General features: G+C 36.3%; 8 protein-coding genes and 2 pseudogenes across 14 annotated transcripts; 7 read left to right on the forward strand and 3 right to left on the reverse strand.

Annotated features, from left to right (window-relative positions):
• The first annotated feature begins 27,546 nt into the window (after window positions 1-27,546).
• LOC127795773 (transmembrane 9 superfamily member 11-like) lies at window positions 27,547-30,148 on the forward strand. Its single transcript, XM_052327663.1, has one exon. It carries the CDS (start codon window positions 27,932-27,934, stop codon window positions 29,903-29,905), a length of 1,974 nt encoding a protein of 657 aa, XP_052183623.1. The 5' UTR covers window positions 27,547-27,931; the 3' UTR covers window positions 29,906-30,148.
• Window positions 30,149-32,257: 2,109 nt separating this feature from the next.
• Window positions 32,258-42,968, forward strand: LOC127794868 (uncharacterized; annotated as a pseudogene).
• Window positions 42,969-48,918: 5,950 nt separating this feature from the next.
• On the reverse strand, window positions 48,919-53,492 carry LOC127794650 (ATPase 8, plasma membrane-type-like; annotated as a pseudogene).
• A 9,804-nt stretch (window positions 53,493-63,296) lies between these two features.
• Window positions 63,297-81,664, forward strand: LOC127794866 (uncharacterized). The gene is made up of 9 exons (XM_052326132.1): window positions 63,297-63,546; window positions 63,639-63,696; window positions 64,845-64,953; window positions 65,098-65,242; window positions 66,337-66,388; window positions 66,480-66,626; window positions 66,704-66,815; window positions 80,762-80,888; window positions 81,142-81,664. The coding sequence occupies exons 1-9, from the start codon at window positions 63,359-63,361 to the stop codon at window positions 81,602-81,604; spliced, it is 1,401 nt and encodes a 466-aa protein (XP_052182092.1). The 5' UTR covers window positions 63,297-63,358; the 3' UTR covers window positions 81,605-81,664.
• Window positions 71,663-80,755, forward strand: LOC127794867 (uncharacterized). 3 transcript variants are annotated; one of them, XM_052326133.1, is made up of 3 exons: window positions 71,663-74,285; window positions 74,365-74,483; window positions 74,580-80,755. In XM_052326133.1, exons 1-3 carry the CDS (start codon window positions 73,730-73,732, stop codon window positions 74,787-74,789), a joined length of 885 nt encoding a protein of 294 aa, XP_052182093.1. In that variant the 5' UTR covers window positions 71,663-73,729; the 3' UTR covers window positions 74,790-80,755. The 3 variants fall into 2 exon arrangements, 1 of the variants encoding a protein (XP_052182093.1); XR_008021707.1 differs by having other exon boundaries at window positions 71,663-74,483.
• Window positions 81,665-88,845: 7,181 nt separating the features above from the next.
• On the reverse strand, window positions 88,846-93,670 carry LOC127794865 (ATPase 8, plasma membrane-type). Its single transcript, XM_052326130.1, has 15 exons — window positions 93,617-93,670; window positions 93,233-93,352; window positions 93,021-93,119; window positions 92,742-92,879; window positions 92,325-92,639; window positions 91,885-92,211; window positions 91,681-91,800; window positions 91,438-91,560; window positions 91,250-91,354; window positions 90,835-91,144; window positions 90,213-90,727; window positions 89,964-90,137; window positions 89,717-89,899; window positions 89,426-89,607; window positions 88,846-89,290 (listed from the first exon to the last, which is right to left on the reverse strand). Exons 1-15 carry the CDS (start codon window positions 93,668-93,670, stop codon window positions 89,194-89,196), a joined length of 2,862 nt encoding a protein of 953 aa, XP_052182090.1. The 3' UTR covers window positions 88,846-89,193.
• Window positions 93,671-95,694: 2,024 nt separating this feature from the next.
• On the forward strand, window positions 95,695-103,675 carry LOC127794623 (uncharacterized). Of its 3 annotated transcripts, none has more exons than XM_052325871.1 (9): window positions 95,696-95,872; window positions 96,725-96,775; window positions 98,290-98,311; window positions 98,448-98,562; window positions 100,449-100,481; window positions 102,049-102,174; window positions 102,632-102,756; window positions 102,843-102,914; window positions 103,131-103,675. In XM_052325871.1, exons 1-9 carry the CDS (start codon window positions 95,738-95,740, stop codon window positions 103,556-103,558), a joined length of 1,107 nt encoding a protein of 368 aa, XP_052181831.1. In that variant the 5' UTR covers window positions 95,696-95,737; the 3' UTR covers window positions 103,559-103,675. The 3 variants fall into 3 exon arrangements, with proteins under 3 accessions (XP_052181833.1, XP_052181831.1, XP_052181832.1); XM_052325872.1 differs by having other exon boundaries at window positions 95,697-95,872; window positions 102,650-102,756; XM_052325873.1 differs by lacking the exon at window positions 96,725-96,775 and having other exon boundaries at window positions 95,695-95,872.
• Window positions 103,676-108,065: 4,390 nt separating this feature from the next.
• Window positions 108,066-115,637, forward strand: LOC127794624 (uncharacterized). The gene is made up of 6 exons (XM_052325874.1): window positions 108,066-108,106; window positions 108,195-108,789; window positions 110,193-110,229; window positions 110,473-110,709; window positions 110,787-110,834; window positions 114,768-115,637. Exons 2-6 carry the CDS (start codon window positions 108,491-108,493, stop codon window positions 115,032-115,034), a joined length of 888 nt encoding a protein of 295 aa, XP_052181834.1. The 5' UTR covers window positions 108,066-108,106; window positions 108,195-108,490; the 3' UTR covers window positions 115,035-115,637.
• A 2,800-nt stretch (window positions 115,638-118,437) lies between these two features.
• On the forward strand, window positions 118,438-121,987 carry LOC127794053 (protein DETOXIFICATION 16-like). The gene is made up of 8 exons (XM_052324933.1): window positions 118,438-118,852; window positions 119,436-119,980; window positions 120,091-120,177; window positions 120,259-120,315; window positions 120,418-120,656; window positions 120,984-121,102; window positions 121,195-121,281; window positions 121,646-121,987. Exons 1-8 carry the CDS (start codon window positions 118,589-118,591, stop codon window positions 121,703-121,705), a joined length of 1,458 nt encoding a protein of 485 aa, XP_052180893.1. The 5' UTR covers window positions 118,438-118,588; the 3' UTR covers window positions 121,706-121,987.
• An 896-nt stretch (window positions 121,988-122,883) lies between these two features.
• On the reverse strand, window positions 122,884-134,176 carry LOC127795231 (general transcription and DNA repair factor IIH subunit TFB2). Of its 3 annotated transcripts, XM_052326772.1 has the most exons (15): window positions 133,880-134,176; window positions 133,534-133,701; window positions 131,571-131,639; window positions 131,006-131,099; window positions 130,719-130,819; window positions 130,586-130,631; window positions 130,444-130,503; window positions 128,700-128,768; window positions 128,350-128,433; window positions 128,160-128,243; window positions 126,312-126,397; window positions 125,337-125,427; window positions 123,904-123,984; window positions 123,568-123,642; window positions 122,884-123,464 (listed from the first exon to the last, which is right to left on the reverse strand). In XM_052326772.1, exons 1-15 carry the CDS (start codon window positions 133,990-133,992, stop codon window positions 123,327-123,329), a joined length of 1,359 nt encoding a protein of 452 aa, XP_052182732.1. In that variant the 5' UTR covers window positions 133,993-134,176; the 3' UTR covers window positions 122,884-123,326. The 3 variants fall into 3 exon arrangements, with proteins under 3 accessions (XP_052182732.1, XP_052182733.1, XP_052182735.1); XM_052326773.1 differs by lacking the exon at window positions 123,568-123,642; XM_052326775.1 differs by lacking the exons at window positions 122,884-123,464; window positions 123,568-123,642; window positions 123,904-123,984 and adding an exon at window positions 123,991-124,569.
• Window positions 134,177-144,179: the final 10,003 nt, after the last annotated feature.

The following is a 144,179-nucleotide window of genomic DNA, read 5'->3' on the forward strand; positions in this document are numbered from 1 at the left end:
TCATTGTCTGTCGTCGTCCTCTGTCATCACCATCGCCGTCCTCTGTCATCACCGTCCCCATCCTCTGCCTGTCTTCTTTTGTAAATATATCTATAACATACACACACATATATATATATATTTAACATTATTTTAGTTTTTTTTTATTTTTTTTTACATATACTCATGTGGAGTCGACTCAAAATATTTTAAAATGTCAGGTGGCATATCACGTTAGCGGATCTTGGACGACGAAAAATTGGATCCGAATCGTGGATAAAATTATAACAAATTAATCAAATCGAGACATTATTGTCAAAATTAAAACTTTTGGATAAAATAGTAAATACACAAAAATATTTGAATTTTTCGTGCTAATAGTCTTTTTTTTTTATGCATGTGCATATAGGATCCCCTCAAAATTTTTTAAAATGCTAGGTGGTATGTCACGTCAGCGAATGTTGGATATCGACAAATTAGATCCGGATTGTAGATAAAATTATAATTAATTGATCAAATTAGGATAGTATTGTCAAAATTAAAATTTCTGGATAAAATGGCTTTTGATTTTTCTTGCTAATAACTCTAAAAAAAATACTAAAATTTTATAATTTTTGGTGTGATTTACTTTTTATTTATTAGTTGAGGCTTCATTTTTAAAGGTAGGATTTTTCCTTTGTGAATGAAAGGCGATGGGTAGGAATTGTAAGGAATAATTTCTTTGCAAAATAAGAAAAAATTATATACTAAAAGGACACCTCCCAAAATCATTACAAAGGGAGAAAACTCGTGCAGCGAGGATGACCCTTTAACTTTGTGTTAGTTTATTTTTTCTTTAATTGGGATTTAATTGAGGGATCGGGTGTTCTTTCAACATTGGGACATGTGACATCTCATGTTGATTTGCAGCTTTCCCAATATATTTATTTATTTTATCACAGTGTCAATTTATATAATATTTAATTATTAAAATTTATATTAATACATCGTCAGTTGAATTTTTTGTTATGCCTAATGAGTTAAAGTCTTTATTTATAATTTATTTTATTTATCAAAATCGAGGAACGATAAAAATTTCACACAAAAATGATAATTTTAAGTATTTAATTGCTTTTATATATTATTTTGAATAGTGCAAATTAAACATTAGAAACTTAGTTTACCAAATGGTATTTAAGACGCGACGCCTCCTGTGCTTCTTTGTTGTGACTGAATCACTCTGATGGTCTAGTGGGTGGAACCGGTGAACCACGCGAGCTGGTTAGATGTGTGGGGCCGAGGGCTCTGAGTGCCCCCCCGCCCTTCCCCTTTCTCGATCCTCTGTGCTTCGTAGGTCTGCACGTCCTATTGTTGACTACTAAAGCAGACGGTAGACTCTTTCTTAGGAAAGGAAAGAAAAGGCCTACCCTAAGCACGGCAGGTGTCGTGCACTTGAGTGGCAATGGAAAGCGAGACCAGCCCCCTTGGCCATATATATATATATATATATATGTACAACAAAGAAAGTAAACCTCAATTCCATTTGTTACCTCACCCACCCCATCAGCTCTCACCCAACCTGTTTATTCTTTTTAATTCTTCATATCGGCGTGCAGTGTCTCCGTCTGTTTGTCTCTTTGAATACCAAGAAGAAACCCCCCCCAAAAAAAATAGAGAAGCAGTGAATTGAAAAAGGGGAATGCAACTTTAAACAATTATCCAACTCTGTTCTTGAATTAAGATCTTCACTTTTCGGATTGCGAGGATGAGTAAAAAAAGACAAAAATAGAGAAAATCGGAATAATTAGACATGGAGTAACTAATACTGTCTTTCTGCCTGTCCCAAACATGGTGTTAACTTGGGACTTGGTAATACCACCATTTTATACTCCCACCAAACGGACCTTAAGCGGGAAAGTCCAGGGAAAAGGTGGTGGCAGTAGCTCACTCTTTAGGTAAATAATACAATTGTAAAGCAAAACATAAACCCTAGTGGCAATCTAAAAGATTTTGTATTTTATCAGGGAAAAGAAATGAAATGTGGTCAAATAAGCATTACAGGGTATTCTAAGATGGACTTGTGAGCTCGTGCTTGAGCAGAGTCCCTCTTAATTATTCTGAATTTATAAATTCAACATACTACGATGAAATGTGCACATGTTTTGTGTCTGTGTTCTTGCTGTAGAGCCATGTATTACATCCCAAGCTTACTTAAACATTTTGAACTTAGACCTAGAACCTCAGCCAATTAGACTACATAAGATGAGCAATCTTCAGAAATTAACCCACTAGAAAGTATTCATTTATCTGCTTATATATGCACATCAACATTTCATGTGTAGAATATGCAACTAATGATTTCTTTCATTTTGGGTAATGTCGTTGATGGTTTTACCTTTTACTCCAAATTTGTTTCTTGTTTTTAATTTGCTTGACAGTTGTGTATACACAAATATAGGGGGACTTGGAAAATGAGCCATATAAAATCCAGCAGGCTAATATGTGATTGCAGCACTTTCAAAGAAAAAGGGATCGGAATAGGATGTTTACATAGAATGTACGTAAATATGGAGGAAACCAGTGCACTTATTCCTCTAGAAAACTTTGAATCTGGAGGGTCACCGGAGTACTGTAAATTGAATAACAAAAAAAAAAAGAAGAGTAACTGGTTCTCAGTTTCTGACATTACCTTAGAATTACTTAACATCTACTTGGTGAAGCTTTATTTGTAATCTCTGGTCCCAACTGATAAGTCACTGTGAAAAGAAGATTTGGAAGAGAATTTGGAAGCTGTGATGGACAAGGAATTTTCATTCCATAACTGCTTATTTGTGAATGAAATACTTCTGTGCGGTAAGCAAGCAGTCGGCCATGCACCTTTTGATTTGTGCAGTGCACAGCTGCAGTTACGATGGTACGGCCTCCTCTCAATCTCTGTACCACAGACAGACAAGCTTCCATCAACCAGCCACTGCAGCATCATTTCAGTGGCCATTCTCTCCTCCTCTTCTCCCCTTTTTATGAAAATTTAACTTATTGTGAAGTTGAATTACTTGAAGCTCCTGGATGTTTTCAAAGGGTTTATATAGAATGGCAGATCATTTTTTTGATGGATGGAACTATGGGAGAAACCTAGGAAGAAAAAGTAGAAAAAAGGTTTATGGAAGTGTTTTTTCATAAAATTCAAGAGAAATTTGGTCTGGGGGATTCTTGCAAGTGTAGTTACATTGTTCTATAGGTTCGAGAGTGGTGTGATTCCCTATAGCATCCTCTCTTGTTGACCTTCGTCCTTGGCTTACTAAGTCATGTAAGCAGTGGCTTCAATTGGCTTTCATTTGGTTTGCCTTTGAAATTTTCCACGAAAATTAAGGTCGCCACATTGAATGCTCCGCAAGCTCTTAGATGATGTTCCTGTTTGTATGCCAAAACAAAACTGGGTTCATGACTGCTATCGAATCATAGAATTCCCCACTTAGCATGCTTAATATAAATAATAACTTGGTTGTGTAGTTCAACCTTTATTTGTTGCCTTCGATGATGACAGTTCTTCCTAGTGTCTCTTTCCCTTGTCAATTTATACAATTTGCAATGGAGTTCTTTTCCTTCCATCCAAACAAGTAGTACTAAAGCTTCTAACCTTTGAGATCGAGAAAACTGAATTGGATTCAATAGTAATAATAAGGATGTCCCCTCTTTGCGAGGGCAGAAGAGGGTAGATTTACTTTTACAGTGTAAAAGAGGTTGTTTTCACAATCTAAAGCATTGCTTTGAGTTCCAGTTATTCAAAATTGATGTCACTGTTCATATATTATGAAGAGCAGAGGAGCATGAATTCCATTTCTGCAATTCACTGATGAGGTATGTTCTTAATTGAAGCCTTAATTTTTTTATTTTTCTTGTTATGTTTCAGAAATTAATATCTTAAACTAGATATGTTTAGCACACTGGAGAATTTTGTAGATTCATGTATGGTAATCTAACCACTGAATTAATTTCACTTGCTTTACTCTGTTAAATTGGGTGTTTCACATGTCACAGTTTACAGTGACAACATTTGCTCTATTAACAAATTTCAGAAATTTTAAATATGATGTGAAGTAATTTTGTGTTAGCCAATGGCAATCCTAGATAGATTTATTCAGCTTTTTTTTTTTTTTTTTTTTTTGAGGAATACATTTTATAATGTCCAATTGTAATTTTTCTCAAATATTTAAGAAAAAAAAAAAGAATAATGCTATTTATCTAGATTGGAGATCTGATTGACACATTTTTATTGGAAATCTGCATATATGCACTTTCTCATTTTTCAATGAAAATGTGCCAACTAAATTGGAGATCCATTTTCAGTTTAAATAAATAACATTACTAAAAAAAAAAACATACTGCTATCTTTGCCTGAAACTTTATGTTATTTTACTAAACTTTGGGTGATTTGCATCACAAAATATGTATCTATTCTGTTAATTGATGATGTATTATTCAAAATCTAATTTTGAATTTATATCTGCAACGAGTCTCTTGCTCAAATAAGAGTGGAGACATTATGTAATTGACAATCAATGTAAAATTTGTCGGATTAAATAACCTAAATTCTAAATAAATAATGACTAAAAACTAAAATTTATGTAATTAAACCTGCCTAACAATATAAAAACTTAATTAACTTGTTGATCTTATGTAGCAGAAAGAATAATTTTGGCTTTTGTTTCAGGGTGGCTCTTGCCGGTAATGTTTTGTACCCATTCTCTAAAACATTTGATCTTCAGCCACTTCAAGAATGATCTCTTTAAAAATATAATATTAGAACTGAGAAAGAAAATGTTACCTCATTTAATGGTGTGCTCTTTCTAGGCATTTATAGATAGGCATAGTCAAGGTGGATGAAGAAATTAATTCTTGGGTCCATGCATTGCAAGACTTTATTGTTAACTGATTTAGAAAATGAGCCTAGTGACCTTTTTCATGGAAATGCTTTGGTTCCCAAACACATGCATTGTTGCATTGTTCTTTCTGGTGTATTATTCTTCTCTTATCTGTATTTTCTTCTCTTTGCTTCTCTTCATGTCTTTTTATTACTCTTTCTGCTCTATTTCTCATCTTCTTATGCATATGCCCTCCTCTTCTTCTTCACTTTCACAATCTGTCATCACTAACATGGCAGTGTGTAGTTTGGGTTGCTATGCATCTGGCACACCTTACCGGACCCCTTCTTTCTCTCTTTGAAAAAAAGAAGAAAAAGGAGGATAAAATCATCCATAATATTACTAATATCGATGCTCCAACAGTTATTTTTATCTCAAATAAAGGACATTACTTGATGAAAAATTTACCTCAACTGGTTTATAACACCAGCTTTGTTACAGGCATAGAACATTTAGACAACAATACTAACATGTGCAAAATATGAGTATAATAAAATTGAGAATATTATGATGAATGTTCTGTATGTTAAAAAAGATAATTAGAATTGAGATTATTCGTAATAATAAGAGAAGAGTGGTTGTAGCTTCTTGTAAAGGTAAGATACATAAAGCTTGATTAAGATAGTTTGGTAATATGAGAGAAGCTCATATAAAGAGAATTGATAGAATGTAACAAGTTTTTAGCAAAAAGGGTAGTGCAAGACCAAGAAAACTTAGGGTGTGTTTGATAGTATGGAATTTCCATGAAAAATGTCGTATCAAATAAATTTAATTTCATCCTTGTTGTTTGACACATAACATTTTTCATGAAATTTAATTCCATGATATAACCATTTAAAACATATTTTGACCTAATTTCTATGGAAAATTTATTCCAAGGGGGTGGTGATTTTTATTTTCCATAGAAGATGGAAAATGTTTTCCTTTTCCAACTAAATACAATCAAACACACTCTTAGTGAAAAATGCTTAGGTATGATATGGGTTATAAGTGTTTTTATAGAAAATAAATTCAAAAATAAAAATGATTGATGAACCGTAATTTATGTAGATAACTTCACAATATACTTAAAATTTTGATATGTACTTATCAATGTTTTTAGAGTGGGACTGAGCCGCTGGCCATAGGTTTAATAATTAAATTGGCATTACTAAAGTGAAAATGCTATGATTCATAAATAAATTTGATAAATAATTTTCATAAATTAATATAATATTTACAAAATTCATCATAGTTTTACTTAAAATTGAGATGATACCTAATAATCTTACCTGAAATTAATATTAATAGATCTACTCATTAGTATAAATTATTGTCAATTTTGAATAGGATTATTATGAATTGTTTTTATTTTTGAATAAAATTATTATAAATTTAACCAATTTATAAAAATTATTTATTAAATTTATTTATAAATATAACATTTCCGATCAGCCATTTTAGCCATGCACTTGCAGCTGAACTGGTAATTAGGTGACCCATCTCGATTCGACTGGTATGTCTTCATTGTGCAGAAAAGAGTCCAAGTCGGCAAGAGAAGATCTCCTCCGCTCTCCAATCGATTACAAAAGATCTTGTTCGTAAAAGAAAAATATAGGATCGAAGGAACGTTATATAGAATATAAGAAAGCTGATGCATGTGATTCCTGCATATATCTTTTACAGCTTGAGAATGGGCATATATTATGCCTTTGGAGCATTGTGAAAGACAAAGGAACCAAGTTTAATATTTTCTTGAAACTCACAGTAATGCACAGATATGATGCATGAAACCGGTCTCCATTCCTCCCCGGCATCATCTGAAGAAGTATCACTGGGGAACTTGAACTCAATCATGTTAACAATTTAGCTTCTAATACACAACTCTTTCCCTTCAAACACTTGTGTTGTCTTATTGATCAATGAAGACTGATTCTTAACTTCTCTGGTCCTAACCAATGAGTAGCCAAGAATTAACAGAAAACGTAGAAGAGTATCCGGGACCTGCTGTTGACAAGGAACAGCTAGCCTTTCCATGGCTGCTTCCTTGGGAGCGATATACTCTGGCTTTGAAAGCATTTCATGGAGCATGCATCTTTCAACTTGTGCAGAGAACAGCGACAGTATCGATGGTATGGTCTCCGCTCAATCTCTGTGTCGAACACAGATAAGTTTCCGTCCCAGATACCCCACCAAAGCACCATGTCTTCTGCACTGGTAGCCATTCTCTCCTCTTATCTTCTTCTTCTTCCTACGAATGTCTAGCGTATTGTGTGTGTGTGCAAGCTTAGCATGCGCATTAAAACAAATGGTTAAACTTATACTTGCTTTCTGAAAGGTTTACACTTCATATAGAGCTGGGTATCATCAGTTGATTTTGGAATTTTCTAGGGAAGATGAGCATTTTCCCAATGGACTGGTGAGAGGCATTGGAATTCAAGAAACTGTGTGGTTTGGCTTTGCTTGATATTATGTCTTTACACCTCAACGTAGTTAGTAAAGTTCTATTAGTGTATTCTACTAAGAAAGGATCGAGAGCTTTCCAGTTTTGTCAGTTAATCCTTGGAAGAGCTGTCTACTAAGTTTGAGTTTCGCCAATATTCATGCTTCTGTCACCTAGCTTTTGTTGCTGCTTTTGATGACTCTGGTCTTCCCGTCTTTCTTCTGTGTTTTATTTCTAAATACAAACAAAAAATTCCTTTCCCCAGAAACTTGCAACCACATCTAGTGTTAAAAGGTATTTCTTAATATCAGATCCCGTCCTAGGCCCTAATAAAGGAGAAAAGTTTCATTAGTTAGCCGACAACAAATGTAAAAATCGTCGTCAGATCTCTCAATACGATTCCACACAAATCAAAAACGTATACTTGGTGTAATCGACCCCATCAGGGGGATTTAAGTTTGTGAGGCTACTAATACCCCTTCCATTTAAGTTTATTTCAGGTGATTTTTTGTTTAGTACTGGTGCACTAATTAAGTTGATTTATCATTACTATCTTATGTTGGACTTTCTCTTTGTTTAGCTAATGAAATGCTTTGTGATAAAAAGATACTGGATTTTCTTCGGCTTGGAAGGAACGCCATCTTGGAAAGGTTGAATACTGTCCCCTGCTGCTACATATATGGCCAGGAAAATGGATTGCAGATAGCATCAGTTCTGCAACCAGCCTTTGAATTTTTTTAATTTTGGCGCACTGGTGGACTACACTAACCATAACCCTTGATGGTTTCACTAGTTTAATTATTATGGGTCATCTCAAAATTGAAGACTACTGAAATGTGGAGTAAAAAGTTGCCTGTTTTATACAGTACGTATATTGAAGCTGTGAAAATGCTTCCTCAGTGTAGGCGGTTGTAGTGAATTTAGAAGTGTCACTGAGTTGGATCTGAATTAAAAAATCTGGTGTAATTACATGTAAATTCCTTCTAAATCTAATAAGGATCCGATCCAACAAATCCATTTATAATTGGGTTGAATGTGGATAAAGCCAATTGGATCTAGCACTAAATCAAATGCATTATATAATTAAATTGTCTAATTACAAAGACATTCTCCAACCACTAGCTCTTTGTAAAATAATAATAATAATAGAGTTTCAAATTTTCAAATTCATATTTAATTCAACATATTTTATATTATAGAATAAAGTTTATTTTATATTATTAATAGAAAAAAATATTTATGCGTAAAAAATATATTACATAAACAGTAATTTTGTATTAAAGACTATTTTTTTGTTAAAAAAAATCCAAACACTAAAAAAATATTTTTATTTTCTGTCTATATAGTATTATTATTGTTTTTATCTCTTAGTTTTTCTTTAAATCATTACTTCTTCAACTATAGGCGTTGAAAGTTGAAAGCATACCTAGTTAAAAAAATTATTCATTTGAGTGTTATTTTAGAATGGTTTTGATAAATCCGTGAATTTCATATCTTTGAGATCACACAAATGAATGTGACTAGATTTTTTTTTTATTTTTTAATTAGATCTGAACCTTTTTCATTCAAATCGATTCTAGACGAGATCCACACCATTGACAAACCTGGTTGCCATTGTTATTAGATCTGGCTTTGCTTTGCTTCCAACTAGTGATTTTCACTAGGCAATTTTCTTAGAGAGTGAGAATCTTGTAGGAATTGAGGACAGCATGACTTGGAATGGGTGGTTCGGCTTGGCTTTGCTTGGAAGGACTTGGGGTTTACTATGGAAGACTGGGATTTAGCAATGTTTCTTCCAAAGAAGCCTCTGTTTTTGACTACCCCATTCATCTGGATATTAGTTTAATGTCAGTGTCACTAAGCTCAAGGCCCCATTCATCTGGATCTGGCTTGGCTCTGTTTGTTTATTAATTAAGGTGCTTAGTTTAGGAATTACCAAAGCAAATGCCATGTAGAAACTCTGTTATTTAATTATAATCTTATGATTATCACCTTTGTATCAACTGCTAATTTATCATTTTAACGTCTACCTTTTGTTTTAGGTGATTGAATCATGATGCTGATGACTGTCCATGGGAAGTGGTCGATGTTGATGGTTCTGGGTTAGTTTAGTTAATTCTTTTTAGTGTCTACTTCCTGGTTGTTTTGGGCTTCCATTAATTATTATTTCTCTTCTTCTGCTCTCCCCATCTTCTCCATCTTCTTTGATTCTACCTACATCACCTGCTTTCTGCCAAAGATATGCAACGAGGAGTTGATTTTTGCCAGAATGTACAAATAAGATGAATGAAAGCAGTCTTTCATTCCTCCTATTTGCTTTCTATTATCTGTGGCTTCTCAAGAGTTTCCATTCTCTCTGTTGAATATGAAGATAGGGGCATTACAATTTCTTTTACACCATTGTTTGTTATTTATAATAATCCCTTGTCAACTGTTGAATAGGGTATGATATACTCTGGTTTTGAAAGCATTCGGTGAAGCAGGTTTCTTTCGACTTGTGCAGGGCACAGCTGCAGCATCGGTGATACGGTCTCCGCTCAATATCTGTGTCAAATATTGATAATCTTCCATCAAAGATGCACCAGAGCATCACGTCTCCTGCATCGGTAGCCATTCTCTTCCCTAATCTTCTTCTTCCTAGAAATGTCTAGTGAATTGTGTATGTCTGCAAGCTTGTACAGTATGAGCACTAGAAAAAATATGGTTGAACTTCTACTTGCTTTCTGAAAGGTTTATATAGAGCTGAGAATCATTGGCTGATGGATGGATGAGACTATGTGATTGTGAAATTATCTAGGGAGTGAAGATGTGTGATGCTCCTCCGTGGAATACAAGAGAAGTTTGGTGTTGAGATCGTGGAGGTTCTTGCCATATACTTTGGCTGGAGGGAGAGAGAGAGAGAGGCAGTATTGTATTCTACTAAGAAGGGATCTTTCCAGTTTTGTCCGTTAATCCTGGGAAGGGCCTGTCTATTTCAACGTGAGTTTGCTCACAAATAATCACGGTTCTGTTATTTAAATTTTACTGCATTTGACGGTGATGGTCTTGATGTGTTTCTTCTGTACGTCACTTGTAAATACAAACAAAAACTTTCTTCCTGCAGAAACTTGCAACTATGCTGATGGATGTAGCTTGCATCCATTCATGGGAATGGTTGGGATTTGAAGGATTAGTGTTGAAGGTATTCTTCAATATTGCAGCCAGCACTAAGTTAGATAAACAAAGATTGCATTAGTTAGTCGACAATGAAACTCTGAGATATCTCCTCATGGGAAAATGCTATTTGTATAGAAGCTTTTGTACATAAAGCTTATAGGGATGGTATATCACGATATATCATGATATTTTGACATCAAAATATTGCGATATTTCGCGATATATTGATCCATGTTCATCCCCTTCTCCCTCTCCCCCCTTCCCTCGCCGCTGCAACCTCACCTACCGCCGTTCTTCGCCTCCGCCTACTCTTGTCGCCACCTCGCCTCGCCTCGCCGCTGCAACCTCCGCCGCCTCGCCCCGTCGCTTCTGCCGCCTCATCACGTCACCTCGGCGACCTTACCGCCTCGCCTCGCCTCGCTGCTGCCTCTGCCGCTGGGGTCGACGGTGTGAGAGGGAGAGCGAGAGAGAGACAGAGGGAGAGAGAGATGCTGCATTTGGGTCATTTGAGTCATTAATTGCAGGGGCAAAATGGATATTTTGGTTGCCCTGTAAATCCTTTTGTTCTGTACAAATAGCATGACGGCGACGCGATAAGGCGGCAAAAGCGACGGGACGAGGCGGCAAAGGTTGCAGCGGCGAGGCGAGGCGGTGGCAAGGCGAGGCGAAGCGGCGGCGAGAGCAGGCGGAGGCGAAGAACGGCGGCAAGTGAGGTTGCAGCGGCGAGGAAAGGGGGGAGAGGGAGAAGGGGATGAATAGGGATCAATATATCGCGATATACCATCCTTGTAAGCTTTCTGTAGAAAAGCTTTCGTACAAATAGCATTTTTTCTAAAAAATATATATAATTTGTGTAACTGACCCCACCTAAATAAGAAGGCGGCTTGTGATGGTTTATTTGTCAGGTGATTTTTGTCAACTGGTGCAGGAAATTGGTTTATTATTACTATCTCATATATTGGACTTTCTCTTTGATTTTTATAATTGCTATCTGCTAAGCAGCAGCAGCAGCATTAAATTAGATTTCACTCCTCATGTTCTCATTGAAATTTGCACTGATCACATTTACTGCCTTAAACAAATTTGGGTTGGTTTAGGTAATGAAACGGTTTGTGATAAAAAGATGTTGGATTGTCTTGGGTTGAATGGAAGGAGCACCATCTTGGAAAGGTTGAGTACTGTCCCCTGTACTGTCCCCCTGTTGCTACTACCTTGATGGCCGGAAGCATATTTTATTCAAAAAACTAAAAATATAAATCTTTGCGTTAAGTACATTTTATTTATAACATGAATTTGATCCAAATCCGATTCAAATACAAATGAATCTAAACCGGGTCACTTCCTTATCAAATCCCATTAATCCCAATCTTTTGAAACCATTAACAGGCTAGTTGCCATTGTTTAGACTTTCTTAGGATGGCTTCCTTCTAACAAGTGATTTTCACTATGCAATTTGCTTAAGAGACTGGGAATTGAGGACAGCAGGGCTTGGATTGTTCTGGAGTGGCTGGGCCTTGCTTGGAAGGATTTGTGATTTCCTGTTGACGAATTATATCTGGGTATTTAGTTTAATGTCAGTGACACTTGAAGCTCAGGCCCACCACTAAGCATGCTTCTCAGCCAGGGGCTTCGCTTAAGAATGACCAAACCAAATGCCCACGTAGTCAAATCTCTCAGATATTTAATTATATGATCTTACGATTACCACATGATGCTAATTAATGACAGTCCTCATGGGAAGCGGTTAACGTTCGTGGTTCTTCTGGGTTAACCAAGTTTGTCGCCAAATGGCAGGCTATCTTTTAAAAAAATTAAAAATAAATATCTAAGGACATCGATCTTAAACCAAATTCAAATAAGAAGCCTCAAGTCTCGCAACCAACCAAAATACCATAAACAAAGTGCGTCTTTGAGTGGGGAAACGGTGAAGAAGAGAGGGGGTGATGGCGATTATGACATTATTCACAACAGTAGAATTACATAACTTGCCTACAAGTTGCATGTTCATGATATGAACAATCCACCACCGTCTTCCTCATGCACACGTATACACAATTCTCAGAAAAACCAATTTCTGGTAAGTAATCATGAGAATCAAACAATCACAAATCGTCCGTCCATATATTATTCAAAAAACCAAACGAAAAGAAAGAAATTAAGAAACTAAAGCACGATCGACCTAGATTTTCAAAAAAGAGGGGTGGGGGGGTAGGAAAAAAAATCAAACCTCCTTGATGGTTATTCTTCTTCGTTAGCCGGCAAGGCAAACCGCGATATTTGCGTCCGGCCGGCATCGTTGGCGCCGACCGAGGTCGGAGATCCGGGCGAGGCCTGGCCTGAGGAGGAGGAGGAAGAGGAGGAGGAGGCCATGAGGGCCAAACAGCCGTCGCTCCAAGCTCGGCGGAGCGGATAGGAGACAGAGGAGGAGGGGGAGGTGTGGGAGCAATGGCCGCGGGATTTGTGAAGCTCGCAGCCGCAGTTGCGGTGGTAGGGGCGGCGCTGGATGCCGGCGTCGGAGGAGGAAAGGCAGCCACGAAGGAAGCCGTCGCTTGCAGCTCCGGTGGACATCCTCTTCCTCTCACCGCGAACGCGGAGAATATAGCGGGGGCAGAGAGAGAAAGAGAGATCAAGAGAGAGAGAGAGGGAGATGGCGGGGATTTATATGTTATTATATATGTAATAATAATATAATAAAGAATAAAAAAAGATATTAAAGAGGGGACTAGGGCGTGGGGTGGGGGGGGAGATGAAATCGCGGGAAAAGCGCCATAGAATTGCCTTGCATTAGCCGTGTATTATGCGCTTCTACATCGACCTCGTAAACGCCATGGCCCCACTCCCCCTCTCTGCTCTCTCTCTCTCTCTCTCTCCCGCTACCGCTATATATTCTATGAATTCCTCCTACTATCAAGTGTTCCTTTTTTTATGTTTCTTGTTTTATAAAAATAAAAATCATTCATATCCATATATAAAACTTTTAAATAGTATAACTAAATAAATTTATCAACTTCTATGTATTTATAATTTGATTTTATTACACAGTAAAATATATAGAGAAGTAATCTGTGTTATGCATGTAAAAATAAAAACAAAAATAAAAATATTAATTACAGCTGGTTCATTGAGTGATTGTTAACTTTCTAAACAATATTTTAAAGAAAAATTATTTAAAAATTAATTACAATATAAAAAGGTCATGAGTCCAAATCTTGTTAATTACAAAGGGCTTGGTACCCTTAAATTTAGTGTTTATATATACTTAATAGAAGAATAGACAATGGATAGATAAGTAGGAGACTACCAATAACGTAGATCATTGCAAGGTGATATATATATATATATTAGGAAAACAGATTGTTATTATTATGCTTATTATTAATTAAATTGTAGAATGTGGATTTTCATTCAATTAATTTATATCAACCATAAGACAAAATGGAAACAGCTTTCATGTTGATGTTGTAATTAAGATTGAGACATCACGAAAGGAAGAAAAGTTTTGGATTTGTGTTTGAATCCTTTCCTTGCACTCAAAATAAATACAGCTCGCTTCCTCAATTGGACTACTTTTTCTTGTTTGGTTTCTCAGAAACTTTGAACACGAACAGTAGCAGAAAAGAAAACCATTCAAAACAGTGGAATATCAGTTAAATTGCTTGTGTGCATGTGCATATTTTGTCTTGTCATTTTTCCATCCATGTATATATATATATATATATATCACTTCTAGAAGGTGAAGTGAAAGAAAGCTTGGATGGACAAAGCTGTTGAGAACTTAGGAAGGCATGCAATGCAGTACCACAAGAATAGCTAGCCAGATTTTCAAAGCTGCTGCACCTAATATATCAATACTGTTTGAGAAAGAGTGAGTTGAATCGGGGCCATGCATGTCAAGAGACCTGAAAGTTACCCATGACGTTATTTGTTATTTTTGGAATTATATATAGTCTAATAATGGATGATAGGGCTAGCTGGTTAATGAGTCAAAAGTCTCATATATCAATCGCGGGTCTTATTTAATCTATAGCTATTAGATTTTAAGTGATGCAATCTAACTTAGCAAGGAAAAAGAAAAAAATAATAATAATAAGTTTATAGACCATCGAAATTAAATTCCAAACATTAATCGCTTTTACTGGTTTAACTTCTAATAGAGCAGGGTACACTTTTATTGCATTGCATGATTTACATGATATCTCTACGATTTATGGACATGACAGTTTATTATTTGTTATTATCCATATAAACAATATTATAACTTACATAGGGTATCAGAGCTTAGTTTAGAAATTCATCTTTTTTTGTTTGAAGTTGTATGTGTTATGCCTATGCGTAAATTAATGAAGATACTAATAGTTTTGAAACCACACTGTATGACAACAGTTCACTCATCCAAAATTTGGCGACTGTGAACAGTAATAGCATGGTGGTGGTTGTCAACAAAGAAGACGACTTAAGGGTTGTTTCCATCGTGTTTTTTTGTCTTTCAGCCTAGGCCTTAAGTTTCACTATTCAATCGTAAACACTACAAAAAAATCCTGCGTTTAGTGATGAAAAATTTAGCGACAGGTCAATTTCCATCACTAAACCTTCAAAATTCGTCTCTAAAATTTAGCAACAGGTCAATTTCTATCACCAAAATTTAGTGATGGGTTATGCAACAGGCTGTTTTTTGTGACGGAATATTCCGGTGACTAATTAGCGACAAAATTGGTTTTCATCGTTGAATTTAGCCTTGGCGGCAAAATGGCTAGTGCTCGCACGTGCGCTAGCCTTCCCTCTACTCGCCATAGAAATGGGCAATGGGCAATGGGCGGGCCGACTCGGCCCAGCCCGCCTCCCGCTTGGCCCACCTATTTGGTGGGCCGGTCCGAATTTAGCCCACGAAGAAAACGAGCCAGGCCGAGGCAATAAATATTGGGGCCTGGCACAGCCTTGTGGCCCTTAATAAATGGGTCAAGCGGACTGGGCCAAGCCATGGGCTTGGCTGTCTGGGTCGGCCCATGGTCCATTTATTTATAATTTTTAAACATAATTTTTATGTTTGTAAATTTTTTATAATTTTTTAAAATATGTATAATTTTTATGTTTGTATAATTTTAATTATTATATTTAAACATATTTTTTAAACATATGTTTAAATATTTAATAAATATAATTTTTTAAATATTTTTTTATTTTTTGGTGGGCCGGGCCGTGCCATTTTGGTGAGCCGGGCCGAGCCGGGCTACAGGCCAGATATCCCTGGCCCGACACGGCCCGCATTCTGCTGGGCTGGCCGACCCGACCCATCTACTACAATAGCAGGCCTGGCCGGGCCAGACTATGAGGCAGGCCGCCCGACCTATTTCTCATCTCTAGCTCGTCACGTGGCCACGCTGGTATTATTTCCCAGCAATAATCCTTCAGCTGCCTGTCCCTTGAATCGAAGGGACAACCTCTTAGGAGGAAGTAACGCGCATGAATCAACCAATCTGAAAGTCTCCTTGATTATTTATTTGTATAAAATATACTAATAGTATTTTCTTCCAAACTTTTCAATATTACATTTACACTCCAAAATTTTTTAAACTTATTTAATAAATATTAATTTTATTTCATTACTAATCCAAATAGAAGTTTATAAATTATTGTATTACCAACAAAAATTTTAGTCTTATTTTGAAGTTAATTGGAATTTTTATAAATTTTACATTTAACTATGAAAACTATGTGCGGAAGCTCATAGTTTAAAATTTTTAAACTAATAAATTGAATTAAATTAATTAATTAAAAAATAAATTATTTGAATTAAATTAAATTAAATGAGTTATTGATAAACTTAAAATAAAAAGAAGAGATAAATTAAAAGGATGGATATCTACTAAGAGACAACATATTATTCAATTATGTACTTTTACATTTTTTTTTTATAAAGTCACTTAATTTTTTTTAGTTAATTAGACTTCTTTATTTGTATTTTTAAGTTAATTTACTTTTTATATCTTTATTTTTTAATCAATTTAACCCATTTACTTTGATGTAATCAAAGATAAATGTAATAAAAAAATTTAAAAATTAAAGATAAATACAAGTACATAGATATAATCAAAATAATAAAAAAATTAAGTTGTCACAAAAAAAATAAAGTATATTTAATTAAATTGGGTCAAAAATATAAATTTAGTTGCTAAAATGTGAAATTAAAGTATGAATTTCACATTAAATATAAATTATGGACTTTTTTTAATTTAAATATAAACTACGCTAAAATTTTAATTTTATATTTTTTTCATTTTAGTGATGGGTTAGCCCATCGGTAAAATTTAAAATTTATATATATATATCTTTTAGCAGCTAGTTAACTCATCGCTAAAATTTAAAATTAATTTTCTTTTTTTTTTAGCGACGGAATCATTCCATCGTTAAAATTTAAAATTTAAATTATTTTTTTTTCTTTTTAGCAAAAATTTAATTTTTTTTCTTTTTAGCAACGGGTTTGCCTGTCGCTAAAATTTAAATTTTAAATTTTAAATTTTTTTTTTAGCAACGAGTTTATCCATTGCTAAAATTTAAAATTTAATTTTTTTTTTTTTTTTAGTGACAGGACCCATCACTAAAATTTAAATTTAATTTTTTTTTCTTTTTAGTGATGGGTTAGGTTAACCCGTCACTAAAATTTAAAATAAAAAATTTCCCATCACTAAAATTTAAAATTAATTTTTTTTTCTTTTTAGCCACCCGCCTGTTGCTAAAATTTAAATTTTAAATTTTATTTATTTTCTTTTAGCGACGGGTTAGCCCGTCACTAAAATTTAAAATTTATATTTTATTATTTTTTTCTTTTTAGCGACGGGTTTGTCCCATCACTAAAATTTAAATTTTAAATTTTCTTTTCTTTTCTTTTTAGGGATGGGTTTTGCTTGTCGCTAAAACTTAAATTTTTTTTTTCTTTTTAGCGACAGGTTTGCCCGTCGTTAAAATTTAAAATTTATTTATTTTTTCTTTTTTAGCAACAGGACTTTTGTCGCAAAATTTAGCGATGAATATTTCGTGGCTAATTAGTGACGGAATAATTCCATCACTAAAACTTATTTTTCTTGTACGTAGTGAAAGAACAAGGGAATTGGCATAATGAGTCACCAATGGAAGGCAAGTTCTCATCACACACGTTGTCGGTGATCGAAAGGCTGAATGTCTGGCCAGGGGGGGTTCGATCTCTAGCATAGGTGTGGCCATTCACTTCACGCCGGCGACCGATCGAGGGTCATCCTTAACACGATTTCTGTGGTGGCGACCTTTCCTTTTCTGGTCACATTCGTTAATTGGTCGTGGGTTGCCTTCTCTGCCATAATCTACCGAACATGACCTTAAGTTTTTTGTTGTGTCCGACCTTGGCACCGTCTCGCCATTGTTGCTTCTTTGTTTGTGGCCGGAGATTGATTCTCCCCATCGTAAGGCTCGCCAGCAATCAAAGGCCTTGCGAATCACCATTAAATGAGGTAAGCCACCAGCGATGAAACAAACAGAGGCAAATGATGGTTACAAAGGTTGTGGCAGCAATGAGTTTAAGGATTTGTTTGGATATGTGGTTTAACCGCTTATAAAGTATTAGTTTAGCTTATAAGTTGTCATGCTTATTTAGTTACATGTTTGGCATCACCAACAGTTTAAAAGTTATATAGCTTAAATGCTAATCTAATAGCGTTTGTTTGCAAAAACGATGTAATGGGCGTTTTGAGTTGATCGACTGAATTAGAATTTTATCCTTCTACATTTCTAATATTTACACCTCCTACTTTCTCTCGTCTCTCATCTACTCCTCCATTGCTCTTTTCTTCTCCCATTTTCCCTTCTCTCGCATTTGTACCTCATCCATTACCATTATTACCATATCTCCTCCATAAATGTACGGTCACCGTCGCTGGATCTGCAGCTTGTTGAGATCGTCGCCTTCTGATAGCAGATTGGCTACTGCAAGCAACATCATCGTCGAATCTCCTCCAGCCCAGCGTCGCCTCCTTTTTCCATCACCCATCTCCTCCTTCTATCGCCCATCACCACCTCATTCATTGTATATATATATATATACATACATTTATATATACACACACATATAATATATATTGGTTTTAATAAAACATTGTATTACTATATTTTTTCATAATTATATATAATTTATTATTTATTTTTATTAAAAATTAATATTTTTATAAATTTTAGTCGTATTATTTAGCACCATATCTATTTTAGTATTTTTGTCAAGTTCTGACAACTCATTAGCTTTTTTTATAGACCAAACACATAAATTTTAACTGATAGTTTAAAAATACATTTATCCAAACACATTATTAACTTAAATACTACCCAACTTAAAAGTTTTAAACAACGTAAAAGCTCACTTAAAAAATGCATAGCCAAACTAAGCCTAAGAAAAAAAAAAAAAAAAACCTTAATGGCTAAAGAAGAAGAAGATGGGTTTGAGTCTTGGGACTAGATTGGGTCATAAAGTGATCCATAAGCTGATCTAGATCAAGTAACTCGATCCGATTATGAAACCCATTAACTGATTCATTACATGAGGATCAAGCGGATCAAGGCAATCAGACCCAAATCCAAAATCCAATAATAGATTTCCCATACAAAAAATTATATATATTTATAACTTGAAATTTATATTAAGAATAATTTGTTAGTCACTAAAATGGCTAAATTTAAAGTAAATAAATTTTGATTTATAAATTGTTTTCAATTACCCATAAACCTTATGTTTGATGATGACATTAAGTTTATGCATGATATTTGCTTGTGAGTAAATTAAAATTTGCATTATAAAATAATTTGAGATTAGTCCAAAGATTAATTATTTGTTCTTATAATTGACAAATATGAATGTGATAATTAGTATCTTCTATTAGTTTTACTTTACATATTCAAAGATAGCAAAATATATCTAATTGGTGCGTATATATAATTACAAATAATTTTTTTATTTTGCACATTTTAGTATCACCTAAAGGAGAACTTTGATGTATCTTATGTTTAATTACTTTGAATATTTGAATATGAACTTATGTAAAATTTTATTTTTCAAAGCATTAATGTATGAGCATTTTAATTTTATTTGCAATATCTGTACCTGTTTCAATGTCTTCGTAGGTTTCATTTGTTTCTCTATTTAACGGATTGAATTTCTCTAATTTGAGAGAATAAGTCTAGTTTCACTTAGGTGTTTTAGATCTTGATTTGACACTCTGAATAAAAAAATCTATTATTGTTATTGTGGAAAATTGAGAAAGATTCGAGAGGATAATAGGATAAATATAAATCAAACAATGCAACTGAGATAAGGTTTCAAAATTCAAGGAGGAGATAATTTAGTTTGAATATTAGGTAGGGTATCTTATTTATATTTGATTGTATTTCTAAAATTTAGTGATAGCTATTTTGTACTTATTAGATAACATAGATATGTTTGTAATTGTAGATAGAGTAGACTTGTATACAACATAGATATCTTATAATTATATATATAGGTCACACTCAAATGAATAAATATAATTCATTCTTCTCCCTAAATAATTTCTGCAATTATTGATGAAAGTAGCAATGATCAAAAACCTTTTCATAAAGTGTGGGAAAGATCAAATAAATTGAGCTTGATGTTTATATGGATGATAATTGCAAACAACTTAAAGACAACTCTTCTCAAAACTACTACTGTCAATGAATTTATAAAATTTATGGAAGAGCATTCTCATATTATTGATATTTTTTTTGCTAGTACATTAATGAGTACTCTAGCCACCATGAAATATGATAGTTCTTGTACTATGCATGAGCATGTTTAGGAAATGATGACCTTAGCGGCCAAATTAAAGACCCTGGGAATGAATGTGTATGAGCATTTATTAGTACAGTTTATATGGGTCATTTCAGATGAATTACAATATTACAAAGAATAAGCGGAATGTAAATGAATTGACCAGTATGCAAAGAATCAAAAAGCTCATTCCATTTTTTCTTGAGCCATCAAGAAGATGGAAAGAATTCCAAAAAGAGAAATGGAAATAGCAAGAAGAAAGGTTTTCATAAATTGAATGAATTTTCGAAAGATGCTCTCAAAAAAGAATATGGGGTTGTTAAGTGTCACTTTTGTAATAAAAGTGGACATCTCAAGAAAGATTGTTTAAAACGAAAAGTTTGGTTAAAAAAGAAATGTAAGTTTTGTGCTTTAGTAAGTTTTGAATCAAACTTTATTAAAAATCCACATAATACTTGGTGGATTGATTTTGATTCCATTACTCACATTCTCAATATGTTGCAAGGATTTCTTATGATCTAAACCATAAAACCAAATGAAAGTTTCATGTTCATGGGGAATAAAATTAAAGCTCATATTGAAGGTGTAATACCCAAGAACTTTGGGTTATTATTTAAAAAAAAAAAATATCAGAGAAAAATGACATCTGAAAAGCCTGAGAAATTTATTGGATCAGTCGAATGGAAGACCTGAAAGCTTGAGGGGGCTTCATTTTTTCATATAAAACAACCCTTCAATGGTTTCAGGAAGAAACAATTAGGGTTAAGGTTAAAACGAAGAAACATGCCTAAGTGTAATTTTTTGAAGTTGCCCGAGAGGGTCAAAATGTCATTTTTTCAAAAAGTTTCAAAAGGAAAATTGAAAGATTGGAACTTGAGGGACTCAAATACAATATTGGAAAGTTCAGGAGCCAAGCAAAATGGGGCAAAAAGGTAAAAACTAAAAGTTGAGGGGCCAAAATGCAAAAATCTCAAAAATGGCAACCATGGGAAACCGACCAAGCCACGAGGGTCCCCGAAAGCTTCTGGGGTTACATGGGAAATGGTCAGGGAGGGCCAAGGGATGATGATGAACCGACAATGGTCATCAAAGTGGCCGGAATTTTGAGAAATTCGGCCATGAAAGCTGGCCGAAAATGGAAACTTGCAACTCAGTTTTTTCGATCGGGGGAGGGTGCTTCCAGGTCCATCCAGGGAAGGGGGAGACTCCAAAGGCAATGGGCTAAGCGGCCATGGGCAAATCGAGCTTCAACATCGCCTATAAATAGAGTATGTTGTAGCTAAAAATTTTAAAACTTTGAGCTTGAAATCGAAGGCTTTTTAGGTCGAATCAAGGGGCAAGGATAGAAGGCTTTTGATCCTCGAGAGTAGTAGAAGCATTCTAGAGAGTTTGGTGAGCAAATGAGTCGAATTGAGTGTGTTTTGAAGCTCGCCGGAGAAGCCGAGACTTCGAGCTTCCATTTAACCGACTTTTGAGCCTTCTTTCGAGTTGATTCAGGTACCATTGGGATCGATTTGGGCTAAACTTCATTTTGGTATAAAAATCTCATTTTTTTGGCAAGCCGTGGCAGGAGAAGATGACCAACGCATGGGCCCCACGCGCCAGTCTCACACGCCCTACCACGCGCTAGTGCGTGCGGGCGCATGCAGCCTTGGTTTTTTTTGAAATTTTTTTTATATTGTTTAGAAAAATATTTTAGAATTTCCTATGTAAAAATATTTGGAGAAAAATAGGTGTAGGTATTTATTTTGGAATATTAGTAAGGAAAAATTGAAGAAAAATAGAGAAAAAGGCAAGAAAATTAAAGAAAAATATGTTTTATTGATTATTTAAATAAATATCTTGCCTAGGGTGCTTTGGAAAGTGAGGTGAAACATTTGGTGCGAATTTCAAGGTTGGCACGCAAATCGAGGCAATTTGCACATTTTTCGAGGTATCTCGATAATTTTGAAAAGTGAGTTTTTTTTCCTATCCTATATGATATGATCGTTTATTATGCATGATATTTATGAAAGATATGATTGCTTATATATGCATAATATTTACGGAAGATATAATTCATTTTGTCATATTGCATGGAAAGTCGTGATATTTACATGGCATGATATTATTGTCATACTGATATTTGTGTATGGGAATGGGATGTCACCCTCAGAGTGTAGCCGTAATTCCCCAAGGGCAATGATGGAACAACGTTAGGGTTATCCTGCAGAGGTTCGGGATTTTTCCTAGAGTTCCGTGCCAGGTTGGTAGGCCAGAGAAGTCACACTAAGGGTATATGTCTATAATTGTCCATGCATCACTCATTCATCATGTTTATCTAACCTTCACTTAGAAGATTTCATCTTTTAATATTGCACTATGTCCTTGGAATATTCCACATTTCAGGCGAGACAAGCGGCCGGAAAGGCAAGGAGGTGATCGAGGTTTGATAACGAAAGAAATTTTGTGGGTCCCTTGTGAGGCTACACTATATGTTTTATTTGACTGTATTAATTAGATTTAAAATAAATATGTTGGATAAATGATGTTGATGAACCCAGGTTATGTTTTCGAGGGTTCATGCAGGTTCTGATCTTGCTTTCGCTTATGTTTAAATTGTATCATTCATTTACTATGTTTGTGAGTGTTATTAAATAAAAGTTATGTTGAGGATTTTTGCCAGTTGCGTTTTAAAAAAAAAAAAATATTCCTAGCATATATTAATACCCTAGAAGGCGGGGTGTTACAGAAAGTGTCGGAACTTATCGTTTAATTTTAGATACCAAACATTATTTAGATTTATTAAAAACTCTTTATGTGCCTACATTTTCTCGCAATTTAATTTCTTTACAAAAAATTGATATAGCAGGGTTTTCTTTTAAATTCGATTTTAAATCTTTTAGTTTATTTACAAAGAATAGTTTTATTAGTTCTAAAATATTATGTGATGGTCTTTACAAGTTTAAACTTTACACTATTTTTCTTGAGACCTTAATGGTCTTGCATCATAATGTTGGTACTAAACATAGGCCATTAAGGTCTCATCAACTAAATTGTGTCTAGCACCAACCTTATGATACAAAATCATTAAAGTCTCAACAAACACATTATCAAGTTTAAATTTGTAGAGGCCATCACATAATATACTATAACCAATAAAACTGTTATTTTTAAATAAACTAAAAGATCTGAAACCAAATTTAAAAGAAAACCTAGCTACATTAAGTTTCCATTAAGAAATTAAATTACGAGAAAATGTAGGCATATAAAGAGCTTCTAATAAATCTAAATAATGTTTGGTATTTAAAATCAAACGATAAGTGCCAATGCCTTCAATTGAAGCTTTACTTTTATTCCCCATGAATATGAAATTTTTATTTGACTTTGTGGTTCGGATTGTAAGAAATCCCTACATCGTATTGAAAATATAAGTAGTGGAACTATAATTTATTCACCAAGTATTGAGTAAAATTTCAATAAAGTTTGATTCAAAATATATTAAGCACAAGACTTACCTTTTTTTTCAAACCAAGTTTTAAGTTTCAAGCAGTCTTTCTCGAGGTGTCCACTTTTTTTACAAAAGTGATATTTAACAGCCCCATGTTCTTTATTTTGCACCTTTCAAAGATTTGTTCAGCTTGTGAAAACATTTCATTTTACTCTTTCCACTTCTCCTTTCGGAATTCTTTTCAACTTATTGATGGCTCAAGAAATGAATGAAATGAACTTTTTGATTCTTTAATCTCATCTTATCTTAAACGAGCATTTTGGTCAATTCATTTATATTCCACTTATCTTTTATAGTGTTGTAATTCATCTAAAATGGCCTGTATTGCTCGAGTGACAAGGAATTGAGTATAAACTATACTAAGAAGTACTCATTCAAAATTTTCCCCAAAGTCTTTAATTGCGCTGCTAAGGTCGTCAGTGTACTCATTAACGTACTAGCAAGAGATTTGTCAATAGTTTGTGAACACTCTTCCACAAATTTCATAAGTTCCTTAGCATTTTCAATTTTGGGAAGGGTTAACTTACATTGTTTGCAATAGTTATTCTCATAAACATCAAGTACAATTTGTTTGATCTCTCACATATTTTATAAAAATCCCTCTGATCATTGGTACTTTCATCAGTGAGATCACTCTAATCAAATAAATTTAATCCATTAAAAAAAGGAGTAGATGATGTGTGCAAATGCATTGAAACATATAAGATTAAGCAAATGAAATTGAAATACTCATACATTAATGCTTACATAATTTTAGATTCGGATATTCATCATAAGGTACATCAAAGTTTTCATTTGGATGATACTAAGATATACAAAATAAAACAATAATTGATAATTAAATATGCACTAATTAGATCTACTTGTTATCTTTGGATATGTAAAATAAAACTAATAGAACATACTAATTATCATATTCATGTTTGGCAATTGTAAAAACAGATAATTAACCTTTGGGCTAATCCTGAATAGTCTTATAATGTAAACTTTAATTTACCCACAAACAAATGTCATGCATAAACTTAATGTTATCATCAAACATAAGGTTTATGAGTAATTAAAAATAATTTATAACTCAAATTTTATTTACTTTAAAAATTTGGTTACTTTGGTGACTAACAAATTTTTTCTTATTATAAAATTTAAGTTATAAATATTTTTATTTTATTTTTCATAATTTCCATTTTTTTAACGAAAAAATTCATTAGTAGGTCGTGAGTTTGGATCGGATTGACCCAAACTAGATCCATGCGCTTCTATTCGTTAATGGGTTGGGTTGACATGATCTAGATCCATTCATGGATCGCTTAGTGGATCAAGTCGACCTGACCTAGATCAGACCCAATGGCCTAGCATCTTACCCATCTTCTTCTTCTTTAGCCATCTAGGGTTTCTGTTTAAACTCGTCGTTGTTGCTGCATGTTCCCTTCTCTGTCTTTTTTTTTTCCCCTTTCATCGCAAGCCTTTCATCGTTGGCAACCCACATGAAGCTGGCAATGACTCGCATATCGTGGCCATTGACGACCACATAACACCGATGGGCAAGATGAAGAATCGAATGGGACGACCAACTGATCACACACGAGTAACACTCATTATCATGGCAACGAGTAAGGACCAACGGCCATGGCAAAGCATAAGGCCATGGCTGGTCGGAGATGTTAGAAACGTCAACCATAGCTTTGCAAGCTTCGTCAACCACTATTATGGCGAAAAGCAACCTACAACTGGTCGACCATGGCAAACCATCGATCAATGGTAGCACGAGACATAATTGGCCATTATCGATGACAACAAAGCCTATGGCTATAATCAATTTGATTGTTCCATCGGCCACCGATGACGCCAATGATGAAGAATAAGACCACATGCACTTTGCTAGGAAGGAAATCATGACACCCACCGACCATCAATGACTCGACCTCAGGCATGGACCATGAAATCAAAACTCCATATTTTTCATGCATGTCTCAAAACTTGAAAAACATTCTCTAGGTATGGTCAACCCTTAGTCTCAAATAAGCATCCAAAATCTCAAAGGTGTTTGATAAGTTAGTGTTAGGCATTTGTGTCAAGTATTAACTCTAATTGTGAAGTACCCTATGAATCGAAAATAAGATTTTTTTTTTTGTTCGGATAAATATTTCATAATAGAATGAGAAGAAAAGTGCGGTACATGATACTCTGTTGTCCTAGTCTATATCTTATGTTTTACTTATATCTTGAAAGAATATATTTATAAATATGATTTTTATTTTTACTTATTTATTTTAAAAGTGAAGGAGAAATAATCATAACTTTATTTTATTTTCTAATTATTTCATTCTTTACCATTCTCTATCCAAATAAAATAAAATTATATTACATTTATTTATGTTTTATTCTTCTTAAATAATAAAAAAGTTAACAAATTTTATGTTATTTCTTTTTACCTTTATATTTGATTTCATTATGTACCAATTCCGTCTTTATCCCACATCTCTCTCAAATATAGCGTAAATGGACAAATTTTTTTTTTAGTTCAATAAAAACAAAAGCTTACGACATTATCTTCGATGACTCTTAATATGAGTTTTATAATTCTTACTAAAGTTAAGAATAACTCTAATAAGTTTCAAATGCTACTCATAAAATATTTAGACAAAACATTACATGGGCATAAATTTAATTCGTGGGCTTTTAGAAGTCACATTTTTACCCATTATAACTCCTTCTTTGTGTGAGTATTTATTCTTTGACACAAATAGATATATAACTTAGTCTATTCTCTATTTATATTATATAAGGTAACACTTTATTTTAGTATTTAAACTTATATTCTCTAAATTATAAAAAAAATAAAAATAATTTTTTATTACATTAAAATTTTAAACAACTCACTGTTAAGTAATCGTTTAATGAGTTTTCATGGTTCAAAATGTTTTATTTTTTAATTACAAGTATATATATAAGATAAGGCAACACTAATTTTTATTTTTCTACTATCAATTAAGGTCACGACTTGAGTCTTAAATAATATCCAATGGTCAACTGTTTGAGACCTCACAGTCATGGTAGAGAGTCAAGGCTGGAAGCGCGCAGTTAGAACTTCGTGGGGAAGCCAATTTGCTACAAATGACAAAATTGTCCCCAAATCAGTATTCAATTGGCAAGCTAAATGAAGGAATTGAAGTACCATTTAGTTAAAAAAAGAATTCATATGATTTTTATTTATCATTGTAATATATGTGATGTAATAATTATAGTTATACCCAGTGGGAGAATGGAACCTGAAAATAAATTTGGGTTAAAAAAATCATTTATAAGTGTTTCTTTTGGCCATTTGATTTTAATAATTTTTTTTTTACATATGTAACATAAAATGAGACAAAATAAATTAAAAAATAATTAAGAACTACCATCAATATCAATAAAAAATTGTTTTATTTTATTTATTTGTTAAAAATAAATATTAAATATTATATTTAATTATCAAAAAAGGGTTGGTGAGTTGTCAAAGGTTAAGTTGACAAATAAGAGGGATTGATTGCAAAGATTGAATTGACGAAGAATGCGCCTAATTAGTAATTACCAAATGCAAACAAAAATATGAGGAAGAAAACCCCATTTTGATTTTGATGCTTTGCCTTTTCTCATATAAAACACAGTTTCTATTTTTTAATTAAAAACTAAAAAATGACAACAGAAAATTACTAAAACATCCTTGGGTTAATTGCATAATTGTCAGGGACATTATAGTCATTGTAGCCATTAAGAGTAACATACGAGAAAGGGCTCACCGACGATTAAGAACAGTATAAAAACCTTCCGTAGGAGAGTCTTCTCGTCGATTCATCTCACGCCTTCCCTCAATTTTCGCAGAAATCTCATTAATCAACATGGGTTTTCTATCCATCTCTATGAAGGTCAGTTAGATCCGTGCACCGTTCCTTTTTCTCCATACAATCCCTTGTACGTTTTCTCTGTAATTTTCTCTCTTTCTTGTTTGAATTGCTTGATATATGCATTTGATCTGATCTGGGCGCTGGAAACCCTCGAAATTTGGTCTCATTTTCGTTACATCTTCTCTGAATCTAAAAACCCACATTGAAACTGTACACATTTCTTGTAATTTCCCTCGTTCTCTGATCTGGGTCTGGGCCATCCAGATCTTACGCGAATTCACCAAAAGATCTGTGAAAATGGACTTATTTGACAAATTCAAGAGCTGGGTTTTGTATCTCTGTTTGGCATTTCAATTGGGTCATGGATTTTATCTGCCTGGTAGTTACCCTCACAAATACGGCATCGGCAATGTCTTATCTGTGAAAGTGAATTCACTCACGTCAATAGACACGGAGATGCCCTTTAGCTATTATAGTTTGCCATTCTGTAAGCCCCAGGAGGGTGTGAAGGATAGTGCTGAAAATCTGGGTGAGCTTCTCATGGGTGATAGGATTGAGAATTCGCCGTATCGGTTTAAGATGCACACCAATCAGACAGAGGTTTTTCTCTGCAAGGCTGGTCCTTTGTCGGCTGATGAGTTTAATCTCTTGAAGAAGAGGATTGATGAGATGTATCAGGTCAATTTGATTCTCGACAATCTGCCTGCGATTCGTTATACCAAGAAGGACGATTATTTTTTGCGGTGGACGGGGTACCCAGTTGGAATTAAGGTTCAAGATGTGTATTATATGTTTAACCATTTGAGGTTTCTGGTTCTGGTTCATAAGTATGAGGAGACCAACGTGGCCGGTGTGATGGGTACCGGGGATGCTGCGGAGGTCATCCCGACAATTGGGAAATCTGGATCTGAGGTGCCAGGTTTCATGGTGGTTGGGTTTGAGGTAATCCCTTGCAGTGTACAGCACAATGTCGAATCGTTGAAGAGCCTGAAAATGTATGATAAGTACCCGTCTGCAATTAAGTGTGATCCTAGCACTGTGGCTATGGCTGTTAAGGAAGGTGAGACAGTGGCCTTCACTTATGAAGTTGCGTTTGTGGAGAGTGATATTAAGTGGCCATCGAGATGGGATGCTTATTTGAAAATGGAAGGAGCAAAAGTACACTGGTTCTCTATTCTCAATTCTCTTATGGTGATTACTTTCTTGGCTGGAATTGTCCTGGTGATCTTCTTGAGGACAGTTAGGCGGGATCTGACCCGTTATGAGGAGCTAGACAAGGAGGCTCAAGCCCAGATGAATGAGGAGTTATCAGGGTGGAAACTGGTTGTAGGTGATGTATTCCGTGCTCCAACCAATCCTGCACTTCTGTGTGTAATGGTTGGAGATGGTGTTCAGATTCTCGGGATGGCTGTTGTGACTATATTGTTTGCCACACTTGGATTCATGTCTCCAGCTTCTCGTGGGGCACTGCTCACAGGTATGCTATTCTTCTACATGATTCTCGGCATCGCAGCTGGGTATGTTTCTGTTCGACTTTGGAGGACTATTGGATGTGGTGACCAAACAGGATGGGTTTCAGTGTCTTGGAAGGCTGCCTGTTTCTTCCCTGGTATTGCATTTCTGATTCTAATGACTTTGAATTTCCTTTTGTGGGGTAGTCACAGCACAGGAGCAATTCCATTCTCACTGTTTGTCATTCTGATTTTGCTCTGGTTCTGCATCTCGGTTCCCCTTACCTTGGCCGGAGGGTACCTTGGGGCAAAGGCACCTCATATTGAATACCCCGTTCGAACCAATCAGATCCCACGGGAAATCCCGGCCCAAAAGTATCCGTCTTGGCTTTTGGTTCTTGGAGCGGGTACCCTTCCATTTGGTACGCTGTTCATCGAGCTCTTCTTTATCATGTCGAGTATTTGGATGGGCCGCGTCTACTATGTCTTCGGTTTTCTCTTCATTGTGTTGGGTCTTCTTGTGGTCGTGTGCGCTGAGGTGTCTCTCGTTCTAACCTATATGCATCTTTGTGTGGAGGACTGGAAATGGTGGTGGAAGTCCTTCTTCGCTTCTGGTTCAGTTGCCATATACATCTTTTTATACTCCGTCAACTATCTCATATTTGATCTGAAGAGTTTGAGTGGACCGGTCTCAGCCACTCTATACTTGGGGTATTCACTTTTCATGGTTCTAGCAGTTATGCTGGCCACAGGCACTGTTGGCTTCATTTCCTCATTTTGGTTCGTGCATTACTTGTTCTCCTCGGTGAAATTGGATTAGAATCTGCTTCCCTTTCAATGAAATATGCAGTTAATGGAGGGTCAGCGGGCAAAGTTTTCATAGATGGAGCTTATTTTTTCTGTGTTTTTTTACCTGTCTTGAGTTTGTTATTTGTAGGGAAACTCTCGTTTAAACGAATAACAAGAATAATATAGCTCAGTTTTGCCTAATTTTTGTGGTGGTGGTTGTAATACTTGCTTGTAACCATCGTTGCCTCTTACCATGAACAATCTTTTAGGCTGCTGGGTCTCTCTCATCTTCAACATCATGAATGGTGGAAGGTACTGTTCCTGAATGAATTTTATTTTGGAAATTCAAAGTACCATAAAATTAGCTAAGCTTGGTTGGGTTCTTGTTTTCAGATTTCATTTTTTTTTTTGGGGGGGGGTTATTCGTTATCGTTCATTCTTTACTATTTTGAAAACTTCCGTATAAAAATGAAACCGCCATTTTTGTTGGTTTCCCAAATTTTGTTTTGTTTTAGTTTCTTTCCTTCTCTCTTTTTACAGATATTCTTCATCTTCCTGTCTCCTCGGCGACTGGGAGTGGGAATAAGATGAACTTTTATTTTATATTATGAAATATAATCCATCCAAAATTGATTTTAAGTATATTAACCAAAATAATGGAAACTAGTTAAAATAACCCATATTATGAGGGTCTAATAAAAAGAATTTAAGACATTTCAATAACTTCACTTATTATGAACATCAACTTAATTATATATAATAATGGTGATTTTATAAATACACTAAAATAATGTTACTGTTATAAAAAAAATCTTTAACTTAGTTAAAAATCGAAATAGTGTTAGTTAAAATCAAATCAAATTAAAAATTGGAAATCATTTTCTTTATAATCTGACAAATTTAGTTGGAAATTAAAAGGGATTACTTGAAATTATTCACTTTGGTTCTAATTTTCATTTTATTAACCCAATAATACTCACCTTTACTTGGAAGTGTGATTCATGCAAGTGTATTCTATCAAAACATTATATATATATATATATATATATTAAACTAAATATTTAACAAAATCCTGTATTTAGCAGAATATTTAGTTCCTATTAATCATTAATAAGATGATGTATACTTTAATTTTAGGGTATAAAAAATAGAAATCCATTTTTTTACTATATTTTCAAATTTATATTTAATTTTTAATTTTATTCAATAAAGACATTTAACTGATAGTCACATAAAATCACAAATAAAGAAAGGGAGAGAAAGAGATGCACATAAGCACACGCTTGAGCTTGATGACGATGATCAGTCTCCTCCTATGATGCTAAACAATTATATAATTGTGTTTAATAATTTTAAATATAACTTATTAGTGTTAGCAGTATTCATAAATGATTTTGATGGAAAAAAAAAAAATCTCAGAGATGAAATGTAAAGACAATTCACAACTAAAACTAAAAAATTAAAAGCTTTGACTATTGAAAAAAATTTAAAAACATGTTAAAACTTAAGAATTCAATTTTTTTAAATAATCTATCCTCCATTTAATTACGGCTAAAGTGGGAGCAACTAAGAAGTACGAAAATGGCCTTGTTTCTCGTTTTGAAAATGGCAAAACTTGCCTAAAATAATTTTCAAATTGTTTTTGTAAATTGTGAAACATTTTGGAGCCATTTTCACAATTTAGGTATATAGCTAAAAATGTGTTTCTATTCACTCGAATATTACTAACACTAATAAGTTAGCAGAGAGGGCGAGAGGCAATGACAATCGAAGCCTGACAAGATGGAGGATGCAACAGCACTCAACGATGAGAGTGATGCGAGATGGGTCGACGACAAGAGATGAGACAGTGATTAGAGCGACGAGAAAAGTGAGGCGACGCGTCGACGACGAAAGAAACAGTGATGACAACATAGATGGAGAATGTAGCGGTGCTCAGCAATTGATAACAAACAATAAGACATGTCAACAATGAAGCAAGTTAACAACGAGAGCAATAAACACTTAGATTTTTCTTTAACTATTTCAAATTTTCAAACTTTACTGCATTTGCAATTTTGCAATTCAGGATTTACAACATATAATATTCTTTATATCATATAAATTATAAATTAATTTTATATATACTTTTATTTATTTTATTCTAACACTTATAATTTTAACTATTTATTACATATACTTTTATATTTTTAAAATTTATAATTTATTCCGCATTTTCATTTTCTTAACTTAAAAAAAAAAAACTATTTTCGCGTTTTCGTTTCAAAACGTTTTTCATTTTTCCGTACAACCTCAAAAGCAAAATGGTACATCATTAGGATGGGCGGTCGGCAGCCGGTGCGCCCCCGCGCCACCTAGCGGATGGAACTGGCGACCATCTTAAAGTCCAAACCCTAACCCTAGACTTATTCCTTGGCCACCGAAATCTCCGGTGAATTCTTCCTATCTACGCCCCAAGCACTTCATTGGAGCCCTGCCACAGCCGGTATCATCTTCATTTTCTTTCATTTCGGTTCGGCCGTCCTCTTCGGGGCCGCGGCGACCCCTGAGGTCCCTCTCTACGTCTTTCTTTCGACTGTTAAATATTTGTCATTAATGCGATATTATCGCTCATAGCTTGTTGGCTATGTATATGAATGTAGATACGCAGTGCTTGGGGCTGGTTTATCTGTGGCTTGTCATTTGTTGCTGGTACTCTCTGCCCCTCTTTCTGCATTTTCTTGAAATTTCTTTTGGCCACTTCATCCCATTGTAGCGAGATTCGCATGGTGTTTCAAGCAATAGATTAATTTTGTAATTTTTCAAGGATGATCAGAAAACGGGGGGTCTGGTCATGAATCTTTTGTTGCATCACAACAAGAACAACAACTATCACAAATTATTTGCCGCACAACAAATGCTAAAACATCCACGACTTCGGGAACGACACAAATTCTCATTAAAATGCAGAAACTTGTAGTAGGCCCCTAAAATATTTTTGAAATGTGCTACTCATAGTTTTAATTATTTTTATGGTCCTAAAATATGTTGTAAGCAACGATATTAACTAGCAATCTTTTATAAATATTATTCACCTTAGTATTTGATAGTGAATGTGTTTTGATGCTTAATATTATTATTTTTAATTTTTTAGTGAATTTTATATTAATATTGCATATAGTTTTATATCACCTAGCATTTTTCCTATCCTATAATATTTGGGATATTTATTTCTTGTCTCTTTTCCTTTTTTCTCTTCCTATGCTGGCAACTATGGTTGTTTACAGTTGACCTACTGGTCTAGGAGATTATAATAATGTACATTTAGCATAGTAAAGTTGTGCAGACACTGTTTTTCATAGATGGGTATTGATTAAGAACCATATCTCGGTTATTCAAAAAAAAAAAAACGTTTCCTATGAAAAACATTTTTTTTTTTTGGATGTGGGACTAGATATATTATGCTTGGATATTTTCCGCACTAATGGTTAAATATATATTTATGTATTCACTAAACCGGTGTTATTAGTTCTTCTGTCCACCCAAGAAAATGCTTTCCTTTTTAACAATGAAACTAATCTTACTGAGTTATGAGTGAGTCTTATGATTTTTTATGACTTAATATTGAATGTGATATGATTTCTGATTTTTTTTGCTGAGGTGGTGATAATCTTTTCCCAGTGCATCTTTTATTTTAGTTTCTTAAATTTCACATTCAGTGACATGATTATGCTCCTGACATATCAATCCTCATGTCGAAGCATGTTGAGCAGTTAAATACATTCTTTATCCACATACCAGCAAGGGATGTGCATTACCTCACTCATTTTATGATATGCAACTCTAGTTGTGGCTAATTCCTTGCAGCACAGTCCTAAGGAGTTGCATGTGTGCATTGACGTATATGATGAAGTTGACATTGGTGGAGGTGCATCCAGAGTGTCGGGAGGACTACTACACCCGTATTCTCCAAAAGGTTAAAATCTCCTTTTTGATACACAGATTACCTGAGTAGATTTTTACATGTTTTCTTCTTGTTGTACTTTTTTTTTTTATGTTCTTGAGAGATGCCCATATTCCAGTTTGGATTGTTAACATTGATTAATTTGATTCTAGCAGTTAAGCTTCTCTGACGGGGTGCAGAGTGTTGGAGAGAGAGTTTGAAGCTTTTAAGCATAGCAGAAGCAGCAGTTGGGTGCAGCAAATTGAAATCAGAAAGTAACTACTATACTCAGAGTTCTGATAGATTCATAGTCAGGAGAAGGTCTTCTCTTTCTTCTAGACTGTTTATTGTTTATCTCACTTTCTTTATGAGTGGTGTTGCCAATTGTTAGTGATTTTTTCTGTTCCCTTTCTTTTTCTATTTTTGGTTTTTCTCATCTGGGTGTTCTACAATTCCAGATAGAAAATCTGTTGCAGCATGGCACAATTAGTGGATGCTGTCTTCCAATATCTTCAAATGCGTCCACTCTTTTAGTTTAGGTATTTATTAGTAGTGAGCAGCATGACTTTTTGTGAGCTGCATGGTCTGGATGACTGGATATTGAGTTGTTTACTTTTAGTTTCTTACCCGAAGTCAGCATTACATAGTTGTGCTCTCTCGTGTTGTATTTCCTCATTTATGTATTGATGACGTAGATAATCAGTAGAGTCTCAGAGAATTGCATTTGATACAAGCATGTTACAGCCCTCGGGTAGAACTTACCCTCAAAAGTTAGCTGTCAAGGGGAGGGTGCTTAAGAGGTTATAAATCCCACACTAAGAGCTTAAATTTTCGGTGTGGGACAAGTCCCATACCTTGCAGTACACCATAACATACCACCACGCTCTGCAATCTCGGTGCCCACGACAGCAGGTTATGGACTAGTCTTGGACGAACATTGCAATGCAAGCGTCATTTCTGTTGTCGGACTAATTGGGAGATATGGGGTCGACTCTGATACTAATTGTCACACCTTTAGGGTTGAACTAGGTTGTGAAAGGGAATTTGGAAATTAAGAGAGAAATTTGGGAAAGAAATTAGATGAGAGGGAGAGATATAGCAAAGGAGATAATGAAGAAGATAACCGAGAGAAAGAAATATTAGGAGAGAAATAGAATATTCAATTCATTCTCATCATCATAGCCCTTCCTACAGTTAAGGCTTAATATATATAGCCTTACATTAGCTACCAAACAAGGCACTCTAACCGCCTAAGATACAAGACAAAAAAGGGAAAAGACAAAAAACAAAATATCTTAACAGAATAGAGGGGCACAATTACATAGTTACCCTTGGCATGTGACAACGCGCATATTATGAGAATCACTTTGAATATCAAACATTTAAGATGCAACTTATTCATTGCAAAGGTATTTTTGAGACCTTCAATCAGCTTGAAGAATCTTGATGTACTAAATGATGTAAGTTCCTCTAAAGTTTAAACTGCCCATGAAATGGACTATGGTTTACAACAACATATCCAGCCTTTATCCCACTAGGTAGGGTCGGCTACATGAATTATAGACTTCCATGTATTTCTGTCTTTTGTCATATCTTCATTTAAGTCCATATACTTCATATCAAATTTCAATGTTTCTTTCAAAGTCTTCTTTGGTCTGCCTCTACTTTTTTTTTTTGACTAATTGTTCCATTTCATCAACTCTCTTCACAGGAGCGTCTCTTGGTCTCCTTCTCACATGACCAAACCGTCTTAGTCTAGTCTCTCTCATCTTCTCCTCGATTGGCACTACTCCTATCTTATTACGAATAACCTCATTTCTAATTTTATCTTTTCTTGTATGGCCGCACATCCATCTTAGCATTCTCATCTTTGCTACACTCATTTTTTGTTCATGCTGGTATTTGACTGCCCAATATTCTGAGCCATACAATAGGTTTGGTCTTATAGCTATCCTATAGAATTTTCCTTTCAGTTATAATGGGATTTTACTATCACATAATACTCCCGATGCATTTCTTCATTTTAGCCAACCTGCCTTAATTCTATGCGTGACATCCTCGTGAATTTCTCCATCTTTTTGAATCACTAATCCCAAATATCGAAAATGGTCTTTTCTTTGTAAGATTTGGTCTTCCAATTTTATTATAACATCCTCCACTCTTGCATTCTTACTAAATTTATATTCCATATATTCTGTTTTCCTTCTACTTAATTTAAATCCCTTAGATTCTAAATTGTTTCTCCACAATTCAAGTTTAGTGTTCACTCCCTCTTATGTTTCATCCACCAACACTATGTCATCTGCAAATAGCATACATCATGGCACCTCTGTCTGAATGTGTTTAGTTAGTTCATCCATTACTAAAATAAATAAGTATGGACTTAGTGCAGAACCTTGATGCAGTCCCATTGTAATTTGAAATGGTTCAGTATCCCCTTCGCATGTTCTGACTTTTGTTTCTGCACTGTGATACATGTCCTTAAGGGCTTGTATATAGGCTATTCGGACTCATTTCTTCTCTAAAACCCTCCATAATACTTCTCTAGGAACCCTATCATAGGTCTTTTCTAGATCTATAAACACCATATGCAGATCCCGATACCTTTCCATTAGGCGCCTCAGTAGGTATATAGCTTCCATTGTTGACCTATCAGGCATGAAACCAAACTGATTTTTCGAGACATTTGTTTCTTTTCTAAGCTTTTGCTCTATTACTCTCTCCCAGAGTTTCATGGTATGACTCATTAACTTAATTCTTCTGTAATTTTCACAGTTTTGAACATCTCCTTTGTTCTTGTATATAGGAACCAAAGTATTCTTCCTCCGCTCATCTGGCATCTTTTTTGATTTAAGGATCGCGTTAAATAATTTCGTTAGCCAGGATATGCCCTCTTCTCCCATGCATTTCCATGCTTCTATTGGTATATTATCTAGTCCCACCACTTTATGATTTTTCATCTTTTTTAATGCTTGTCTTATTTCATTTGAATTTATGCATCAATAAAATGTATAGCTCACGTTCCCTTCGGAGTTCCTAAAATGTCCCAACCTAACTCTTGCGTCCCCACCATCATTGAATAATTTTGTGAAATACTCATTCCATCTCTCCCTCATTCACTAATACATTTTGATTTTCATCTTTTATGCATTTCACTTGGTTTAGATTCCTTGTTTTTCTTTCTCTTGCTTTAGCTAATTTATATATATCCCTTTCTCCATCTTTTGTATCAAGTCATTTATATAGATTCTCATATGCTTTTGACCTTGCTTCACTAACAGCTCTTTTTGCTGCATTTTTTGCTTCTTTATAATTTTTAGGTTTTCTTCATTGTTGCACTGATATACAGCCTTATAGCAAGTTTTTTTATTTCTAATTTTCAATTGTACCTCTTCATTCCTCTACCAAGACTCCTTAAGGTTTGGGGTTCTATCATTTGTCTCTCTAAGGACTACCTTTGCCGTGCTTCTCAAGGCAGTAGCCATTTCCCTCCACATTTGATTTGCCTGTCCTTTTCCATTTCATTCTCTTCAACTCTTTAGTTTTTCTTTGAAGATTAGTTGTTTCTCCCCTTTGAAATCCCACCACTTAATTCTTGGATTTTGTTTTATGTGATTTTTTCTCTTCCAATTTCTTACTTGGACGTCAAATACCAAAAGTCTATGTTGAGTAGTCAAACACTTTCCCGGTATCACCTTACAATTCCTACAACATAACCGATCCTCTTGTCTCATAAGGAAGTAATCTATTTGGGTGTTTGATGTGACATTTTTATACGTGATTAATTGTTTGTCTCGTTTTTTAAACCTAGTATTGGTTAAGATGAGCTCATATGCCATAGCAAAATCTAGAATAGACTTACCTTTATTATTAATTTCCCCGAATCCATACCCTCCATGTACCTCTTTATAGTCGTTTCCGTCTCTACCCACGTGACCATTTAAGTCACTTCTTATAATCACTTTCTCTTCTTTTGGTATCATTTGTATGAGTCCCTCTAGATCCTCCTCCTAGAATTTTGTTTTTATCTCCTCATCTAACCCTGCTTGTGGTGCATATGTTCTAAAGATATTCATAGTCATTATTTCTATACCAACCTTTACCATAATAATCCTATCCCCTATTCTCTTTACATCCACTACCTCATCTACTAAGCTTTTATCCATAATAATCCCTACTTCATTTTTTGCTCGATCATTTCCTGTGTACCATATTTTATATCCAGTTTCTGATAAAGTTTTTACTTTTTTCCCTATCCATCTCGTCTCTTGAAGGCACATAATATTAATATTTATCCTAATCATCACATCTACTACTTCCATAGCTTTGCCTGTTAATGTTCCCATGTTCCATGACCCAATTCTTAATCTATGATTTTGGTTTTGGCCTTGATTTTGAATTTGTTTTTGATTTTGTTTTTTATTTTGGTTTTGATTTTGATTTTGGACTAACTTTTTTACCCACATCTGTCCAAGCAAATGCGGGAACCCTTGCTCACTTGTCACTACATCCGGGCGCCGATGTAGCGGCCCTAGTTCACTTGACATTACACGCAAGCAGTGTAGCGCGTCGCTATGAAGGGTTAGGCCCCAACGATTTTTCATAGTTTGTCTAGAGTTCATGTTTTGGATCCGACTAGGTTTTACGTTAGCTGTCGGCTACCTAACACAACTCTCCTCCTTTATCCGGGTTTGGGACCGGCAGTGGATAACATCCCCAGGCGGAGTTGAAATGGACTATGGTTTATTTAAAATAATTCATAGTAACATTATGACATCTTTTTTACTATTAGAATGCTCAGAAATGCCTTGCCAGTTGTAGAATAGAGTCCATTGATAAAGATGCTGCCCAAGATCTTGTGCCAAATTTGTGTGCGCCTTTGAACTCTGCCTTCTACATGCCTGAAGCCGTAAATGTTTATCCTCAACGATATCTCATGGTCAGTAGGAACAGCTTTGTAATTTCATTTTAGAAAGTTCTATTTTATGTTTTTTAGACTATGGTTAGTTTATTTAGGCACTTTTTTTTAGCTTGTGAAGATCTGGCGAAAGACCTGTCAACCCCTGGTTCTGGAAGAAAAGAGTTAAATTTGCACAAGAAGTCTATTAATAACCTTCTTGAATTTACAGGTACAACAATATCCTCTTGGCTCAGTTTCTTTTAGTTGCAACAATTGTTTCAAAGTTATTTTGTCAGAACATAGACAAAAGTAGTTTACTTTTTTTATTTTTATAAGGCAAAGTAGTTTCACTGGCATAATTGTCTTAATTGAGCTTTTCCTAGAAATTGCTATATTGATGTGCTGCTACCAGGAACCAGCATAATGGGGCTGTACTTTGTAATATAGTAGTCTGCTTAACTGAAGTATTCTGGCACAATGGCCAACTATTTTGCCTAACGGAAAACAATAAACTTTGTATTGACTAGAGAGAGTATCGAGGTTGTACTCCTATAATCCAAATTGTAGATAATCATGTATCTGGTTCATTTTTAGCATTGTAATTTGTGCTTACCAAAGTTTGCATTATCTGCGTGGAGCATGCTAGGGAACCCTTGTTACTCTTCAAGGTTGGCTCTTAAGTATGTTTTTGTATGGGTCAGTTGTGGAACTAATATTAAAGATATTGAACAACATGGAGATGGTGGAGTTAAGAATCTGAAACATTTATTTGTTATGAACACTTTTGCAGGAAAAAAAATGATTCAGTCAGCACCTCTCAGATGTGCCATTCTGTCACACCCTTAGGGTTGAACTAGGGTGTGAAAAGGAATTTGGAAATTAAGAGAGAAATTTGGGGAAGAAATCAGATGAGAGGGAGAGATACAGTAGAGGAAATAACGAAGAAGATAACCGAGAGAGAAATATTAGGAGAGCAACAGAATATTCAATTCATTCTCATCATCATAGCCCTTCCTATAGCTAAGGCTTAATATATATAGCCTCACATTAGCTACCGGACATGGCACTCTAACCGCCTAAGCTACAAGACAAAAAGGGAAAAGACAAAAAAGAAAATATCCTAACAGAATAGAGGGACACAATTACATAGCTACCCTTGACATGTGACAAATTTCCCCCCTTTGAAATGTTTTTTTTTCCGAAGAAACTTATTATCGTTTATCCATTGTTCCCTTATCCAGTTTCAGCTAGCTCTCCTCCTCCGTTGTCTTCCTCTAACCCTTCCATATGCAGCAACTGGCTTCTGCATTGGTGGCCCGGATTGAATTTGTCCCCACATTTTAAGCATAATCCGAGCCTTCGCCTGGACTCCATAATAGGAGATTTGGATGCCTGAGGATGCTCTTTTCCTTGAGTCTGATCTGGGGCCGCCGTCTAAGCATTTCTCCCACTTTCTGACTACTCTGGGGACACTTTTCTGTTACAGTCTTGTGCTTCTTAACAAACACCTCCAATGATAACTCATGCAAACGGGCCATCTCTATCGCTTGTCTTACCGAAGTAGGTTGTAGCATTTTGGCCATTGGCCTTAGCTTATCACTCAGTCCATTGTCCACTAAAGAAGCTAGACACGAAATAATGTTCATCTAGAGTTGGGTGTGCTTGTCGTATTATAGACCTAAGAGCAGGTCTGGATCCATAAATTTATGTAGAGGGAGGCTGAATTTTTTTTTTAAAATGTAAAATTATACATCACAGATTTTGAAATGGGCTGTAATTTTTTTTGGACTAATTTATTATTAATATAAAAAATTAATTTTAATTGTGAGCTGCCCTGGGCTGAAGCCCACGGTAGCTCACATGTAGATTCGCCACTGCCTAAGAGCCTCAAATTTGACCTGATATTCTTCTATTGTTCCTTTTTGTTTCAGTTTGTTAAATTCTTCCACCACATCAGTTAGGTTTTGCTCCCCAAAACAAGCGCAAAATTCCTCTTCGAATTCAAGCCACCACCATTTCGTTCTTTGCTTGCTCCACCCTTGAAACCATTAATTTGCCATATCATTCAAATGGACAGCTACCATGTTTACCTTGTTCCCTTCGACTATTCGGTAGTGGTAAAAAAAACACTCGCAACGTTTGACCCACCATGGGGGTTTGTCCCCTTCAAACTTCGGGATTTCAAGTCTTGGTGTAGGGGGATTATTCTGGTTTGTTAGGGATCCCCAAAGAGACCCTTCAGCAACATACTCTATTTGTTCTTCCACATTTGGCCGACCCCTCAGTTCGGGAAAGATGGGTGTTGTCGTGGCTTGGGGAGGGAAATCCACTAGCAGACTTGCGTTGGGTTGTCGGGAGAAGATGGCGAGGGAAGCGCTCAGGTGTTGGCTCAAACCCGAAAGCTCTTCCCGAGTGTTCCTCTCCATCAGTGACACATCTACTCGGATGTGGTTGACTTCCTCCTAGGTGTGTTGAACCCCAGCTTCAACCATCTCCAGCCTCTTGTCTACTTGCTCATGGTTTTTTCAGAGGCCCGCTTCCAAGGCGTCCAACCTCGACACTAGTTGTGTCATCCTTGTGCCTTCGGCCTTCCTCGTTGACACCAACTAATTACCGAATGTGTTTGACACTGGATGCGACCCCTTCCTTGCCCACCGCGCCAACTCCAACGAAACTCTCTCACTTGTCTTCCACTCCAACCTCAACCCTGGGCCATCTGCTTCACCTCCGACTGACTCACGATCACTGTAGAACGTCCATTACAGTCACGAACGCCTGTAGGTTCGTGTCACCCTTCGACGCCTGGAGGTCCGTTATAGTTGCGAATGACCGCCTTTCGTGTCGCCCCTGGCGTGTTCGCCGATAGACCCACCTCCATCTAGCTTCCAAGGACACCGATTCTGATACCACTGTTATAGCCTTCGGGTAGAACTTACCTTCAAAAGTTAGCTGTCAGGGTGGGGGTGCCCAAGAGGTTATAAGCCCCACACCAAGAGTCTAAACTTTCGATGTGGGACAAGTCTCATACCTTGTAGTGGGCTATAACACATTCTTTATTGGAAATGTTTTAATTTAATGCTACAAACTGTACTACGTCATATGTGCATCATATAGTAGTTGAGTTGCCAAGCCAATACTAAAAGTGATGGATTGCAATTCAGTCAGAGTTTTCTTTGCAAATCTTTGCATGTCATAAGCATTAATCATGCTACATCATCAACTTCAAATTTGACTGGCTAATCCAGGTAGATGGTTATTTCTTCAAGCTAACATAACCATACTCAAAACTCTAGGGAACTCTGGTTATTTGCAAGCAGCTCGTTTGGATACCGCCTTTTGGGTTAATTTTTTCCTTTTTTTAATTGTTTTCAGGGGAGTATAGCGCAGTCATTGTTTGTCTAGGTGCTAGAGCAGCTTTTCTTCCAGAATTCTCTGGGAAGCTTCCTCTAAGGACATGCAGAGGTGTTGTTGCTCGCCTAGAGCTGCCTGATGATTCAAGGTAGAAGCTATCTCATGATCTTTGTATACTTCCTATTATAAAAATCATTTTGTGGGAGGCACTAAAATTCCAACCAAAAATGAAAAGATTATACATTTCCAAGCATTGTAAAACAAGGATACCTCGACATCTGTGGCATCATGCTGGAGCATTAATTCAAATCATACTCATATATACTTTTTTTTAATTTTGTATATATTTGTATGGATTGCATTCCTTCCGTTTAAATATCCTGAATGTTGAATTTCAGTGGAAGCTATCCGGACCATAGCCCATCAATCTTGTCAGATGCATGGATTGCTGTGCAGGGGCCTCGCAATCTATATTTAGGATCAACATGGGACTGGAATTCAAGAAATTATTTGCCCGAAGTCCCTTCAGAGGAAGCTTCAAAAGCCCTGGAAGAGCTTCTACACAAGGCATCCGTCATATACCCAGCCATAAAGAATTGGAACTTCACTGGAGCAAGCGCAGGTCTCAGGGCAATGCCACCACTCACTCCCCATGGATCACTGCCGCTTTTGGGTTGTCTTGATGATGATTTTATAGGCGGGAATCTTCCTTCTTGTAAATACTGGTTATTGGGAGGGCTCGGTTCAAGGGGTCTGTTGTATCATGGTTGGCTAGGAAAACTGATGGCACAAGCTGTGCTTTCCTGTAACGAAGATTTGTTACCTTCTGAACTGACATCTTGGAAGATAAAGAAAGCGTGATATTGTAATTACAAGCAATTTGACGTAAGTTATAAGCTATGCCATTTGGCTTATTCTCAATAGCGAAATTGTCGAGACTTTTATGTTTTTTCCCTGAGAAAACGAGGACCAGTGTAATTTTGATGTAGTTAATTTTGTAACTGAATCTGGTTCAAAACTCCATTGTTGACAGAGAAGGTACTCAGTATGCTTCTGAAGCTACCCCTCGAATAAACAAAAGAAAACTAGACAACGGAATCCTTGAGAATGATTTGTCGGCTCAAGTGATATCTTCTCTCTCACAAAACATATAGTTTTTGCTCAAGTTCATGGCCATTCTGATAAATAGTGTGCATTTTGCTTCAGATATAACTCACCAGAAATCTCCTTTTAGCAAGATCAGAAGAATATATAGCCCGAATCAATGAAACCAGTGGCATATTCAAGTTGGTGTTTGGGGAGAAAAGGATTCACTTGCAGTCCAGTTAGCTTGCCAGGCCATTGCCCGGTGCAGCCATAGCTGAATGCTGCCACAAATAAAGAACTGGTTTGGCAAGGTGAAATTCCACCCAAACTTAAAAAAAAGATTGGCATTGTTTGAAAATTAGATCTCACTATCTATGTGATTGATTATCAATTTCAATTATTTCACAATCTATGAGATTATAAGATTGATTATAATTAATCTTAATTGTTGAGATTAATTAATTGATGTAAATTAGTAACTAATGTAATTAGCATTCCTTATTTTTTTTTTTTAGTTATAAGGATTTGATTGATTTCTTTTTCATACGGATATTGTAACCATTTATAGTGAAGATTAGAGAAATATATACAAAATTTTCTCACAATTATTTATAGTATTAGAGTCATGAAGTATCATCTAGCCTGCATTACCCACTAACCCAAACACCGAACCCCTGTCTCAACAATGACGGTGGTGCCGATTGATCCAATGACCACCATGGCCTCACCAACCAGCACTCCACCAGCGGAATCCTCCATGTTTTTGACCCTAGACTCCCACATCGAACAAAACACTAACCCAAACACTGTCCCAACGCCTCCTTCCCTCAATCCCGACGCTACCACTATGTAGACATCCCACCTTGACCAACACCCTATCCCCTTGACTGCTCATCATCTCAATGGCACCAATTTTTGAGAATGGTACCAATCTGTGAAGCTCGTGATGACTGGTAAAGGGAAAATGGGCTATCTTACTGGTGTTCCGCTAGCCCCAAGCCCTCAATCTCCCAAATACAGCACATGGGTAGTGAAAAATTCTCTGGTGATAGCCTAACTCATCCAATCCATGGAACCCAAAATTGGAAGGCATTATTTGTTCTATAACACTACCTAAGAAGTGTGGACTGCTATCCACCAAATGTATTCTGACTTGGAGAATGTTTCTCAATTGTTTGAAGTTCAGACTACCTTACACTCCACAAAACGAGGTATGTCGATCACGGAATATTTTAGTACCATTTATAAGTTGTGGCTGGAGCTTGATCTATATCACACCGTTACTTGGCATTGTACCAAGGATGATCAACTGTTTCTAGCTATGAAGGAGAAAGATCGTGTTTTTGATTTTTTATAGGACTCAATGCTGATTTAGATGAGGTATGGGGTTGTATTTTGGGCACCAAACCTCTATTGACTATCAATGATTCCTTTGTAATTGTCCGGCACAAAGAAAGTCGCAAATGTGTTATGTTGCCTCATTCCAAAGATCCCGGCATTGATTCTATTGCCCAAGGCTCTGCATTAGCAGCTTATCATCCTGACAAATCCAAAGGACCTTTTGGGCAGCAGTCTCTCAAGCCTCAGAAAGATCGTTTTTGGTGTGAGCATTGCAATAAACCATATCACACCAAGGAGACTTGATGGGACCTTCATGGGAAGCCTGGTGACTGGAAACTCAGAAGTTAAAGACGCACAAAAATAGCTTTTGTTGTTGATGCCCCACCCGTCTCTCCCTCATCTAGAGTCTTACCATTCACAGTCGAACAAATGGCAGTGCTAAAAAAAATGCTCCACCCTACCAAGGAACCTGATTTTAGTTCCACTACACTTATAGCTCACAAAGGTAAAATCAACTTTTTTGCTTCCTTTTTATCTTACAAAGGTCCCCAAGACGTTTGGATTGTGGATTCCAGAGCAACTGACCATATGTGTGGCTATTTGATTGAACTCCTTAAATTTTACCCTTATACAGAAGACATTAGTAGTACTGTGGCAGATGGATCCTTGTGTAAGGCCGCGGGTCAAGATGATCTCACGGTGTTTGGGTTGCCACTTAAGGTTGTTCTTTATGTGCCTAAATTACAATGCAATTTCATAGTTGTTCATAAATTGATAACTGATTTACATTGCTCTATAACTTTGTTTCCTTTCCACTGTCAATTTCAAGATTTACCATTGGCAATACTAGGGAGCACAATGGCCTGTACTAACTATCTAATGGTGGTCTATTTAGTCCTTCTATTCCTGTGGGTCTTCACACTATCTCTGAATCCAATGTCCTTTTCTAGCACCAACGATTAGCTAGGGCATCCTAGTTTTTCATATTTAAATTTTTTGTACCCCCAATCATTCCTTAATAAAGACCTTAGTTCCTTTCATTGTGATCATTGTGTACTAGCAAAACATTTGCGTTCTCCCCATCCCTTTCGTCCTTATACACCATCACGCCTATTCCACCTTGTGCATTGTGATGTTTGGGGTCCATTTCAAGTTTCCACCATCATTGGCAAACGGTAGTTCGTCACATTTATTGATGATCATACTTGGGTTTGTTGGATTTACTTGATGAAAGATAAGTTTGAGATTCCTATGATCTTTAAACAGTTTCACCAACTTATCAAAAATGTTTTGCAGTTTTCTATACCGATCCTCCGTACTAACAATGGTAAAGAATACTTTTCTTAGGCCTTTAATCACTATCTTCAAGACTAGGGTATCTTCCACCAAAGTTCTTACTCTTATACTCCTCAACAAAATGAGGTAGCCAAGCGCAAAAATCGTTACTTGCTGGAAGTTGCTCGGTCCCTCATGATCGCTAGTCATGTCCCTCATTCTCTTTGTGGAGAGACTCTTTTGACTTCAACCTACCTTATCAACCGGTTGCCATCCAAAGTTCTCAAGTTTAGCACTCCACTTAGTGCTTTACTCTCTGTTTTTCCTTTATCTCACTTTCATAACTCTCTTTCACTTCAGGTTTTTGGGTGTCCCGCCTTTGTTCACAATAATCAACCCAATCCCAATAAGCTTGACCCCAATGCCTATAAGTGCATTTTCCTAGGCTACTCTGCTTCTCAGAAAGGATACAAGTGTTATCATCCTCCCTCTAAAGGATTTCTGATTTCTTATGATGTTTCCTTTGTGGAACACTAATTCTTCTATCTCCAAGCTACTCTCTAGGGGGAGACTTCATCAAGGGAATAGTTGTAGGAGAACTTGTTAGATTGAACCCTGAGCAACAATTTTTCCCTTGCATCCTGTAACCTTACATTCCCTTTGATTTTCCCATCTTTTCTTCTTCAAACACTCAAACCAAATTAATCCCAAATCTAGGGGGAATGTCCCACAATCCTAGACCACCATTGAAACATGTTTACTCTCGGAGGCTACACACTCTCAAATATAACCATGAGTTTGAACCAGTGGTAGATCCTTATGTGGAAAAGGAACCAAGCGTGGTTGAAGAAGATGTAAAAGAAGAAGATGACTTGGATCTCCCAATTGCTGTTAGAAAATAGTTAAGAGCTTGTACAAAGCACCCAATTTTTAACTATCTCACATATTCTTAGTTATCAGAAAGTTACGAGGCCTTTATTTCCAAAGTAGATGAGATTCAAGTGCCCCGCACTATTCTTGAAGCATTACAAGATCCACAGTGGTAAATGGCAGTAATGGAAGAAATGAAAGCTCTAAAAGAAAATGGAACATGGGAGATAGTGGAGTTGCCCCAAGGAAAAAAGATTGTTGGAAGTAAATGGGTGTTTATAGTGAAGTACAAATTAGATAGCACTATAGAAAGATACAAGTCTCGATTGGTGGCTCAAGGGTACAGCCAAACCTATGGAGTTAACTATGTTGAGACTTTTGCTCCTGTGGCAAAACTAAATACAATTCGAGTATTGCTATCACTAGCTGTAAACTTGGATTGGGAACTACACTAGATGGACATTAAGAATGCTTTTTTGAATGGCACTTTGGATAAGGAAGTTTACATGAGAGCTCCTTCAAGATTTAAGATGCATGCTGGATCAAGGAAGGTATGTAAACTGAAAACATCCCTTTATGGTTTAAAACGGTCTCCTAGAGTATGGTTTACTAGATTTAGCTCTATTATGAAGAAACTTGAGTATAAATAAGGACAAGCATATCACACTTTATTTGTTAAAAGACGTAATAATGGGAAGCAAATAGTTCTGATTGTCTATGTAGATGATATGGTTATCACATGTGAAGACATTACAGAGATTGTGAAGTTAAAGAAAGAATTCCAATTAGAATTCAAAGTGAAAAACCTTGGAACTCTAAAGTATTTCTTGGGAATGGAGTTTGTTAGAAGTAAACAGGGAATTTTTATCTCATAAAGAAAATATGTTCTGGATCTGTTGAATGAAACTGGAAAACTAGGATATAGACCTGCATCGACACCTCTAGAGAGGAATTGGAAACAGAAGATTACGGATGATGATCCTCTAGTGGACAGGGAGACTTATCAACACCTAGTTGGAAAATTGATCTATCTATCCTTAAGTAGGCCAGACATCGCTTTCAGTGTGAGCTTGATCATCCAATTCATGCATGCTCCCACAAAGAGGCATATGGATGCAACAGTTCAGATCTTGATATATTTAAAAGGAAGTCCAGGAAAAGGATTACTATTTAGAAAGATGAGTACTAGGGATGTAGTGGGGTACTTAAAATGCAGATTGGGCAGGAGTAGTAAATCTACAACTAGGTATTGCATTAAAGTTTGGGAAAATCTGGTTACTTGAAGAAGTAAAAAACAAACCATTGTTGCAAGAAGCAATGTAAAAACTAAGTTTCGTCCATTTGCTCTGGGAACATGTGAGCTCATTTGGATCCAAAGACTTATGGCAGATTTAAACATGCTTATCACCAGTCCCATGAAACTTTACAACAATGGTAAATCAACTATAAGTGTAGTACACAATGCAGTTCAATATGACATGATGAAGCACGTTAGAATCGATAGACATTTCATCAAGTCTCAAATAGATAATGGAACTATACTCTTGCCCTATGTTCCCACAACTTCTCAAGAAGCTGATGTTCTTACCAAATCTCTATCCAAACCAAGCTTTGAGTCTTGTCTGGTAAACTAAGAATTATTGACATCTATTCACTAGTTTGAGGGGGAGTGTTGGAAAATTAGATTCCACAATCTATGGGATTGATTATCAATCCCAATTATCCCACAATGGAATTGAACATATATCAATCTTATCCGACAATCTATGGGATTGATTATAATCAATCTTATTTGTTGGGATTGATTAATTGATATAAATTAGTAATTGATGTAATTAATATTCTTTCTTTTTTCTTTAGTTATAGGGATTTGATTGATTTTTTTCTCCTATACTTATTGTAACAATTCATAGTGAAAATTAGAGAAATATATATCAAGTTTTCTTACAATTGTTCAGGCATCATGGACAAATATGACTGCTAGAAAATGTCCTGTTGCCGACCCCAGTGCAAGCAGATCCAACCACTTCGATAATTGTGGGCGAACTAAGGTAAGTAATGGATGATTATCATAGTGAAACATTTTATTTATTGATCAGAATAGCTATTACAATTGACATTGCAACTGGTAAGCTCTTTTGACCAATCTTAATGTCACTAGCAACAATATTTCACGTGGCCAGCACCACTAGTGCATTGACACAACAGAGAAGATTGGGAAAGAAGTCCTATTCTGCTCTTCACCAGCACTCTGCTACACTTCCAGAGCTTAACAACCAGCTTCAACCCTCCTTTCGGCTTATACAGTGTAGTGCTGCTGGATGGTATCAATGTCCAGTCCCTTCAGCTTGACCACTGATTCAACATGTCCCTTCAGCGTGTGAAGCTCCCTCAACCTACAAAGCCATGAAGCAACACAACAGCAGGGGTATTAGGCTTGTCCTGGCCAAGTATGTCTAATAACAAGTGTTCGATTCGTTTCCTCTCTTTATTTTTCTTTAGGTGGTTTTTGTTGCTTCTTATTAACCTACCTGGCCACCTCAGCACGTCTCCTTGCTTGCTCGGCAATCTCAGACAACTCAGCGTAGCTGCTTTTATCATGGGACTTGTCTTGAGATTCTGCAGTCTGTAGACCATGAAGTGTTCGTTGAGCTGTGGCCCATTGTGCTTCCCTCTCACCTTTTCCATAATCCTTCTTGGTTGTGAAAGCAGTCTGATCACGCATAAATAGAAAGTTGGTAAGTAGTTGCTAAAACCAAAAGGAAAAACTGTCACAGCTATGGTGGTTTAGGAATCTGGTTGTCTAGAACTTGTTTGTTAACCTTATTCTGGATCATGTTATCCCAGGCCTTGCCACTCAATGCATAGCGGATCATGAACTTGAGGACATCTAGAGGGAAGTAGGTAACAATGCTGAAGATCCAGATGGCTCCAGCCCATCCCCATCCAATGCCTTGAATTTTAGCGAATGTCCAGTTTGCATACACAGCAATTGCAGTAGCAACCTACATTGAGTGATAACAGTGTCAAGTGCACGAAGGCACAACCTTCCATGCAGGTTGAAATCAAAATCTGACGAGACTTACCAACTGAGCTGCAAGAAAGGCACCAACGAGCAGGAGGCCGGGACGTTCAATGAAAGACCAGCTTCGCGACCTGGTTACAAAGATGAGTGCTTGGCTCACAATACTCACTTGAAGGTACAGTGCAGCAGTGAGCTGATCCTTCTGGTCTTTGAGTGATTTAACACCGAAAGTTTTCTGTAAATTAAAGGTGTATTCGTCAGTAACTGCTTTCAATTTGGCTTTGGTCATTTTAGAGGCTGACAAACTCACTGAAAAGAAGTCAGTGTCGGATGCAAGCCAGAAGAAGACCACAGTCATAAGAGCAAGGTAGCTTCCAAGGACAATGCCAGTGGCAAAGATTTCCTTGAGCTTCCATGAGTCTGGCACTGGAGATGGCTTGACCCTGTCCTTGGAGATGGTCATGATGGTTCCATCATTCAAGATGGCAATGATGAGTACCATGAAAGGGGAGAAGTCAAACTTCCAGATAAGAGCAATGAGCATGAATCCCATCACAATACGGATTGTGATTGAAACCGCATAGATGGTATAGTTCTTCATCCTCTGGAAGATGGCTCTGCTTGTCAGGACAGCACTCACGATCACGCTAAGTCCTGGCTCGGTCAAAACTATGTCAGACGCGCTCCTGGCTGCATCAGTTGCATCAGCCACAGCAATACCGATGTCTGCCTTCTTCAGGGCTGGAGCATCATTCACACCATCTCCCGTCATTCCACAAATATGTTTTCTCTCTTGCAGCTTCTTAACAATCTCATATTTATGTTCTGCATCCCCCCCCAAATTCACATTAGTTGTCCTGCCATTCTACCTAGAAATTTACCATGTACCTTAATTTAACTTGAATAAATTACCAGGGAAGACTCCTGCAAAGCCATCGGCCTTCTCAATAAGCTCATCGACAGAAATAGCAGCAATAGACTCATCCTTGCTCTGGCCAAGAAGGAAGGATGAAGGATACATGTTGGTGCCCATTCCGAGCCTACGACCCGTTTCTTTTCCAATGGCAAGTTGGTCGCCAGTGATCATCTTAACATTGACACCGAGGTCAAGGGCCCTTCTGATGGTCTCTGCACTGTCATGCCTTGGGGGGTCAAACAGGGGCAAGAGGCCGATGAATTCCCATGGCCCACCAGCGCTCTCCTTGTTCTTCTCTGGTATGGTCTGTAAACACAAAAAACAATCAAATCAACTTAGCATTAAAATTCATTTGCTTCCCTTGTTACACAGATATCATATCATCAACTTGTAACAGACCAGCCAACTAACCTGTCGTGCCACACCAAGAGAACGAAGGCCACGGTTAGCAAAACTGTCGATGATGTCATGGGCTTTTTTCTTCACATCTCCTTTGAGATCACAAAGTTCAATGATCTGGTGCAACCATTATTCAGTCAGACAATCGAAACAAAAATTCTGTGCTGGTAAAACTGCTCAAATAGAGGAGTTTTTCATACTTGTTCAGGAGCACCCTTGCTGTTCCTGTGCCAGTTGCCTTCAGAATCATGGTAGGTTATTGCAGTGCGCTTATCCACTGGATTGAAGGGTAGGAAATGAACCTCAGTGATCCCTGCTCTTGCCTGAAATCGCAGCAAGAAAGCATCAAGAGCAAGTCCACTCCCTACTTAGTAATGTTCTAGAGACACATATTATCATGAATGATCATAGTTCACAGAAAACATGATCCTGCAGTCAAGTACCTCCTTAGGATCACCCAACATCCCGACAATTGAGGCATCGATGGCGTCTTGATTTTCAACCCTGGAAGCCCTAGCAGCATACAAGACAACAGAATTCTTGTCCAAGTCTGTTTGAAACACCTGCCATCATGGGTAATTAAGTGATTTCAAAAACTCTTGTTGACATAGAAAATAAGCTTTGCACTTGTTTGCTATGGGATTATGCAACCTCAATGAGATCTTTGTCAACAGTGAGCTTGTTGAGGGTGAGAGTTCCCGTCTTATCACTACAGAGGACATCCATCCCAGCCATCTCTTCGATTGCAGTCATCCTCTTGGTGATGGCGCCTTGTTCTGACAGTCGGTGAGACCCGATGGCCATTGTCACTGACAAAACAGTTGGCATGGCAATTGGGATGCCTCCGATGAGAAGCACCAACAAATTGTCGATGCCTTGTCTGTAGTTCCTGTGCTGGACCGGATACATCACCACAATCTCGATCAGCATACCAACAGCAATGGAGCAGATGCAGAAGTTACCGATGGAAGTCAAGACCTGATTAAAAGATCACAATCAGAAATCATCAATTAAGTCTAGTGTGCTTTAAGTTATAAGGGGTGTTACAGAAGAAAAGGTAGGTAATAGATAGAATGAGTAAGTAGGTTTTTACCTGTTGGAAGTGGCCAACTTGGTTGGTGCTATCAACAAGGTGAGCAGCCTTGCCAAAGAAGGTGTGGACACCGGTTGCAATGACAACGGCCTCAATCTCACCCTGCTTGCAGGTGGAACCAGAGAACACTTCATCTCCGGGGTGCTTTGATACTGGCAAGGATTCTCCAGTGAGCGCAGACTGGTCGATCTTAAGGGGATCGCCTTCCAGCAGACGGGCATCTGCTGGGATGATATCTCCCAGCTTGACACTGATCAAGTCCCCCGGGACTAAGATGGATGCATCCTGCTCGCTCCATTTCCCATCTCTCAAAACCTTCACCAAACTCAACACAGTGAGCCATATAATCGGATTCAATTGGCCTAATTAACCAGAGCTAACTAGACATGGACATGAACAAGGTCCATAGAAACTTACCTTGCTTTTGGGAGCTAGACCTGCCATGAGAGCAGCAGCAGCATTTCCTGCACTGTTCTCTTCAATGAAACTGATGGTTGAGTTGATGATCAGCAACACAACAATTCCCAAGAAGTCTTGCCAGTCCGGAGGCTCGCCCTGCATTAGAGGCATTGTTAGATATCGGGGCATAAAGATATAACGTAAATCTGTTGAGGTCGAACCATTGTGTCTTTTTTTTTTTTTCATTTTTTTTCTTGATTTATGTATATTTGGTTGGTGTATGGGGAGAGAGAGAGAGAGAGAGAGAGGGGGGGGGGGGGGGTACCCCTCCATTGGCCAAAACAATGGCCATGATGGCAGCGGACTCCATGACCCACGACAGAGGATTCCACATGAATCCGAGATACTTGAGAAACTTGCTCTCCTGTCAGAAAGTTTTGCATCATCAGTGTCGGTGAAAATTCATGAACAAAGAAAGATTTGAAAGTTTCAAGAACAGGAGAGATCTGAGATCAGCATCAGCAGTAACAGTAGCAGGAGTAATGCTATTTGGCCCATCACAATAGCAGTACCTTCTTCTCCTCAAGCTTGTTGGGTCCGAAGATTTGAAGTCTCTTTTCTCCCTCCTCCTGTGACAATCCTTCCCGCGTGCATTTCAGCTGCTTGAAAACCTCCTCAACCGGTATGCTTTCCTGCACATCCATTCAATAATATCATTTATCATCATCCTCCTCCTCCTCTTGGAATGTGCATTTGGTTGAATATGAAAACCAAACCGTATATTTCAATTTAAATATATTTCTAAACAATACTTAGTAATTTAATCAAACAGTGCATGAAATCATTTCGATTTTGTTTGATTCAATTTGTGATTTCGATCGTATATATATATGTGTGTGTGTGTGTGTGTGTGTATATAAGAACTATATTTATGGTTTTGTTTTTGCTTTTGTATTTTTTGTTTTAGCGCAGGGCGATGGGGCTTGCCAGATCGACTTGCTGATTTCGGATTTCCTCCAAGGAGACGTCGCCGGCGGCCATGGCAAATGCGAACTGTAATGGAGAAAGTGCGAGCGAGGGCGGCGTTATATATCTCTCTCCCAATTCAGCTCGAGGAGTCTTAAATCTCTCTCTTCTCTGCGTGTGCTCCCACGGTGTCTCCTTGTTTCAGGCCGTCGCCATGGCCATGAAGAATCAAGCAATGAGGAGGCAAGCGATCAGCGAGGCCCCGAAGGAGGGAGACAGAGTGGGGGTGGCATTTGCAGGAGCCCCCATGGCTGCATTTAAAGCCACGCAGCAGCTTCTGGAGGACGACGACGAAGTGGTCAACCTGCGACTCCCGAACGACCGCATGCTTGCATGGCTGTTGTGGTTTAGCTCCGTGGCCCTCCATGATCCTCGCTTTCTCTCAATGCATGTGGAAATCAGTGTTTAAATTTAGGGATTCACTCTTTCATTCGTTGGCAAAATAAAATAAAAATTACAATTATTAATCATAAACATATCATTCTTATATGTTATTCAAACGAATTTAAATTATTAAATGAAATACATTGGACGAGTAATTAATCCACTAAAGTTAAGTAATAACTAATATTTTTAAAAAAGAGTTTTTATTTGCGAAGAAAACTCAACGACGATCTTACGTTATGATTTTAGTAAATTATATTTTATAAATAAAAAATTTCTCGCAGCACTTCCATCATAAACCTTCTGTCCATATAATATTAGTCTCCCATCACTTTCTTCCTTCGTTTTTTGGTTTTGATTTAAGAGAATTTATAATTATTATATTTCTATTTATTCGTTTAAATTCATCAAATATATATAATAGTTTATAAATTATGCATATCTAAGTAAGTATTATAAAAATGTATGTATGAGCTGATTCTAAAGAATTTGAATTTTATTGGTAGAAGCTACTATTATGATCCCTATCAATAAATCAGCTTAAAAGTAACATTGACCTTTTTTATATATGTATTGTTGAGATGGCTATTTCTATGATTTTGTTAGTAATACTTCATTGATAATGTGCATGGTATTATGTATTTGTTTCTTATGTACTTGTGTAGTTTTTATTATTTTATAAATAAAAATAAATTTACTCACTGTAATATAATATTAATTACTATACTAATGCATTAATTTTTAAAAATTATACCGTTTACGTTTTATAATTATACTAATCTATTTTGAAATTTTAAAATTGCATCAATTTTTTTTTACACTATTCGGTTATAATTTTTTTTCACTATTTTAAAATTATTCTGGGTGTTTTATTTGAGAATAACTTTGGTTGGAAGGTTAAATTTGAGGCATACATTGAATTTGTATAGGAGATCACTGGGGCATTCATAATTAATTCAAAATAAATATATAAAATTATTTTTAATTTTTTTATAAGAAAAAAATATTTTTGTTTAAAATAAATTAATTAATTACACTCTATAGGCATTTTATGTAACATATTTAAAATACGCTTAATGAGATTTTCAAACTTTTTCATCAATCGCAACTAGGACCTCGTTGAAGCAGCATTCATTAAGTTTCTTTCTCTCCAACAAATATTCTCAAGCAATTTAAAGGTATCAATTATGATTTGTTTTGTTTTTCATTATTTTTATTTTTGTGTTCACATTATTTATTAAACTGTGTAGAATGATTGTGATTGTGAGTAGAACACGTATTTTGATTAGATATCATTCTAGATCTGATTGATTTGCGTGAATTTTTTTTTTTCAAAACTGCACATCATAATAGGGTTTCGTGGCCCCACTAAACTCAATCAGGTTTAAATTTTTTTTATTACGTGAATCTAAATTTAAATATCCTTGTATATGTGATTTTTATTTAATAATATACTTGTCTAAATAATTTGATGTATTATTCAATATATGTTTGTTAGTAAATTAATTTAAATTTGATGTTATCATATTATTTAACAAAAAAAAATTTAACTTTTTAAAAAATTAAATTAAAAACTAAACACTTAAAAACCATCATTTGTGCTTCTTCCAAAATTTTTTAGTGTAATTTTTATTTTTTTTCATAAACTACATATTTAGTTAAAATTAGAAGATGATATTAATAATAAGATTGATGTTTTATAAGTTAAAAATAATGAATTTGAATTAAAAAAAAATAAAATACACATTTTAAAAAATAAATAAACTTTTTATACATGCTAATAGTTAGAATCGGCTTTAATTGGGGAATTTAACTCGGTATGGATTACCGACTTGTGCGCGCGTGTGTCCCATTGCACCTATAGTGATGGTGAGACTAATTTCTTCTTTTGAATCTTACAGCAATAGATGTAGCATCGTTGGTCATCGTGTGGAACAGAAAATGGAATGATAATAAATACGTAAGTGGTAATAAGATGTGTTTAGGGGCCTACAAGAATGTGACTTTTACTGAATTGGTTATATTATTTACACAGTGACGAGAATTGATAAAACAAGGTACAACATCGACATTCATTTTGTAATGGAACCCTCAAGCATTCTTCCAGCTAATAAGTTCTTTATCAAGGATGATCATGGTGTCAGATTTATTATGTTCGATGAAAGCAGATATAAAGTGATCTATATTGATATGATTTACAAAGATATTAGAGTTTTTAATCTACATACTCAGCCGCAAAATCAATCGCCTTCATATAGTCGTGGTAATCAGGATTCAAGTGTTTCCATTCTACTTACATCTCCATGTAGTTCACTGTAGAACGATGATTTTGATATATATGGTATAACTGGTTTGTCAAATGATATTGCACACATAGATAATAGTAATAATGAAACAAATGATAATCACATAAATGATGGTGATAATGAAACAAGTGATAGTGGTGGTGATGATGAAGGAAGAGTCAGTTTGGAATATCCGGAAAGTAAGATTTTCAGGTTCACAATTTGAAGATAACCCTTTACAAAGGAATTGGATTGTTCCCGATGTAGAAGATTATGTGTAATACCCGAGAAATTCTAAAGGACTCAAGGGTAATTTATCTTGGGAGCAAAAATGGAATTTAAGGATAAATGAAGGGTATAACGGTAATTTATTACTGTAAAGATGATCGAATCGACTGCCGGAAGTGCCCTGGAGTCGAGATGCCAAAAGAAAATGATGTGGCATTAATGAGCACCCCGAGATAGGATTTATGGTGCCGAAAGAAATCGAATCAGGAACAGTTTTCGGTACAGCTAAAATGTAATTGCCAATTAGGCTGCAATACCGAATTGTTATAGACGACTTCCTGGAAGTCAACGGAAGCTTGAGGGGGCTTCAGTTTTTCATGAAGAACAACCCTTCAGAGGTTTCAGGAAGAAACGAGAGGATTTGAGGCCAAAACGAAGATTCGGGCCTAAGTGCAGTTTTTAAAAATTGCTAGAGGGAGGACGAAACGATGATTTTTCAGAATTCTCAAAGGTCAAAATGATGTTTTAGGACTCGATGGTCTTAAATGCAATTATAGAAAGTTGAGGGGTTAAGTGAAAAGAGCCAAAGTGAGATAGCCTAAAAGTTAAGGGGTCAAACTGAAATTTTTCAAAGTTTGGCCAATGGGATCCGACCATCAGGTCGCTGGTCGTCGATTTCGGCCGATCCAGCCATGGGGATGGCACGAGGCTTGGTCGAGGAGGAACTTTTGTAAAGGAAAGAGGCGACAACAGCCATCATGATGGCTAGAAAAGCAAGAAAAAGCAACCGAAAGTGGTTGTGCGATGGAGCTCCTGCAACTCGATTTTTTTGTCGGGTGAGGCTGCCTCGAGGTCAATCTGAGGTAGGTTTAACCTCTAAGGGGCTTGGGTTGCCTGAGCAAGGCCATTTGGACGCTCCATTTTGTCTATAAATAGGAGCTCGAATGGCCGAAAATTTTCAGAGAGGAAAGCTTCAAATCGAGGGCCTTTTCGATCGAATTGGCATTCCAAAATAAGGGGATTTTGAAGCCCATAAGGGGTAGAATCATTCTGGAGATTTTGAGCCATTTTGGTGAAGGTTTGAAGCTGATTCGAAGCTCGACGAAAAATGGAGGCGGGTGGGCTGGCCGAGACTTCAAACGCCTAATGGGAGGTCTTCCGGTGCTATTTTGAGACTCAAACTTGGCCATGAGGATCGAATTGAAGAGAGGAAAAAGATGGCATGGTTTTCTTCGATCACCGGCACGGCCGTCGCCGGAGAAGACGACCGGCGCATGGGTCGTCTTCCTTGGGCCCGTGAGGGCGCGTCCCTACGTGGAAAAATGTGAGAAAAATCTCTTAATTCCTAGAAATTTGTGATCTTGAAATGTGTGCAAAAAGATTGAGATTTGGGATTCCCAATGTCTCGGTTTTAGAGCTAAAAATCCTCGTTTTGCATGAAAATGCAACACCCGGGTAAGTCTAGTATTTTTCCCTTGAAGTTTATAACCTAGAATGAATTGTTGTGAAATTAGATTTGAGAAAATAGTATTGAGGTATTTATTGGAATTTTTGAAAAGGAAAAATGAAAGAAAATGAAGGAAAAATGAAATAAATGGAATATTGAGGATATTTAGTGATTAAATATCATTTTCATGATTGAGGTGATTGAGATGATGTAATTGGTGCAACTTTTTTGAGTTGGCACGAGAATCGAGGTTGGGCACGTATATCGAGACGATGCGCACTTTTCGAGGTATCTTGATCTTTGGAAAAATGTGAGTTTTCCTATCCTACATGATATGATTGTTTATTATGCATGATATTTATGAAAGATATGATTGCTTATATATGCATAATATTTATGAAAGATATGATTCATTTTGTTATATTGCATGGAAAGTCGTGATAATTGCATGGTACGATATTATTGTCATGTTGATATTTGTGCATGGGAATGGGATGTCGCCCCCAGAGTGTAGCCGTAATTCCCCAAGGGCGTTGAGGGAATAACATTAGGCTTATCCTGTAGAGGTTCGGGATTTGCCTAGGATTCCTAGTCAGGCTTGCGGGTTAGGGAAGTTACACTAAAGGCAAATGTTGTTCATGTTATTGCATCATGCATTCATATATATGTTTTGGACCCTCACTAGAAGTTTCATCTTCTAATGGTTTATGCCCTTGGAACATTCCACGTTCCAGTTTAGACTTGCAGCTCAGGCAAAGAACATGTTGAGATATGACGGCATGTGATGGCGTGGCCGATGGATTCAGCGAGCTGACTCGGTTATTTCTTAGCTGATGTTTTATTGATGATTAGCCTTTTTAGAATATTATGGAATCTCTATGTATTTATGTATTTCAATATTGAGGATATGATGTTAACTATGGTACGGATTCTTATGCTATAAATAAAGTGATTTGATTATGTACCATATCAGGTTTCGATTATCGCTTCCGCATTTTTAATGATTTGCTGGGGGTTTTGTTTGGAACTCGGTACTTAAGGTTTAAGTTATGTACCGAGAAAGAAAGAAAAAAATAATTTATGCATATTTGGGCCCTAGCATAGTGACACGCTCGGTAAAAGAAAAATGAGGTGTTACATTATGCAATTGAGATAACGCGACCTGAAGTGCCGACTCCCTACTAAGGTGATATTTTTAATCAAGGTGCATTATTTAAAAGTAAACAGAAACTGATTTTGGCATTTGAACACAATTGTGTTGATGTGAAGATGGACTATCAAATCAGACGTACATGCACGGTTCGATTTGAGATCGGTTGCAAAGATGTGAACTTCAAATTTTTGCTTTGTGCAAGATGCAGACCCAGTTGTTCATTTTAGCATGTGGTGAAGTTTATATCGGGTCGCACATGTACTCTGAACGTCTACAATTCATATTTTCGGAGTGTGAAGGCTATTGTAATCGAAAGTTTATTCTTAAAAAGAGTGATGCGTGGTGAATATACATCTAAAATGCTAATGTAGGAGTTGCTGGAGCAGTATAGTGTGTAGATCATGTGCACTAAAGTTTGGAGGTCGTTACAACATGCAAAGAGACTCACTTATGGCAATGCAGATGAGTTATTTCAACAGCCACCCTCATATTTTCACATATTAAAAGAAACAAATCTTAGCAGTATCACTGTAATAAACACAAATGAAAATAATCATTTCTTATATTCATTTTTTTACACTTGAATCTTCCCTTCAGGGTTTTTGGATTGACATAAGATCGATTGTTGCTGTTGATGCCATCCATTTGAAAGGTGAATACAAATGGATGATTTTTGTTACCACTTACAAAGATAAGGAGGAGATGATTTATCCCATCGCTTTTGGATTTAGAGATGGTAAGTCTAACAGGTCATGGATTTAGTTTTTGACAAAATTGAAAAAAGCTATCGGTGTGCGGGATAATTTGGTCATCGTATTCGATCATCACTAAAGCATTGCGAATGCGATTAGCTGTGTTTTCCCTTTTGTCTCACATGTGTCTTGTTTCTTCCACCTTAAGCAAAACCTAAAGAGATGGTGTAGACAATAAAATGACATGATGGATACATTCCATCGTGCAACATACAGCTACACTTCAGTAGAGTGTGACATATACTTGGTAGAAATTCAGTCGATGCATTCTTAGACGCATCTGACACTGGTGGAAGCAAAACTAGAAAAATGGTGATAAGGGAATATTTACAGGGGGTAATTTTACTGTACTACCCTTGGGAGGTTACCATTAACTTGGAGCCATGCGTGCCAGTAAAAGCTAATATGCAATCACCACGTGTCTTTATAATCTCTATTATGATTTTGAATTGGAAAGAGATAGAGAAGAAGATTCAGTCAACCAATAATATCTCCAACATCTCATGAATTATCTCTATTAGGGAATATTATATTTTCTCCCCATGGAAAGGGGATCGACCTCTATTTTTAAAAAATATCTTATCTTCTAAGGGAAAGGCCAGGCGACATCTATAAATAGAGGACAGCCTCTACAGGTAGGGGGATCTGATTCCTAAGAGACTCTTCTATTATTTTTTCTATTACTATCTCCAATTTATAACCCTATGAACTAACTTAAGCGTCGGAGGGATCATAGGGAGCAAGTCCCCACCCTTTTTGCAAGTACTTGGTCCGGGACAGAAGAAGGTGATCGACTCTGCATCATCAAGCGGTTACGTACATATTATAAGAGAAGAAGATATTCCATGATGACCACCAACATTGCCGAGTCTCTTAATAAATGCATGATTAAAGCACGTTGATTGTCTATAACAAGTGTACATAAATTTCTGAGACACATGCTTCATAAATTGTTCAACGATAGACGAGCTGCTGCTGCCAAACTCGAAATTGATGTTACCTTTGCTGTAGTGGCATATATCAACTTTGTAAACTTATATCTCATTACATTCCCAAAAGTAGAATGAAATATATTATTTTATAGATCAATGAATACCTATAACATACATCCATTTATCCACACATCCATACAATTATATAAGTCCATGATCATCCTTCCAATTCAATCTTATTGAACATTATGGTTTAAGATTAATATCCTTGTTAATGTAATATGCATCATTTTTCAGGTCATTGATATCTTATATCATGAGCATTAATTGGTTATGTATTATATCAATCACATTGCATAAAAATAGAAATCGAAAAAACTCCAAAAATTTCAAACAAGGCTGAAATCGGTTAACAGTTACAAGCCAAATTGTTGACAGCTTTTGGGTTTTGGTGGGAACTGTCGACAACTTATTTCAAACTGTTGATAGTTTTTGGGTTTTGCTCAAAACAGTCGACAATTCTTCTATTCGATTGACAGTTCACCAAGGCCAAAGTCTAGAAATGTCGATCGATGGATGCAGGCTGTCAACCGGTAGATTCCAAATCTACAAAAACAGAGAGTATTTTCTAACCCGAAACACATACACATCACAATTACAATTGCATAGGATATGAAAACGAGCCGAGACTCTGATACCACTGATGAGGAATGCCATTAATAAGTGTACCAATGCAACGGTTTAACTGATTTTCAAAAACTTTTTTTGAAAACACATGAAAAGCCAGCGAAAACATAAACCAAAATCACATTGCAAGACTCGTTTCGATGTCCATATGCTAACCAAAACTAAACCATGCCATAAGAGGTTTAATAGGTATACCTTTCAACTCTTGAAGGGTGATGTAGAGGCTAAAATTCTCCAGGTAGTAACAATTATTTGCTCCAAAAATAGCTCTCGAAACTTCTTTGCTTAGACCAAATTGTCCCCTGAAAATACAAGGGGCTTATCGAGTCCACACTCTAGCAAGGTGGTGAATCCTTTTACTTTCTTTTTGTGCTAGACAGAGAGAGTAAGGGAGATTAAGGCGAGATGAGTTGGCAGCAACCAAAGCGACGAGAGAGGGGAGGTGACACGTTGACGGCGAGAGAGACGATGGTGACGACATAGATAGAGGATGTAGCAGCAGTCAACAAGATGAGTTGGTGATGAGGCGGGTCGACGACGAGAACAACGAACACCTAAGGTAGTGTTCTCTTTGTGTTTCATTTTTGAGTTTTGAGTTTTGAATTCATTTTGAGTTTTGTGTTTTGAGTGTTTGTTTTGAGATTTCTGAAAATGCATTCTTTTTGTCATTTTAAGAAATTGTTTTTCAAAACTAAAAATTGAAAACGCGTTTACTTTCAAATTTAAAAAAAAAAATTATTTTATGATATTTTATTCATAAAGCATCATCAAATAAATTATTTTATTCACAAAATATCATCTACTTAATCCAATTTTTAATTATTTTATTTTTATGCAGTGTATACCTACTTGTTAATGATAATGTCTAAGAATCTATCTTAATAATAATAAGCTACTTCAACATTTAATGGCTATTTAAATTAAAATTAATTATTATTATTATTTAAAAAATTAAAACAAATATAAAGATGATGAAGTGTATTTTTGTAACACTGTATTTTTAATTTTTAAACAATTTTAAAAAACATTGAAGGAGGCGGTGATGCAATCGCAACCGCCTCCTCTACTCTTCCTTTTAAACCTAAAGAGGAAAAAAAGAAGATGAAAAGCAGAGGAGGTGGCGGATTTGGCTGGAGGAAGCCGTGAACCTGGGCCAATCTGAGTTGCTGGAAGAGGCGGTGGCTGGAGGATGAACAACGGTTATGGCTGAGGACGAACGGTAGCGGTGGTTGAGGGCGAACGACGATCGTGGCTAGAGGGCGAACGGCGGCCTCGGAGAGGGTCGATCTGAGGCGATGGCTGTCGGAGAGGGTCGATCTGAGGCGATGGTGGCTGGAAGAGAACGAACGGCGGCGATTCGAAGGGCTGATCTTGGTCGACGATGGTGTTTCATAGAGGAGAAGAGTGAAGATCATACAGGAGAGAGAGAGAGAGAGAGAGAGAGAGAGAGAGGAGAATACATAAGGGCAGTAAGGCGTTTTCCGTGTTTTGGGTTTGGCACCGTGGTTTTGGCTCAAAATGGCCAAAACGTATTTTTGGCGTTTTTAGTTTTGTGTGTAAAGTTTTTTGGTGTTTTGAAAAATGTATTTTTGAAAATGAGTAAGTAAACGCGTTTTGGATGTTTTGAAAAACTGAAAACAGAAAACAGTCCGAAAATGGCAAAGAGAACAAGCCCTAAATTTTTCTCTAGTTATTCCAAACCTTCACGCTTCGCTTCACTACATTTACAAATTTGCAATCTAGAATTAACATATAATACTATTTATATCATATAAATTATAAATTAATTTTACATACACCTTTATTTATTTTATTCTAACACTTATATTTTAACTATTTGCTATATATACCCCTATATTTTTAAAATCTACAATTTGCCCCACATTTCTCTTCCCTTAATTTTTTTAAAAAATATCATTTTTGATATGAAAACGTTTTTCAATCTCGGGAGCAAAATGGAACATCATTAAGATGGGCGGTCGGCAGCCGGTGCGCCCCCGCGCCACCTAGAGGATGGAACTGGCGACCATCTTAACTCCAAACCCTAACCCTAGACTTAATCCTTGGCCGCTGAAGTCTCCGGTGAATTCTTCCTATCTACGCCCCAAGCACTTCATTGGAGCCCTGCCACAGCCGGTATCATGTTCATTTTCTTCCATTTCGGTTCGGCCGTCCTCTTCGGGGCTACAGCCATCCCTGAGGTTCCTCTCTACGTCTTTATTTCGACTGTTAAATATTTGTCATTAATGCGATATTATCGCTCATAGCTTGTTGGCTATGTATATGAATGTAGATACGCAGTGCTCGGGGCTGGTTTTGCTGGTTTATCTGTGGCTTGGCATTTGTTGCTGGTACTCTCTGCCCCTCTTTCTGCATTTTCTTGAAATTTCTTTTGGCCACTTCATCCCATTGTAGCGAGATTCGCATGGTGTTTCAAGCAATAGATTAATTTTGTAATTTTTCAAGGATGATCAGAAAATGGGGGGTCTGGTCATGAATCTTTTGTTGTATCACAACAAGAACAACAACTATCACAAATTATTTGCCGCACAACAAATGCTAAAACATCCATGACTTCGGGAACGACACAAATTCTCATTAAAATGTAGCAGAAACTTGTAATAGGCCCCTAAAATATTTTTGAAATGTGCTACTCATAGTTTTAATTATTTTTATGGTCCTAAAATATATTGTAAGCAACGATATTAACTAGCAATCTTTTATAAATATTATTAACCTTGGTATTTGATAGTGAATGTGTTTTGATGCTTAATATTATTATTTTTAATTTTTTAGTGAATTTTATATTAATATTGCATATAGTTTTATATCACCTAGCATTTTTCCTATCCTATAATATTTGGGATATTTATTTCTTGTCTCTTTTCCTTTTTTCTCTTCCTATGCTGGCAACTATGGTTGTTTACAGTTGAGCTACTGGTCTAGGAGATTATAATAATTTAAATTTAGCATAGTAAAGTTGTGCAGACACTGTTTTTCATAGATGGGTATAGACTAAGAACCATATCTTGGTTATCTAAAAAAAAAAAAAAAAAAACGTTTCCTATGAAAAACTTTTTTTTTTTGGATGTGGGAACTAGATATATTATGCTTGGATATTTTCCACACTAGTGGTTAAATATATATTTATGTATTCACTAAACCAGTGTTATTAGTTCTTCTGTGCACCCAAGAAAATGCTTTCCTTTTTAACAATGAAACTAATCTTACTGAGTTATGAGTGAGTCTTATGATTTTTTATGACTTCATATTGAATGCGATATGATTTCTGAATTTTTTTTGCTGAGGTGGTGATAAGCTTTTCCTAGTGCATCTTTTATTGTAGTTTCTTTAATTTTTCATTCAGTGACATGATTATGCTCCTGACATATCAATCCTCATTTTGAAGCATGTTGAACAGTTGAATAAATTCTTTATCCACATACTTACCTCACTCATTTTATGATATGCAACTTTAGTTGTGGCTAATTCCTTGCAGCACAGTCCTAAGGAGTTGCATGTGTGCATTGACATATATGATGAAGTTGGCATTGGTGGAGGTGCATCCGGAGTATCAGGAGGACTACTACACCCGTATTCCCCAAAAGGTTAAAATCTCCTTTTTGATACACAGATTACCTGAGTAGGTTTTTACATGTTTTCTTCTTGTTGTACTTTTTTTTTTTTATGTTTTTGAGAGACGCCCATATTCCAGTTTGAATTATTAACATCGATTAATTTGATTCTATCAGTTAAGCTTCTCTGGCGGGGTGCAGAGTGCTGGAGAGAGAGTTTGAAGCTTTTAAGCATTGCAGAAGCAGCAGTTGGGTGCAGCAAATTGGAATCAGAAAGTAACTGCTATACTCAGAGTTCTGATGGATTCATAGTCAGGAGAAGGTCTTCTCTTTCTTCTAGACTGTTTATTGTTTATCTCACTCTCTTTTTGAGTGGTGTTGCAAATTGTTAGTGATTTTTTCTGTTCCCTTTCTTTTTCTATTTTTGGTTTTTCTCATCTGGGTGTTCTACAATTCCAGATAGAAAATCTGTTGCAGCATGGCACAATTAGTGGTTGCTGTCTTCCAATATCTTCAAATGCTTCCACTCTTTTAGTTTAGATATTTATTAGTGGTGAGCAGCATGACTTTTTGTGAGCTGCATGGTCTGGATGACTGGATTTTGAGTTGTTTACTTTTAGTTTCTTACCTGAAGTCAGCATTACATAGTTGTGCTCTCTCGTGTTGTGTTTCCTCATTTATGTATTGATGACCTAGATAATCAGTACAGACTTAGAGAATTGCATTTGATACACGCATGTTATAGCGCCCTCGGGTAGAACTCACTCTCAAAAGTTAGCTGTAAAGGGGAAGATGTTCAAGAGATTAAAAACTCCACATTAGGAGCCTAAACTTCTGACGTGAGACAAGTCCCATACCTTGCAGTAGGCTATAACATACCACCATGCTCTGTAGTCTCGGTGCCCACGACGACAAGTTGTGCACTAGCCTCGGACGAACATTGCAATGCCAGTGTCATCTCTGTCGTCAGACGATTGTTACTAGGAGACATGGGGCTGGCTTTGATACCAATTGTCACACCCTTAGGGTTGAACTAGGGTGTGAAAGGGAATTTGGAAATTAAGAGAGAAATTTTAGGAAGAAATTAGATGAGAGGGAGAGATATAGAAGAAATAATGAAGAAGATAACCGAGAGAGAGAAATATTAGAAGAGAAACAGAATATTCAATTCATTCTCATCATCATAGCCCTTCCTACAGCTAAGGCTTAGTATCTACAGCTAAGGCTTAGTATATATAGCCTCACATTAGCTACCGGACAAGGTACTCTAACCGCCTAAGATACAAGACAAAAAAGAAAGTATCCTAACAGAATAGAGGGGCACAATTACATAGCTACCCTTGGCATGTGACAACACACATATTATGGGAATCACTTTGAATATCAAACATTTAAGATGCAACTTATGCATTGCAGAGGTATTCTGAGACCAGCAATCAGCTTGAAGAATCTTGATGTACTAAATGATGTAAGTTCCTCTAAAGTAACTGCCCATGAAATGGACTAAGGTTTATTTATAATAATTCATAGTAACATTATGACATCTTTTCTGCTATTAGAATGCTCAGAAATGCCTTGCCAGTTGTAGAATAGAGTCTATTGATAAAGATGCTGCCCAAGATCTTGTGCCCAATTTGTGTGTGCCTTTGAACTCTGCCTTCTACATGCCTGAAGCTGTAAATGTTTATCCTCAACGCTATCTCATGGTCAGTAGGAACAGCTTTGTAATTTCATTTTAGAGAGTTCTATTTTATGTTTTTTACACTATGGTTAGTTTATTTAGGCACTTTTTTTAGCTTGTGAAGATCTGGCGAAAGACCTGTCAACCCCTGGTTCTGGAAGAAAAGAGTTAAATTTGCACAAGAAGTCTATTAATAACCTTCTTGAATTTGCAGGTACAACAATATCCTCTTGGTTCAGTTTCTTTTAGTTGCAACTATTGTTTCAACGTTATTTTGTCAGAACATAGACAAAAGTAGTTTACTTTTTTTATTTTTCTAAGGCAAAGTAGTTTCACTGGCATAATTGTCTTAATTGAGCTATTCCTAGAAATTGCTACATTGATGTGCTGCTACCAGGAACCAGCATAATGGGGCTGTACTTTGTAATATAGTAGTCTGCTTAACTGAAGTATTTTGGCACAATGGCCAACTATTTTACCTAACGGAAAACAATAAACTTTGTATTGACTAGAGAGAGTATCGAGGTTGTACTCCTACAATCCAAATTGTAAACAATCTTGTATCTGGTTCATTTTTAGCATTGCAATGTGTGCTTACCAAAGTTTGCATTATCCCCGTGGAGCATGCTAGGGAACACTTGTTTTTCTTCAATGTTGGCTCTTAAGTATGTTTTGTATGGGTCAGTTGTGGAACTAATATTAAAGATATTGAACGACATGGAGACAGTGGAGTTAAGAATCTGAAACATTTATTTGTTATGAACACTTTTGAAGAAAAAATGATTCAATCAGCACCTCTCTGATGTGCCATTCTGTCACACCCTTAGGGTTGAACTAGGGTGTGAATGGGAATTTGGAAATTAAGAGAGAAATTTGGGGAAGAAATTAAATGAGAGGGAGAGATGTAGCAGAGGAGATAAGGAAGGAGATAATCGAGAGAGAAAAATATTACGAGAGAAACATAATATTCAATTCATTCTCATCATCATAGCCCTTCCTAGAGCTAAGGCTTAATATATATAGGCTCACATTAACTACCGGACAAGGCACTCTAATCGCCTAAGCTATAAGACAAAAAAGGAAAAAGACAAAAAAGAAAACATTCTAACAGATTAGAGGGGCACAATTACATAGCTACCCTTGGCATGTGACAAATTTCCCCCCTTTGAAATGTTTCTTGTCCCTAAGAAACTTATTATCGTTTATCCATTATTCCCTTATCCAATTTCAGCTGGCTCTTCTCCTTTGTTGTCTTCCTCTAACCCTTCCATATGCAACAATTATCTTCTGCATTGGTGGTCTGGACTGAATTTGTCCCCACATTTTAAGCATAATCCGAGCCTTCGTTTGGACTCCATAATAGGAGATTTGGCTGCCTGAGGATGCTCTTTTCCTTGAGTCTGATCTGAGGCCGCCGTCCAAGCATTTCACCCACTTCCTGACTACTCTGGGGACACTTTTCTGTTATAGTCCCGTGCTTGTTAACAAACGCCTCCAATGATAACTCATGTAAACGAGCCTTCTTCGCCTCTTGTCTTACTGAAGTAGGTGGCAGCATTTTGGCCATTGGCCTTAGCTCATCACTTAGTCCATTGAGGAAGCTAGACGCGAAATAATGTTCATCTAGAATTGGGTGAGCTTGTCTTATTATATACTTAAGAGCCTCAAACCTTACTTGATATTCTTCCATTGTTCCTTCCTGTTTTAGTTTGTTAAATTCTTCCACCATATCAGTTAGGTTTCGCTCCCTGAAATGAGCGCATAATTCCTTTACTAATTCAAGCCATCGCCATTCTGTTCTTTGCTCACTCCACTCTTAAAGCCATGAATATGCCATATCATTTAGATAGACAATTGCGATGTTTACCTTGTTCCCTTCAGCTATTTGGCAGTGGTAAAAAAAAAAAAAAAACGCTCGCAACGTTTGACCCACCATTGGGGTTTATCCCCTTCAAACATTGGGATTTCAAGTCTTGGTGTAGGGGGATTATTTTGGTTTGTTAGGGATCCCCGAAAGACCCTTCAGCAACATACTCTGTTCGTTCTTCCACTTTTTGCCGACCCCTCATTCTCGGAAAGATGGGTGTTGCTGTGGATTGGGGAGTGAAATTCACTGGCAAGATCGTGTTAGGCTATCAGGAGAAGATGGCGAGGGAAGCACTCAACTGCTAGCTCAAACCTGAAAGCTCTTCTTGGGTGTTCCTGTCCATCAATGACACATCTGCTCGGATGTGGTTGACTTCCTCTTAGGTGTGTCGAACCCTAGCTTCAACCGTCTCCAGCTTCTGTCTACTTGCTCATGGTTCTGTCGGAAGCCCGCTTGTCACACGCTTTCATGTTGGCACTACATTAGCAGCTCATTTACAATTCTCGCTGTCTCTTATTCGTTTCTTTCATGTTATATTGTTATGTATCTTTTATTTACTTTATGTATTTGCACTGGTTGGGTTATTACATTTGTAAAAAGGGGGAAAGAGTTTGTTAGAGATATTTCATAGGAAAGACCACCTGTAAAGAGGCTTGGGAAAAGGACAAAATAGTTGGTTATAAGGGGTGGGATCTGCTGTGGCAACACTCAGGCTAGAGGTATAAATACCCTCTGGTTTCGGCTTGTAAGGACATGAGAATTATCAGAAGAAATTCTACCTTTCTCCTCTATTTTCATCTCTCTCTGTTTTCTCTTCTTTCCCTTTAATTCCAATCTCTCTTACCTTCTTCGTCTACTCTAAATCCCCTACTACACCCTCTAATTCACATCGAATTGGAAGGTGGTTCTCCTTGTCAGATTGGGTCTATGACAAACTGGTATTAGAGCACCGATCCTAGGCATAGCAGTGGAAGTGAAGGATGGTGGATGGAACCCGCGTGAAGAATTTTGAGGCGCAATTGCAATAGGTGAATTCAACAATGGTCGAGCTTTAGAATAAAATGGGTCAAATGGAGGCGGGAGAAGCCCAAAACCAAGAGGCGATTAGGACTATGGATGGCAAGATGGAAGGTGCCTTGGAAGGAATGGAGCGAAGGCTGGAAGGTATGGAACATAGACTAGATGGGTCCATGGCGAGGCTGCGAGATGACATGCAACAGTTTATGGTTATGTTCACACGCCAAAACCAGGTAAGGATGGTTGATAACTTTCCACCTAGGGATAGAAATGAACCTATATTGCATAGAAATGGGGGAGATAGGGGTCGTGCCAATGCAGAAGTGGAGGTAGACCTAGAAGAAACATTGGAAGGAGTGGTGGGGAATGATAGGAATGGTGCGCCTAACGGGCAGCAACTGGGGCTCACTATGCCTCGGATGGAAATTCCTATCTTCGAGGGGGTTAACCTCCGGTGGTGGATAAGGAAATGTGAAAGGGTCTTCGTGTGGAACAACATACCAATGAGGCAGCTAGTAACACTCACTGCAGCCTACTTTAATGAGGCTGTTGATGCCTAGTTTCAGGGGTGTGTAAGTGTGCAGAACGAGTTCATCTGGGATGAGTTTGCAGCCAAACTATGTGAAAGATTTGGAGAAAGAAATAGGGTAGACACAATTGAGGAGTTCAACAAGCTAAAACAAACTGGAAGTGTAGAGATGTACTTAAAAATATTTGAGGATTTGAGGTCCTACATGATTCAACAAAACCCACACCTCACTGAAGCTTATTCGTATCAAGCTTCTTGAGTGGGCTTAGTGAGGACATAAGGCCAATGGTAAAGATGATTAGGCCCCAAACAATAGAACAAACGACTGAAAGTGCAAGGTTACAAGCAATGATTGTAGAAGCACTTATAAAGAAATAGAGACAACAACACAAGGGGTTAACAGTGGGATCAACCAGTGGGGGAGTCAAGTATGTTAACAGAGAAGTAGGCAAGAGTGGAGGAAGTATGAAACAAGGGGCAAGGTCCAGCACTGTGCCTTATGGGAAGCAATTAAGAGAGCGAAGAAAGTTGGTTGGCCTCTGTTTTAGATGTGGGGATAAGTATCATCTCGGATATCAATGTAAGAGGCAAATTTTATTGTTGGAAGGGGAAAAGGAGGATGAAGTTGAGGGGACTAAAGAGGAAGTAGAAGATGGTGGTGTCGGAAGAAAACAACGGAGAAATTTCACTACATGCACTTAAAGGAGTGACTAACAAGAAGATAATTAAAGTAGCAGGGAGTATGAAGAATCATAACTTACTGATCCTAATTGATAGTGGAAGCACACATAGCTTCCTTGATGAAGGGACAACTAAGAGGCTAAAATGCCCACTCTAGGGAACTCAACCCCTAAGCGTGACAATAGCAAATGGTAGTAGGGTACTTAGCAAATCAGCATGCCACGGGTTTACTTGGGAGATGCAAGGAGAGAAATTTGAGGCTGCTACAATTAGGGAGATGTGATGTGGTGTGTTGGGGGTTGACTAGATGAAGGAAGCAAGCCCCATAAGTTTTGATTTCAATAGAATGGAGGTTTCCTTTGACAAGGGAGGAAAGAAAATGACATTGAGTGGGGGAAGGGAAACCAGATCTTGCAAAATGATCTCGGGGAAGAAATTGCCCAAAATGTTCAAGAACAAATGGTGTCAACTGTCCCAATTATTCTCACTAGTGGCTGTGGGGGAAGGCTCACTTATGATAGTGGAGGAAGGGTCTGAAAAGGAGCTGCAAGTGGAAGTACACTTGACGGTCACATCTCAACCCTGGGAGCTTGACCAGGTACATTCTCAACACTTTATTGATGAACTATTGGAAGACTACAATGACTTATTCGTTGAACCCATAGCGTTACCTCCAACTTGAACCTTGGATCACTCCATAAACTTAAATCCTAATGCTGAACCCATCAACATCAGGTCCTATAGGTGCTCCCCAACCCAAAAAACCAAAATTGAAAAGATGGTGAAAGATATGTTAAACCAATCTTTCATAAGACATAGCCAAAACTCTTTTGCCTCGCCAGTCCTCCTAGTTAAAAAGAAGGATGGGTCTTGGCGTTTTTGTGTTGGCTACCATAAATTGAATGCCTTAACTATTAAAAACAAATTCCCTATACCCTTAGTCAGTGTTCTAAAAATCGGGCTAGGCGCTAGGCGGCCGCTGGCCGCCCCGAAATTGCCCTAGTCGGGCCTCTTAGGCGCCGGCCTGAGTAATTGGCCGACTTGGGTGCCTAGGTGGCCCAAGCGGCGCCTAGTCGGCCAGCGCGCCTAGGGCTTTTTTCAATTTAAATATCAGTTTTTAGGGCTTTTTTTTGCTAAATCATAAATCAAACGATTCAAACTTGTTAGCGTCTCCCCCTCTTCACTCTCTTCTCACCTCAACGCTGCTGCCTCAACGCCGCCAAGCTTCATCGGCCCGCCAGTAGCTCACCGCCGTCGCTGCATCCAGCTCCATCCTCGCCGCCAAGTTTCATCATCACCGCCTCTTCTCTGTCGCGTCCTCCTCTTCCTCGTTGCCTCAGCATCGTCGCCTCCGCCCTCGTCCTCGCCGTCGAGCTCCATCTCCGCCACGGCAAGGTCCATCTCCGTCCACTCGTAACCCCTCTCTCTCTCTCTCTGTTTTGCGTTTGCTGCGTTGCTGATTTCGTTTTTATGTTTTTTATTTTTTATTTTATTTCATTTTTCTTTTCTATTTATATATAATTATTAGATTTATATTTAGTTTTTATTATTAATTATATATATTCTTTAATATTTCCAAAAAATTTGCTACTTGCTTATAGACTTATAGTATATTACTATATTGATGTTTTTATTATTGATTATATTTCTGTTTTTATTATATTGTAAAACATAAATTATTTTGCTATTTTATTATCTTAATTTGAATCATTTGATTATTTTACAGCCATGAATCATGATATGTTATTGTTATTTTGAACACTAAGTGAGGTTATTCGTTATATATAGGTTTCTATTGCAACTTTCTTCAATTAAATTAATAATGTCGGATGGGACTCGAAGTACAGGAGCATCGTCTGATGCAGCTTCGGTTTTTAAAAGGAAATCCAATGATATTGGATGGGAGTATGGAATGTTAATTGATCCGAAGAATATGGATAAAGTTAAATGTAAGTTGTGTGGTAAAATTATGTCTGGCGGAGTTTACAGAATAAAAGAACACATAGGTCATATTTTCAGAAATGTTTCTGCATGTCCAAAATCTTCTTCGGATGATCAAGCTAAATGCAAGAATGCTATTGCCGAGGCAAAGAGTAAGAAGAAGAATAAGAAGAAGGAGGAAGATTTGATGAGATCTTCTGTTAATATTTCTGAAGGGGGGGATGATGAAGATGAATTGAAAGAGTTAGGTAGCAAAAAAACGCCCCATACTCTTGGCCCTATGGATAAGTTTGCAACTTCCATCAGTCATGAAACTTATTTGACGAAAAGGCAACAAAATATCAATGAAACACTCTTCAAAGAAAGAACACAGACTGTTCGTGAGTATTGTGCTAGATGGGTGTATGAAGCTGGTATTCCTTTCAATGCGATAGATCATGATAGTTTCAAATTGTTTGTTGAGGCGGTCGGTCAATTTGGCCCGGGCTTCAAACCTCCTAGTCAATACCAGTTGAGAGAACCGTTGTTAAAGGGAGAAGTTGATAGAACTAAAGAATTACTAAAGAAGCATGAAGAAGAGTGGGCACAAAATGGGTGCTCCATTATGACAGATGCTTGGACAGACAGAAAAATGAGGAGCATCATGAACGTATGTGTTAATTCTCATGCAGGTACTATTTTTTTGTCTTCCAAAGAGTCTTCAGACGAAGCACATACAAGCGAACTCATTTTTGAATATGTGGACAAGTGCATCGAGCAAGTTGGCCCACAAAATGTCATCCAAGTAGTAACAGACAATGCTGCCAACAATATGGGAGCAGCAAAATTATTGAAATTGAAGAGGCCAAATATCTTTTGGACATCATGTGCTACTCACACTATCAATTTGATGCTTGAAAGTATTGGAAAACTACCGAAGTTTAAAAAAGTCATTGATCAGGTCAAGAGTTTGACGATCTTCATTTATGCACACCATAAGACATTGTCCTTAATGAGATCATTTACAAAGAAGAGGGATATTGTGAGACCGGGAGTTACTAGATTCGCTTCTTCTTTCCTTACTTTGCAAAGTTTGATGGAGAAATAAGCTCAAATGAGGACAATGTTTACTAGCTCTGAATGGGATGAGTGCAAATGGTCAAAGACTGTTAAAGGGAAAGCAACATATGCTACTGTGATGAGCATTACTTTTTGGAATGGTGTGAATTTATGCCTCAAGGTTTTTGCTCCTTTGGTGAAGGTACTTCAAATTGTTGATGCAGATAAAAAGCATTCTATGGGCTTTTTATATGGAGAGCTTAAGCATGCAAAGGAAGCTATTAAGGAGGCCCTAAAGAATATTGAGAAGAACTATCAGCCTATTATTGAGATTATTGAAGTAAGGGTAAAAGATAGGCTAGATAGTCCACTGCATTTTGCGGCTTACCTTTTGAATTCCTATTACTTTTTTAAGGATATGGGTATAAAACTTGATCATGAAGTCATGGATGGATTTTTTAACTGTGTGGAGATGTTTTATGATGCCAATGGTGAATTGCAAGGTCATGTTGTAAATATTGAGTTGCCAAAATATACTCATAAAGAAAGAACTTTTGGAAAATCGTGGGCAACTCAAGGGTGTGCAGAAAATGATGACAATTATAATCCAGGTATAAAATTTATTTAATCATTTTCTGAACTTCTATTGTGTATAAGTTTATTTACTTTATACTTGTTTGACCTATGTAGTTAAATGGTGGATAACTTATGGAAATCACACTCCAAACTTGCAACGAATGGCGATAAGGATCCTTTCATTAACTAGTAGTTCGTTTGGTTGTGAAAGAAATTGGAACACTTTTGAAGGGGTTAGTGTATACTTTAAAACGTTTTTAATACTTTAATTTCATTATTCCTATCATTTAAAGACTTAAATTAATATTACTTTTATTTTATTTATGTAGATACGTACGAAGAAAAGAAATAGACTGGATGTGCATCGATTGAACAATCTTGTTTATGTCCAATTTAATGCAAAATTGATGAACAAGCAAAAGAGAGAGAAGGAAAGGAATGTTGATGTGTTACTTTCTAGTGATGCCAGCAATGCACAAGGATGGATTGTTGAAGGAGGAGATGATGAAGAAATTGATCCTGGTACGGGGCTTACTTGAGAAGTGGTTGGTGAAGCATCTGGAGCAGACGAGATGCTTCAATCTCGAAGAAGTTCTAGGATGAGAGAGCTTCATGAAGATGATTTCCAATCAGAAGAAGAAGAAGATGAGCAAGAGCTCAATGAATTTGATTTTGAATCTGATGAAGATCATGTATTAGAAGAATATGGAGAGGAAGAAGTCTAATTAGATAGTTAGATACTTAAATTCTTCAAGTATGGTTTATGTTGCATTATTGTTGCTTTTATCTTATTGAACCTAGAACTGATCTACAACAATTTGTTTTCTCATGCTTAATTCTATATTTCACTTGTCATTCCATTATTGTTGTATTTTTGGTTTATGTTGCATTATTAATGCTTTTTAACTTTGATTAAATTGAAAATAACATCAAATTACATCACAAAATTTAAAAAAAAAAAATAGCAATTTTTCTAGGCCCCGCCTAGGCGCTAGGCCCCAGCCTGGCGCCTGACTAGCGCCTAGCGCCTTTTAGAACACTGCCCTTAGTAGAGGACTTGATGGATGAACTACATGATGCCCATTTCTTTTCAAAACTTGACCTTAGATCCGACTACCATCAAATTAAAATAAAGCCAGAATATGTCCATAAAATCGCTTTTAGGACACATCAAGACCATTTTGAATTTTTGGTAATGCCATTCGGGCTCACTAATGCCCCAACCACATTTCAATCCCTAATGAACCAAATTTTTGAGCAATACCTAAGGAAGTTTGTTCTAGTATTCTTTGACGATATCCTTGTATAGAGCCCCACCTTGGACCAACATATATCTCACCTTAAAACCACCCTTAAAGTCCTTAGAGCTAACTAACTTTTCATCAAAAAGTCAAAATGTGCATTTGGACAGAATCAAGTGGAGTATTTGGGGCATTTAATTTCTGGGGCAGTGGTTAGTATCGACCCTAAAAAAGTAGAAGCCATGTTGGCTTGGCTTGTAACATCCCGCATTGAGCGATAGGAAGGACTAGATCAACTTACCTTGATGGGTTTACGCGAACTTCTCAGGAGCTACCCTAGATCAAGCACGCTTAATCCGAAAGTTCTTTATTCACATTCATCGCAAAAGGTATTCAACTAGTGTTGTTTCCTTCCTTGCTATCCTCGATAAATATACTAGCTTCTCTAGAGTCCCTTCTTGGACCTGACCTTAGGCTATCGGGGTATTACATTCTCCCCCCTTGAGCACATGGCGCCCTTGTCATATAACCTTGCAACTGGTCCTAGATCTTCTCCTCTTTGGGGATTGTCATCCTAAAAGCCTGCTAGGAGCCGCTCTTTGTTTAGGCCTTCGCACCTCGATGCCACTCCTCGCCCTTATCAGACCGCATTTTCCAAGGGTCAGCTCTGATACCACTTGTAACATCTCGCATCGAGCGATAGGAAGGACCTAATCAATTTATCCTGATGGGCCTACGCGAACTTCCAAGGGTCACCCATCCTTGAGCTACTCTAGCTCAAGCACGCTTAATTCGAGAGTTCTTTATTTATATTCAGCTCAAAAGGTATTTAGCTGGTGTTGTTTTCTTCTTTACTATCATCGATATATATACTAGCTTCTCTAGAGTCTCTTCTTGGACCTAACCTTGGGCTCTTGGGGTATTATATAGCTCAAACCCACCACAATGAGGGCCTTGAAAGGATTCCTTGGGCTAACGGGTTATTATTGTCAATTTGTCAAGGGATATGAGACTATAAGTAAACCTCTAATAGAATTCTTAAAGAAGTGAAGCTTTAGTTGGGGGCAGGCTGAGGCAGCATTTGAAAAGTTAAAGAGGGTGGGTAAGGTTTTAGTTTTGGGGCTACCAAACTTTAGCCAACCATTTGTGGTAGAAACAAATGCTTTTGGGAGTGGCATTAGGGCGATATTGTCCCAAAAAGAAAGACCCTTAGCCTTCTTAAGCCAAGCTCTAAGTGGTAGACATATGGGCCTAAAGTATATATGAGAGAATTCTTGGCAGTTTTGATAGTAGTGGATAAGTGGCTTCATTACTTGGAGGGGGGGAAATTTATAATTAAGACGAACCATGAAAGTTTGAAATTCTTATTGTAACAAAAATTGTAAACTCAACTACAAAAAGGATGGCCAAACTAATGGGATTGGATTATTCAATACAATATTGGAAGGGTAAAGAGAATGTGGTAGTAGATGCCCTCTCAAGATGCCATGAGCATGGAAAGTTGGTAGCCATTACAATGGTGGTACCGGAGTGGTGGATAGTTATGAAGGGGATGAGCAAGTGCAAGAACTCATACAAGGAATGACTGTGAGATCACAAGGAACTGATGGTTATACCCTAAGGGGGCGTTTGTTAAAATGAGCAAGATAAGGTGATATCAAGATAAGATTGGGATACTTTCCGGACCAAGATATGGAATGATCAAGATAAGACCGGGAAGCATTCTAATATTTCTATCAGACTATTTGTTAAATTTTTTAGAATCCATTGATAACTGTATTTTTTCTTTCCACGTGTTTGTTAATACATATGATAAGCACCAAGATAAGGTTTTTTTTACCAAAATATCCCTATTACCAAATTTATGATTAAAATAGTATTTTATGATTAATATGAATTGTCAAAAAAATTAAGATTAAAATTAAAAATAATATTTTATTTTCTAAATTCAAGTTTAAAAATAAATTTAAAAAGAGTTGAAAAGTATAAATAATAATTGTTAGGATTACAATAATTCCACCTACATAATTAAAAATAGCCAAAACATATTTTCATAATAGATAATAAAATATAAAATTAAATAAAATAATTTAAAAATTGATGAAATGAATTATATTAGTTAATAAAATATATATATAGAGAGAGAAATTCAAATTTTAAAAATTAATGAAATGAATAATGTCATTTAAATTTTAAAAATTGTCAAAACATATAATAATTTAAAAATATATTAAATAATATTAATTATAAGAGATAAATAAATAAGCTTTTTAATAAATTTAAATCTTTAAAATGCATTAAATGGCATTAACTATCTTACAAGGGGTAGATAAGTAATTGAGGCTTATCTTGAAAGAGCCAGATAAATTTATCCGATGGGGGAGGTCGGATAAATTTATCTTGAAAAGGGGAGATAAGAGGTCACGTGATACCTTTTCCTGAAATGGCCAGATAAGCTTAACAAACACGTTGAAAAGACCAAACATCCGGAAGGCTTCCCATATCTGACCTTTTCTCCCTCTTATCTTAGTTAACAAACACCCCCTAAGAAAAAGGATGCTGCGGCTGCATGGCAAGGTGGTCATTGGCAGCAAGGGGGACATTAGGAAAAAAATATTGTAGTCACTACATGACTCTCTCTTAGGGGGACATTTAGGGGTCCAAAACACCTATTTAAGGGTGAAGTAGCTATTCCATTGGCCAAAATTGAAGACTGATGTGAGGGAATTCGTGTTATCTTGCGATACTTGCAAGAGGTGCAAGTATGAGAATGTTGCTTACCTCGGGTTGCTCCAGCCCTTACCAATACCTGACCAAGCTTGGACAAGTGTGTCCATGGATTTCAAGGGATTACCTAAGTTAGAAGGGAATGATAGTGTGTTGGTTGTGGTGGATAGGTTCACTAAATTTGCACATTTTATAGGTTTGGCTCATCCCTATACGGCCCAAGAGGTGGTTAGGGCTTTCACGGACGGAATAGTGGCTTTGCATGGGGTTCTGAGGGTTATCATATTAGACAGGGATAGGATATTCAACACCTTTTGGCAAGAATTGATGAGGTCAATGAGGATAAAACTCAACATGTCGACTACTTACCATCCACAAATGGATGGGCAAACAAAAAGAGAGAATTAGAGTTTGGAAATCTATCTTAGGTGCATTTGTATCCTACATCCTAACCAGTGGCACAGATGGCTTGCATTGGCCTAGTGGTGGTACAATTCTACCCACCACACCACCCTAAAAATGACTCCATTTGAAGCTAATTACGGTTATAAACCTCCTATATTACCAGCCATAGGAGGGCAGGCTACAACTGCTTCAGTGAAAGAATATTTGCAACAAAGGAGGGTGGTGCTTAGACAGCTCAAACGGGAATTGACCTCGGGTCAAAATAGAATAAAGCAATATGTAGACCAAATGAGGAGCGACAGAGAGTTCGAGATTGGGGAGAAGGTTTATCTGCAGTTGAGGCACCCCCATTTGAAGTCCATTACTCAAGAAGGATCAGTTACTAAGTTGACCCCCTGGTGTTTTAGTTTGTTCCTTATCGTAGCTAAGGTTGGAAAGGTAGCCTACCAGTTGTAGCTTCGAGAAGGGTCACAAATTCATCCTATCTTCCATGTGTCCCTCTTAAAAAAGTCATTAGGCAAGGAGCAAGTCAATCCTGAACTACTGTCATTGCCTAAAGAAAAGAAAAGGGAGGAAGAACCAGAAGCAATATTGGACTAAAGGGTAATCTATAACCATGGGGTCCCTCTTATTTAGGTGCTAGTAAGTGGCAGCACGAGGACAAGGGAAGCAACATCTGAGAATATTTGCCAAGCCTCCTTTAGCGATTCCCAAGGATTGCCAGCCTTCTTAGCATTTCTTGAGGATAAGAAATGTTTCAAGGGAGGAGCAATTGTCACACGCTTTCATGTTGGCGCGACATCAGCAGCTCATTTACAATTCTTACTGTCTCTTATTTGTTTCCTTCATGTTATATTGTTATGTATCTTTTATTTACTTTATGTATCTGCACTAGTTGGGTTATTACATCTATAAAAGGGGGGGAAAGAGTTTGTTAGAGATATTCCATGGGAAAGGCCACGAGTAAGGAGGCCTGGGAAAAAGACAAAATAGTTGATTATTAGGGGTGAGATCTGCTGTGGTAGCACCCAGGCTAGGGGTATAAATACCCTCTAGTCTCAGCTTGTAGGGACATGAGAATTATCAGAAGAAATTCTACCTTTCTCTTATGTTTTCATCTCTCTCTCTCTCTCTCTCTCTCTCTCTTTGTTTTCTCTTCTTTTCCTCTAATTCCAATCTCTCTTACCTTCCTTGTCTACTCTAAATCCCTCCCCTATTGCACCCTCCAATTCACATCGAATTAAAAGGTGGTTCTCCTTGTCACATCGGGTCTGTGACATCGCTTCCAAGGCATCCAACCTCGACTCTAGCTATTTTGTCCTTGTGCCTCCATCCTCACCTCCAATTCTTCCTCGTTTGACACCAGCTAATTACCAAATGTGTTTGACACTGGTTGCGACCCCTTTCTCGCCCACGTAGCCAACTCCGACGGAACTCCCTCACCTCTCTTCCGCTCTAGTTGCAACCCTTTGGGCTGTCCGCTTCACCTCCGACTGACTCACGATCATTGCGGAACGTCCATTACAGTCATGAACACCTGTAGGTTCATGTCACCCTTCGACACCTGGAGGTCTGTTACAGTTGCGAATGATCGCCTTTCGGGTCGCATTCGGTGTGCTTGCCGGTCGACCCACCTCCGTCCGGCTTCCAAGGACACTGGCTCTAATACCACTGTTATAGCCCTCGGGTAGAACTCACCCTCAAAAATTAATTGTCAATGGAATGGTGTCTAAGAGATTATAAATCCCACACTAAGAGTCTAAAGTTCTAATGGGAGACAAGTTTCATACCTTACTGTAGGCCATAATACATTCATTTATTGGAAATGTTTTAATTTAATGCTGCAAACTGTACTACGTCATCTGTGCATCATGTAGTAGTTGAGTTGCCAAGCCAATACTAAAAGTGATGGATTGCAATTCAGTCAGAGTTTTCTTTGCAAATCTTCGCATGTCATAAGCATTAATCATGCTACATCATCAACTTCAAATTTGACTGGTTAATCTAGGTAGATGGTTATTTATTCAGGCTAACATAACCATATTCAAAACTCTAGGGAACTCTGGTTATTTGCAATCAGCTCGTTTGGATACTGCCTTTTGGGTTAATTTTTTTTCCTTTTTTTTAATTGTTTTCAGGGGAGTATAGCGCAGTAATTGTTTGTCTAGGTGCTAGAGCAGCATTTCTTCCAGAACTCTCTGGGAAGCTCCCTCTAAGGACATGCAGAGGTGTTGTTGCTCGCCTAGAGCTGCCTGAAGATTCAAGGTAGAAGCTATCTGAAGATCTTTGTATGCTTCCGAGCATAAAAATCATTTTGTGAGAGGCACTAAAATTCCAATCAAAAATGAAAAGATTCTACATTTCCAAGCATTGTAAAACAAGGATACCTCGACATATGTGGCATCATGCTGGAGCATTAATTCAAATCATACTCGTATATACTTATTTTTTAAAATTTTGTATATATTTGTATGGATTGCATTCCTTCCGTTTAAATATCCTGAATGTTGAATTTCAGTGGAAGCTATCCGGACCATAGCCCATCAATCTTGTCAGATGCATGGATTGCTGTGCAGGGGCCTCGCAATCTATATTTAGGATCAACATGGGACTGGAATTCAAGAAATTATTTGCCCGAAGTCCCTTCAGAGGAAGCTTCAAAAGCCCTGGAAGAGCTTCTACACAAGGCATCCGTCATATACCCAGCCATAAAGAATTGGAACTTCACTGGAGCAAGCGCAGGTCTCAGGGCAATGCCACCACTCACTCCCCATGGATCACTGCCGCTTTTGGGTTGTCTTGATGATGATTTTATAGGCGGGAATCTTCCTTCTTGTAAATACTGGTTATTGGGAGGGCTCGGTTCAAGGGGTCTGTTGTATCATGGTTGGCTAGGAAAACTGATGGCACAAGCTGTGCTTTCCTGTAACGAAGATTTGTTACCTTCTGAGCTGACATCTTGGAAGATAAAGAAAGCGTGATATTGTAATTACAAGCAATTTGACGTAAGTTATAAGCTATGCCATTTGGCTTATTCTCAATAGCGAAATTGTCGAGACTTTTATGTTTTTTCCCTGAGAAAACGAGGACCAGTGTAATTTTGATGTAGTTAATTTTGTAACTGAATCTGGTTCAAAAACTCCATTGTTGACAGAGAAAGTACTCAGTATGCTACTGAAGCTACCCCTCGAAGAAACAAAAGAAAACTAGACAAAGGAATCCTTGAGAATGATTTGTTGGCTCAAGTGATATCTTCTCCCTCACAAAACATGTAGCTTTTCTCAAGTTTATGGCCATTCTGATAAATAGTGTGCACTTTGCTTCAGATATAACTCACCAGAAATCTCCTTTTAGCAAGATCAGAAGAATATATAGCCCGAATCTATGAAACCAGTGGCATCTTCAAGTTGGTGTTTGGGGAGAAAAGGATTCACTTGCAGTCCAGTTAGCTTGCCAGACCATTGCCCGGTGCAGCCATAGCTGAATGCTGCCACAAATAAAGAACCGGTTTGGTAAGGTGAAATTCCACCCAAACGTACAGAAAAAGATTGGCATTGTTGGAAAATCAGGATCATTTTCAATTATTCCACAATCTATAAAATTGATTATAATAAATCTTATCTCACAATTTATGAGATTGATTATAATCAATTTTAATTGTTGGGATTGATTGATTGATGTAAATTAGTAATTGATATAATCAGAATTTTATCTCCCTTAATTATAGGAATTTAATTGATTTATTTCTCTTATATATATTGTAACAATTCCTATTGAAAATTAGAGAAATATATATAATTCATGGTATCAGAGCTGGAAGTATCCTTCGGCTTGTATTATTCACTGACCCAAACACTAAACCCCTACCTCAACAACGACGATGGTGCCGATTGATCCAACGGCCACACTAGCCTCACCGACTAGCTTTCTACTGGCGAAACCTTCCATGTTTTTGACTTTCGACTCTTACACCGAACAAAATACTAACACAAACACTATCCCGACGCCTCATTTCCTCAATCTTGGCGCTGCCACTGTGTAGATGTCCCACCTTGACTAGCACCCCATCTCCTTGATTGTTTATTGTCTCAATGGCACCAATTTTTGAGAATAGTACCAGTTTGTGAAACTCGTGATGACTAGTAAAGGGAAAATGGGCTATCTTACTGGTGTTCAGCTAGCCCTATGCCCTCAATCTCCCAAATACAAACACATGGGTAGTGAAAAATTCTCTGGTGATGGCCTAGCTCATCCAATCCATGAAACCCAAAATTGGAAGTCGCTATTTGTTTTACAACACTGCCCAAGAACTATGGACTATTGTCCACCAAATGTACTCCAACTTGGAGAACGTTTCTCAATTGTTTGAAGTCCGAACTGCCTTACACTCCACAAAACATGGAGGTATGTTAATCACGAAATATTTTAATACCATTTTTGAATTGTGGCAGGAGCTTGATTTGTATCACACCGTTACTTGGCATTGTACTAAGGATGATCAAATGTTTCTAGCTATGCAAGAGAAAGACAATGTCTTTGATTTTTTACAAGGACTTAATACTGATTTAGATGAGGTACATGGCCGTATTTTGGGCACCAAACCTCTATTAACTATCAATGAGACCTTTGTAATTATCCAATGTGAAAAAAGTCACAAACGTGTTATGGTGCCTCATTCCAAAGATCTCGGCCTATATTCTACTACCCAAGGTTTTGCATTGGCAGCTTGTCATCCTAAAAAATCCAAATGACCTTTTGGGCAGTAGTTTCTCGACCCTCAGAAAAATCGTTTATGGTGTGAGCTTTGCAACAAATTATATCACACAAATGAGACTTGTTGGGACCTTCATGGGAAGCCTGCCAACCAAAAACCTAGAAATTAAAGACACACAAAAACAACTTATTTTGTTGATGCCCCACTTTTCTGCCTCTCCCTTATCTTGAGTCTTACTGTTCATAGTAGAACAAATGGCTGTATGGCAACCCGACCCCACTATCGAGTGCCATCGTAACCCGAGGTTACGCCATGTCCTATCCCGAAGGTTAGCTATGCCCCACTAGCAATAAGAAGTAAAATAATTAGGGTGCCCTAGGTGGTGTCCAGACTTCGTCGCCTTCGTTTGAAGAGAACCAAAGTTCAATAATACATTAGCAGTGGAGAGCCATTTGAGTCTCATAACTGATCATGCCTTAGGATTAAAACCAATTAGCTGCAATTTAAAATTAATTAACCCAATCATCACATGTAAACTTCTATTATCTTAAGCCTCAGCTATCATCATCAAGTTTATTGTAAAAACAGTTAGATTACACTAACCACAAGCACACTTGACCTAAACTCTTTCATGGTTTGACACCCTCGTCAACCGACGGGTCGTCAACAAGTATCGCTTTTTCTTTACTGGACCCCAAGCCATCTGTGTGGTTAGTGGAAAAAAAATGTGACTCTTGAAACTCAGTAAAGGCAATATGAAATGCGGTAAATTAATATTCATGACAAACATAGATAAATGTGAAATGAATCATGCATGCATGCCTATCCACTGCACCTTAAAGGATTTTGGTGGCCTCAAGTGGTTTCTTCTAGGACCCTATCTCGAGACTTACACGGTCAGAAATCCACAACCTCATGCTCAAGCACTCTCTTGTCCGCATATGCAAGTCATGATGAAATAATTTACACACAACACATATTAAACCCTTATTGAATTTAAATTTATCGCTTTACTTGTAGAATTTCCTTAAACTGTCAAAATTATCAATGTCGCATCTCGAAATCCTCTAAACAAAAAAAATCATAAAATGATATAATAAGGCTCGAGAATAATTTCAATGAATACTCCCAAATTAATTTTAAATATGTCTCACTTACGTATTTTTTCCTTGTATGTATAAACTGACAATTTCTATAATTTTTCTTCTTATAAAGAGGTGAAATTTGGCTGCCAAAAGGCCTTAAATAGGTGGAAAAAAGAAAAGCTTGGTGGCCAAGGCCAGGGGGCCTCCGAACGATTGCGTATGGCCTTTCAAAATGACATTGTTTTGACGCCTTGTGGCTAGAATAATTCCAGCCTTTTTCTCCTCTGCCCATGTGCGCCTTGGCTGGAACCCTCACGGTTGCCTCTCGTGTGCACAACCGCTTGCGTTACAAGCTCCCTCAATATTAGATATGCACATTTTATTCTTAAGGTGATTCCATCTCCTTTGTTAAAAATAAAATATAACATTTTCCTCACAAGATTTGATCCCAAGACCTCTTACTATACCTTTGCACATACAACTACTAGGCTACTAACTTTCTTGTTGCATAACCTTAACAAATTAATTTTTATACCAACTTCAAATTATATTTTAAACCCAAGAAATTCCATTAAATTTCTCAAGTCCACAAATTATTTTTCATAAATCACCTCTTAATTCAACCACGATGATCCTTTTTAATCGTCCTAATCAAAGCTTTGAATCCAACGAGTTGCCAATTAGTCATTAAGGAACCATTTCAAGCATAAAAAATAATTTTTTATTTTTCTTCAAAATACTAGGATGTTATAGGCAGTGCTAAAAAAACTTCACCATTTTACTAAGAAACTTGATATTAGTTCCACTGCATTTATGGCTTACAAAGGTAAAATTAGCTTTTTTGCTTCCCTTTATCTTACAGAGGTCCCCAAAAAGTTTGGCTTGTGGATTCCAAAGCAGTAGACCATATGTGTGGCTCTTCAACTGGACTCTTTAATTTTTGCCCTTATACAGAAGATATTGGTATTACCGTGGAAGATGGGCCCTTGTGTAAGGCCGCGGGTCGGGGTGATCTCATGGTGTTTGGGTTGCCACTTAAGGCTATTCTTTATGTGCCTAAATTACTATATTAATATAGATTACTATATTAATTGTTCAATTTAATCTCGGTTCATAAATTGGCAATTGATTTACATTGCTCTATAACTTTTTTTCTTCCCACTGTCAATTTCAGGATTTACCATTGGCGAGGACGATTGGCAATGCTATCACAATGGCTTGTACTATTTATCTAATGGTGGTCTATTTATTCCTTCTATTCCTATGGGTCTTCACACTGTCTCTGAATTTGAGTCTCTGAATCTGATGTCTTTCTCTGGCACCAACAATTAGGGCATAATAGTTTTTCATATTTAAAGTTTTTATACCCCCAGTTATTCCTTAATAAAGACCCTAGTTCTTTTCACTGTGATCATTGTGTACTAGCAAAACATTTGTGTTCTCCCCATCCATCTCGTCCTTATTCACCATCACGCCCATTCCACATTGTGTATAGTAACATCTGGGGTTCACCTTGAGTTTCCACTATCATTGAAAAATGATTGTTCGTCACATTTATTGATGATCATACCTGAGTTTGTTGGGTTTACTTGATGAAAGATAAGTATGAGGTTCATATGATCTTTAAACAGTTTCACTAAGTTATCAAAAATGTTTTGCAGTCTTCTATACAGATCCTCTGCACTGATAATGGTAAAGAATACTTTTCTCATGCCTTTAATCATTATCTTCATGACCAGGGTATCTTCCACCAAAGTTCTTACTGTTATACTCTTCAGCAAAATGGGGTAGCCAAGCGCAAAAATAGTCATTTGCTGGAAGTTACCTGGTCCCTCATCATCGCTAGTCATGTCTCTCATTCTCTTTGGGGAGATGCTCTTTTGACTTCAGTCAACCTTTTCAACTAGTTGTCATCTAAAGTTCTCAAGTTTAGCAATCTACTTAGTGCTTTATCCTCTGTCTTTCCTTCATCTCACTTTCATAACTCTCTTACACTTCATGCTTTTGGGTGTCTTACCTTTGTTCACAAAAATCAACCCAATCCCAATAAGCTTGACCCCAAAGGAAACAAGTATATTTTTCTAGGCTACTCTACTTCTCATAAAGGGTACAAGTGTTATCACCCTCATTTCAAAAGATTTTTGATTTCTTGTGATTTTTCTTTTGTGGAACATTAATTCTTCTATCTCTAAGCTACTCTCTAAGGGGAGACTTTATCAAGAGATCATTGTTGGGACCAATAGCCGTAGGGGAACTCGTTAGAATGAACCTTGAGTAACAAGCTTTTCCCTTGCATCTTGTAATCTTATCTGCCCTTGAATTTCCCAGCTTTTCCTCTCCAAACATTCAAACCGAACTGGTCCCGAATTCAGGTGTCCCACAATCCTGGACCACCATTGAAACATGTTTAATCTCACAGGCTACACACTTTTGAACAAAACCATGAGTCTGAACCAGTGGTAGATTGTCTTATGGAAAAGGAACCAAGTGTGGTTGAAGAAGATGTAAAAGAAAAAGATGACTTAGATCTCCCACTTGTTGTTAGAAAGGGGTAAGAGCTTGTACAAAACACCCAATTTCTAATCTCACATATTCTTAGTTATCAGAAAGTTACGGGGCCTTTATTTCCAAAGTAGATGAGATTTAAGTGCCTCGCACTATTCTTAAAGCATTACAAGATCCAAAGTGGAAAATGGCGGTAATGGAAGAAATGAAAACTCTAAAAGAAAATGGAACATGGGAGATGGTGGAGTTTTCCTAAGGAAAAAAGATTGTTGGAAGCAAGTGAGTGTCTATAGTGAAGTACAAATCAAATGGCACTGTAGAAAGATACACGGCTGGATTGGTGGCTCAAGGGTACACCCAAACCTATGGAGTTGGCTATGAAGAGACTTTTTCTCCGATGACAAAACTAAATACAATTTGAGTATTGCTATCACTAGCTATAAACTTGGATTGGGAACTACACTATATGGACATGAAGAATGCTTTTTTGAATGGCACTTTGGATAAGGAAGCTTACAAGAGAGCTCTTCCAAGATTTGTGATGCATGCTGGATCAATGAAGGTATGTAAATTGAAAAAATTCCTTTATGGTCTAAAACAGTCTCCTAGAGCATGGTTGACTAGATTTAGCTATGTTATGAAGAAATTTGAGTAAAGAAGGATAAACAGATCACACTTTATTTGTCAAAAGAAGTGATAATGGGAAGTAAGCAGTTATGATTGTCTATGTAGATGATATGGTTATCACATGTGATGATACTACAGGGATTATGAAGTTAAAGAAAGAACTCCAGTCAAAATTCAAAGTGAAAGACCTCGAAACTCTAAAGTATTTCTTGGGAATAGAGTTTGCTAGGAATAAACGAGGAATTTTCATCTCACAAAGAAAATATGTTCTGGATCTGTTGAAGGAAACTGAAAAACTGGGATGTAGACCTGCATCGACACCTCTAGAGAGGAATTGGAAATAGAAGATTATGGATGATGATCCTTTAGTGGACATGAAGACTTATTAACCCCTAGTTGGGAAATTGATCTATCTATCCTTAAGTAGGCCAGACATCGCTTTCAATCTGAGGTTGATCAGCCAATTCATGCATGCTCCCACGAAGAGGCATATGGATGCAGCAATTCAGATCCTGAGATACTTAAAAGGAAGTCTTGGAAAAGGATTACTGTTTAGAAATACGAGTACTAGGGATGTAGTGGGGTACTCAGATGTAGATTGGGCAGGAGCAGTAGATGACAGTAAATCTACAATTGAGTATTGCACTAAAGTTTGGGGAAATCTAGTCATTTGGAGAAGTAAAAAACAAATCGTTGTTGTTAGAAGAGATGTGGAAGTCAAGTTTCATACATTGACTCAAGGACTTATGGCAAATTTAAACATGCCTATCACCAGTTTCATGAAACTTTACAATGATAGTAAATTAGCTATAAGTGTAGTACACAACCCAGTTTAATATGACAGGATGAAGCATGTTAGAATCGACAGACATTTCATCCAGTTTGAAATAGATAATGGAACTATATTCTTGTCCTATGTTCCCACAACTTCTCAGGAAGCTGATGTTTTTACCAAATCTCTATCCAAACCAAGTTTGAGTTTTGTGTGGACAATCTAGAAATGATTGACATCTATTCACTAACTTGAGGGGGAGTAGTGGAAAATCAGATCCCATAACCTACAGAATTGATTATCAATCTCAATTATTCCACAATGGGATTGATTATAATCAATCTTATCCTACAATATATGAGATTGATTATAATCAACCTTAATTGTTGAAATTGATTGATTGATATAATTATAATTTTTTTTTCTATAGTTATAGGTATTCGATTGATTTTTTCCCCTATATATATTGTAATAATTCTTAGTGAAGATTAGAGAAATATATACAAAGTTTTCTCACAATTGTTCAGGCATCATAGAGAAATATGACTGCTAGAAAATGTCCTGTTGCCAACCCAGTGCAAACAGATCCAACCAGTTCGATAATTGTGGGCGAACTAAGTTAAGTAATGGATGATTATCATAGTGAAACATTTTATTTATTGATCACAATAGCTATTACAATTGATACTGCAACTGGTAAGCTCTTTTGACCAATCTTAATGTCACTAGCAACAATATTTCACGTGACCAGTACCACTAGTGCATTGACACAACAGAGAAGATTGGGAAAGAAGTCCTATTCTGCTGTTCACCAGCACTCTGCTACACTTCCAGAGCTTAACAACCAGCTTCAACCCTCCTTTCGGCTTATACAGTGTAGTGCTGCTGGATGGTATCAATGTCCAGTCCCTTCAGCTTGACCACTGATTCAACATGTCCCTTCAGCGTGTGAAGCTCTCTCAACCTACAAAGCCATGAAGCAACACAACAGCAGGGGTATTAGGCTGGACCTGGCCAAGTATGTCTAATAACAAGTGTTCGATTCGTTTCCTCACTTTATTTTTCTTTAGGTGGTTTTTGTTGCTTCTTATTAACCTACCTGGCCACCTCAGCACGTCTCCTTGCTTGCTCGGCAATCTCAGACAACTCAGCGAAGCTGCTTTTATCATGGGACTTGCCTTGAGATTCTGCAGTCTGGAGACCGTGAAGTGTTCGTTGAGCTGTGGCCCATTGTGCTTCCCTCTCACCTTTTCCATAATCCTTCTTGGTTGTGAAAGCAGTCTGATCACGCATAAATAGAAAATTGGTAAGTAGTTGCTAAAACCAAAAGGAAAAACTGTCACAGCTATGGTGGTTTAGGAATGTGGTTGTCTAGAACTTGTTTGTTAACCTTATTCTGGATCATGTTATCCCAGGCCTTGCCACTCAATGCATAGCGGATCATGAACTTGAGGACATCTAGAGGGAAGTAGGTAACAATGCTGAAGATCCAGATGGCTCCAGCCCATCCCCATCCAATGCCTTGAATTTTAGCGAATGTCCAGTTTGCATACACAGCAATTGCAGTAGCAACCTACATTGAGTGATAACAGTGTCACCTTCCATGCAGGTTGAAATCAAAATCTGACGAGACTTACCAACTGAGCTGCAAGAAAGGCACCAACGAGCAGGAGGCCGGGACGTTCAATGAAAGACCAGCTTCGCGACCTGGTTACAAAGATGAGTGCTTGGCTCACAATACTCACTTGAAGGTACAGTGCAGCAGTGAGCTGATCCTTCTGGTCTTTGAGTGATTTAACACCGAAAGTTTTCTGCAAATTAAAGGTGTATTCGTCAGTAACTGCTTTCAATTTGGCTTTGGTCATTTTAGAGGCTGATAAACTCACTGAAAAGAAGTCAGTGTCGGATGCAAGCCAGAAGAAGACCACAGTCATAAGAGCAAGGTAGCTTCCAAGGACAATGCCAGTGGCAAAGATTTCCTTGAGCTTCCATGAATCTGGCACTGGAGATGGCTTGACCCTGTCCTTGGAGATGGTCATGATGGTTCCATCATTCAAGACGGCAATGATGAGTACCATGAAAGGGGAGAAGTCAAACTTCCAGATAAGAGCAATGAGCATGAATCCCATCACAATACGGATTGTGATTGAAACCGCATAGATGGTATAGTTCTTCATCCTCTGGAAGATGGCTCTGCTTGTCAAGACAGCACTCACGATCACGCTAAGTCCTGGCTCGGTCAAAACTATGTCAGACGCGCTCCTGGCTGCATCAGTTGCATCAGCCACAGCAATACCGATGTCTGCCTTCTTCAGGGCTGGAGCATCATTCACACCATCTCCCGTCATTCCACAAATGTGTTTTCTCTCTTGCAGCTTCTTAACAATCTCATATTTATGTTCTGCATAACAACCCCCCCCCCCCAAAAAAAAAAAAAAATCACATTAGTTGTCCTGCCATTCTACCTAGGAATTTACCATGTACCTTAATTTAACTTGAATAAATTACCAGGGAAGACTCCTGCAAAGCCATCAGCCTTCTCAATAAGCTCATCAACGGGAATGGCCGCAATAGACTCATCCTTGCTCTGGCCAAGAAGGGAGGATGAAGGATACATGTTGGTGCCCATTCCGAGCCTACGACCCGTTTCTTTTCCAATGGCAAGTTGGTCGCCAGTGATCATCTTAACATTGACACCGAGGTCAAGGGCCCTTCTGATGGTCTCTGCACTGTCATGCCTTGGGGGGTCAAACAGGGGCAAGAGGCCGATGAATTCCCATGGCCCCCCAGCGCTCTCCTTGTTCTTCTCTGGTATGGTCTGTAAACACAACAAACAATCAAATCAACTTAGCATTAAAATTCATTTGCTTCCCTTGTTACACAGATATCATATCATCAACTTGTAACAGACCAGCCAACTAACCTGTCGTGCCACACCAAGAGAACGAAGGCCACGGTTAGCAAAACTGTCGATGATGTCATGGGCTTTTTTCTTCACATCTCCTTTGAGATCACAAAGTTCAATGATCTGGTGCAACCATTATTCAGTCAGACAATCGAAACAAAAATTCTATGCTGGTAAAACTGCTCAAATAGAGGAGTTTTTCATACTTGTTCAGGAGCACCCTTGCTGCTCCTGTGCCAGTTGCCTTCAGAATCATGGTAGGTTATTGCAGTGCGCTTATCCACCGGATTGAAGGGTAGGAAATGAACCTCAGTGATCCCTGCTCTTGCCTGAAATCGCAGCAACAAAGCATCAAGAGCAAGTCCACTCACTACTTAGTAATGTTCTAGGGACACATATTATCATGAATGATCATAGTTCACAGAAAACATGATCCTGCAGTCAAGTACCTCCTTAGGATCACCCAACATCCCGACAATTGAGGCATCGATGGCGTCTTGATTTTCAACCCTGGAAGCCCTAGCAGCATACAGGACAACAGAGTTCTTGTCCAAGTCTGTTGGGAACACCTGCCATCATGGGTAAGTGATTTCAGAAACTCTTGTTGACATAAAAAAGAAGCTTTGCACTTGTTTGCTATGGGATTATGCAACCTCAATGAGATCTTTGTCAACAGTAAGCTTGTTGAGGGTGAGAGTTCCCGTCTTGTCACTGCAGAGGACATCCATCCCCGCCATCTCTTCGATTGCAGTCATCCTCTTGGTGATGGCGCCTTGTTCTGACAGTCGGTGAGACCCGATGGCCATTGTCACTGACAATACAGTTGGCATGGCAATTGGGATGCCTCCGATGAGAAGCACCAACAAATTGTCGATGCCTTGTCTGTAGTTCCTGTGCTGGACCGGATACATCACTACAACCTCGATCAGCATACCAACAGCAATAGAGCAGATGCAGAAGTTACCGATGGCAGTCAAGACCTGATTAAAAGATCACAATCAGAAATCATCAGTAAAGTCTAGTGTGCTTTAAGTTAGAGGTGTTACAGAAGAAAAGGTAGGTAATAGATAGAAATGATTAAGTAGGTTTTTACCTGTTGGAAGTGGCCAACTTGGTTGGTGCTATCAACAAGGTGAGCAGCCTTGCCAAAGAAGGTGTGGACACCGGTTGCAATGACAACGGCCTCAATCTCACCCTGCTTGCAGGTGGAACCAGAGAACACTTCATCTCCGGGGTTCTTTGTTACTGGCAGGGATTCTCCAGTGAGCGCAGACTGGTCGATCTTAAGGGGATCGCCTTCCAGCAGACGGGCATCTGCTGGGATGATATCTCCCAGCTTGACACTGATTAAGTCCCCTGGGACCAAGATGGATGCATCCTGCTCGCTCCATTTCCCATCTCTCAAAACCTTCACCAAACTCAACACAGTGAGCCATATAATTGGATTCAATTGGCCTAATTAACCAGAGCTAGCTAGACATGGGCATGAACAAGGTCCATAGAAACTTACCTTGCTTTTGGGAGCCAGACCTGCCATGAGAGCAGCAGCAGCATTTCCTGCGTTGTTCTCTTCAATGAAACTGATGGTTGAGTTGATGATTAGCAACACAACAATTCCCAAGAAGTCTTGCCAGTCCGGAGGCTCGCCCTGCATTAGAGGCATTGTTAGATATCGGGGCATAAAGTATAACGTAAATCTGTTGAGGTCGAAACCATTGTGTCTTCTGTTTTTCATTTTTTTTCTTTATCTATGTGTATTTGGTTGGTGAATGGAGAGAGAGAGAGGTACCCCTCCATTGGCCAAAACAATGGCCATGATGGCGGCGGACTCCATGACCCACGACAGAGGATTCCACATGAATCCGAGATACTTGAGAAACTTGCTCTCCTGTCAGAAAATTTTGCATCAGTTTCGGAGAAAATTCATGAACAAAGAAAGAATTGAAAGTTTCAAGAACAGGAGAGATCTGAGATCAGCATCAGCAGTAGTGGTAGCAGTACCTTCTTCTCCTCAAGCTTGTTGGGTCCGAAGATTTGAAGTCTCTTTTCTCCCTCCTCCTGTGACAATCCTTCCCGCGTGCATTTCAGCTGCTTGAAAACCTCCTCAACCGGTATTCTTTCCTGCACATCCATTCAATAATATCATTTATCATCATCCTCCTCCTCCTGGAATGTGCATTTGGTTGAATGTTAAAACCAAACCGTATATTTCAATTTAAATATATTTCATAACAATACTTAGTAATTAAATCAAACAGTGCATGAAATCATTTCGATTTTGTTTGATTCAATTGGTGATTTCGATCGTGTATATATATATATATAAACTATATTTATGGTTTATTTATTTATTTTTTTATTTTAGAGTAGGGCGATGGGGTTTACCAGATCGACTTGCTCATTTCGGATTTCCTCCAAGGAGACGTCGCCGGCGGCCATGGCAAATGCGAACTGTACTGGAGAAAGAGCGAGCGAGCGAGAACGACGTTATATATCTCTCTCCCAATTCAGCTCGAGGAGTCTTCAATCTCTCTCTTCTCTGCGTGTGCTCCCACGCTGTCTCCTTGTTTCAGGCCGTCGCCATGGCCATGAAGAAGCAAGCGATCAGCGAGGCCCCGAAGGAGGGAGACAGAGTGGGGGTGGCATTTGCAGGAGCCCCCATGGTTGCATTTAAAGCCACGCAGCAGCTTCTGGGGGACGACGACGAAATGGTCAACGGGCAACTCCCGAACGACCGCATGCTTGCATGGCTGTTGTGGTTTGGCTCTGTGGCCCTCCATGATCCTCGCTTTCTTTCAATGCATGTGGAAGTCAGTGTTTATATTTATTAATTTAGGGATTCATTGGCAAAATAAAATAAAAATTATAATTATTAATCCTAAACGTATAATTCTTATATTATAATATTATTTAAGATTACTATTCTTGTGCATTCTCTTGCTGGTGCTCGTGCCCTCGATTTCAGCAGAGAAGGTAAATCATAAATAGAAATTTTATTTTGCTACGCAGAATAAGAAATCGAATCTTCGATCTACTGGTGCAAATTTTAACTTATCGTAATCTAACCATTTGATTTGCATCTTAAAGACTATTATAATATTATTTTATATGTTATTGTAATAGATTTAAATTATTAAATGAAATACATTAAACTAGTAAATTTATTAAAAATAAATAATAATTAATATCATAAAAGAAGAATCTTTACTTGCAGATAAAGCTAAATAACGATCAAACGATATGATTTTAACAAATTATATTTTACAAGTTAAAAATTTCTCACACTTTCATTAGAGCCTTTTGCCCATATAATATTAGTCTCCCAACACTTTTTTCCTTTGTTTTTTGGTTTTGATTGATGATAATTTATAATTATTATATTTCTATTTATTCGTTTAAATTCATCAACTATATATAATAGTTTATAAATTAGGCATATCTAAGTAAGTATTATAAAAATGTAAGATTAATTATACTAATAATAACTCAACTTTGAATTCTATTACTGTTTGATCACTGAACATTGAAATGTTACCTGTTAGTCACTAATATTTGAAAACTATTACTACTTAATTATTGAACTTTAAAATGTTACCTATTAATCATTGTTATTTCAAAATTATTACTGTTTAGTCACTGAATTTTAAAATATTATTTGTTAGTCATCAATATTTCAAAATCATTTTTCACTCATCACTCATTAGTCATTGAACTTTAAATTCACGAATGATGGATGAGAAACAATTTTGAAATATTAGTGACTAACATGTAATATTTTAAAGTTAAGTGATTAAACAGTAATAATTTTGAAATATCAGTGACTAATAGGTAACATTTTAAAGTTCAGTGACTAAATAGTAACAGTTTTGAAATATTAGTGACTAACAGGTAACATTTTAAAGTTTAGTGACCAAATAGTAATAGAATGCAAAATTGAGTTATTATTGATGTAATTAATCCTAAAAATGTATGTATGAGCCCATTCTAAAGAATATGAATTTTAATGGTAGAAGCTACTATTATGATCCCTATCAATAAATCAACTTAAAAAGTCAAATTGACCTTTTTTATATATTGTTGAGATGACTATTTGTATGATTTTGTTAGTAATACTTCATTGATAATGTGGTATTATGTATTTGTTGCTTATATACTTATGTAGTTTTTAATAATTTAAAAATAAAAATAAAAATGAATTTTTATTTTCACTCACTGTCATATATTTATGATCGACTGTAATATAATATTAATTATTATACTGATGCATTAATTTTAAAAAATTGTAATTATACAAATGTATTTTGAAATTTTAAAATTGCGTCAATTTCTTTTTTTACACTATTTGATTATATATATTTTTTCATTATTTTAAAATTGTTCTGAGTGTTTTATTTGAGGATAACTTTGTTTGGAAGGTTTAATTTGCATTGAATTTGTTCTACAAATGCAACGGAGATCACTGGCAGGCAGGTGGCAGATGGAGAAAAGAGGAACCATATATATAAGATGTCGCGCACGTTCTTGCTCGTCCAAACAGTCTCTTCGTGTCTGTTCGGTGCCCCACTCTCGTCTTCGTCGTCCAAGCTCCGCTATCGCTCTCCCATGGCGACCTCGGTTCGAATCGCAGTCGTCGGAGACGTCGTGAGCTCTCTTTCCCTCTCTCCAACACGCTTTGCCTTCTGCTAGTTCAGCAACGTAGTTCTTCTCTTTGTGCGTCGACTGACGACTATCTAGTTGACCTTATGATGCAAATCCTAGGTTTGGGTCGAATTATGTCTCTGAATTGCTTAATTTAGCTCTCCGTTGTTTTTGAATGGATTCTCTTTCTCTGTGCTTGTCACCTGAAGCGCTTCTGCATGAATTTTTGAGCTAAGCCAATGCGTTTGTTTTTCGTGGTTTGGATGAATCTTGAATGAGATTATTCTGCTTTTCTACCTGATATTGCTCCACCTGAGGCATTTATATCCCTAATCATGACTGAAATAAACATAAGTTCAGATCTGGTATGAGGTCTCAACTCTTTGATTTTTTTTTCTGTAAATAAACTCTTTGATGTTGTATTCGATCATCCTGTTTTTCTTTGATTGTCCTAACTGAGGCCAAATTTCTGCTTATTTAAATAAACATAATCTCTGGATCATTCGATTTTGTCCTCTCACTTCTCCTTTACGCCCTCTGTTTCCTTTAATGGACCATATGGCTGCTTCCAACCATTGAGTTTCAACACTATGTAAATTTGTAAGCAAATACTCTTAGTTTCAGTGTCTTGAACTTAGCTGAACTCTGTGCCCATGTGTGTCTGTATGCGTACATATGCATCAGATACGCATGAAAATATTTATGCATATAATCTCCACGGAAATGCATATTTAGAAGACCTATCTTTGGGCCATTTGCATATGGAAATAAATTTACTTACTAAAAAATTGTAATGTGGAATATGCGTGGAGTTCTAACATTTTCTTTTATTTTCATATAATTTTGTTTTTAAAGCATGACTGTTGGAATCTGCAAGAAGATACAAAGGCTCTTCAGTTGTTGAAGGTATCAATATCCATTTCTATGTTCTCTGCTTACAGTTTTGACATGGTGGCTATGGGAGAAAAATAAAGTCTTTCAAATTTGAAGCTGTAATTCTTAGTTCAAATTTTTACAAACATGTCAGTGTGTCAACTATCAATCATTTGCTTAGCAGAATGAGTATTGCACATAAGCAATACTAAAACCTTTAATTATTATTAGTATCTATATCGCATCAAATCTTTGTAACAGAAGCTCTAAATAAGGCCCTATTAACTATTTCCCCCCTTTCTTGGGGTGATGGGGGTTAACAGTGGTTAGCCATTTTTAGAGTTTGAAAACATTAGCTTTCAACTGATTTTAGCTTCTGCTTCTGGGAGATTTCAGAAGAGCCCAGCTAGTTTAGGAAATTGGCACGTTTTTACTTAATTTTGATACAGAAATGCTAATACAATGATGTAGAATATCCATATTTGTTTTTATGAGCCACTTTAATTATTTGTTTCCTAATAAATGGACATAAGGACACCATTTGATTATGCTATCATACTGATTAATAATTTATGTTAGGCAAGAAATGAGGAACATGTTCACTTGCCTGAGATTCTAGTCTTCAAATCACCAACGTCTCTATTGAAGTATTGAATAGAGAGAAAAAATGAAGAACATTTTCACTTGCCTGAGATACTAGTCTTCAAATCACCAATGTCTCCATTCTTTGTGATCAAAAGCATGAACAATTTCCCATCTGGTATCATTTGAACTATTACCAAATATTTTCAAGTAAAATGATGATAAACTTGGATTCTATTGTACATAATTTCTAAACTTTTATGGAAATGTGAACTTTATATACGAATTATATTAATGAATCTTAATTTAACACTGATCCAGTTGCATTTGTCTGTTTTCTTTCTCTATTCTGCCCACTTCTTCTAAGTTGCTAATTGCATATGCAGGATCCCTCTTCCTCCCCCTTCTTTATACATGTAATTCTTTTGATAATTAAGGCAAATACAAAAAGTGGTTCCAAGGCTACATAACCCATTTATAAAAGAGAGGATTGATCTCAACCTTGTTGTGTGAATGACTAAACAATCTCTATAAAAATACGGGCAAGAGCCACTTTGAAGTTCAAACAAACCATGCAACGCATAAAGAAATTTCTCTTTCACTTGCACATGTACTCAGAAAACCTTAGAAGTATCTTCTGTTAAGCTTGTCCAAATTGATCCACATCAAAGAGTGGGGTTCCACGAGCAACATGTTTTTTTTCCTTCTAGCTTCTACTAAGAAACATAATCTCTTATCTGCAACCAGACTAAGAACTTGCTGAGGAAATACCCACAACATCCCAAATTGGCAAAGAATAGAAGGATTATCTCTCTGCCACTGCCAAATGACTAGTTATATTCTTATTTACCTTTGTGCCTACTTCTTGTTCTAAAACTGTATTCTGTTTTACTATGATTATAAGAACCATGTTGTCTTGTTTTTATTTCTCATACCTATCTAACATGCATTTATTGAAAATGCAGCCGGATCTGGTGCTGTTTACAGGCAAGTTATTTCATTCCTTGTTTGTTTATCCACTTGGTGTGGTAGACAGGCATAAAGCAGCTTTTAGATGTTTGGTTCAGTTTTTCAATTTCTAAATGCTAGTATGGTTCTTCTTTGCATCATTTGGCTTCACCAGGTGATTTTGGGAATGAGAATGTTGAACTTGTCAGAAGCATTGCAGACTTAGAAATTGCTAAAGCTGTTATATTGGGAAACCATGACGCCTGGAGTACCCAGCAATTTGCTCAAAGGCAAGTCAGCTGTAATGAATTATATTTATGGATAAGTTTATTGGAAGTTTAACTTACTATGAATGAATGTGAACATGACCTCATTTAGAAGTGATTATTAATTTTACAGGCTTAATTGAACAGTCCTTTTTTTTTTTTTGTCTTTTTTAATGTAATAATTTGGCTTTATTTGCATTATGTGTTTCCTTGCTTTATCGAATTGAAGTTACATTTTTTTCTTTTTCCAACTTTTGTATCAGAGTGTTTAATGTTCTTATCTATTTGGACATAAAAATTTGTTATTAACAGTTAACATTATTCTGCTTAATCTGAAATCTTTTATCTTGTCAGATTGAAGCTGCTTAACCTTACTGAAACATTGTCCTTTTTCCTGTGATTGGAAATTGGAAGATCCTGGTATTAAGTGGTTTTCTTTATCTTTTCAGAGATTAGTTCAATAGCAGTTATGATAGTCTGACTCTCTTTATTAAGACTATAGATTTCATTATGACATCAGAGAGAGGCTATGATAAGAGTATCATTGGTTTGGTGTTATCTCATTGTTGATGCTATTGCCAAAAAAATCATATTCTCTCTTAGCAATTGATGTCTTTGAATTTGCTATTTTTATCATTGAAATTTTGTAGAGTGCTGATCCACATGTGGAGCACTGGAGTTGGAAAGGAAGATAGATAGGCAATAGAGAAACGGAGAGTCTTAATAGTTCAACAATGTGTTTTTGATGGTTGAGGACATAGTGGAGTCTCAACGCTTAATGTTGAAGTTTAAGGAACATGGGCAATCAGTTATGGCCTCAATAAGGCTGTACTGAGCAATTAGGGTGGTCGTAATGATACTATGTGTCAGTTGTGGGATCAGGAGACTGATGGAAGGACCCTCACTTGATGTTGGACTCTCTCTTGTGTTGATCAGACCAAGGATAGAAAACAAAAGGGCAGGAGAACCTGATCTGACCCTACTCAAAATTTCCCTGTTTAGAGACTAATTGGGTAGAAAATGGGCTCAGGTGCAGCTGGGTATCAACATTATTTTTTGGGTCAGGTTAGCAAACCCATATCTTACCCATTTGTACCCTTTTATGCATCCAATCAGTGAATCAAGGTTTAAACTCTGAAAAGCTTACCTTGTTCACTTTGGTTGCTCTCTCCTTCATAGCCATCATACAGGTTGCCACACCATCATCGTCAGTGATTCATTATGGTGGCAACTATTTTTATTGTTCACTTACCAGATTTGAGCTTGTGGCAACACACAGGAGGCAAACTCCATCAGGGCCACCACTGGCCACTGTCATTCCTTGATTGTCACTACACTTCTCTGTAATAATAAATGAATTTGTCCTGGTGCTTCATCTATTTTGGAGCTTTGGAAGGAGACTTAGCTTCTTCATAATCTGAGTTTTGTTTCTTTTATCATATGTGCACTTCCCCTACAACACATGACCATTGCCACCACCTAGATTCAGGTGCTGATTTTTGTCCAACTGAGAGGACTATTTCCAAAACCATGCCCCCTGATTTTTTTTTCTCTAAGATTGTATTATGAAATCTATTTTCCCATTGTTTTGGAGTGATTATTTCTTTTTGAGTTCCACTGCTGTAAATTATGTGTTTTGCATATTGTAACAATTTTTCCAATCAAGAAGGTTGTCACTGATGTGATAGCTTTCATTTTTGGAAAAGTATGGATCTGCATATCCTCGACAATAAGCGATGGCCAATGGTGGAGAAATCTATTTCAAAAGCGATAAAAATGATAGCGATTTTGTGCAATGAGGCATTACCCATACAAAAATATCTAGCTCTGCATTCGATTGGTTAAACAAGTAAGTTTCAACTTTTAATTCATATTTCTAGAGCTGATTGTATAATGGATTTGACTTTTAGGAGGAAGGACCGAGTCCAGCTGCAACTGGAATGGTGAGCATATACTGTCTCCACTTGATTAATATATGTAAGGTTTCTAGTTTTTATTTTGTTTTGTAATTTACCATGTTTGAAAGAGTGTGTTATTTTTCTTTTAATTAACTTATCAATGTTAAGTACCATTGACACCTTCCAGTTCTACCATTCATAGTCTATAAATGATATAGGTTTTGCTTATCATTACTATATGTTTCTCAATGTCAGCTAGCTACTTTTCTTTTTATTCTTCTACTTTTGTGTGGGAAAGAGGCTTTAATGTTGGAAGAAGTTTGTGGCTGACAGAAGCCAAGAATGGTGTTTGTAAAAGAAGGGGATATGTACACTAACTTTTCTTAGGATGTCTAACACTCATAGAAAGGTGAATCATGTTGAATTGCTAACCACCGTTTGATCAAAAATCTTAGTCCAAATATATGCAACAATTTAAATATTGAATCAGTTGTGAGGTTTGAACTCAGGACCTTTGTCTACTCTGATATCATGTTGAATTTTTAACCACCATCTCATTTGGGAGCTTAGGCTATTACATAGAGGGTTGACTTTATCTTTTATATTATCATTTTTACTCTTAACAAATCGTATTGGTAAACTGTTAGCTTGAGAGGAGAACATTTATTTATCAGAGAGGCATTTCATCCACAGTAATTGAGTTTTTAAGTCTCTTCACAAGGTAGTGAAGCCATGGAGATCTGTCCTTTCAGGTTTAGAATTTTAGGTCCCTTCTTTTATGATAAAAGAGATTGGTCAAAAAGGCCTTTTTTTGAATAAGAGGTGGCTGGAGTGTTGAATGGTCTAAATAGGGATAGAATGCCAGTACCTACCAGATGGGTTGGCCTTTTCTAAGCATTGCCAGATGCGCAAGGAGAGGTTCCACAAATGCTTCAGGAGTTATTTGCTACATGTCATTACTTCTTTTCTTTTTTTTCTGAGGTTACTAAATGTCATTTCAAAAAGAGTTTGGAGGGTTTTTCAAGGTAGGTTGCAAGAGTAGAGTGTGGTTTTTGCTTGACCAATGAAGTGGTTTTAGGCCATTTGGCAAGATCTTCCCTAACCTCTTTTGTATTGTGAGGAATGAAGCGGCTTTGGTTGGGGATTTTATTCTCTTTCTGTTGCTGGTGTAATTTGGTCCCTTTAATTGAATGCAATCTCTGGGATTGGAAGTTTGATATTTTGACCACCTTTTTGGCTTGTTATACAAGCCACCTCATAGTAGTTCTGGGAGGAACCTTGCATTTGACATCTAGCCAAATGAGGAATCTTCTCTGTTTGCTTGTTTTATGAGTCCTTTGTGTTTTTTTTTTTTTTTTCATCGGGGCAGGAAGCTCAAATCTAATGCCAAGAATCTGCTGAAGCTTTTGTTTTAATGGGCTAAGTCAGCTATCAAAGAGCCACTATAATGCTGAGGCATGGACATTCTTTTAAAAACAAATTTCCTTTTTCAACTAACAATCAACTAATTTGCTGCATCAATCTGATTCAAAATGGCATAAATTTTTTGTTGTAGTATCTAATAAGAACTAGTTTGAGTAGGAAAATGACATTACATTTTGCAAATGGCCAGCCTTGGTGAAGAGCATGTAGGCTACAGACGATTGGATTATCCTATGTTAAAGCTAAGTATTGTTGGTGGACGGCCATTTTCTTCTGGAGGTCAGCAGTTGTTCAGGAAAAGGCTTCTGGCTACAAGGTTAGTTTCATTTGTCACTCATGTTTATCTTAGAATCACTTTCATTTTTGTGCTTGATCTCCTGCAAGTGTTCTGCTGTTGTGCTAGCACACAATTAGCTTCTAATAATGCCCCATGATTCCCCCTGAAGGTATTATTCTGGAAACTTTCAACGTGTGAGAGCATAGATCTCATTGATTTTGGTTGCACATAATTCTATTTTGTTTTGTGTCTTTTCCCTGACATTTTTGCGTCCCCTTTTGTTCTTAGTGTAATCAGATTGGCACAACAAAATAGACTTTTTTGTGCTTGAATTTAATGCTATTCCTTCATAAACACAAGATAACCTTAAAAGCTTGCTTCGTTCACTTTTTAGCTTCTCCAACTTCTCACAGGATAACAGCAAAAGTATTGAGTGTCCTATTTTCAGTTGTAATTGCTGTTTGACTTTGGTATAACTTGCATGGCAACTCATCAGATTGGAATTTCCTGTTAGATATGGAGTCCATGACATGGATGGGAGCTCAAAGAGAATTTATGAAGCTGCTTTGGGCACACAAGAGGATCATTCTGTTATATTTCTGGCTCATAATGGTCCCACAGGTCTATCACTTCACCGGAATGTACTAATACCCCATGGCAAAATTGTTGTGTCTTTTATACTGAATCTTATAATAACTCTTGAGCAGGTCTAGGATCTAATGTGAACGACATCTGTGGGAGAGATTGGGTGTTCGGAGGTGGTGATCATGGCGATCCAGGTACTAATCCTTCTATTAACTCCTTGTCTTAGTTTCCTATAAGTCAAGCCTGTTAAAGGGAGGATGAGGGGAAAATATTACTGATACACATTGGTTGTTAAATGGTTCCATTTACATTAATGTACTTTTTCTGTTTACTGGCAGGCTGTAGTGTTTTTCGTTGTTTTCCCGGAGTTTGGAATTACATTTAATTCACATAAGCAATTTATGGTACAGACTTGGCACACGCCATTTCCCGCTTGAAGGAGACAACCAAATTATCTATCCCTTTGGTTGTGTTTGGCCACATGCATAAAGATCTGGCTGACGGAAATGGTCTCAGAAAGATGATAGTGGTTGGTGCTGACAACACTGTATACCTGAATGGTGCCATTGTTCCTAGAGTAAAAGAGTTGGGTAATGAACACGCCACCTACAGCAGAAGCTTTATGAACAATGAAACGCCACTTAGCAATCAAAACGCGGAAGGCACGGTGAGAGCTTTTACTTTGGTAGAGATGTTGGACGGGAAGTTGGAGAAGATTGTAGAAACTTGGGTTTCTGTTATTGGACAAAGGGCTGCCTTAGAAGAGGAGAGCATTATATATGGTAGGGGTCCAGAGGCTCTGAGAGCGCTGTGTAGTGGGTTGAGTTTCAATAATTAGCTCCTTACGTACTCTGAAAAACCTGGGTTTTTACCCTAATTCATGCTCTGTATATCATTCGGATCAAACTCTGGTGGTTTTAATTCTGTTTTGTAATCCAGACACTTTTTTAAAGTACTTGCGGACGGCAACTTCACGTTTGAAACTCTCGCTGATGATAACTTGAGCTTGACTAAAAGATGTCACCATTTTCACTTCAGAAGTCCTTGAAAACTGCCCAAGATTAAGGAAAAATGAAAAAGAAAGTTACAAGAATTGCATGTACTGTTTAGGATCCTTATTTTCTGTATTTGTTCAGGTTTAATTTGGGATTGCTTATTTATTTATTTTTTGCTCAGTAGTTGCTGACATTTTTAGTGCGGTTGAGAAGAGTTAAATGCTATGGGAGAAGTTGCTTGACAAGCATTTTGAAGTGCATAGGCCATTGGGCCCCACACAACCATACTGACTGAGTCAATGATTCATCATCCAGTGGAAGGACAAAGACAACTTCTGTTAGTGATTCTTCAGCTTACTTGGTTTAATCCACTGACCATGTGATGTCTAAATTGATTTTTATCTTTACGCAGTTGCAAAAGAAAAGGTGGCTTCAAGGAGGTGATTATCCAATTTCTAGAATTCCTCAAAGAATGTGTTCAGCTGACCTGCCTGCAATCATCAACTGGTATGTGTCCCTTCCCCCCTCCTGTCTCTTCAACACAATTCCTTTTTCAACCTTCAGTTTTCTTTGCTTTAAGACCCAACTTTTGCTAGTGCACCAAGTTCCAAGCGTTTCATGGGCTTTTTGACCAGTCTATTTCTTTGAGCTTAAGTGTTCTCTTCCTCTGGAAATTAGAGAAAAGTGGTTGAGATCTAACTTGCCCCCACATCTTTGTGGGGTATTTCCATGACATGTATAAAATCAAGAAAGTCATTGCTCATGAGTTGTTTAGAATAGCTTCGCATACCTTTTTAGTGGGTTAAACCCATCATATCTCGTTATGATTATTTTAAAAATATCGTGTTTATTCATTAATTTTAGAATAAAATATATTATTTATTTTTGAGATTCAGTGTAAATACCAAAAGGTAGTCTTCACATTTAAAAAAAATATATATTAGTTATTTCTATATTCAAAAATTATATCAAGTTTTATATACTTACACGAGATATTCTGAATATTTTATATACTTATACAGATTTTTAAATGTTTGTTTAATAGATAGATGTAAGTATAATTTTAAAAAATTTAAGGGTTTATAATATAATATACTCATAATTCTTCTATTGTTTGGATATGTTTAAATTTAATAGGGTCACTTTAACTTGAAATTATCGTGACCGAATGATCTATGAAGGATTAAACACAAACAATTTCATACTTCAAAAATAAATATAGTGCAATAGAGCTTTTGTTTGACATATTATTGATTTTAAATTTCTTACAAAAAATAAGATTATAAAAATGATTTATGATTTAAAATTTATCTAGTCGAGTTCATATAATAAAATAAAAATGTAATATATTATTGTTTTTAGAATTGATAATGGTTGAAGCAAATGATTGACGGTATGGGCTGAAAGAAGACAAGTAGGCATTCTCAGCTCTTCTTCTTTGCGTCGTAATATTCCCAACAAAAGAAACTGCCTTATCAAATAATGCATATTGAACACATGCATGCTGAAGCTGAAGCTGAAGCTCATGGCCTGTTGGGCGTTGGCAACACTTTCTTGAGAATGATGACCAGCCATCATGCCCTTTAGATATAAATTATAATTGTATAAACTTGGCTTCCTTTGGATGCTTGCACACCCAACCCAATGCCTTCCCTAGTAAGCCATGCATGTGTTTGTGTGATTTGTCACAATAATCAGTTTTATAAACCGCGCGTCTTTACAAGAATATTTTTTGATTGATTTGAAAATAATTTTATTTTGCTTCCAAAAGCAGAAATTTCAAAAATTTTACTTCTTCACGACAGAAAAATAACAGTTATCATACAGATGCACTTTTACTATTGTGTTGGAAAACGGTTTTATATTATTTGATTGAAAATGTCTTCTTGCCAATTAATGATTGGATAATTGAAGAGATAGGAGAATCCCTGTAATCAGTAGTTAGCGGGACATAAGGCTTTTAATATTGTTGTTGGAGTTAATTTTTAATGTATCTAAACGGAAATAGATAGTATGGTAGTAAAAAAATATATATATATATATATATAAAATAAAAATAATAAATTAAGTGTTTAAAGTTTAAAAAATATATAACTGTCAGTGGATAGGTAAAAATTATATTAAAAACAAGTGGCTGTGTTAAATAAAGATAAATAACTCTAATGAATCTTATATTATTTTTTATTTTTATTAATTTAATTAATTAAGATTAAAAATATTTTAACGTGTAAACGATCAAACTCTAGTGTCTAATATCTAGTTTGTTAGTTTAAATTTTTAATATTAATTCAATTAAAGAATAATCATATAATAAGAAGATCATTTTTTTTGAAAAGAAATTGGTAATAAATATTGGACTACATGGGTAGGTGTCATGGACTTTAATCTGACAATTAAAATTGAAGGATGGGTATAAGAAAAACTAAAGGCTTAATGTTGGTAGTGAGGAATAAAGTAAAGTTGGTGGGACGGTTTGATAATTGACCCTATTCTAAATCCCCGAAAAACTAAAGCCTATTTACACAGTGCATAAAGTGGGGCGGGGAGCAATTAATATTACTTTGGGGGTACTTTGGTCAATAAAATCAACCAAACCAGTCAAAACTAGTTCTGTAACCATTGGCTCGGCAAAGCAAGGGAAGGGAATGTCTGACTCTGACACTCCCCCCAAATCTGATGCCCAGTCTTTGACCAAATCCTAGCCGTCCATCACCCTGCGAAAGCACCCGTTTTAAAACTCTTATTTGCACTTGCCTGCCTCTTGCTTTTGTCTAATTGCTACTTTCACCCCTTTCGGGCCCCTATCTATCTCTATGAAGCCAGGCCCCCACTTTTTTGTTTTTCTTCTGGATATTCCGCAACCCCGCTCCTGACGCGTTTTTTTTCCTTAGATACTTTTATTGAGTCTGCATTAATTACATAAATTATTAAAATAATCAACTCTTATTGTTTGTGTCCTTAATTTCAATAAGATAGGTAAATCATAGATGGAGACTTTATCTCACTACGCAAGACAATGAATCGAACTCACGACTTATTAATACAAATTTTAACTTATCGTGAATCAACCACTTAATTTGTACCATAAAAACACAATTGCATGAATTATTGAATGATGATACTTTTGTTTTTTTTTATCTCGTTAACATAACATCATCAACAAGCATATTATCAGCTCTTATGTCTTTTAGTTATTAGTTAAAATTAATATTCTAAAAATTGTGTTGAGGTATTGAGTCAAGAATAAAAGAAATTTGCGATTCAATAGTTGAATTGAAATTGAATCATAGTCAAAGTGGTATATATTTTTATAAAATAAAATTAAGTATACATTGATTAAAATTATGGTATAAAAATTAAATTTATCACGCAAGTTTTAATAAATTTAAAAGTTTATTAAGTGACATGTGAAAAAATTTACAACAATAATAATTCAAATTTATGATAAAAGTAAAATAAAACTCAAGATCAAATATTTAAATTATAAATAAATAATTAAGCATATATATTATCAAAATAATAGATGTGAATTCCTTTTAAATTAGTATTATTTTGATTTGGTCAGTTCCTTGCTTAATCTGCTCTAATTCTTAAAGCAATGGGAAAGCCCACAAGCACAATCCAAATTTATTGGTTCATGCAATAATTTATAAGTCACACGTAATAATAAGTAGGAAATAAAAAATTTATGAGTTTACACCTTATGAAGGTTACGAACGCTCATTACTGAGGTTGCTATAATATCTTACCAACCTTCCTTTGAGATTATATCATTAATTCTTTCTTTTAGATTTAATTTAAGCCAAACTCTAAATACAATAAATATTTTAATTTATCAGAGAGAAAACAATGATCACTTGCATCAATAGACAGGCTAATCTCATTAAAAGCACCACTAACAATTGCCCTAACAATTGCCAAAACAAGATAAGAAGTGTATCATATATTTAAATTCCTGTGATATTTTAGAAGATATAATTATTATTGAAATATAACATTAGTTAGTAAAATTAGAAGACAAGTCATCCACGTGGAGATAGGGTCATGGTGCGCCATGTTATCTCTTTGTGGATTCCGCTCACACGGTATAAAAATATAATTCACAGTGAGAATAGTGATTTCTTGAAAATTTATTTTTAATATGTATAAATTGTGACTGTATTTAGATTTACTTAAAAAGACAAATTAAGTAATAATAAACAAGTACTAATTTTTATAACGTGATCATAAGTCATCAAAAAACAATTGCAAAATATAACGAGTCCTAATTTTTATCAGTAAAAATATATATGTACATATATATATATTAACCCGCCGGGGTTAGAACTGACATTTTAAGAAATAGCGTAGCATCAATATAAGTGAAGGTGGAAAGAGAGCTATGTATGTATGTATGTATCAACCACCATCCTCGCCTTGGTTTTTATCATTGTCCCTCGAAACTCATCTTTAGCATCTTCTTCTTCTTCTTCTTCTCAGGTCTGTTTCGAGCTCCTTCCTGCCTAGATCGGATCCAGACTCTACCAGAGGGGCAGAGCCTCCTTTCCAGCGCCATCTCCCTGTCGAATTCCTCATCACATAACAGATTCAGCTGACCAAAGACAAAAACGAAACGGAATACAACTTTTCCAACAAAAAAAAAATAGAAACAAAAATACGGAAATTCCAGCCCTTAGAAAAACGAGAGAAAATTCCGGGAAAGCCGAGCTCGTTCGTGGCCTGAAACCTCATTGATTGCGTCCACAGATCAGTGCTATTTGGTGGCTCGGTGTTAAATGGGCAATGTAACGTCGAGTGTGGCGGCGAAATTCGCGTTCTTCCCACCTGACCCACCCACCTACGATGTGTTCAGAGACGATGACGGGACCCTCATCTTCACCGGGGTCAACGCCGACAAGAACGTCGACGTCCATTTGCTCGAAACCAAGGCTGGCAACAGGGTCGTCGCCACCTTCTGGAGGCACCCTTTTGGGCGGTTTACGCTTCTCTACTCCCATGGCAACGCTGCCGATTTGGGCCAGATGCAGGACCTCTTCATTGAGCTCAGAGCTCGCCTCCGTGTCAATATCATGAGGTTTAAGCCTTTCTATTTTCATCATGCATATAACAATATATACAACACTTGCATGTGTGTACGTAATAATGTGTTTTATGATTGTTTCAGAATTTATCTTGTGATGGGATATGTTTGTTTTTAATGACTCTGGAATGTGATTGGGAATTTCGTTTTCCCTTTTCTTGGTTTGAAATGTTCATTTGGTTCGGTATTTCTTATTTACAGATTAACTTGTTTAGCCGCAGATTTTGGTGGTTTTTGTAGCTTTGGAATCTGATTTACGACGAGATTGGACTGTGTTTTTTGGTTTGGTTATTGTCTCCACTCTTTTATGGGTGTATTTTCTGTTTATTGTGTTTGTTGATGTAATTGGTCTTCGGATATTTTGGTGGGATGATTTGAATTTAATATTACTGAAATGGTTGATTTTGTCTTCGTTATTCTATGTTAATTAGGATCCAAATTGGTTTTTTGTGTTGTTCAGGACAGGTTGATTGTTCTGCACCCTCTAATTTTCTTCTCTTCTCGCGTCTGTGCCTTTGTTTTCTCTATTCTGCGGGTACTAGGTCGATCTGCTGCATTTTGCTGCCTGCCCTGCTTGTGTATTTATTTATTTATTTTTTGGCTAAATGCCCTGCTTATGTATTAGTTGCATAACTTTTCTTGTAGTGTGTTATGCTGTAATGTGATTTGCTGATGGTACTGTCGGATCCTTTGTTATCATTTTTACCCATCCTTTGCTTTTCTTTATTTTACTTAAAGAATTCATGATGTTTGATCTAACGAGCTTTACCTTGCTTGTCAACTACTTCCATCTTTCTTCAAGAAAGCTGTTTAAACTGGCATGCTCGTGAAAATCATTCAAATGCCCAGATTGAGTCTTGTTTGCTATTCTGAACATTTTGGAAGCAATTTCATGATCTGCATTTCTGTCTGTTTGCAAATCTTAGCGGATGTGTAGAACACAAAACCTGTAACCCTGTTTTTGCTTTTCCCTTTCTGGCTAACTGCTGCTGGTTTCTTCTTTCTTTTTCACATTGTCTATGACTGTTTAATGTTTCTTTTGTTGACCTGTATTGGGGCTACGGGCGTTTGTTTTAGAGTTGGAAGTGGCGAGAGGAGTTTTCTTTATGGTTCTCAGAGTCATATTTTTCTGAATCTGTTGCACAAGATAGGCTTGTTTTTCATATCAAGTAATGCATGACTAGGATCTTCAATTAAATTATTTGAAAATGCTTGTACTTTTTTATTTTGTAGTGTGTTTGCGGGTGGAATATTTGGTTAAACCCATGTGGAATTTAACTTGCAGCTGATTTGATATTTCACTGGTAAAAGCCTTGGTGGATTACCAATTTGATGGATTTAGTACAGCAAACTTGATCCATCTTCAGTATTGACTTGTGCTTTTTGCACTTTTGCAGTTACGATTATTCGGGGTATGGAGCATCCTCTGGTAAGGTAAGAAAAGGTTGAAAAACATCTTTGTATGAAGTTAATCTCCTACTCGAAAATCTTAAGACTCTAGATGAACCTTCTGATTATTATTAACATTTCCATTCCAACAAGAAATGGAAAAATGTAAGCATAATAGAAGCAAAAGAAAATTCTATTTAGTGCTAGCACTTATTTATAATCTAGTTCATTATTGCTTAAAGTATTTTCAGTTAATTTCCTAAGTTATTCCTGCTTTAACTTGCGCAGCCATCTGAGTTCAACACATACTACGACATAGAGGCTGTCTACGAGTGTTTGAAGAATGAATATGGTATTAAGCAGGAAGACGTGATTTTGTATGGTCAGTCTGTTGGAAGCGGGCCTACATTACACTTAGCTTCTCGTTTACAGAGGTTGAGAGGCGTTGTTCTTCATAGTGCCATCCTTTCAGGGATACGAGTTCTCTATCCTGTCAAAATGACATTTTGGTTTGACATTTTCAAGGTGTGTTTCCATTTCATCTGCTCTATTACATATTTATTGCTCAGTTCTGTGATGAGAAACTTCTATTGATATTTCAGAATATAGACAAAATAAGGAATGTAAGCTGTCCGGTTCTAGTTATACATGTAAGTTTCACCTCACCCATTGGCTCTTTCTTGTCTCTTTACAAGAACAAATTTGTCAATCCACATCTTCTACTCCAGCATTTACATGTTTAATTTCAGTGAAGGCTCTTGAACAAAATTTTTAGATGTTTCTGTAATATACAGTCATATTATGCGCAGCTTGATGTTAACTATTTAGGAATCACTCTACTCACTGGTTGAATCGCTTAATATATATAGTTTTTGTGAGATACATTCTTCAAGTTTTTGTTCCCGATGCCCCCTAGATTCTGAAAGCGGACTGGAGCGAAGGAGTTTTGAATTGTTTGCCTTAAGAAACCATTATGCACCATCATGATTAATGATTATAACAACCTACCAAACTTTTATCCCGCGATTTAGGGTTAACTGTATGAATTCTAACCCGCGCTATCTATAGCCTTATTTCTGTAAGGCCTTTATAACTAGTAAGTTTAGTCTTGAAGTACATGGTCAATTTGATATCTATGCTTTCTTTTGAGTCAATTTAGTTTTTGGAATGATCGCGTTGCGTGACTTCTACCGTTTCGTATTTTTGATTTTGACAAAGGAGATAAATTGCAAATGTGAGGGTTTGTCTCATTCCATAAGATGAGAATCGAACTCACGACCCACTAGTGTGAATTCGACATATCGTTTGCTCGATCACTCGACTTATATCTGGGACGAGTCAATTTAGTACTTTAACAATAAAAAATGACTCAAATATTTTGGCTGACGTGGCAAATGGGATTAGGATCTCCGTTAACCACGCCCCATTTTTTCCTAACAGGCATTCATCTTAATCCAATCACGCTGGCAAAACCGATTGTTGGAAAGGGTTCTTGCTAGCTTTTTCTTCTTCCTAGTGGTTCTTCTTCTCTCTCTCTTTGCGTGGGTTCTGGAGACTGTTAAAGAACCCATTGTGATGTCCATAACCATCATTTCTTTTTTTTTTTTTTTTTTTTTTGGGGGGGGGGAGGGGGATGGGTTTTGGAGATCATTCAAGAACCCATCGTGATGTCCAGATCCCATCACCCACGATTTTTTTTGGGTGGGGGGAGAGAGAGAGAAGCAACCAACATAAACTCTCACTAACGAGGGGTTTCAGCCAACTGGAACTCCTTACTGGCAATGCTAACGTGGTTGCCTTAAGATGGATGTTCGTTAACAGAAAATGAGCATGGTAGGTTTTTGTTGTTCAGGTTAACCATCCCCCCCCCCCCCCCCCCCCACCTCCCCTCAAAAAAAAAAAAAAAAAAAAAAAGCTTAGTTGTCAAACTAATCATTAACATTTACTTCAGCACTAAACTAGCCTTTAGCAGTGTCCGTTTTCCCAGTCCTCATCTACCTTTTTTGCTTAATATGTGTTCAATTCCACCCACTCTCTCATGATAGCTTCTATTAGTCCTTGTCTCATATGATTGCTTGTACCATAATTTGTGTTTGGATATCAATTTCTTTTATTTTTTTTGTTTTACACTTTATTATGTTCATTATGGGCGTGCGTTGCCATCCATACCCATTACTGCACCTCTTGGTCCTATATTTTTAGATTCTACTAATTAGTATGGTTAGTTGCAACTATTTTCCATACTTACAGACTTGCATGCCTTTTTTTTTTTTTTTATAAATAAACTTGATAATACATGTCATTAAATAAGTAATTCATACTCTTTTCTTCTTTTACGCATTTCATGAGACTTTTAGGAATTTTGACTAAGTTTTTTGTAATAATACCATAAGCAAATTTTTTATTTATCTCTAGACCATTCCATTAGACATCATAATAAGCAGGTAAATTTAATTTCTGACCTGTTTGACATAAAACCAAATTGATTTTTAGAGACCTTGATTTCCCTCCTTAACCTTTGCTAAATACTCTTGCTCAAAATTTCACAGTTTGGTACATTACCTTAATCTCTCAATAATTTTTACAATTTTGAACATATTTTTAGATATAGGTAATAAAGTACTATTTCTTCAATTCTTGGACATCCTTTTTGATTTTAAGTGACCCAAAAAAAAAAAAAAAAAACTCTTCTCCCATGCATTTATACGTTTCTATTGAAATATTATCTAGTCCTACTATTTTACTATTATTAATCTTTTCTCATACCTTGCTTTATGTGTTTCTACTTGTTAAACATTTTTAGGCTCCCTTTCATAAGTAAGCTCAATATCATCTAAATAGCAATACTTGGTAGATGTCATGTGTTATCTAACTCATCTCATAGTTTTGATTCCATTATTTTTGGTGGAAGGGATTTCTCCCACTTTCAATATTTTGTCTTCATCAACATCGTCTTCACAATCTAGTTTTGGCATCTCATCTTATGTGTCTTCTCCATCTCTAGAAAATGGTGATGGGGAAGGATTTCGTATAAGATCTAAAACAACATCAATGCAAGGTCACTTAATAATTATATAATATTTTGGTCTAACTTTTATTAAAATATATCTGTACGTACTATGTACTCTTTTTTCTCGAAATTTCACTATAGCCAAACTCATCATCCCTATAACTTGCAAGGATATAAGGAATAGCTTTGTTTTCAGGCTTCATCATTGTTTCTTGGGCACATTTACAATTTTCTTATAGCCAGATACATAAGTGAAAGTACACACCTTTACCTACTCTAGAGTGTCAAAACCCAAGGGTATCAATGTAGATCTTCCCCCTAGAATTGTTTGGGTAGTTTTCCCATTTTGAGCATGTATTTGACTCTTTCCATAACAATGCAATTCATTCTCTCAACCACGTCATTTTGTTGTTGGTTGTGAGAAATTATCATTTCATGTCAAATACTAATGAATGTCATAATATGCGTTAAATTTCATAAATATGTTTTCTCCACAATTGTTCAAACAAGAACCCTTAATGGCTTTCTTGTCTCCCCATTACCATGGCATAAAATTTTTCAAAATGAAATGCCTGATATTTGTTTTCAAGAGATGATAGATCGACAATTTTTGTGATGCGTTATCAATGAAACATTAGAAAATATAACTGACCACCTAAGGACCTCTTTTAAGGAACCATATGCATCAAAGTGAACCATACTCTTAACAAATTCGATTTTTTTTTTTTTCCATAGAGCAACTAAATGTGATAAAAATGTTATTGATGATGTGCATCCATACAAAAAAGAAAAAGACAAAATACAAAATGAGATCTTACATAATAAGATTGGAATAGCATATATTGAAGATATGGTGCTAATTAAACTCATGCTTAAGATGATTTTGACATGTGAGAAGAAAAGCGATAAAAGTACCTAATTGGTGAGTGGATAAATGTAAGAAGTTCATGGCAAAGGAGAGAGATAAAAATATAAATGGAACTTGGTGGGAAACTTTTAACCATGGCATGAGATATAACAAACTTACAGAGGACAATGGAGAGAAATATTTGGAGGTCTAGAATACATGTACCTAACTCCACATGTGGGTTTAAGGCTTGCTTGTGATTGTTGTTGTTATTGTAGAGGAACTAAATGAGACCCGATGATGTTTGCCACATAAGAAGTACTCACCAAGGTTTAAAATAGTACATCCAGCTAAGGGCAGAAAGGGACTTCTTCGCCAGAATATGCAATCAATTTCGGCGTCTATTTTCTATGATAAGGGCTTGAAATTGTCATCTTTGGATAGCCAGCTAGGGCAGAAAGCAATTACGGATGAGCTAATTAATTAATGTCATTGCTTAATTTTGAACAAGTGAAGGATTTGTTCATAGAATGCTAGGGTGTGCTAGGGTGCTAGGTTACTGAAGAGTAAGATTAAGATTATTTTTGTTGCACAAGTTTCATAGTTAGGCCTTTATTCACTCCCAACAAGGATTTTTTTTTCCCTATGCTGCTCCCTCTTTTTTAAGTTATCTTAATCTGCCATTGCTTCTGTTGTTTTTCCTTTCTGTTTGATGGATATTTGAAGGGAACGAACGATGATGTCGTTGACTGGTCCCATGGTAAGCGATTGTGGGAACTTTCCAAGGAAAAGTACGATCCCTTATGGGTGAAGGGCGGTGGTCACTGTAACCTCGAGACATTTCCTGAGTACATCAAACACTTAAGCAAGTTTGTGAGTGCAATGGAGAAACTCTCTTTGGCCAAAGAGAGCAAGCCATCACTGTCTCCAAATGGAAGCATGACTGATTCAGATTGCAGATACACCAAATGCTTAAGATTCGGAAGAAGATGACTAAATCTTTCTGTGTATTTCCCAGTCGAGTTGTGAACAGAGGAGAGAAAGCCAGTCTAGGTTCTCACAAGGCGGGCTGTGACATTGCATTAAGGTGTGTTTGCTTGCACGATCAACTGGCTGCCTAGGTAGCTAGCTTATCTCGTGTGTGACATGAACTACAGCCATTTCTGTGATCACAGTGACGGTTATCAGTCACCAGCACGCACGATCCGAGTGGAGTATGTTCTTTGTTGGGAAAAAGCTTAATTAGGACTGCTGTCCTGACTTGATCTGATTGCATGTAAGATAAGACAAAAGTGAAAGGGGTCATGTAGTGTTAGACTGTTAGGCCAGTTCTTCTGTTAATACTTTTAGGCCCTCAGTTGCTTGAAAGTTTATATCCAGTTGTGTCAAAATTGTCTTTAATCCTTGCTCTTGATTTTGCATGTGGAATGGTCCTGATCTCTAGTTTGTTTTGGGAAGAAATTAGGTTAGATTTGTAGTTTAGGAAGGATGAAGTACAGGTTTGCAGTTGAATGTTTGAAAAAGTTTGGTATTTGTGATTCCTGCAATAATTATTTATATATATGGAAACGGAAGTATTGAATTTTGCACCAAAAATGTCAAGAGATTATTATGGTGCTGAAGTATTGCAGGTCCATCACATGACACACACAAATTACCTCTACATCACATTCCCAAGTTATTAAGGCTTTGTTTGTTTCCTTGTAAAATATTTTACCTTGCAAAATAACATTCATTTAAAAAGATTTTAGTACACAAAAAATTATTTTTCATCTTATTTTTTTGGTGCTTGGTTTGTATTTTAAAATTTTCAATAAAGAAATAAAATTTAGCCTTAAATGCATACAATTTTCATGTAAAATAGTGCGTATAAAATTATTTTGTATGAAAAATATTTAGACCATATTTTACATTTTTATGTAAAAAGAACCAAAAACTAAAAAAAATAATAATTTTTTGTAAGAGTGTGCACGATACAATTTGGACGATTTAGAAGAAATTTAATACGCTAAATCACATGTACGATTTGGCATTAAACTAAATCATGCAGTCTAGTTTGGTGTAGTTTTCGCAATTTGGTATTTCCTCTTCACGGTTTCAGAGGCTGTAATCGTCAACATCACCTAAAAAGACAATCAAATTAGATAAAAATTGAATAAATGTCTGATCAAATCACCTAAGAACAGCCAACCCTAAAAACAACCCATTCTAGCCAAAACTGTAGTCACCGGCAACCACCAGCTAGTTATTCTCATGATCAGACTCTACCATTAGAAACGTCACGTCAAAGGGGTTAATATATCAAAAAATGGGCCAAATCTAACGACTGAATTTTAGTAGATTTGGTTTTTAATTTTCGACGAAAACGAGAAAACACTACTAGTCGATGCCTGTGGCCAAAGGTTTTCTGGCGATCAGAGGAAACCCCCTGACACCCTTACCCCCATTGACTAACATAGCAAGATCCAACGGCTAGATCTTCGTAGATTTAAGATTAAACTTTTGGCCTAACTCAAACTGCATATATATATATATCATGGATCTATGCTAAAATAAAGTTGATAAAACAAAAAGATTTACCTTCTTATAGATTAGGGCTGCTTTCACAGTGAAAATTCAATTGAATTTAAGATTGAATGGTTCGATTTTGCAAAATCGATGATTTATAGCAGTGTTTTTGAAAGAAAATAAGAGAGAGAGAGAGAGAGAGAGATGAAACGGGAAGAATAAGAAGAGGAGGAAAGAAGGGAGTTGGGATTGGGAGCCTTACATTTAATTTATATATTTTTTAATTTTTAATTAATATAATATTCAACTATTTTGGTTTTTAACTAAATTGAGAAATTTCAAAGTGCAAATCGCATGATTTGAGAATTTCTTAAACCGTGTCGAATCGTTTACCTTAAAAAATCACGTAGTGCAGTGCAATATAGTCTGGTGCGGTCAATTTTCGCGATTTGACGATTTTTTTACACCCTCCTAATTTTTAGTTTGATTCTTGAGTTTTAATTTTGATCTCAAAACCAAAAATGACTTATCAATTTTTTTTGATAATTCATTTTTACTTAACAAAAATAATAAGTCATATTTTCATATTATATAGGTTAATTTCACAAGATTAACTATGCGAGGGGAGGTGGATATAACCATGTGAATTATTTTCATTTATCGTTACCATCATCTACATTTAATATAAAATTTTATTATATTCTTTTGTATATATTTATATTATTAGTGATTTTTAAAAATCAAATGACATTATCACTATCATGTCACTAATCCAACCAGTGGCGGAGCCACATGTTGGCCAGCTGGGGCCTTGGCCCTAGCTGGTTTTTTTATTTTTTTAATTTTTTATATATATTAATATGAATAATTATAATTTTTATAATTTGACCTGGACTAAAATTCTTCTTTAGCTCCGCCACTGAATCCAACCATAATTAGAATAAAATATAGTTAATAATTGTGAAGATGCGTTTGATCTAAAATGTTTTTGTTACAAAAAATATTTTTTTATTCTATGTTATCCAAATATTAACAAATAAGTAAAATATTTTAGTTGAAAAGAAATACGGGCTAACATGCATGTTTGTTTGATGGGTTAGGATATATTTGTGGAATATATTATGGTTCAAAATATGTTATCTGATGTATTTAATTATATATAAAAGAGTAAATAAGAATATTAATGATTTGCTTATTAGCAACTTTTCATGTTAATAATAATAATAATAATATTCATTTTTATTAGAGGAGAAATTAGACCTGAATTTTTTATGCCTCATTTATCCTACGTAAACTTATAGTAAAAAATAGTTTGAATTTATAAATACTATCTTATAAATAAATAAGATATCTCATTAAATAATAATATTATTCTACCAAATTACGTGTAATACATATATACATTACTTTTGTAGCCGTCACCTAAGACTTGACTTATTTAATGATGTTTTTATTTCACATCATTGGCTAATAAAAGAAGTAGTAGTTTCAAAAAGCATATATCAATGTGCAATGAATGTTAACAGTGGCGTGCTGGTGCTGAATACATCATCTAAGTTTATTTTTTCACCCTTTCATTCCTTTCAATAATTATGTGATTGATTAAAACAAACAAAAGAAAATTTAATTTTACATTTTTTGAGTTTTAGATTTTTAATTCATATATTTTTTAAATTTTATACTTTATCAAATAAGTCTTTGAACTTTTTTAAACTAAAAAATATTATTTCCATTTAAATGAAGTAAAACGGTATATATTAGATTAATGACTTATGCTTTCAAAATGGATAATCTAATTGAAAGAATAAAATATACAAAATTATAATTATTATACCATATTTATTTGTCCCCCAATGGAGAAGAAGGTAGCACTGAAATGAGACTGACTCTGACAAGCGACAAGGTTTGCTGGCTGTCTCTGGCAAGCTCAAGCAGTCAGCAGAGAATATAAAAATCCATCTTGTGAGTCTCAAATCTTCAAGACTCTGCTCCATGAGATAGAAGCCATCAATTAGATTGAAGAGAAAAGGAAACAAGCAATGGACAGAGAAGAGCAGAAACAAGGCCTAGAGTCACCATTGATTCCAGATGTGACAGAATCCGGAGGGGGACTCAAGAAAGATGAGATTTTCACAGAAGTGAAGAAGCAATTGAGGCTGGCAGGGCCCATAGTTTCAGTCAATCTCTTGCTGTATAGCTTGCAGTTGATCTCAGTTATGTTTGTGGGCCATCTTGGGGAGCTACCTCTCTCTGGTGCTTCCATGGCCACTTCCTTTGCTTCTGTCACTGGTTTCAGCCTCTTGGTGAGTTCTTGGCTTCTTCTTTCTCTTTCATTCCCTAGATTTGCCTGCCCACTGCTCTAGAAAATGCTGGTGAAGTGGGTCTCGATAGATCTTCCCAAACTGCTACTGCTACATCCTCCTTTTTTTTTTTTACCGTGGGTTTTGCCTGCAGATAGTGCTCTGTTGAGGCCAAGACATCACTGTTCTATATATTCTACTTTTGTCAAAGTTCTGATTGTTTTCGTGTTTCAAGTATTGTAATAAACACAAGAACTACAAATTTTGAATTGTTTCTACTAGAGTTATATAGAGAGGGATGACTTTGATATTTATGTTTTCAACAAATTTTAAATATGAAAACTACACAAGCACTTAACTATTAGGTAAGGGTTCTTCAAGATTGTCTCTATGCAAATTGGCACAAGTTATTAAACGGTGGCCACTATGTTTCCCCAAGTAATTAGCATCCTGCCTTGGTCTTGATTTCCCCTTTAGCTGAGATTGTTTCTTATTCTAAAATTTCATTCCTTTCTTTAGAATTCATGTAGCCTACACCACCAATTGGGATAAAGGCTTGATATGCTATAGTTCTTTGTTCAAATAGGTAGGAATGGCAAGCGCATTAGATACATTTTGTGGCCAGTCCTATGGAGCAGGACAGTATCATATGCTGGGTATTCACAAGCAGAGAGCCATGTTTGTTATCCTACTTGCCTGCATTCCACTAGCATGCATTTGGGTGAATGCAGGGCATATTCTTGTGTTCTTGGGACAAGATCCTGAAATATCAGCAGAGGCTGGGGCTTACGCCCGCTTCATGGTGCCTAGTATTTTTGCTTACGGGCTTTTACAGTGTCATGCTCGATTTCTACAAACTCAGAACAATGTAGTTCCTATGATGCTGAGCACTGGATGCACAACATTGCTACACATACTAATTTGCTGGGTTCTAGTTTTCAAATCTGGGCTGGGAAATAAAGGCGCTGCGTTGGCTAATGCTATATCTTATTGGATCAATGTGATACTACTGGCCATTTATGTCAGGGTATCTCCTTCCTGCAAGAGAACTTGGACTGGCTTTTCTAAAGAGGCACTGCAAGATATTCCCAAGTTCCTTCGTCTTGCAATTCCTTCAGCTCTTATGATATGGTAGTTACAAATTTTCTATCATATCAGCTATAATTTCTTGTCACTATTCTCTAAAGTGCTGGTAAATGTGTTGCATTCATCTATTTCATCTAATATGAAATTTTAAACAGCTTGGAGATTTGGTCATTCGAAATGATGGTTCTCTTGGCTGGTCTCCTTCCCAATCCACAGCTGGAAACCTCAGTTCTTTCTATCTGGTCTGCATTTTCTCATGACTTCAAGAAAATTTGGAGTATTATAAATGTTGATTTTGACTGAGCTCTTACATTCATTTGCAGCCTTAATACATGTGCCATGGTTTATATGATACCTCTTGGGCTGAGTGGTGCCACAAGGTGACTTTAAGCTTAACCATAGACTATTTTGAGATCCTTTCTGGTTTTTCTCTTGGTCATTTATTTGTTAGTCCAACACTAATTCCTTTCCTTATCCTTCAGCGTAAGAGTTTCCAATGAACTAGGTGCAGGCCGACCACAGGCTGCCCGTTTAGCATTAGGCATTGCCGTGGGCATGGTTACTATTGAAGGCATTTTGCTTGCCACTGTCATGATTCTTGGTCGTAATATTTGGGGATACTGCTATAGTAAAGAAGAAAAGGTTGTGAGATATGTGGGGCAGATTTTAGTAATAACTGCATTATCCCACATTCTGGATGGTATCCAATCTGTGCTTTCAGGTAAGTGCCAGAATTCTGAATTTCACGCTACGACTAGTTGTGTTAAAACACAAAATACATAAAATGCCTCAAAACCTATAAAACTGAGACATTTACATTGATGGATTGAAACAGTTCAAATTAATCTGACAGATAGTAGAAGATACAGATCTGGAAGGATGAATAATTTCTGTTCTATGCAGTCAAACTTCTTGTACAGTACTAATTCAGTAGAGAGCATTCATATTTCAAGAGTAGGATCTTTGGTTTCAGAGATTACTACAATCAGTCTTAAGTGAAGGTTGTTTTTATGGTTTTGTCAACTCATTGTTGATCGACATTTCCCAGGAGCTGCTAGAGGATGTGGTTGGCAAAAGATTGGAGCTTTTGTTAATCTGGGAGCTTATTATCTTATCGGCATACCTCTTGGTATAGTATTAGCCTTTGTTTGCCACGTTGGAGGAAAGGTAATCCTCACAATTCCAAAATTTTGCTCTCTTTGCGGCAACAAGAAGGAAGAAGGAATAATGCTATCTTGTGTATCAAATGTTTCATACAGGGACTTTGGATGGGGATTACTGTGGCATTGTTTGCTCAGGCATTGTTCCTTTTGATTGTAACTCTGTGCACTAACTGGGAGAAAGAAGTAAGTAATTCCCTGACTAGTTATTATTAAGAAACACCAAGATCTCTCGTAAGACTCTTGTATTCAACATAACGAACTGGACTTTCTACACTCATCAAAATAATTGAATACAGCTACCCCTATTTATAGGCTTACCAAGGCCTAATCTGATAATAAATACAAAATAACTTCAAAATTATCAAAAGCAAAAACTAAATCTATCCAATATTAATTCATATCTATCTGAGAATCTGGTCCATCTCAACTTCAATACGATCATCTTCTCAGATAGCAATTACCTCTGATTTATAAAAAATCAACTTGATAAATTCAGCAGCTAACACACTCATTCTATGCCTTATTATTTGGCTGTCTCATTCCGCAGGCCAAGAAGGCTAGTGAGAGAGTCCATGACTCGATGACATCTGTGGAAAGATCTTCATAGAAGTTGAATTACGAGAGGAATAGAAATGGCTAGTAATTGACAGGAAAGCGAAACGCTTCAGGGAAGACATTGCACGAGATTCTGATGATGATAGAAGGTTTATCAATCCAAACCTGTATTGTTTGGAATTTGAATGGAAAGAATAAAGTAATGTTTTCAGATGCTTACATTCAGCGATCTAAATTGATGGAATGTAAGGGACCTGCAACCAGGGCTAAAAAATGATAAAAAATTATTTAATATTTAAAGAGTGGAATTTTTTGGGAGCCCAGCATTAGCCTGCGGCCGGCCGGCCGGCCGATCAGAAAGAATGTAACATCATCAAATAGTTGCAGATCATAGAGAGAGAGAGAGAGAGAGAGGGGGGTTACATGGAATCTGCATGAGAAGCGAGCGCATTCATTTCCGCACTTCTTCTTTGTTGAGGCTGGTCGGAATGCGACGATTCTGGTGCTTGCTAGTCCACTTTGATAGAAGAGTTTATAATTAATCAAAAATAAATAGACACAATTATTTTTAATTTATTTATTAAAAAAAGTTTTTAGCCACTCAAATAAATTAATTACATTTTATAGTCATTCAAACAAATTAATTATACTCTATAATAATTTTTTTTTTCAAAAAAGGTACATAAACTGATAGTGTGGTAAGGTCAAAATATTTAAATAAAAAGGTAGATTTATAAAATGAATTGGTATCAAAACTGGTACTGGTAAAGTAATGCAAACGAATTTTCTATTTGAAACATGATTAGTTTTTGTAATTTCCACTCAGTCACCCTTTTCATGCATCTTATTTATTGATTTACTTGTTATTGACAATTGATTAGTGAATATAATGGGAAAAAAAAATATAATAAAAAATAAGATGATTGAAAAATAGTCTTAATGGTAGATAAGACATAATTGCAAAACTAATGCTATAATGCTAATTATTGTCTTTTAGGTTGTAATAAATATTACTTAATTTTAGACGAGATATTTCATAATCAAGCAAGCTTAAAAAAACAGTTTGAAAATAAATTTCCATTTTAACCATATTACAAAAAATTATTGAAGATTTAAAATTTATATAACTAATAAAACACTTAAAACTCGTGATTAGTATTGTTTGTAGTTAATAATTAATTATTAGATAACGAGACAAACATGTAATAATAATTCTAAACAGAAATCTCCTTTTTTAGATATAATTACTTTACTCATTCACCTGCAATTTTCAATAGTCAACAGTCATTGCAAGTTCTCATGCCAATCGGAGTTGATGCCCTACCCTACTGAATCAATGATCTTTTTATAAACACTTTTTGACAAGTTTAAATCAATAATAATATCTATAAATTAAGCAAGCTGAAGCTGCTGCTGCTGAATCTTCCAGACAAAACAAATTTTGTACACAAAAGGCATTCTAGTGGGAATTTGTTTGAGCCAAATGAGAAACAGCCTCTTCACATTAAATAATAAACCAAACAGAACCCCTATTTTCAGATCCTGAATGACCTTCAACCTCTATGCTTCTCTTCTTCTTCCTTTCTGCATTTTCCTCTCCCCCCTTCCCTTCCTCTCTAGAGATCAGAAACTGAACTTCCCCAAGTATGCCAGATTCCAGAAAGAATCCGAATCTACTGCCTCTGACTGCGCAGAAACTCTCGCATGTGCATGTGCATCTCTGCCTTCACTACCAGGCGCATCTTTTTCGGGTCTTCCCACAAACAACCTCCATATTCCCGAGCAAAATCACACGCGGCCTCGAAAACTTCCTGCAAAATAATGAAACGAACCGGGAGATGGCAAGATGGGATTATCCAGGAATAGGTCAGGTGTGCTGATATGATTGTAAGTTAGGATTAGTTCGATTTTTACCCTAGAGGGGAACTCATCGTAGAGATGAGCTGGTGTCATCTCAACTCTATTCATATCTGATTCCCACAACCTCATCTGCAGAAGAAAAAAAATATATATATATATTGTGTTTTACAGCATTGTCAAGCAGATTTAGATGTAAATCACTTGGGACTGGACTTGTTATCATTTACAACCAAGCTACGTCCACCAAAGAACTTGATGGTTAAGAAATGGGGGATGATCCAATTTACTTTTCATTGGGATTGGGAAGTGTCAAATACTAAACATTAAATTTGGTCTCCACCGAGAGTGCTTAGGCTTGTAAATGTATCTGAACAATGAGAAAAATCCAACCTGATCAGTGACATTTTCTGGTACGGTGGGAATCCTCTCTGCAACTCGAGGATGTGCATTCTGCTGAAGAAAAGAAATTATCTGCAAATGCAGAGGCTCAAAATTCAATAAAGCAAATTACACTGTAAATAGAAGAAACGGAAAACAGAAGGAAAAATTACATGCCATATCATTGAGGTTTAGGATAACTGCAACAACTACCCCTGATATTTGAGAAAATACAGCAAATACCTTGATGTTTAATGTGCCATGCTGCAATTTTCCCCCTGTAGTTAGCCCCAATTAAACATTATCAAATTACCAAAATACCCTTATATTTAAAAACTTTCTCCTCTTTTCCCATTTTTCTCTCTTCCTAAGCTCTTTTTTCTTTCCTGTGTTTCTCTATCTTGAGATTACTGCCTTGCGCGGTCTCCCACTGCTTGTACCCTCAATTTCGGCAGAAGAGGTAAATCGCAAGTGGAGATTTTGCCTCACTACGCAGGGTAAAAAATTGAACCCACAACTTACTGGAGCAAATCTCAACTTATCTGTTTCTCTATTTTGTCTGGCAGTGGAGTTGGTTCACGGCAACAACAGAGGCACTGCTCTCTTTCTCTCTCTCAACCCAGTGGTCGCTGACTGCCAACAACCATGGGATGTTTCTTCTTCTTCTTTTTTACTTTTCTAAAATCAGAGGAGAGAGGAGTGAGAAAGGGAGGAAATAGGAGATAGAATGAAAGGGTAAAATGGTCCAATTTTATCCCTTTATTTAACTACTAAGGATGTTATTGCTCTTTCCAAAATGCGGAGGATGGTTATTGCAATTTTCCCAAAACAAAATTACCCCTCTATTGCTCTTGTAGGAATCATTAAGAATCACCTTTCTTTATGCTTCCAATAATATAGACCTTGGGAGAACATAGCACAGACAAGATGAATATATAAAGCTGATTTGGTAAACAAAGCCAAAGTGTCCAGATACTGATAAAAGCAGAATAGATGGCCTTGCACACCATCTATAAATCCATTATCCACGGTCAACATTACTGTTGCCCATGTCATGCAAACTCAAAAGTATCATTTGTTATTTTTAACACTGCCTAATAACATCATTAGATGATAACTTTCAAATCAATTGTGGGAATTATGATAAGCAACAAACACATTTTCAACCTAGTATGAGTCAATATTTAGAGGCCCCTTGAAATCTTACAGTGGCAAAAGTCCATGCCAGATAAGCAATTTACCTAATAACAAAGAAACAGAATATAGCAATCAAACTCCTTCAAAGACACAATAGTGAATGACCAAGTTGACTAAATTTCCCTTACCCCCCCCAAAAAAAAGGACCAAGTTGACCATCCTGTTAACTGCAAAACTCTGAGCTACAGTACCATGTGAAGATACAATCATTCCTAAAAGTTACAGATATCAAGCAATTGATATTTTACCTGCTCTGCCATAATGCCATTTTCAAAAGCAGTATACAAGCTTTCTTTTGTAATTCCAGAAACAATAAGATTTGGAAGCTGATATTCTACCCTGCATTTTCAGTATTGAAAGTGAGCCCTTCATCAATGAATGACAAATATATGAACAGTAAATATAAACTATGAGATATAAACCCTTCATCAATAAGGTAAAAAAATAGAATATAACTTAGAGGCAACAACTTCCTAATTCAAGCTGGTAAGAGGAAATTATTAACCCTGGTATTCCATTAATCAGATAGCATAAATATATCAAAAGAAAAGACTCTTGTTTCAATTCTTTATTATTAGAAGTCCAGTTTCCGCAGAAGATTTTTGAGCAACCAGGGATTGCACTCAAATATCTGCAGAGATGCTCTGGTCTTTCATAAAGTCATCTATTTTGAAAATCCAGTGTGGGGCCAGGCAGGATAATTGGAGGGTCTCAGCAGGTCTCTGGGAAAGTCTTCCCTATAGAAAAGAGGGAGGGGCTAGCCAAATGGAGTCCCACTGCTTTGGCATTATTTTTTGCGGTGATGGTGGTGTGTGTTTAGGGGGGTGTTAATTTTGGGGGGTCAGCGCTCCTGCCAGAATCTGGTTATGGTGATGGATAGTTAAATTAGCTGCAGGTGCTGAGATCTCTACTCCTAGAGACTTTTCACAGAAGGGAGCAGAGCACCAAAATCCTGTCTGAAGTCTTCTTAGATTCCAGACTGGCCATATGGAGGGAATGGGGAGCCATGGCGGAAGTAATCCCATTCTGAAGAGGAAGAAACATTCAGGCCAGTGCTAGTTAATGAACTAATTCAACATGTCCAACAAGAAGCATCATAATGTCTGCAATAATCTCATAAAGTACCAACCTACTGCATTCAAAAGTTCAAATGGTATAGTTAAAAAGAAGACATGTCTTGTAGCAGAGCACTGAATGTACTCAAAAGCAAATTTCTGCAATACCTTGCGAAGAGGCGCAAAATCTCGCAATGTAGTTTAGATGATGAGTATGCATACATGCGAAAGTTTGTTTCGACAACAATAAAGCCCTGGAGAACAAAAAGAAGAAGAAATAGCAATAACAGTTAGCAGATTTTGCTATCAAACTGTCCACATTTTTATTTTGTATTCATAAAACCCCAGAAAAAATATAATACATTCAGAAAGTATCCTCTATAAGTAAATATATATATATATATATATATATATAAAACGGTAGCACATCAACAGATAGATCAAAGCACCAAGTTGCATTCAGCTTGGCAAATTGAGGGAAAAATAAACAGCTCCAACTAATTCAAATTACTTTCGAAACCCTGAGGAAAAAAAATGCAGCCAATCCATTACATGTCAATATATCACATAGTGATGTAACAGAAAACTTAAATAGCCATTTCCCAGAGTCAGCCAAAAGGGATTTTTTTCTACGTTTTGCCCTATCAAGGTACTAAATACATCATCTCTTACTATGTTGTCCCAGCCCAACTTAATTTGCTTAAAATATTTTGTGCACAGTAATACATTAGGCTTTCTGACACTGCTTTGTGTCCTGCACAAGTGCACATACCAAATTTTTATGTTCCACCTGTCCCCAAAAGCATTTGAAAAGAAATTCAAACAAAAGAACATTAATCATGCTGCAATGAAGCCAGAAGTCATGATATGGATAGACAATGTAAAGACCATAAGGAATTTAATAAAGACCATACTAAACAATGCACATAGCTTTTCTCATATTCATTTTTCCTTAGTTTATGTATACTAGCAAAATATCAACTTCCTCGAAGCTCTAGAAAATCATGCTAAGAGAAACACCATTAGCAATACCACTCTCCTTTTTGTAATGAATAACAAAGGTTTATTAAAGGGAGAGGGGCAGAGAAGAGAAGGGGGATGAAGGCAATTTCAGTTCAAGGTACCAAATACACCCAGCATACACCACAACTCGAGGGGCGAGGAAGCTATAAGAATCCTATTATGCAACATATTGTAGATCTCAACACGAAACATGAGGGAAGGAATGCTCTGGTAACAGTCTCTAAATTAGACCTAACTCGTAAAGTCCACTATCCTTGTGTATGATGCTTCAGCTATGAAGGGTAAGATATTCAAAACTTTATCCTAGTATTCAGATAGGACAGTCCATGTATTTAACTTGTAATGCTCATGAAGACAAAAAACGAGTCTTATATTCCAAAACCAGGAACTTGTAAAAACAAATACTAGTTTGCTTGCAATAAGTTACTTCAAAATCAATATATTAAAATGCATGAACCAAAGGTAGTCGTCATATGGGTTGTGTGCCATAGGGAGGAGGGGCATTTATTGTTTGCTCATTCTATGGCATTCAGTACTCATGATCATACACAAAACCTCCCCCTTGAAAGCCCCTTTGGAGACCAAGTGCTCTCCTTGGGGCAGGCCTTCTTTGTTTGGACTGCCTCTCTTTATTCAAGTTCTTGACAACCTGTGCAAGGAGGGACAAATAGTGGTGGACTGGTGCTTTAAGCAAACCAGTGAGACTGTTAACCAGTTGCTTTTCATTCTCTTGTGGTCAGGGGGGATTCAAAGTCTTATTTAATAATAAAACTTCAACAAAATGCCATAACAGTATTATTAATTGTTCCCAAAGAAAAACCAGCTATCAATTACATTAGGCACAAAATACATAAAAAAAACTTATGAGTAATATTCAAGTGATGACATTTCATTCCTCTCTAAGAAAGAAAAATAATAACTTCCAATAAGGTACTAGAGGTTTAAATCATCAATTGCATTACTTGAGAACAATTTAAATAACAAATACGACACCTGTTTCCGTGATGATGAATCCGATAAGCTAATTGACAGATTGGTAGCTAACTTAGTAGGAATAAACCAACTTTCTTTCCTACCCTGGTAAAACAAGAATAGTAAGGGACTGAAGGAAAGGGCATAGTATTAACCATAATAAGGAGAAAAAATAAAACATGTTATATACGAAGAATATGTAGATATTCACCTGCTGGAGCTTGACCAACCCCAAGTCTGCTAGGTCTTTTATAACACTCTTCTGAATGTCAGTCAATGTATTGATGTTATATGCCTACACATGAAGGAGACAGTTGAACACCTGAATTAAAGGTTGAATCATAACACCACCTTGCAAAAGTAGTTTTCAAGTCTCAATGTGAAGCATATAAAATCTGTTTGAGACAATTATTCATCCAACAGATGACAATTTTTAGGAAGGGGAAAGATCATGAACCAATAAAGTGCAACATTATTTAACCGAGCTTAAAATTGTTGATAAGGAGAAGCCTTAATTAACTAACAAAGAAAGTGAAACAAAAAACTGCACGAATGTAATACCTGGCCTGTAACATGGAAACTAAGCTCAAGCAGAAATGAAATCAAATCTGCTGAATCCAAGCCACGTTCCTTCAAGAAAATTGAGGTAGCCAAATTGTTGGTCAACATTCAATTACTAAGCAAGGTTATAACACAAATCAGTGACAATAGGCAAGGTTGCTAAGAATAGAAAACAATTGTCCATGTTATAGAGCCAGACTGGCATGGGATTTACTATTAGTCTGCTCAACTAGTTACTACTGACAGAATTCTAACAGCCCATTTGGTATGCAGATTATAAGGTGGTAATACCACCTAAAGGAGTAATACTTTGTTTGGTACAAAACATAAAACGGGATTACCTCATCAAAGGATAAAATAATCCCAACAGTGGGATAAACTAATATCACATTCCGCCCCCCCCTGCAGTACTGTAAAATCTGGGGGAGGTGGGATTAGAACATCTCTCTCACTCTCACTCTCACCGCAAGCCTTAGTTGCTCACTGCCACTGCCACCTCATGTTGCTGCCACTGTCATTGCTCACTGCCACCACCTCGTCATCACCATTGTCGCTTGCTGCCACCATGTTCTACTCTGTTCGAACCAATTTCTGTTCCAACCTCACCGATCTGGATTTCCAATTTGATTTCCATCCCATTTTAAACCAGATTTTTTATTTCCAATTTGATGTCCATATCTTCTTAATTTTTGTTCAGAATTATATTTCTAAACATATTTTTGTAATCAAAAATATATTTTATGCAATTTTAAAATATATTTTCCATAATAGAGTATATTTGGGCAAAAAGGAAAATTGGTCATTTGACAATTAATGACCAGTAATAGCTCATTCAGAATTTAGCATAGAATAGTTATAACTTCAGTTAATACCTCCTCTACCAAACATGGGACAGTATAATTTAGTCTCATCATTATTTTATCCCATCGTTAACTTTATCCCATCAAAATTCAATCTAGATACCAAATGGGCCATAATAGAATATTTATTGTCACAGAATTTTAATAAAAGAATTATTGTAACAAAATTCTAACAGAAGAATTACTTTTGTTGAGGCATTGCATAAACAGTTACAAGTAGATTTCTCTGTCAACTAGAAATTAATGTCACAGAAGAATGGCAACCATGATCAATGCCAATAAAAAAATTCTAAAACAATTTCAGAAACATTTAAAGAACCACTATTAGTACATTCAAATGATGCAGATACAGATCATTTCTTCTTCTTCTTTTCTTTTCCTTTTTTTTTTTTAAGATTGTCTTACTTCCATGATTTGAAGGTTAGGCTTGGTACAAAAATAAGGTTGCTCGGTTGTGACCTGAAGGTCACAAGGTCAAGACAGGAAACAGCCTCATTTCTAAGTAAGGGTAAGGTTGCATAACATTGACCTTCACCAGAGCCAATAATGCAGGAGCCTTGTGCACTAGGTACACCTTGTCTTAGTTCCATGATTTCTCAAACTTATAAAAAATAATGAAAAGATAAATGATAAATACAAAAATAAATTGAAAGTTTGAAATTTTCCAACAATATATCGATGGATTATCTGCCCCCAAATATAGCATAACCTAACAAGTAGTATCACTTAGAAATTCATATTATAAAGCTCACACTTGGATTTCAAAATTCAGGGATTAGTGCTATTGTGTACCTCACTATGTCAAACTCATCATTAAACTTCTTTACAATATTCTAGACAAAAAAATCATGAGATTTTTTAAACATAATAAACTTGTACGATACCTCAGAATTTGAAATATATTCCCTGATGATGTACCAAAGTTGTGCATTCGTATCCATCAACTGTAATTAACAAATGTAAGCATAGTTTCTAGTAACAACCTGCATAAAAAGTGCAACTGCAAAATGACTATTGACAGCATACCAGGAATTGGAAACCACTTTCAGTTAATTTTGGAGCTTCTTTGTCCCTGTAGAGAAAAACATGTCATGAAATACTGTGCCCTCATCCACAATTACAAATCAAAAGGTAAAGTTTTTATGAAAGTGAAAAGGACCTTTGACTCAGAAGGCCTCGCTGGAATATTTTCATCATAGAAGAGCTGAAGTTTGTCGTCCTTTCAGCTTGGCTGGAGCTTATAAGATGCAGCAAGAAACACTGATGTATCACAATTGTAAGTCATGAGAAAAGGGCCAAACTATCAGGAAACTGCACAATACCAGTTATTGAAACTATGTCATCTCATGACAGATGTGTCATGGTAAGTTGGAACTTACCACCTTTCTAACTTAATCGACCATAGACATGAGACAGAGAACATACATGCAAGGATCAAGTTCATACCTCCCACTGTTCAGCAGCATAAGCCTCTAAATCCTCCAACCTTGGGAGTCTCACTGTGACATTGGCAGGCATAGGTTCCCTTGGTAAAACTCCACTGCAGTATGCAATAAGGTTACCATGCATGCTAAGTAAAACACTATGCATATATTGCGGAACAGATCATTTATAACAATAGTACAAGAAAAAGATTACTAGGAGTAGATCACGGTTTCAGGTTGCAGTGTGAAAGTACCTCACAAGCAATTTACTTCAGACTTCAGCTGTTAACAATAAACTCAAGGAAATATATACAGTTTGGGTTTTTTTTTTTTTTTTTTTTTTTGGGGGGGGGGGGGGTGTTCTTTTGACGAACACAAAACTTAAAAAGACCAAAATGAAATAGTAATACCAAGTAAAATAGTTAAAAATTTGGGTCATCATAAATTTTTTAAACAAACAGTCATCTCATTCTCAACCCAAAACAAAGGTAAACAAGCTTACGTTTATAACTGCACACACAATAAACACAACATGTACAGCTAACACACAAAAGAATGACAACCACAAACCTCAATCTAAAGCTTACCCATGTACTATATGCTTTCGAAGGTTAATCTGAAATGTTTGGTTTAATCTATAAGTAGTTTCCTTTTTCCTGCAACAGAATACAAAGAATTTCAGCATCTATGCAAGCAGTATGTTAAATTTTTCAAAATGAATATTATAATTAAGCTGCTATGGTCATCAAAGGACAGCAAAATTTTCCAAGAATCAAAGCATAGTTAATTCTGAAGTCATAGACAGAAACAAATAAATCCAAATGATAAGGACTTGAGTTATGTTAATTGTTGAACTATTTTATGATGTAAACTTTACGTGGAAATACTCCTGATAATGAAAATGAATTTTTATCCATGTATAAATGACTATCCTTAACTCTAACTGTGGCAATCCTCTTAACACCCAGTGTCAAGGCATTGGTTCTTATCATAGCTAGTCCCAAGCTCAGTTAAAGGTAATCCTCTTAACTTCATGTGGAAATACTCCTGATAATTTTTCTCCATGTACAAATGACCATTCTTGGGTCCACCTAAGGATTTAGTAATCCTCTTAAGACTTCTAGTGTTAAAGGCATTGGTTATTATCACAGCTAGTCCCAAGCTCAGTTAAAGGAGAAGATTGTGTTTGGTAGCTCACAACCAGAGGCAAAATCATCACATCTTCTTATCATGAATTTTAGACAAAGACATTATTGATGACAATGACAAGCTAAAATCCGTGTAGCCAACACCACCAAGTGGGATTAAGGCTTGGCAAGTTTCCAAAGAGAAACAACAAATCATATTTGAACTATAGAATTGAACAAGCAAAATGAACCTTTTGAGAAAGAACTGCCCTTGTTAACATGGAACCTCACTAGTAACACAGAAGTTAATGATGAATGTCTCCACCACATAATTTTCTAAGAAGATATTATAAGTTGGAGTAGGAAAGTAATTTGAAGCAGAACTGCCACTTTCAATAGAGAAATTCATCAAGATATCTTGGCCAAGCAAACAGTTGACGCAGAGAATGATTAGATTATAATTCTTAGGGACCCTTTCCCCTTTGACAAAATGTCCCTTGAGGATCCAAATAAGGTTCACCTTATTTCCAAGACTTCTTTTTCCTTGAAATGTTCTTAGCCCATGTTTTTCCTTCCTCTTCACCAGTGGAAATGAAGATGCCATGCCTCATGGAGACGAGCTTTCTTCATTAAGCTGTCATATGGGCTGAAAACTCCTCAGAGTGTTCAAGGAACACGTCTAGAAGCAGCAAGTTATGTCTGAATCAGTGAACATAGGCAACACATTATGAATCCAATTCAGACGCAAGGTTACTTCCATATCCCTTGGAAAGACTGGACCAAATAGGCAATATGTCATGATTCACAAATGGACCCCATTGTTCTTCCCATCAGAATAAATTTCTACTGTACTTGGCTCTCAGAAACTCATATTAAACTTCTCAACCAAAAGGTACTCATGCATCCTTGGTGGGTTTAGCCATCAAGCCCAAAAAAACCCCCACCATGCATCTATGAGATTGTAGAAACTGCAATCATAAAACCAAGAAGTGCCTCCAACCCATCATGCATCAGAAGATAATGAAATTAGTTTCTTTGGCTTGTGGGTGTGAGCCTACCTTTGTAACAAAAATGGGCACAAACCAATCTAGTATATTTAAAATCCATTTAGCTATTTCACATTTAACCCTCCAAACAACGTATAGATAGGAATACATAAGACCAGCCACTTAATGATGCATAAATTTACACTGCATATTACTTTTCTTATTGGTGATGATCTTAAACACTAGGATCGGCCTACCTTTATATTATTTTTCACTGAACTCTGAGACTGAAACCTGGATTCATAAGTAAAGAATTTTTTATTCTTAACGGTTGGTGATTGATCGAGAAAAGAAAAAATTCTCTAGTATTAGCAGAGGGTATTCAAACAGCCATCAGTAATTAGTACTGCCAGCAAAGGAGAAAGGGCATCGTGTACCTGTCAACAGTTTCAGTTAATATTCTCAACTGAATCAATCTATCAATGGCTACTTTATGTTTAGAGAATCCATCAGCAAGCACCCACTCTTCCATCGACTTGGCTGATACAGGCACATCAATGTACAACAATTGCAGCACATATTTCTTGGCTAACGGTGGCAAAGATCTGAGCAAAACAGAAGACAGAAGATAAAACTCTGGCAACTCTTTGGAACTAACTGAGTAATTAACTAAATTAAAACTAATAGCATTATAAGAACCTTAATTCATCTATATGAAAACCCTCGACACCTGCTTGAAACTTGACCCTAAGAAAATAATTATTGACAGAGAGAGTGGGAGACCTGAGAATGGCCTCACAAATAAAGGCGTTGTCGTAGAGCTTGTCGAGCTTCATGGCAGGCAGCGAGGCCACCATGTCCATGAAGTTCTTCGCGATGATCTTCACTTGAGGCATTTTTCTGCGAAATAGGCGTTTTACGAAGATGGAGCAAACTAATGGGATCAGAAACAGCAATCAAAACCTCTCAGAAATGCCTTCATCAAAGACGAAAAGAAACTGATTCCGACCCCCATCTCTGATTGTGTATGGGGGTATCCATGCCTATTCCGAACTCTCAACTGTAATAGTCTGCCATTTGTAGGAATTAGGAAAGGGGGTTTTATTCAGTGAACAATAATGATTTTTTTTAAGGTAAAAGGGGTTAAATCGGGGTTAGATGAACTTTAATAGGGTTAGATAAATTAAATCAATTTTAATAAAATCATAAAAAATATATCTAAAAAAATGTTATTTAAACATTTAAAGTACCAATTTAGTTGGGGATATAGAATTATTTGACAAGAATAGTTGAGCAATATTGTCAAAAAAAAAAAAAAAACGACAAAATATATTATTCAAGAAAAATATATTTTTAAAATTTTTAATATAAAGTATATGACATAAAATTGACAAATAATTACTCATATTTGAAAGCATAACTTGACTATGATTCTCAAAGCAGTGGCTGAATGAGGCCTTTTGTATTCAGCCTCATAAATCAGATGAAAATTTTGTCAAACATATTAGTATTCAACTTAAATATTTTTTTCCAAGATTTAACAAAACCTTAATTATTCATTAAACCAGCATAATTATCGTCTTTTGATTAAGATATATTTTTATTTCATCTATTGTTCACAATCTTTTCAAACAAGAACCATCCATCTCCACTTCTCCCCGTTCAAAAGAGAGATAAAAAATAAGCCTTTAAACGAGTAGTCGACAATAACCGTCTTCCATCCAGTTCCAAATCATCCCCTTTTCCTGATCCCACTCCCGCTGCCAACAAGAAAATATGTCAATACACCAGAAGCTTTGGAGCCTCCTTATAACAAATCCCAGTCTTGCTTCTGCAAATTTGTGCGTCCAACATACATGAAAACTTCCTACCATCCAACCCATCTTCGTAATTTTACATATTCTTCCCCCAGCTTACAGCTTACAGCTGGGGCCAATGCTATTGCAGGGAGCTAACAAAACTAAAAGGAAGGGGCACTACACCATGAGGCTTGCTTGCACATCATGCCAAAATACACATCATTTCCTGGGAGCGTTTTTATCGGGGTTCAAGTTGCGATGTTGTATCAAGATCCACCGAACAAATTTCTTGTCGCTGTTGGACATTTACATTGTCTTTCCTCGTCGAGTAAGCAGGGATTTTGGGAGTGGGCACAGCCTTACTTTCAATTTTGAGCATGGAAGAAACTTCCAGCATCAGCATGGACAGCGGCCTATCTTGCCATTTCTCTTCGACGCACAGCAAGGCCACCTGCATACATCGCATGATTTTTACATGACGATGATGAATCATCCAGCAGTGGATCCACAAACTCCATGCCTTTGCCGTCTTTCCATAGTTCATAAGCCTGGAAAAAGTCGCAAGAGTAATCATCCATCCTTTCTGTTGGCTGTGAATTGCAAGTTTGAAAGAAGAAATTGTCCAGCAACTTACATATTCTAGAAGATCTAGATCTTCTTCCCGGCCGCATACACATGTATTCTTTTTGCCACTTATGATTTGCAGCAATAGAACTCCAAAGCAGTAAAATGTTGTATTTTATTGAGTATATGCCATCTTTTACATATTTGGGGGGCAACATAACTACAGCCGGCTCAACCAGAATCCATCTAAGCAGCCACCTAAGGCCAGCATTTACAAAGGCCTCAAAATTTTATAATTTATATATATTTTTTCTTTTTAATAATAAATATTTTATTAAAAAAAAATTGACTCAAAAATAAAATTCAATTTTCAGTGCAGATAAATAATTGAAGTGCCTAGCAGGAGAATGAGTACAACAACTATGGGCAGCACAATAGCCAATAGCAATTTCTTGCTTCCTTGTTTGTTGCCCCCTTCCCAAGTTTCGAAGGTATCATGTATTGATCAGAGTGAGCACAAGGATGTTTGTCCATCTTCCTATGCAAACTCTTGCAAATCATGCTCTGTTTGGAAAACCAGAGTGCGTGCCCTGAAATCTTATGCAGTAAAAATGGCAATAGGTGATATTCAAAAAATGGGAGGCTCTCTTTTTCAATAAAGCCACCACTGGTCAATGCTGCTGTCTGCCCTGTTACATTAAACATATACAGAGAAGCTAGAGAGAGTTCAGAAATATGTGAAGGGACAAGCAGAGAAACTTGATTTCATGATAGTAATTAGTGAGACTCAACTCTCATTCAGGGCTTGAACCCCTTCAGCCTCCATATACAACATCAACAACAATCACAAGCCTTTATCCCATAAGGTGGGGTCGGCTTCAGCATCCATATGAAAAGGGAAAAAAAGAAGAAGGTACTGCATAAATTACACAATATAAACTGCAATTTACCTTCCTTAGAAAGGATCCAATTATAATCATATCATATGTGCCATACCACATAACCCAGAAGCCCTTTATCCCTTGCATAAGCAGTCTTCTTTTTTATAGCTTCAACATCATCAAAACAAACCCAAAGCAAACCATCGGAGCCATAGTTTACAACATAAGTTAATTTATATTTTGAAAAAGCTCCAACATTGCTTGTCTTGTACGTCTTGTAGTTGTAGGGTGCAATTCCATCGTCCCTAATGCCTGGACCTGTTGCAGGTGCCCCAATTGCATTTTCTCTGGGGTTTGCAAGTAACCACACAAAGCCAAAGTATGGCAACCCCAGAACCATCTTACAAGCTGGAAATCCTTTAGCAATCCATTCCTTTATACCACAATCAATACTTATATTGCTTGAGGGGTCATATAAGGCAGCATGAGCACCTGTAAAATGTTCTTGTTGTGATAAGTGATTCAAAATTACATGAAAAATGTTCACATTTTATCTGCATTTTATTTGGCCTTAATTTTATTTGCATTACAACGTTATTCGGCGATGTTTAATATCAACCTTTGATCTCTTATAAGCGGTGATCTTGTGGCTTACATTCTTTCAGTCTGAGTATTTAAAGGCTTTATGAAACTCCAGTCATCATTTTTCACAATCAAGAAACCCTAATAGGCTAAGAGAGAGGTGACACAACCTGTGAATCCTTTGATCGGTAATAACATTCAATATATTGTTCTATCTCCAGTTCAAATCACTTCATCGTGGGAGGTAATGTTAAGAGGCACTCTTGAGTATTGTATTTGCACAATTTGATGCAGTTTGTACTTTGTATTCTGTTTTCTTGATGCAATACTGTAAAGGTTATGTTTTTTGGTGATTTGGTATAATTGCGTTATATTCTCTTTGATATAGTAGATTAACTAGGGGCGAAAACTCATGCCGTGATTAAGATCTATTTACGGATCTAAACACGTATATCGTGTGTATTGTAATGTTGGTGCGATTGACTTATTTTTTCGATTTGATATCTCGACTTGATTCTTGGTTTCATTTTTTGTTGATTGTATCCATTGTAGGATTAACAGTTCTCTTGTAGGCAAGTGATACCCAAATGCTACAATATTTAACCAGTCCCAAGTTCCTCACCATTGAGCCTACTGGATAACTGGTGGAATCTAAATTGCCCAGAATTCCTTGATTCAGTGTTTATGGCAGCCGGACATTCATCAAGAAGAGTTCCCAAATCCAGTGTGTTGGTCACCATGCTTGAAGGATCGCCAGAGAGGTCGATGCCCTGAAAGCAAAAAAGCCTAGCAGCCTAATAGAAGATTGGATGAAGGAGGTCCTTTGAGAGGCTTGGCTAACCATGGAAGAGAAGTTTGAATAATGTGCATCTCCAGACCAGATAGACAGAATGGTGGTAACCAATGGATTCTTGCCTATGGCAGTGCGGAAGAAGGTGGAAAAATGGGGTTCATCATCAGCAAGGGTGACATAGACCTGTAAGTGGAAGAATTGATTCTGGCAAAGGCACAAGCGAGATGAGTAAACAGTGTTGAATCTATCTCAGGAATGGGGATAAATGGGGAGCTAGTATTCCAGTAACCCAATCTGATCCAGGTCCTTACCTCTGAAGAAGTCAATTGTAAGGGGAGAAAGAAATAAAAGCAGGGTTAAGATTCTGAACAACATTGAAGAAAGCTATTTCATGCTTTCAATCATCTGCATTTCTGGAAGAAGAGACGGAGAGATGGTGCTGATTTTGAACAACACCCAGGAAAGCATTTGAAGGGCCTTTCTGTTATATCTGGTAACATGCATGTCACAATTACTCTTGAGTTTTTTCTTTTTTGTTTTTTATGAAATTTAAAAGGATTGCATCTCAATGCATACACTTGATTAGCTCCATGACCTACTAGGATCTTGTCAGCATATTATTAGCCTGCTACTTAAACACATAGACCGTACAGCATGAAACCAACAAATACTAGAGAAGTTATAAACCAAACTCACAGCATTAGACTCACAAAATAATGTTTCAAACTCTCCTTCCCCTAACCTACCACCTTGTGTGTTTACCTGTCTTTTTATTTTACCTTTTTTTTTACTAAATAAATGTGCAGAAAGTTAACTGTTGTAAAATAATTAGAATAGGGTCGTATCTAATAATTGGAGAAAAATAATAATAATAGAAAAAATTAAATATACAGATTTTACAGAAAATTCTCAAAAAAATCAGGATAAAAATCACGAACAAAGAATAATTCATTATAAAAAATAATATAAATCACAACTTTCTCTTTAAATCACAAAGAAATAACAACAACAATTTTTCTTAAAAATAAGAGAAAATACTTTAACTTTATAACTTTATTTTTTCTCTCTATGATGAGACATTGAAATGAAAAACAATTGAGGTGGGGAGGCCTAAATAGACCTCCCTTGACAAAAATCAAATCCACAGCAAAATGATGATTTCAAACTTTTCTTCCACCACCTACCACCTTGAGTGTTTTCTTGTGTGCTTGTTTTTTTAAAAAGTATATTGATAGGAAGTTGACTCAAATCCACTTTGTCAAAGAACTCAGAAGGACCCAAAACACAATCTTTTCCCTCCAATGCACTCGGCCATCTTAATACGGTCTTAAAACTTTGTTAGCTGCAGCTTGATTAGGCTCTCATCTAAATTCGCGGACTGTATAGCATAGAACCACACAAGTATTAGAGGGTTAAAAGTCAAACACGTAGCATCAGACTCATAATATAAAATTTCGAAACCCTTCTACTAACCTACCACCCTGACTGTTTACCAGTGCATTTAATCTGCATTGCAATCTCATATCTAGAGAAAAAAGTGAACCACACGCACCAAGGGCATAGCTCAGTGGTAAAGGAGGTGTTGTAAAAGTGAAGAATGTTAGTATGAGATTGATTCTTAAAGGAGGTAAAAAAATTTTCTAAAAGTGATCATTGGTAAGTGTCAATAAAAATAGTTTAAAAAAAAAAAAAACCTAACCATCCAAATACATTTTTGATTTACCTCTCTTGTGATGACGTTGGGCGGGTTTGACGAGGGACACGAGTGATAGCGTGTAATTTAAAAAAAAGAAAGAAAAGTGAACCATACTAATTAAGTTAATTAGTTTATTTATGACATTTGGTAAAGCAAATAACTATCTAGTATATCTCATGTAATCAACCCCATTTAATTTAATGGGATTACAATTTGATATTAAAATAAACAATAAATTAATCTTCAAGTTGGGATGCCCAGTAAAAAGTTGGATGATGTCTTTTCCGTTTCATTTTCTGTGTGACAGTCGTATATTTAAAAATTAAAATGGTGGATAACTTCTTTAATTCTAGTGTAATTTGGCTTTTTGTTTCAATATTTATATATTTAGTAGTATGATCATGTATGTTCATTTGGATCAATTCATAAGAAAATTTATTACCTAATTAATTCTTTTCATCTTTTTAATCATCTTCAGTCAAAGTTCTTTGATTTTATTTATGTCACTTTAGTTTAACTTCTGACTTTTCACATCCAAAATTCATTAAAAAACTATAAGAAATATCACAAACAATTTGAATGATGAAATTTATAAGTTATTAAGTGAAGTAGATGGAATGGAAGAAATTTGCAGAAGAAGAGACCCCTCAAAAGAAAACTTATTAAAAAACCATTAAACATGACATGTATAGAATATAATTAGTTTTATACATCCATATGTTCGCAAATAGAGTTAATTGGAGAGTAATAATTTATAAAACTGACAACATATAATTATCAGAATAAAATTTGGGATAGCATAAGGATGATCATTTATAACTTTATTGCAAATGAATTGTAACTACTCTTTGGTTGGTTGCACCACTTTGAGATGTCGCAAATATTTTAATTTTTTTTATTAAAAATAATTTTTTTAAAAACAAATTGACTTAAACCCACCTAATCATAGAACTAAAAGAAAGAAGGAAACATAGCTCCTATGGCGTAGTTCAACTGATAAAGGAAAATTATTGGGATGTTGTTTTTTAGATCCTCAGGTTCCGTGTTCGAACTTTAGCCAAAAGATAGTTTAGTTGGTAAGGAGCGATCTTGAAAATTGAAAAATGCTTGCCGCCCTTATGCTTGCGATTGTGTTAGGGGTCAAAACTTACCTGCTGGATTCCCTGATTTACGTCTTCTGCTAAAATTATGGGGCCGAACAGTAAGTGACGCTTGTGATGGTGCGTTAATAAAAAAGAAAAAGAAAAATGCATGTGTTAGAGTAAAATATGTTCGAAATTCTTGATGGATAATCATGAAAATCAACTAAAATTTATTCGTGTATCATTTACTAACTAAAACGCATGTGTAAGAAAAAATAGGATCTATTGATTTACAATATAAGTGAACAAGTGATGGTTATTAATATTATTGATGATGCAATAATCTTAATTTAAATAAATTTAAATAATCATAAAAGTTAATCTTAGTGGGTCTTATTTTTTTGAAAAAAAAATAAATTTAATCTAAAATTGAACCGAATCAAAACCTTGCTAAATCAACTTTGACAAAAGTTAATGGACTTGGTTCAAATGATGACACTTTACTTGACAAAAGTGTTACCAATAGGAATGGGTTATTCCTTTGCAAAATACAACCATAATAATGATATGAATAAAACCAAACTAAATTAATATTTTTTTTTGTCGGTCTCAAAATAATAATAATAAAAAAAATCCTATTTACTAGTTAATTTAATTATTTTTTATTCTATGTGCTTTCACTCCAAAAATCTATATCATTTTTCGTTCATTTGCTCTTAAATAAAGAGAAAATAAGAACTCCATACTTTATAATTATTCATAATTAGCCCCACGATTATGAACAAGCTCAACGTGCTTGCTTAGAATTTTAACAACTGATTCAAAATCTCAAATTTATTTAATTTATAATCTTATTCCATTCACGTTAAATTACACCAATTATCTATAAATAATATCCCTTAAAATTAGGGATGCGTAAGAATAAATCAAATCGTCAAATTCACCCAACCAAATTTATATAAAGTACTAAATTGTCAAGCCGCAATAGCTTTGAAAATCACCTATTGTGGTTTTTTTGTTTGGCTCACCAAACCAAAATTTTCTAAACTGCTGCGGTGGTATTCTTTTCGTGTTTCAGTTTTGAGTTTTGAGTTTTGAATTCATTTTCATTTTTATGTTTTGAGTGTTTGTTTTGGAATTACTGAAAATGCATTTTTTTTGTCATTCTGAAAAAATATTTCTCAAAATTAAAAACTAAAAAATATGTTAGATTTTGAGAAAAATTATTTTATAATATTTTATTAAATAATTTTGATTCAAAGTAAATTGTAAATATTTATTAATAAATTATAAATTTAATTTAATAAATTTAAAATATAATACCAAGAATAATTGATGATTTAATTATATATAATAATGTATTAAAATTACAAAATACTTTTTAAAATCATTTTTAATTTGATCCAACTAATAAAAAACGTTTTCATGAAACTATATTACCGTAATCAAATCGTACTCATATGCATATTTCATCATCAGCAAATATAAATGCAATCTATGTGATGCATAGCATACCATAACATGATACCAAAACGTTTTCATAAAACTGGGTTTTGGGTTGAAAACACTTTCAAGTACTTTTCATAAATTAAATCTAAATTGAGTAATACCACTTATTTTTCATAAAGTTTGGAATATTTCAAAAAGCGTACACCACCTCAATTTTCGTGCCAAATCTCGAAAATAGCACAAACTATTTCACCTCAAGTCTCAAAACTACCTATCTAAGATATTTATTTAAATAATTATCAAAACCTATTTTTCTCTATTTTTTCTAATTTTCTTCTCTAGCATTCCAAAATAAATGTCTACATCAATATTTTTACATAAAAAATCCTAAAAATAAATTAGAAAAATATTAAATTTTTTTTTTGAAAAAACCTGATTGGCCACGCGCTAGGGCAAGTGGCTGCGCATGAAGGCTAGGGCGAGAGCTTCACACACCGGTCATTTTCTCCAGCGACGGCACACCGGTGATGGGAGATTTTTACACCTTGACGATTCTCGTCCTTAGTCAATCCTAATGACACCTCAAATGGCCTGAAAAGAGCATCGGAAAGGCCTCAACTAGCTGGCCAAAGCCTTGGCCAGACCGTCTGTCTCAAACTCCGGCAACCCTTGAAACCCCATCAAATGCACTCGAAAACCCTCTAAATTTTTCAGAATTGATCCTCAACTCATGGGCAACAAAAGTCTCTTAATTGCATCCCTCAATTCGTTCAAAAACGGGATCGATTTGAAGCTCAAGATTTGCAAAACCCTTGATCACTACATGTTTTATTTATACTCGAATTCGACTCACAAAACAACTAATTTTGCTTCATCCAAGGTCACTAACTTCTTTTCTTGTCCCAAATGAGTCCAAAATCCATCGAAAGAGCCCTCAAAAATCAATTTTTAATGGCCAAACTTTCGACTGAAAGTTGGCCAATTCTGACGTGATTTTGGTCGTTTGTCGGTCAAGAAGCTTGTCTTGGCCTTGCTCCAAGGCCCCCCAACCACTTCCTTGGGTCTCCCATGACTGATTTCGGCGATTGGATCGTTGGTCAGCCATGATTGCTTTTCTTGAAAATCACACTTTCACCATTTCAATTTCTGAAATGCAATTTCGACCCTTTCCACAAAGCCCCTAAGTTTTCCAAAAATTCCGTGGAGACCCTCATGTTCTAAACTTCTTATTTGACCCCCAAAGTTTCAGAAAAATGTCATTTCGATCTCCCTCGAGAATTTTTCCAAAATTATGCTTTGGCCCGAAACTTATGCGAACTTGAATTTGATAGCAAATTCCTTTGCTTTACCCCGAACCTTCTCCAGGGTCATTTCTCATGTAAAGTTTAACTTTCTTCGGGCCCCGTTTCCTTTTCTGGGACTCCCTTACGACGGTTCAATTTTTTAAACTGGTTCGAAAACAGTTCTTGATTCGATTCCTCTTGACACTAAAAATCTTATCTTAATATGCTCGCTATAGATATCTCATTCTTTCAAGTTATGTGCGTCTCGAGATATTCCCTACTATTGATTTGATTATTCAGTACACTTAAACTATTTTCTAGATTCTTTTATTGTTAACAAATATGAAATATTTTATAAAATAATAATATTTTTATACATTTTAATCGGGGACATTACAATATAACTATAATTAAAGTAACTCTCCATTGGACACAACTACCTTACTTTTCCTGTAATTCCTCTCCTATTCTTTATTCTTGACATTTTCCATTAATTTTATACACCAAAAGTTTATCAAGTTATTGTTTCCTCAAAAATCCATTGTTAATGAAGTTTTGCCATGCCATGTTCACATCTAAAGCTTATGGCAAGCTCATAATGCTAATACTCACACTGTTTAGTTTTATGAAACTTTGAGCATTTCAACGTTGAACTCCTTTTGTTTGACTTCACTAATAATAATACATATTATAATATGTTTGACTTCACTAAACATATTATCTGGTTGACTTGTTACTCCAATTACTTCATTCTAATTTTGTTTGTCATCTTTAATAGATCTACACTATCGTCCAAGAATCTACTACTCTGATAAGAACAATCAAGACCCTAGTCTTGAATCTAGGACTTTTACAATAGAATTAAGAAGAAAGACTAGAGGAAAGAAACAGGGAGAGAATATAGAGAAAAAGGAAGAAAACAAATAATTTAAAGAGAAAACTAAGAAAAGAATA

Source organism: Diospyros lotus, chromosome 2, assembly GCF_014633365.1.
Source record: "Diospyros lotus cultivar Yz01 chromosome 2, ASM1463336v1, whole genome shotgun sequence".
Classification (NCBI taxonomy): domain Eukaryota; kingdom Viridiplantae; phylum Streptophyta; class Magnoliopsida; order Ericales; family Ebenaceae; genus Diospyros; species Diospyros lotus.

Coding starts and splice junctions, on each gene's coding strand:
- LOC127795773 (XM_052327663.1), top strand. CDS start 27,932: ATGGACTTATTTGACAAATTCAAGAGCTGGGTTTTGTATCTCTGTTTG.
- LOC127794866 (XM_052326132.1), top strand. CDS start 63,359: ATGGAACTGGCGACCATCTTAACTCCAAACCCTAACCCTAGACTTAAT. Junction 64,954..65,097: donor ACACCCGTATTCCCCAAAAG/GTTAAAATCTCC, acceptor TGATTCTATCAG/TTAAGCTTCTCTGGCGGGGT. Junction 66,389..66,479: donor ATCTTGATGTACTAAATGAT/GTAAGTTCCTCT, acceptor TTCTGCTATTAG/AATGCTCAGAAATGCCTTGC.
- LOC127794867 (XM_052326133.1), top strand. CDS start 73,730: ATGAGGACAATGTTTACTAGCTCTGAATGGGATGAGTGCAAATGGTCA. Junction 74,286..74,364: donor TGATGACAATTATAATCCAG/GTATAAAATTTA, acceptor TGACCTATGTAG/TTAAATGGTGGATAACTTAT. Junction 74,484..74,579: donor ATTGGAACACTTTTGAAGGG/GTTAGTGTATAC, acceptor TTATTTATGTAG/ATACGTACGAAGAAAAGAAA.
- LOC127794865 (XM_052326130.1), bottom strand. CDS start 93,670: ATGGCCGCCGGCGACGTCTCCTTGGAGGAAATCCGAAATGAGCAAGTC. Junction 92,212..92,324: donor AAGTTGGCCACTTCCAACAG/GTAAAAACCTAC, acceptor TCTTTTAATCAG/GTCTTGACTGCCATCGGTAA. Junction 91,145..91,249: donor CTCTTGGTGTGGCACGACAG/GTTAGTTGGCTG, acceptor TTGTGTTTACAG/ACCATACCAGAGAAGAACAA.
- LOC127794623 (XM_052325871.1), top strand. CDS start 95,738: ATGTCGCGCACGTTCTTGCTCGTCCAAACAGTCTCTTCGTGTCTGTTC. Junction 98,312..98,447: donor GGATCTGGTGCTGTTTACAG/GCAAGTTATTTC, acceptor TGGCTTCACCAG/GTGATTTTGGGAATGAGAAT. Junction 102,915..103,130: donor TGGTGATCATGGCGATCCAG/GTACTAATCCTT, acceptor TTTATGGTACAG/ACTTGGCACACGCCATTTCC.
- LOC127794624 (XM_052325874.1), top strand. CDS start 108,491: ATGGGCAATGTAACGTCGAGTGTGGCGGCGAAATTCGCGTTCTTCCCA. Junction 110,710..110,786: donor TTTGGTTTGACATTTTCAAG/GTGTGTTTCCAT, acceptor TTGATATTTCAG/AATATAGACAAAATAAGGAA. Junction 110,835..114,767: donor GTCCGGTTCTAGTTATACAT/GTAAGTTTCACC, acceptor GGATATTTGAAG/GGAACGAACGATGATGTCGT.
- LOC127794053 (XM_052324933.1), top strand. CDS start 118,589: ATGGACAGAGAAGAGCAGAAACAAGGCCTAGAGTCACCATTGATTCCA. Junction 120,657..120,983: donor TATCCAATCTGTGCTTTCAG/GTAAGTGCCAGA, acceptor GACATTTCCCAG/GAGCTGCTAGAGGATGTGGT. Junction 121,103..121,194: donor TTTGCCACGTTGGAGGAAAG/GTAATCCTCACA, acceptor TGTTTCATACAG/GGACTTTGGATGGGGATTAC.
- LOC127795231 (XM_052326772.1), bottom strand. CDS start 133,992: ATGCCTCAAGTGAAGATCATCGCGAAGAACTTCATGGACATGGTGGCC. Junction 130,632..130,718: donor CGAGGCCTTCTGAGTCAAAG/GTCCTTTTCACT, acceptor TTTTCTCTACAG/GGACAAAGAAGCTCCAAAAT. Junction 128,244..128,349: donor GGTTGGTCAAGCTCCAGCAG/GTGAATATCTAC, acceptor TTGTTTTACCAG/GGTAGGAAAGAAAGTTGGTT.